The sequence below is a fragment of the Arvicola amphibius genome, chromosome 7, assembly GCF_903992535.2.
Source record: "Arvicola amphibius chromosome 7, mArvAmp1.2, whole genome shotgun sequence".
In the NCBI taxonomy this organism is placed as follows: Eukaryota; Metazoa; Chordata; class Mammalia; order Rodentia; family Cricetidae; genus Arvicola; species Arvicola amphibius.
Window position 1 is genome coordinate 18,134,009 of NC_052053.1, and position 144,179 is coordinate 18,278,187.

The 144,179-nt window shown below is 40.3% G+C and overlaps 1 protein-coding gene across 7 annotated transcripts; it reads left to right on the forward strand.

Moving 5' to 3' along the window:
- The first annotated feature begins 27,733 nt into the window (after positions 1–27,733).
- On the forward strand, positions 27,734–108,057 carry Scn3a (sodium voltage-gated channel alpha subunit 3). Of its 7 annotated transcripts, none has more exons than XM_038336054.1 (27): positions 27,734–27,997; positions 33,416–33,534; positions 34,868–34,957; positions 37,503–37,631; positions 38,147–38,238; positions 39,234–39,506; positions 39,925–39,988; positions 42,228–42,369; positions 43,099–43,305; positions 43,835–43,837; positions 49,518–49,808; positions 55,741–56,088; positions 57,091–57,223; positions 57,984–58,222; positions 65,341–65,514; positions 66,595–66,951; positions 69,089–69,559; positions 80,061–80,181; positions 81,331–81,485; positions 82,540–82,713; positions 95,549–95,671; positions 99,335–99,607; positions 100,435–100,488; positions 101,302–101,439; positions 102,521–102,625; positions 104,666–104,936; positions 106,862–108,057. In XM_038336054.1, exons 1-27 carry the CDS (start codon positions 27,734–27,736, stop codon positions 108,055–108,057), a joined length of 6,006 nt encoding a protein of 2,001 aa, XP_038191982.1. The 7 variants fall into 7 exon arrangements, with proteins under 7 accessions (XP_038191982.1, XP_038191981.1, XP_038191984.1 ...); XM_038336053.1 differs by lacking the exon at positions 38,147–38,238 and adding an exon at positions 38,329–38,420; XM_038336056.1 differs by lacking the exon at positions 43,835–43,837.
- Positions 108,058–144,179: the final 36,122 nt, after the last annotated feature.

Here is a 144,179-nt window from a genome sequence, read left to right on the forward strand (position 1 = left end):
AGTCACGGTGGTTCCTCGGTTGTTCATTTAGCTTAGTTGCTCACTTCTCTTATTCACTCGCGTCTTTTACTTCCTCTCCTACTCCCAATGTGAAAAGCCCTTGTACACACATCTCTTCACCTTGCCAGACAGGCTCTTGGACATCTTTGGAAAGGAAACGCTTTGATTCCATGCCATCTAAAACAAATTAGAGTATCTCATCCTTTACAAAAATGCAATGGTGATTTCATTTCTAAGATCCAGACACGTATTAATTTTTTCCCATGTACTAGATTCAAGTATGTTCAGCTCTGAGCTGGAAATGGAAGCAGGGTTCAGGCTCCACCAACTAAGACTTTGTAGGCTCCCAAAGGACACCACCTACTACGGAAGTGCATTTTCCTCGTCTCTAACAGTTGGGAAGTGGAGTCAAAGACCAATTCTAACTCATTCAGACTTCTTCCTGGTGATGTGGGGCAATATATATGGGCAGCATCCCTGGTTCTCCCAACTTGTGTCTGACGATGGTTCTCTAAGAATGAGGGTAGAAAAACAGAGAAGGGGAGAGATTTTCATGGTCCTTGGCCAGTTCCTTCTTTGGTAGAAACATCAAGGAGCAGATAGAGACGTGGTGAGGAGCTTGGCAGGCAGAAACAGTTGCCCTGTTTGCTAAGGAAGCAAACTTCTGAAGTTTCTGTTACACTGTCAACAAAACAAGGATGAGCCTACTTGAAAACCCAGGGCTTCGTGCGGATGCTAGAATGTCATCGCCTCCTCTCCTCCTTCCTCTCGTCACCTGCCACCCCAGTGCCCACAGAAAGGAACAGGTATCGTTGCTATTATTAGTGCCAGTGCCACCGGAAGGGAGGATGAAACCACAAGGAATTCTGTAGCTTAATACTGGCAACTGGCATCTTGTAAGAGGGCCGGGGCTGATCATCAGCAGGACAAGTGTGTTATCCGGGGCCTTGTCAGTTAGTGGTGACACTGTGGGTACTTTCTGGAGAGTTCCTGGAACTCCTAGGAGATGGTTCTTCCTGTCCCTTCATGTCATTACGGACTGCGTTGTGTTTGTGTTTGTTTGCTTGCTTCCTTTTTATCCTTTGAGCAAAAATCAAATCCAAGGACTTTATTTCATTTTACCTGAATAGGGCTTGCTTTGCAGACAAAGGACCTCTGGGAGGATTCACGCAGGCAGTCTATGTTTCATGACACATCACATTTTAAAAACAAGTACTTTCTGTGCTACTCCGATAAGCCGATTACAGCATCCAAGCCTCAGAAATGTCCTAACTGAGTCACGAACTCTCTGGGCTTGAGGGTGCAGTTGAAGGTGGGAAGGGAAAATGTGCCTGATGAAACTGTTGACTCGCCACAAGGGCCCTCCTTCTCCCCAAAGACTCCCCAAGAGCAGCTTCAGACTCCTGACAGCTGTGTGCTCCGGGGATCTCTGGGAGCTAGAGCTGGGGTGGCCTTTCAGTACCCCAGGCCAACTAATCCTTCCCTTCAACCACCCTGGGCCTCTTTAAACTGACTCCAGTAACTGCACTGTCAGCCCCATCTTCATGGCAGTCAGGATGACTTAATGGACTCAGGATAGCACAGAGCCGATGGCCGAGAGCAGGGAGGCTTAGCAACTGGAGGGTAAGATTTCTCAGCAGGACGCGCACTGAGCTTGCTGTTGCTAGTCATTTCTCTTGGCTCCGGCTTCTTCCTAGCTCCTGTGAGTTCTCAATTGCCAGGGTGAAGTTTATCTGAAACCATCTGTAACTGCAAGTAAGTAATGAGGTAATTTTTTTTTTTTTTTTTTTTTTGCCAACAAAATGATCTTCTGATGAGATAGTGGCCTTTCCTCCCCAGAGTGGCTGTGCCCATCGCTGTTTCTTCTTCTCTTCCGTGCATAGAAACTTTGTGAACTTAACTCTGTGACAATGTCTCACTTGTCATCTGAAGACATATTCTACATCCCTGTGCTTGTATAATGGGCTATGTTATTCATTCTACAAATCAGAAAACAATTTGTTTTTCTGCTTTTAGGTTCCGTTTGATAAACTTCGATTCGAGTTTGTCTTTACCCCCATTTGCATGCTATCCCGTGGGCACTTTTCACAGGCAACCAGAATGCACCAAGACATCTGAATTCCTACCTGGTCACGTGTTCAGCAATTTGGGGAGGAGAAGCATCAGAAGGGCCTTTACTGTGTCTTGCGCCTCTGACTGGCAACTTTTATAGGTCGCCTTTACCTAACAATGTGTTTCACTTTGGGGTAAAGTTAGCATATTCTTCGGTTGTGCTTTAACGTGATGGAGCAAATGGTCATCGTAGCCACCAAGGTCAGGGCCAAAAAATCCTGATTTTCACTTTGTTCACTGTGCAGCAGTAATAAAAGTTCTCTTGCTTGCAAGGCAGAGAAGTGCTCTGTTCTATGAACTCTCACCTCCGCTCTGGTTTTCTGGGTCTCTGAAGTTTCAGTTTTTAATCTGAATATGTAACTAACCTCAGTAGAAGTCTCTAAAATTTAATATGAATACCTACTCAACTGGACACCTAAGTTTCAATGTGCCAACTATTGATAGATTTTTTTTCAGGTATCTATCTCTTTCACTGTTTTTGAAGTTGAAGAAGTTTATAGAAAGAAAATTCTGTCCAAAATACATGACTAAAGAAAAGTTACCGAGGAAATATTCAAATGAGTCCAGACAAACACAGGTGTGACTCTGCCTGGGCATCTTCAAGGACTGCCAAAGTTCAAAAATCCCTGGAAAAGTCTCTTTTATTTCTAGAATAATTGAATTAGGCTTTCATCCTTTTGGAGATTGCAAACAGGAAGTCCTTCATGTGGTCTGGCTCCATGCTGGAGCAGAGTAAGAAAAATGATGTTGCCTACATTATTAAAGAGTGATTTAGTATTGTTTTAGTCAGTGGATGAATTTAAAGATGGAAGTCACTCTTTAAATAACTTTGGCCGTTTTCTGCCCAGAAGTTCCCTTTAGGGAATTTTAATCTCCTGGTAGTCAGAATATTCTTTATTCTTGAGTTATGCCGAACATTTTGTACTCTTACTTTTCCAGGAGTTTGAGTTGAAGTAATTAATTAAATCCCAATTCTTGCTCCTAAGTGGCATTGTGACTGACATGTTCTTGCAAAAGGTTCAAGGGTGCACATGATGTGGGCTTAAGTCTTTGAGAACTGGCCACTTGTTTGTTAGTTGTCTTTGGACTTCCCGATGTCTGTGTGACATTTACTTTTATGAAATTTCTTCTGCCTAACTTACAATGTTCCAAAGTGTTCTAGGAAACCATGGTGGGAATGACCTTAGAAACTGAAGTCAAAGGAAAGGAATTCAAACTTCTGTACGAACAAAGTGGGTTTGAGGAATTAGTGAAGCTATTCACTATAATCACTGTGAGACCAGGGAGCCTGGAAGTTCCTGTCACTACTCTAGAAAAAGAGAGCACCATGTCCTGGATAAGAAACAGTTGGATTGAGCAGTTTCTCTGAAAAGCAGAAGATCCCAGGGTTTAAAGAGAATTCCTCTACCCTTACTGGTATCATCTTATGATAAAGAACCTATTTAGCAGAAAACACCTACTGGAAGGATCTAGTGTTTTCTGTGTCATCCCTTTCTGCAATCCAACCAGTGTTTTTGCCAGGCACAAAACAAACCTGGTAGAGAAGAAACAATGGACTGTATGTAGAAGCCACGCCGTGTTGACTCTCAGACTCCTTATGGGCAGCTGCAACCTTAGCCCATTGCCCACTGCTGCTCCATCTCCTCCCGGGTTTCTGCTTCTCCTGCTGACATTCCTACCACCATATCATGAGAGTCATGGCCACTCTTTTCCCCTTTGGTTGCTGTTGATCCTTCCCATGCTGTTTACATCCCGCTCCTGGTGAGCTGGTTGGTGCCTTATAGTAAACCCATTTCTACTATACAAAGCTATTGAGATGTGTCTTTTAAAGCTTTAAATACAGGGAATGTGCTCTCCTTTTAGCTGTGTATTTTACAATGTCATTGATAGTGTTTATACACATCCTGAATCATATATAGTCCCAAAGTCCTAAAAGTATCTTTAATGTTAGTAATTACTTAATTAATTTGTTAGTAACTATTTAGTTACGGTAAATCCCTCATGTGTGTGTGTTCATGTATGTATGTATGTATGTATGTGTATATATATATATGTGTGTGTGTGTGTGTGTGTGTGTGTGTGTGTATTACTAGAACTTGAATCTAGTGTCTCCCACATGCTAAATATGTGCTCTACCACTTAGCTCCATTCCAGCCCAGGAAATTCTTCTGTCCTTCTGTGCCATCAGCTTCCAACAGCTGCACTAGACTCTCCCACCAACCTTCACCTGCTTAGACCAAAAACTGATATAAATTAAATCAGTGTTGGAGGCAAACACGAAAGGAGACTTCACCATCACTCTGTGTGCTCTCACACAGCCCAAGGAATACTGGGTTACAATTCACGCCTTTACGATGAGAACCTAGCCAGTAATGAAAAGTAAGAGAAGTAAGGCATGGATTTGTGAGGCCTCATTAGCTGAAATGTCAACAACAGCAAGGCGTACCTTAAAGGAAAAAGATGCAGAAACATGCTGGGTGCCAGGGCCTTAGCCAGCACAGCCCCCAGCTGTGAATACTCCATATGGGTAAAAGGAAGAGCAATGGTTGCCTGCTCCTTTGGCCAATTAGATTGCATTTTCTAGGGTCAAGTCTAGGCTTCAAAGTACATTTAAGAGCCCTATAAACATGCTTGAAATATGCAGCCAGATTTTAACATCATTTTAACGAGAAGAAGGCAGGGAAAATTAAGTAAAGCTGAAGAAATGTGTGGCTTGAGAGAACTTAAAGAGAGCTGAATGCAATGGCTTTCAAAACAATTTGGAGATGCTGATGACTGGGTGTGTGTTATAGAAAGGCAGAGATAACTAAGGAAATAGCAAACAATGCACTAACATCCATTCCTATAAAGGAAATAATGGGAATAAATGAGTTGATATTTATTTCAGATAGGCAAGTTCTTACCCTTACCTCTGAAAGTTGACCTCACCTAAGTGCTGGTTATTGAATAGTTTTCTAAGTAGCTGTATAGACAGTTGTACACATCAGGGAGCTTTAACTCACTTGGCCACAGATTCTCTGGCCTCATTATTCTGTTCTTTATGAATCTCTGCCTTGAGAATTAAGTTCTTAAATAAACAGAAAGGAGTGGCTCTATTGACCACTTTTTAACTATCCAGCTCCCAATGAGACACTTTGATGTCCAAGGTTTTGAAACTGTAATTCTTGAAAGGTTTAGAAGAAAGTCAGTTTCTGTAGAACAACAAAAAAGTTAAAACCAAACCATTTTGTTAAATTTCTTTTTTTCAGAAAGTGGTGTTTCCGAGAAGAGAGCAAGTTGATCTAATCGCTAAGTAGGTTAATAATTCAATGCCTTTCTAAAAAGGCATTCCATTCTTCAGCTTTGCAACTCCTTAAAGAGACACTTCCTGGTTAACACCTTAGGTGCATCTCTCTGTTGGTTTGTCCCAGGCATCTCTAAGGGGACAGTACTCTCAGCTCTTTAGAGCAGTTTATATCCTAGTCTTTCTCCTACTGGGGTTCTCATTGTTCAAAACTACTACTTAATGGAGCTACATAACCAGCCCCTAGCATTCTATCGATCAGATTAGTAATGTAATGATATGTAACGAAGGTCTGCTGAGTCTTAGGTTGAGAATATCTATATTTTGATGCAAGTAGTTGGTGTTTCTGTGAGATGCACAAGTAATGTATTATCACAGTGTTCAAAGTCTGATTAATGATGGATGTCTATGCCACACTACTTGGATTCACATCCTGGGACTGGATTACTGACTTTCTATTAAACACAAAATAATATAGTGGGGGTAATCTACAGAGAAACTATAAGTAGTAAGTCAGTAAGATATTAATAATAATGAAAGACCAAAGAAGGGCCAACTTAAACTAGTTGAATAGTGTAGAAATTAAATTTATTGTTGATTTACCCATACCCCTCTACCAACATGGTGTCAGCTACAAGAACGAATTTAATTTGGGTGGGGTGAGCCTTCCAACTTTCTAGTCAATATCATTTCTACATTTTGAATAAGAAAGTTCAGGAGTCAATGGAAAGTGGCAGAATGCATGCAAATCAGGATGTGACTATTTATGCAAACTGACATAGAAAAATCAAGGCATATCACCAGAAGAAACAGGGCAGCCTTTTATGCACCTGTAAGATGCAATTTTTGCTTGGCACCTCAAAGCTATCTTAAATCATTGCAATATGCATTTCTTTAATGCACTGTAATGATGCTGGTGTTAGACAATATGAGATCAATATAATAAGAGAGAAAAACTATTTTTTGACAGTCAACATCACACAAGAAAGCAATCTGGGCAGTTTTATGCACAAAGAAATTATTACTGATTATTTTCTCAATTTCTTTCTTATTAAAAACCCTAAGCACTAAATATTTAAGAAACAAGAAGGGGCACCTGATGTGGGAACTTTCCACACTTTCCAATCAATTTTCTCCAAACCTGAAATAGCTCTATGAAAGAACCCATTAATTTTTAAAATGTGGAGTAGGGTGGGCACTTGAAGAACGAGTGACCACAATGTCCCATTCAGAATTCAGTCGGAATTCTGAATCACCCACATCCTTGATGAGATACCTGGCATGTGGTAAAAACCCCACCTTCCTTCATTTCTGATCTTTTTAGCTTTCCCCCTAGGCTTCCTGCCTGTCCCCACCACCTTCTTGCTCACTGGATTCTTTGTCTTTAGAAGGGTGAAGACAGAGAGACCATCTCATGTCCTTGGCTCTCCTGAGAGCGCTTTGCCATTGGAGCTACTATCTAAGACAAAATCTCACTTACCGGTGGCATGTTGGCTCTTCTTTCTCTGTCAAAGATAAACAGAACAGCATCCATCCATCTTTCCACGCGGAACCCTTACTCTCTGGCTTCCCCACTGCAGTAAGTGGCATCATCCACACCTAAATCAGGCCAGTGCGCACAGTCTCTTTGCTCTATTTTAGCATCCCTGCTATGCTCCATGACAAGAAAAAAAAAGTTGCAGACTCTCTTGGTCCTGAATTCTGATCCTTGCAGAGATATGCCATTTTTTCGCTTTCTTTAGTTCAAAGGGTCATCTTTTAAGGGGATTTAACAAAGTCATTGTTAATATTTCACTGAAAAGTAGACTTAATGTTTTATAAGTTTTCTTTTTTTAAAAAAATGTCATTTGTGTAGAGTTCCCGAGAAGAGGATTTGATAAGATAATTTTATGAAAAATCATTTATACAGAATTGAATCGCCATAGGCAGATAGTCAATGTCTACATCTAGAAATCATTCAAAACTGTGTTTTCCAAAAGACTTTCATAGTATTTATTCACCAACAAGAAGATAAGTAAGGATAAAGAGGACTTTGGCAAGTACCCAGTTCACCCAAATCATCTCAAAACCACCACACACACACCTTTTACTAAAATAGCACTCTTGTCTCAGGAGAATGTTTTGCAGCAGGGTTCAGTGACCTCTGTTGAGAATACCAGTTAATGCTGTATTCGCCAGCTCTATCAGAAGAGATGGACACAGACCTAGTGTTTTTTTTCAGTTAAAAGGGACCATCCAAATTAAAGCCAATGTCATCTCTTTTCCTTCTTCTCTGGGTATAGACACTAAATACTTGAGCTCTTGCGTCCTCAGAATATACCCTAGCAAGTGAGCGCAGAGAATAGTCTAATGGTCTAGAACGCAGGTTGCTTGAATCATAGCCTATGTACGTTCTTGACTTCCCCAACCCCAGCATCGATCTCCTTCTTAAATATTGTCTGGGGGGTGGGGCATGAGCTAGGGGTACCTATTCTGTTATTCTGCTTGGCCTTCTGTGTACCACCACTAGGTGACTTGTCCCTGGGATGTGAGAACCATGTACTGTAAGGACATTTTTGTCAGTGAAGGCCTCCCAGTGTGTGGGGCCTTGGGTTGATGAAGAATCACACATCATACAAATTGGAACTTTTCAAACCATTCTTCTCAAACCATCCTGTTCCTAAGCAGGGTTCGCCACTTGCACCGATCTGAAGGAAATGATCAAAGCCTTGCCACTTGGGAGTAGAGAAAAACCCCCTCTTCTATACCGCAAACCTCAAAGCGGGGGCGGAATGGCGGTGGGGGTGGCCGGCATCGCCATCTCGAAGCGACGCAAACAAGTTGTACCTCCAGATCCGAGATCCAAAGTTTCCTCAGGTTGCCAAGCAGAAAAGGCAATCGACTCCCAGCAGTCCGTTGTGAAAACAGTGTGCTGTCACTTTGATTACAGTCAGTAAACAGTCTGTGTTTGCCTGGAAAGAAGCTGCCTGAAGCACACAGTACCAAGAGCAGTAGAGGAAAGACAGCTAAGGGCAACTCCCAAGGCTGTCAATATGGCTGATGTTACTGTCGGGTGTAAGGATCTAGGACTGGCTGTTTGTCTGAATATGCCGTTTGCTTTTTGTTCACTGTGTTGCCAATTTATTTCAGCACAGAAAGCTTCCCATAATTCTGCTGTGTTCAGATTCAAATGTGGGTTTTGCTCCCTTGCATGCACACCCTCATGTCTGCTGAGGGCAAAGTCATATTGTCCACTCGAGAATTTCTTCATACAAAAATCTTACGCCTTAAGGACAAAAGCAACACACTGTTGGAAAGGAAGAGAAAACTGTCAATCTAGAGGGAAAGACCCTCCTTTTTCAAACTTCTCAGAACAGGAGATTTCTGCAGTAATGCCTTTTTGTTCATGTGCACTTAGCATGTTCTATGTGATGCTCCGGGAACATGGGATGGATAGAAGTTTGCAGGAGGGTGATGGAGCAGGAGACAACTTCTTACAAGGCAGGCACTCTCCAGTGGAAATGTATCAAGACCCACACATGTGCCTTTACATTTCCTAGATGCCAACGTGAAATTGAAAAAAAGAAAAGTCAAAATAATTTTTATGGATGATACATTTTATTTAAGATCACGAAGCAGTATATTATTATTATTTTAAAATTTGGTACCATAATTCCAGTGCTGAGTCTTTTTATGTGATCAGTGGATTTATAGTAAACAGACATTTTCAGAATTCAAGTTAGGCAATTGTGTTTAGTGCGTTTTTATTTATTGAACAGATTTCTGATTACCGCAAGCATCACTGAGCCTTCTCCTCAAGGAGTTTGCTAGCACCTGAGAAAGACACCTTCACAGGAAAAGAGGAGATGACGTTTTCATCACTGTAGGAATCCAAACACAGCCTGAGTGTCCTCTGAGAGGCCAGAGGAAGGCACAGATGACTTCTGATTTGGATTCGGTGTGCTATGCCCCCCAAGGCAGGACTCGAACCAAGCAGAATGAGCGTATTAGAAGGCCCAAACCAGACTTGAGGAGCTTTTGGGAGAAGGGAAAGTAGATCACTTTTACTGGTGAAGCAGATGGGCTAAGGCTTTCAGAGAAGCTGGTCATTTGTCCAAATAAAAGTTCATTGATCTCAGTGGGAAGCGTGCACTCCTCAGCTTGCTTTATTATGAAGAGGATCTAGTATACTTAGCCTGGCTATGAGTTTATCTTTGGGGTACACAGGACTGTAATGTGCGTTTTGTCTGGATTGAATAGGACTACATAATGAGAGCATCCTGAACCTGGAGGGAATGGCCTTGTTATTGTCCATGCTTCCTTTTCCTGTTTTGTCACCCTGATGGATGGACAAACTACCTTATTTACTTAACCAACTCTACCTCATGCACACTTCCTCTTCCCCCTGGTGTTGTTATAAAATGTCTGCATACTTTCAAAAAGCGTGGGGGGGGGGGTGAATTGCCCAAAACTAACTCTAAATGCAAAACCATGAAGTGTTTTTGAGGAAAATAATTTAAATATTTAGTGATTCAAATAAAATCCATTGAACACTCAGCTTGTGCCATTTGCATTGTTCCAGAAACGTGGTGATGGATGGCGAACTGAGTGGTTTCCCGAACAGAGCAAATATTCCAGTTTTTTTAAAATTTTTTATTTTTTTTTATTTTTTGGTTGGGGGGAAATACATGCCACTTCAGTGGGCAGAAAAGGAGTATTTGGCATTACAAATTCGGTATGGCACACATGCTAAGGGGATAGGGCCTTTGGAAAGGAACTGAGGGAATTGATGAGGTGAGCGATTCTCCTTAACGCGGCAAATTTTGGTCAGTATTGAAGTGAGTACCCTGGTTTTCGGCTTCCTAAGGGAGACACATTCAGGGAAACACAGCCTGTATCCCTACAGGTAGGAAGGGCAGCCAGAAGCTGGTTTGGAGACAGCATGAGAGCTCCCTACATTTTCTATGCAGCTGTTGTCGGGTTCTGTGCAGAGCGATGTGATTAAATTTCTGTTCTCCCCAGATCGCTCTGGCTGGTGGGACTAAAATAGGCTGTATGACAATCAGGCTGGAGGCAGGGAGACAGAGAGCTCGGTGGCTTCGGCGAAGCACTGCCATCAATCACTTCAAGGCTTCAGGTTTGGTGGAATCACACTGCGGGGCATTAAGTAGATAAATGAGACAGAGGAAACTGTGATTATCCTCTCGGAGAAGTCATTAAAGCGAGAGACATATTACGTATACACATAGAACACATTGTGTGTCTGTGTGTTTCTAGCTTTAAACAACACAAACTAAGTATCGCTGGCTGGGTGGATGCATGTCTGTAACCCCCAAACTCGTGGGGAAGAGGCAGGAGAATCAAGTGTTCAAGGTCATCCTCAGCTGAACTAGACAGAAGCCGGGGCTCTGTGAGATCGGTTCTCCAAACAGCAGTGTGTACCCCTGCCCTTATTTGTACTCTGGGTTTGTGGGGTCTTTGTTCCTCTTTTTTCCCTGCTTTTACACTACGGTTCCCTTTCCTTGCTTTGTCTCCTTTCTTGTGCCGCCGATTCAATAAATGAGCCACTGTCATGGGACCTGTGATTTCTGCCCAACAGTGTCATCGCCAGTTGTGTGCATGCTAGCAATGCAGAACAGGTCCCACCCAGCTCAGCTGCCGCAGCAGCTTTGGGGTGGGGCTGGGAAAGCTGCGTTTTAACAAGCAGCCCTCTAGGTGATTCTGATGCTATGTAGTAAGCGCCCTGCTATCAGCTAGATGAGAGGAACTAGGTGACCAGAAAGGGCCTTTCCAATCCCTAGTTGTTCTACTGATAAATTCCATATTTGATATTTATGTTTGGTATAAAATTAAGGATAATACTGTAGGGAAAAAATAGGTTATTTGCAAGAAGTGTAGACTCATGCTTAAAATTAGTAATTTTTGTTTTTATTTTTCAGTACAGTTTCACTGTGTAGTACAGGCTATCCTGGAGCTTGTTCTGTTGACCAGGTTGGTCTCAAACTCAGAGATTCACCTGCCTCTGCCTCCCAAGCGCTAGGATAAAGTCCTATGCCACCACTGCCAGCAAAAATAAATAAAGCTTTTAAAGGAAATACTTTGATGAATTTAAGTTTTAATTATTATATACCACTTTTTAACCCATGGTATAAGCTGATGGGTTTGTTGTTGTTGTTGTTAATGCTATCGGGTTTTTTTTGGAGGGTGACTTTTTTTTGCTATTCTTGGTTTCTAGATCACATTCAATAGAAAGGTCAAGACAGGGAGAGTGATTTAAATATGTACATGATATACCACAAGCTACGGCTCGTGGGTTAATGAGCTGCTCTTTTAGGATGTACATTTAGTTGTGAATCTCCTGACTACAGCACGCTGAGAGCAAAGCAGGAAATGAAATTCTATACGACTAAAAGAAGCTTCAGCTTTTAAGTGACCGCAGACCACCATGAAGGGAGTCAAGTGTGCTCCAAGGAGAGTGGCAGGGACACCGGCGGCCAGTTGTGTGGCTGACTGCCTAGGCACTGCTCAGTAGTTCACTTCACATCATCTGGGTCATGGCCTTTTAAAGCCATCTTCGTGATAATGATCTCAAGGCTCAAAATCAACTGAGCAGGTGCAGATGGAGCTGTTACCTGGTTACAGAAGGAGAATAAGCGTGTCCCTTCCTCATGCAAACACTGCCTGGGAGTCCTGTGAGCAGCTGTAAGCCTGGTCAGTTCCTGCTCAAAGTACCCAGGGGGCAAAGTTTTCCAGGCCATTGAGTTAGGGCGATTTTGAACCGGGAGGTTCTGAAGCAGTGTCAGGTTGTAAACACAAAAGGAGATACAATGTGTTGAAAGAAAAGAAGACAGCACGAATGGCCCAAACCAAAGGACAAAACAAAGAGGCAGAAGTATGGTAAAGTAACAAAGATCTAGTACAATAAAAATATTAAAGCCCTGGGAAGGGACCTGGGGAAGCAGCTTAGTGGGTAAAGGATTTGCTGTGTCAGCATGAGGACCTCAGCTCGGGTCCCAGCGCCTACGTAAGAAGCTGGGCATAGCAGGGTTTGGGTGTCACCCCAGGACTGGAGCCCTGGGGTAGGAAGAGAGACAGGTGGATTCCCAGCGCAGGTGGCCAGCCAGTCTAGCCGATTTGTTTTTAGCCCTGGGCTCTCTAGGAGAGCCTGTCTTTAAAAAAAAAAAAAAATACATGATGAGCTGCTACACTCTGCAGGACTCCAGGGACTGAACTAAGGAGGTGAGGGGATGAAGGAAGGAAAAACACATGGATCCCTAGAAAAGCTGGGATCAGGTAGGCTGGGCTCTCACATATAGAAGCTGCAGTATCCCGGAAGTTCAATGTGTTTATTTTATACAGTTGAACATGGAGGTGTGGTTATTGCATAGAGCTAAGCAAGGAGGAGGGGCTGTTGCATTCAGATAAATATGGACGCACAGTTGTTATACCTTGCTGAACAAGAAGGGGTTATTACAGATAAACAGGGGTGCAGGGTTGCTATATGCAGCTGAACAAGGAGGTGGGGCTATTACATACAGATACACACAGAAGCAAGGTTGTTAGATACAGCTGAACAGGGAGATGGGGCTGTTACATACAGATATACATGGAAGCAGAGTTGTTATATATGGTTGAACAAGGAGACAGCTTTAGCTAATCTTGGTAGGAGCAATCTGTAGGGAAGCAGCCTTCAGGCTGTAAGGCCAGGGGTGAAAGCTAAGGTAGACATGTTGTGCACACACTGCCACCTTCAGCACATGAACCAGAGGAAGACTTTGCCATTTCTCATGGGTCTGAGGCATTGGGGTCCCCGACATGGCCATGCCCATGTAAAACCGTATACATTCACACAAGACTTCAGTCACTCTCTGTACATACCTGCTCACATACGTAAGTAAGAAGTAAGTAAGAACACAGTCATATAGTCCCTAACCACAGAACTCTGGGAATTAGGACATTATAAAAACTTAATAAGCTGCCAAATCACACTGAAGGGAATTTTAAAAATTCAACTTTCTAGAAAATTTAACTCTTGATGTTAATGGCATCAAATGTAAAATTAAGAATTGGTTAAGAAAAATAAATTTATGGTATATATGTCTCGGGCTTTGCAGCTGGTGTTACTGACCAGTTTCATGGTAAAATTGCCGTCATGCTTTGTGAACTACTACTTCCTCATTTGTGTCTTGGGGTCTCCCCTTAAAGTGTCTAGAGTGCTGAAATTCTAGTAAGATTGGGCTGAAGGTAGGCTCACCATTTAGGAAGGCTCTCTTGGTTCAGCATGCCACTGGGTTCACATGAGAGCGATGGGTAGGAACCACTGTACCCTTTTCTAAATGAGATTCACTGGGCTGCACTCCTTTCCTCCCATAGCAGACTGACTTAATTAGGGCTTAGACGAACGTCTGCTAAATTAGCTTTGGATACCCATTGAGTATACTACTTATTATTTCTTCGGCTCAATGCTAAGCAAACTTGCATCTCTCCAGTTTAGTTCTTAGACCAAGTTTGTCTTTTTATACAGCACTTTCAGGAGTTGTTTCTGTTTTGGTGAAAAAGACCAAACTCTTGAGATCCATGGTCCATTCCTGTTTTCTTGGCTGCTGGGTTAATTTGAACTGGATTTCAGCCTGTATTAAATAATGAACACATATCAGATTCCTCATAGACGTTGCTCTTTCCTTTCTCAATTTGATGCCTGTGTTTCTAGGCATCAAATTGTTTAAAATGATAGATACCCAGATCCTGCCTGACCCCAACTTACCTCTGGAAATCTGTATGGGGGAGGGAGAGGGGGAGAGGGAGGGAGAGAAAAAAAGGGGAGGAAGGGGGAAACAGAGAGAACATGAAGTTGGGTGGATAGAGATATGGAGAGGATCTGGAAGGTGGTGAAGGAGGTAAGAATATGATCAAAATATATTGTATAAAATTCTTTTCTAAATAAAACAGGAATTAACTTTTTCAAAAAAAAAGTAGCCTGGGGACTAGAACAATGACTTAATGACACAGCACGCTCGTAGCACACAAGATACACATGCAGGCAAACCACCAGAAACCACAAGATAATAAATGAAATAAAATGTTTGTGAAGTAGCTTAATGGAGCTGGTGATTTGGGTCAGCAGGTAAAAGGCACAGAGTGTGACTTCCTGCATTTGAATGACAGTCCACACAGGGGGAAGAACGCCAACTCTAGTCTGCTGACCTCACTTCCCATATGCATGGCTTTGTGGCCAGCAGCCTCTTGTATGTGCCCGTGTGCACACAGTAAATGTTTCACAAAAATAAAAATCAGCCTAAGTAATTCTTACACTGCAGTTCAGAACTGCTTTAAGGTGTCAGATGTTAGATCACAGTCAGTCTGTAAAACACAGCTCACTGTTAAAGTTCCATGAGGTAGAAGCCACATTAGGATACAATGTAGTCAGGCTTGGTGGTGCAGGCCTGCCTCTAACCAAAACGCTTGGGAGCCTGAGACTGATCACAAGTTCAAGGCCAGCCTGGGCTACACAGTGACTTTAGAGCCAGGCCAGTCTGACCATTGGATGATATTTTGTCTCGAGAAGTAAAAAAGAGACAGGCATGGCCACACATGCTTATTGTCCCAGAACATTAAGAAGTTGGGGGATGGGGGAATCTTTAGTTCTCAGTCAGATCCAGCTACAAAGTGAGTTTGAAACAGTCTGGGTTACAGGAGACCCTGTCTTAAAATACTAAATTATAAAAAGAAAGACAAAAAGATACAATGCAGATTGGAGTGGGAGGCCACATCCAGAAATTGCTGCACTTTCCAGTGGGCACTTGAAATTGGAAAAATCGTCCTCCTACTTGAAGCCTAAGCTATCAGATACCTTTCCTTCTGTTGGTAAATACAGCTTTGCAAGGGTGGGGAGGAGAGAGACCGCAGATGAGTTAGAGCCTTCTGGGCTGGGAGGTTGGTTGAGACTCACCTCTCCTCCTCACCTCACACCCCACCTCCGCCACGTCCCCAGGGAAGACCTCGCAAATACTTAGGAAATATGACTAAATCAATTTCTTGGTTATTTAAAGTCGTTCTCATTACATGTCCAGCTAGAGGCCCGAGTATTTAAAATCTAATTACTTGTGAGCTGTGAAGGCAAGGGAAGCCATGTTCAGCAGGATTGTTTCTGGGACGTCGAACCCACTAACGGTTATTGGATGACTTGTAATTTCAGTGTGAAGCTTAAGTTCAGATACGTAAGCTGCTATATGGTAGCACCTGTCACACTTCCGACACTTGGATATGATACCTGAGAAAACCGATTTAAGGGATCACATTTGTAGTGTTGGCTCATGTCTCTGAAGTCCATGTTTGTATAACCCTGTTAGTGAATTTGGGCCTGTGATGGCAGAGTTCAACGTGTTCAGCTTCTGAAACAAACGCTGGTTCACCTCGTGATGGCCAGAAACAAAGACAGGGAGAAGAAAGATCAGGGTCCTAATAACTCCTTCTTAGCCATGATCCTAGTAACTTAAGTTCCTCCTAGTAGGCCCTGTCCAATGGCCCCAGGGCCAAGGATCGAGCTTTCTGTACATCCATCTTTGGTGGATACTCCAGATCTGGTCTACAGCACATGGAAATTGTTGAAAAAAAAAATAATATCTGCGATACTATTAGTGAAGCCAATATATTAAAACGTTCCAGCTTTTGTGGAAAATCTATGTATGTTTGAACATATGTACATATGCTAATTTAAAATTTAAAATCCTATTCTAAAAAAACATTTTTTTCTGGATACAATCTTCACTTATATGTAAGAAACTAACAGCTGGATTGCTGACACGTGTTGTTACACCCCCAGAGACTGGGAGAGCTGCCCTGTGGCCACCACAGAGGAAGAGGCTGGAGAGCCAGGTACAGGCCTGGCCACAAGGTCGTTGTCAATCTCGGCTAAAGTGACTGTAAATCACTGAGCGCCACTGACAGGGTTTAATAATATTCTGTGTCTGGCGACAGGACGACAGGACAAAAGATTGGTGACTTGGGAGAGAGTTCATCTAAAGACAGAAAATTTAATTTGGTGTTATGAAATTTTAAAACAAGGACCTACTTTTTTTTGCCAGAAAATGGAAAATGAGGATTTCTTGATTTGGTGAACATTGTGGAAGGGGATTAAAGCACATATTGTTTTAAGAAGCAGCTTCTGAGTTTAGACTAGCTACCTTGTTCTGTGAAACCACGTTTATTGAGTTAACCTGTGATAAGTCATTGATATGAGAGAGAGAGAGAGAGAGAGAGAGAGAGAGAGAGAGAGAGAGAGAGAGGGAGAGAGGGAGAAAAGGAGGGAGGGAGGGAGGGAGGGGGGGAGGGAGAGAGAGAGAGATAAAGAGAGAGACAGAAAGAGAGAGAGAGATCAGATAGTTTAGGTTGTTATAGCACTCTGGCTTAACAGGTTTGTCTACCATTTACCTTTGGAAGTCACTGAATGAGGGTTGTCTTATCTTAATGAGCCAATTAAACCACCTTTCAGAAAGGGAGAAAAGTGAGATAAACTACACAAGGAATTAGAATCTCTCAGCTCCTGCTGTGGTTTTGGAGGTATTGGAGGAAAAAAGGCCAAGGGGAAGACGTAGAAGGGGCGAGGGGAAAGAAAGTAGCAGGTAGGACAGATGCCTCCATGAGCCAGTGCATCTCTAGAAAGACTGAATGAACCAGGGTAGCTGGGGCAGAGAGCCCCACCCCGGCCCTGGGATCCTGGCAGCGGTTCCTGGCCCTGCTTCCTGCAGCATGCCAGGGCATGTTGTCTAACAGGATCAAAGGGCCTGCTTTGCATCAAGCTGCTCTTCTGATCAAAAGCCATAGGTAAACCCAGTCCCCAGGTCAGTACCGAGAGCCAGAGTGCCCAGGGCGCCCAGCTAACACTACTGTGTTCTCTTTCCACACAGATTATGGAGCGAGAGAGCTGAAGTCAAGCACACCAGAGTTAGTCAGCAATGACATATCTGTCAAGGATTCGTGGAGGAGTGACTTACTGGGGAAAACCCACAGAATCCCTTCTAGGGATATTGTAAGAACAAATGAGATAACTCCCAGAAGGGGCCTGGAGCTTTTCCAAACAGAGGTGCTGTGACTCTCAAAGGTATCCAACCTACACCTTTAGAATAACTTTGTGTTTGTGCAATGCAAGCTGAACTTTCTATTGCTGGCCAGGGCAGCTGTGCTCCGACAAAAAGGAGGCAGAAAGGGGCACCCCCTCCCATTAGTGTGCTTCTCCCAATGGATAAACAAATGGAGGAGGCCTGGCAGGGATGGCCTTGGGGCATGGAATGACGCCAACCCCCAGAAAGAGAAATTAGCCCAGCTCGATTTCTTTTTCTTTTAAGAGGGACCTTTGTGTTGGGCATTTTATAAATTGCCTGGGATTGTGTTTACACTAAATTTTATTATATTTATTTGGTAATTAGACCCAGTACACTAAATTTTATTATATTTATTTGGTAATTAGACCCAGCTCTCACCTGTTTCTTCTGGGTAGAGGACATTCAAACGTGTGGTTAGCATTTGATGCGAGATGGCTTCTGGACTGGCTAAGGTTTTGAACTGACCAGCAAGTACTTGTCTATTTGGTGTATCAGCAGCCGCTAACTAGGGAAACTGTCTAGAACGATTGTAGTCAGGAAGGAGGTTTATTGGACATAACAAGCAGTGCAGAGGTTGTTTGGGTCCAAGAGCTGAGCCATCCATCAAGAGCCCAAGGGTAAACATGTCTCTGTGATCGGCCACACTCACTGTGTCAGCTTTGCCCTCAGAGTGGCATCCGCTGTGGTTGGAAGCAAGCTGAGCGAGTGTTAGGGATACTACTCTGATGTAAATCAAAAGGGGGGGCATGCAAGTCAGAGAATATGCCTTCCTCTTACTTCTTTTCTAAGGAGCATAAAATGCTCTAACAGACCGCGCCCTGACAAACCTTCCTGACATTACGTTGGCCAGGATGGGGTCACGGCTCACATCCTTAAGCACTGATTGCAAAAGAGCTTAGAAGAGGTATCCACGGGGGAGTCCGCACGGGGGCTCACAGAAAACCTACTTCAGTTTGCAAACATTCAGGAAGAAATGTCAAGAGCTATTAAAGCCAGTAACGCTGATGCCTGTAGAACAAGGTTGGCTTAATTGTTGTCATTAGCTGGTGCTTGTCTCCTCGGCTTATACGCTATCAGATGAGGACAAAGTCACAGCCAACATCAGCCCCTATGAGCTAATTATGATTTCCTAGATGATCGTAGCAAAGACAGAGCTGGACTTGTGCTTTCTTCCTGTGACCAGTTCTCCCCACATGATATGAGTTCATGGAAGAAAAATACAATAATAAATCCACTTGTTAAGTCGGAAATAAATGAATAGCATCATGTGTTGACAAGTCACGTGCTTATCAGTAGACAGAGAGAAAGCATCAGTAAAAAAAAAAGTCAGGGCTGCTTTGGTATTCAACAATGGCCTGGTACCTGGCCTGGTACCCTTGCCACAGAATCACTTTTCTTGATGAGTTTAGTTTATTCAGACTAATAGAGGTGCCAATGCCCTTGATTAGACACTGAAAGACACATGACCGGGAAGAGCAAGCCTAGGGCTAGCATGCCATTTAAGACAGCTCAGAAGTTCCCTGCATATATGTGAACATGTTGGTTACATATGTGACTATTATATCTTATCATGCTTCTGGTACGTTATGTATCTAATGTTTATCATCAATGCTTTCCTGTTTTCAGTGTTCCCTACTTACACAAGTGGGGTTAGCATTCTCAGCCTCTTAGGTGGAGCCCATCTATTTCCAATGCGGAGTCTACACACAGTCATTCCCAAGTAAGATGGCTACCATCTTAGTTCCACACCAGCAAATACGAGTGAGAAATCTGGTCATTTCACCGTCTTAGAAAGATGATTTTTTTTTTGTCTGAACTGTCCAGATTTGAATATTGGTTGCTCAGCTCACTAACTTTGAAATCGAGACAAGTTGTATAGCTGTCATGGGCTTACATTTATTGATACGTAAAATAATAAATAATATCAATAGGGCAAGCCCATCCGTAAATTTGCAATATGTCTAAATAAGGTCACAGGCACAAATTGCTTTGGAGTATCTGATCTGTAGAAATCACTTAACTGCTAATATTTAATCTCAAAGTCATCTGGTTAGGACGTCATACCAGTCAGTTATTATTTTAAAGCTCTTTTGAAATATGTAAAGTAGGATGTAACCCCAGCTTGTAGATATCTAGTAGTTATTAATACAGTGTGCCAAATACTCAATCTATATATTCAACAAAACATTCTGCTGTTCTTTATAGTACTAACAGCCATACTCCAGTAAGTATGGGACGGCCATTAGTCCTACGGGAGAGTTTTGCTGGAAAGAGTAGGTTTAGGTATCATCCAGAGGTCAAGCTCTTGTTTAGCTTGTCTACCACCTGTGAGCCCCAGATTCAATCCCCAGCAGGCAGGCATGAATGCAGACACACACACATACACGCACACACGCACACTCACTCACACAAACACACATGCACAAACACACACAAATGCACACTCACACAAACACACACGCACATACACACACTCACACACATACACACAAAAGAAGTAAAAGCTTTTACTCAGGTTGAGGAGGATCTAGCTTAGGTAGAGTGTTGCCTAGGATGCATAAGGACAGGGTGAGATCCTCAGTACCACAAAAATAAACAGTTTTCTTTAGCAGTAGATGTTTAATTGGTTCATCTTATCTTTTAGACTCTGCCTTCCCTATAATAATCTCTTTTGTGGATACCAAGAGCACAGCACACATTTCCTCTGGCAATGGGCCCAGGCTCTCATATTAACTCATTCATCATCAAGTACATGGAAATACACTGTGAATTTCTTTTGTGCGTGGGGGGGGGGTAAGATATTTTGAGTTATGGGACATAGAGTAACTTTCCATCCTTGAAGAGGGTAAATTTACAGCCTCCTGATGTAACAGATTGCAACTAATCGATTTTGTCTGTAGCATGCAGCATCATTTAAAAAAAAAAAGACACTCACAGAGATGAAGGGAGGGAGGAGGAAGGATAAAGGAAGAGAGAGAGAGAGAAAAGGGAAGAGAAAATATTAACAGGTTATAGAGCTAACAATGAGATTTTCCAACTGTCTGTTCTGGAAAATTAGTGAAGATGAGAACCCAGGGACCATACAAGTGGTGGTGTGTGTTTTGCCTTGAGAGTCTGACGTTCTCCAGCATGTCCTGACCGTTTACTGTGTCATTTTTCTCTGACTCTGATCCGTTAACAGCTAACAGAGTATAGGCCCGTGATATTGGTTGGTTGCACATACATTCATTAGCTTGTGACAAAGTCACAGCACACTGACACGGGGAGAAAAAAACTGAAGGGCCCAAATTAATTTTTCTGTAGTTATTAATATACAACTTAGGTCTTAAGAAAATCCAACAGTAAAATAGCTAGATACAATACAATAGGACAAAAATATCACAAAAAAGAATTCAACAAAAAATAGAATATACAGATTTTTTTTTTTGTCTCAAAGTAACTTGTGTGTTTGCATGTGACCATTTCAGAAGATATTGCTTAGTTTTTCTGGGCCCATTTCTCATTTTTCCTTAAGATGGCTATTTCAGCTCATTGTTGCACCCAATACATGACCTCTAATTAACATCTTGCAAGCTTCTCTTCTTGTGTTTGGGTAACCACTCTGGCCTCATTGCCTGGCACCCTCTATGTCCTCCTGCCTTCAAGACTGGCAGCCATCTTAGATCTGTTTTTTTATCTCTTCATTTTGCTCCTAAATGATGCTATGTGAGTTCTTTGCCCCTTAATCAACATTTTCTCAGCTCAGACAGCTTTTCTGCATCTTAGACACACATTTTAATTACCTACCAGATGGCCCCTGGGCATCTCTGACTCAATAGGTGCTGATCAGAATTTATTATCCTGCCTTACAAACCTCCTCTGCTGCTCTCCTGGGCTATTGTCAGCTGTGACTTACTCCCAGAGACCTGGAAATGAGGTGCAGCTCCCAAACTTTATTCTTGGCATCAAGTCAGCTAGGAAAGCTGCTGATTTTCCGTCTAGAGTTGTGCCTCGAACAGGGAAGACTGTGAAGTCCATGCTGGTCTCATAATCATACCAAGATCCCATTTGTCTTTGTCATGGTTTAACATTTGCACCGATCATACAGTAGTTGCAGGGGTTCAGAGACTTTCTCAGCAGGCGTGCAGACAACTACACTGATCGTACCACATACCGCCAGTAAGAAAAAAAAATGTCTGACCACATAAGAAACTTCTGATGAAACAGTAAATCTCAACCCTAAAGAAGCCACAGTTTTAATATTTTATATGATGAAATGGAAGAAATACCCAGAGTATTTTTTACTGGACACTAGAGCTGCTTGGTTGTTTCTAGAAGGAGTCCAGGGCGATTATAGGAGTCAAGAGTCAAGCTAGTCTGCTCTTCTCTTTCTGTCTCTCCATCTCTCTATCTCTGTGTCTCTGTGTCTGTCTCCTCTGTCGTGTGTGTGTGTGTGTGTGTGTGTGCGCTCATGAAACACCATATTTATTTGAAAGGATAACTGGCAAATAGTGATAGTCAGACTTGGATATTTGCCGCATGTATTCTCAAAAATGAACAAAAGAAAAGCTTGTCACTCAGAGAAAGCAAATGACAGCACTCATTGTCTGTGTTAAACTGGAGCTCCCAAGAGGAATTGGAATTTGGGAGAGCTCTCACCTGCCACTGGGAGCATGACAAGCCCCAATACATTCTGACTTTCCTCATGTGATAATGGCCAACATTAAAGAATGTGCTTTGGGGTGTCATATGACAAAATTCATCAAAATTGGGAAGATTTGCATAACAGTGTGCTGATATCTTCTAAATGATTCATTTATGATTCACATAAAGGTCCCTAATTATGAAAAAGATACATTCAAGAGACAAGATTGATCAAAAGTTTGTGGATACCATTTCTGATTCCAGTGTAATGAATTACCCTTTGTAGAACCTTGATATCATACCAGAGAAAAATAATCACAGTTCCCGAGAAAGGAATAGGCAGTTCCCTAGAATTGCCTGGTTGTAGATTCGCCAATGAAGGACTAAGAGAGGCTACCGAAACTCAGCCATACAGAAACCATTGCTCTGAGATCTCTCCCTGCCTGTCTACCGTAATGCTGCCTCTGACTTGCTAATCTTGAAGATGATTGTGTCCCTCCACTTCAATGCTTACCTGAGCAAGCCGCTGAAGACCCTTGGTGCACAGCACTCTAACCTTCCGGGCCGAACTCACACCAGTCTTTTGTGCAGATTGGTGTCAGCCTTAATGAACCTGCTGGCAGTGCTAACCAAGATCTCCGTGTCCCTTTTCTTCTTTGTCCCCATGCACGCACACATACATACACCTTAGCTCGGTGTCTCTAGAGATGTATCTTCCAGCCAGCCCTTTCCAAACTGTCACTAAGCTACCATTACCTGCCAAATTCTGCTTAGCGTAGAAAGCCTATCACTTCCTGAAGGAAAATTTATAAACCATACCTCTCCCTCCTTTGCCTGATCAGAATAAATAGATCCGATTTGTGAACTTTGGTAGCCAAATGTATATGGCTGTGTTTTAATTACCGGTATTAACTTCTGTTAGCGTCTGTACCTTGCACTGGTTCTCCATCTCCTCTAGGAAAGGGCTGCTCCATGGAATGCCGCTATTACATATGATTCCTGTGATAAGTAGCTCCTGAATACATAGTCCAAGGGTTCCTTCTAGGTATCAAATTCTGTGATCGAGTTCTACAATAAGAAGCATGGAGTGACAATTTTTGTATTAACCGGCAGATAGGTGTGTTTGTTTTGCTCATAATTACTCACATTTAAGTTCTCTGCTTTTTAATCAAGAGGGTCATCTCCTTGGATGTCTTTTACCTTTTCTGCTCCTGAAAAGATAGATCTGGAGACAACATGGCATATTAAGCTGATTATTTTAATAAATTATAGTGCACATATACTCATGAACAATATATACCCCACATCAAGGCTTCAATAGGAATTAAAGTTTAAATATCTGTTCTGACATGGATATAAAGTTACGTAAGGGTTCTGGATAATAAGCTCTCAATGAACCAGAAAGAAGTGGAAAACATTTTAATGAGAACTGAAAGTTGATGAAACTTTACTATACAGCAAAGTGGTAAGAGAACTTAGGGGATCCTGGGCTCACTGGATATGGAAGCCGGTCCAAATATTGGCCACACTCTCATTCCCCCACATCAGGGAAAAGCAGAGAACAGGGACTAATATGCCCCAGTGCTCAGACAACGGTCTGAGAATTTCACAGACACTTCATTTTGACCAGCGACCAAATTCTTCACTATGGCCCCTGGTAAACCAATAAGAAGATAAATGATAATTTCTTTGTAAGTAAATATTTATGATTTTTGTGGGAGTGTTTTGCTCCATATCATTTTGCAGAAATCAGAGTGAACCGTGGAGACTATTGAGAGATTTTCACATTTGACATTTAAAAACATAATTTTATTTTGAAAGCTGAACGTTTAGAAGCTTTCAATGGAGCCAAATGAAATCAAAGTATAACCAGTCATTTTTTAATGACAAAGTATTGGCACCTTTACAATAAGTTTCTTTTAAAAATTTTTTTTTAAATTTTTCATCCTTTCTCTCTCTCTCTCTCTCTCTCTCTCTCTCTCTCTCTCTCTCCCCCTCTCTTTCTGTGTGTGTGTTGTATGTGTGTGTTGTGTGTGTATGTGTGTGTGTGTGCAGTCATACATAGCACTGCATGCATGTGGAATACAGAGAACAATTTAGGGTATTTGGTTCTCTCCCTCCCCATGCGGGTTCTGGGAAATGGGCTCAGGTTGTCAGCCTCTGCAACAAGAGCATTAGCCACGGAGCCTTTCTGAGATTCTTCCATAATGCCGTGGCTTTGGCAGGGCTAAATGACACAGCCAGGCTCTCTGAGGGTGACTCTACAGAGTCCCCAGATACCCACCCCAGATTCTGCATCATTTCTTCTCTGTCAGTTCAACGTGATGCTCAAATATAAAAGCCATTTTACCCAACCAGGAAAGCGCCATGTTTGCCCCACTATGGCTTTTCTTATTTAGCAACTGGGATGGTCCATAGGCACGGAGTTCATGACCACAGCTGTGAAACAGGGAGATTCTCATTCTCTGAGTATTAAAGACAAGCAGGAAACAGTCACTTCTACATTTAGAAGTGTAGCAGTGCACATCTTTAATCACAGAACTTGCGAGGCAGAGGCAGGCAGATCTCTGTGAGTTCAACACCAGCTTGGTCTACACAGTGAGTTCAAGAACAGCCAAAGCTAGCCAGAGAGAGATCCAGATCTCAAAAATCAAGAGACGCACAACCTAGGATAGGTTCAAATGGATCTACCGAAAGCGTTAATTCACTTTAGTGCAGCCTGCCACGAGTGCACAGCACAGAATAAATGGCTTCCTCATCTCTGAGTAAAATGGAACTGTTAGCTCCCCTTCTAATCCATGTGCTACTTGATCTAGAAAAATAAAGAAAGCAAAACAAACAAAAAACTCAGAGTCACTAAACAGGTGCTTCACAAAATGAGTGAAAGAAAGATCTGACATTTTGACAGGGCTCAATGTGATGGCACAATGTTCTAGACATTAACTTAAACATCTCTCAGGTTGAGAACAGTTCTTGCCACCGAACACATCAGGGAGCTAGTAATTCCCATCCAAATTCAATAAAAAGAAAGCCATATCATCCGTCCTCTTTACTAAACCGTCCAGGTTTTCTGATTGTGTGCTTGGTGTTTCCACACAGCAACTAGCCAAGCCTCAGAAGGTGACTTAGGAGCAAACTGCCCAAGATGAGAACGAATGTGGGGCCTGGAGGGGGCTGGGAATGGAGGCAATGTCACAAGACTTCGATGGTTAATTTCAGGCTGCAGCAGCAGATCCTTCTACAAGATGACTGATGGACACATCACATTTTGCTCTCGTGGTTTCTCCTTTCCTTTTTTGGAATTTAAAGTGGTGAATTTTGTGGGCAATACAAATAAAGTAGCTGTGACTTTGGTTTCAATGTTCCTATCACCAGATTCCTGTGTTTTTTTGACAGTTTGTCATAATTCCTGCAGAAAGTCATTACTTTCCTTGAGAAATTGAGCCAGGGCCCCTCCAGCCCCTTGTCTTCTCTCCACTCCTCTAAAGTCAGGTGAGAGGCTCGTGTCCCTGGACTTTAATTCTCCAGGCTTTTCAGAAGCTCTGGGTCAGTAGCTGCCCCAGCACATGGAGAGCTTACTCAGAGGAGAACAGTTAGGTTGGGAGGATGCTTGACATCATAACAAGGAAACGGATCGGCAGAGCTGATGATACGTACCATTAATAAAGTGATTTTTTTTTTACTCCAAAGAGCTGCTTTTTGAAACAATATAAATTAACTCATTTATTCCTAGAAATCTTGGGAGATCAAATTTTCTACCGTCTCTCCCCCTCACTTTTTTATAAATAGATCAGGACTGAAGCAATAGGGACTACATTATCCAATGTCACACAATCTTAAGTGACAGAACTACAATGCAGAACCTAGGGAATGCGGTCTAAGACTCCACTTGTCAGAACCTTGCTACACCTGCAAAGTCCAGTCCAATATCAAAAATTGTCTCAAGTAGTTGAAGAGCAGTAAACCCAAAGAGGAACTAACTATAGTTTGCCTGGCTAATACAATGCCTCCAAAGGATCCAAAAAAAAAAAAAAAAAAATCTAAATGGCAAAAAAGATTTGGCTTAATTTTAAAAAGGGAAAAGGCTGGGTGCTGCCTCAGTTGTTAAAGTGGTACCCCTACAAGCCTGTTGATTTGAGCTCAATTCCCAGAACCCACATAGAAAATGTCAAGCATGGGCACACTCTTGTGGTACTAGTGTTGAGGAGGCAGAAACAAACGGGTCCTTGGGGCTCACTGACTGGCCAGTCTACCCTCATCAGTGATCTCTCAGCCAATGAGAGACTGCCTCAAAGGTGCATGGCATTTCTGAGGGAAACACACAGGTTGTCCTCTGGCACCCATACATGGGTATACAAGTGCATGCACATTTGCATCCACACACGAGTAGACAAGTGCATGCACATTTGCATCTACACATGAGTAGACAAGTGCATGCACATTTGCATCTACACACGGGTATATAAGTACATTCATCCACACACAGATATACAAGTGCATGCACATATGCATCCACACATGGGTATACAAGTGCATGCACATTTGCATCCACACACAAGTAGACAAGTGTGTGAACATTTGTATCCACACACGAGTATACAAGTGTGTGCACATTTGCATCTACACACGAGTATACAAGTGTGTGCACATTTGCATCCACACACGAGTATACAAGTGTGTGCACATTTGCATCCACACACAAGTATACAAGTGTATGCACATTATATCCACATGCGGGTATACAAGTGCATGCACATATGCATTCACACACAGACATACAGGTGCATGCACATTACATCCACACATGGGCATACAAGTGCATGCACATTTGCATGCACATATGTATCCACACACATGTACATTCACACACACATGAACAGTAGTGGATATGCACACACATAAATAAAGAAAGATGCATATGTATTTTTAACAGACAGTCGTCTTTCTAGAAGCACTGGCTTCCATTAAGTCACTGCTGTCAAGATATTTCTCAGTGATTCAGTTAATGATGCTGACAACCAGAACATGGTTGGGTTAGACAAAATTTCTTCTCTATTCTGCAATGTAATGGACCAGGCATGTATCACAATAACTGTGTTGCTATCAACACCTATTTGGGAAGTTAATATATTGTGATGCAGGAAGTGTGGTGGAAAATGACCCCTTAAATAAATTGATTGACAAATATTATTGTCATTCTGTTAGCAAAAGTGTACTATAATACATTTGGACTCAAGGTCTCAGAAAAGATGATTTTTAATGTTTTATTATTTCAATCAACCAATACACCTTATATATTGTGTACAATTTGAAATATGCATACATTGAAAATGGCTAAATTAAGCTAATAAGTACTCAGAACAGGCTTTTGCTCTGTTTATTAAATTTATTATTTTAAATTACTGAAGCATATTGGAAATAACAGAAAATCATTTTAGATGCTGTTTCTCAAGTAAAATTTGTAACTAATCACCAAAAACAGGACAATATTTTCTTTCCCCCAAAGCCAATGACCACATTTTCTTTCTTATTCCTTCTCCGCCTTTCTCTTTCTTAACACTTACGTGTGGTTTCTGTCCACTTAGGCAATTCTTATGCAAGAAGCTAAACGCAATTAAATGTGCAGGATGAAAAGATGGCCCAGGCACTGCTGGTACCCCCAGGACCTGAGAGCTTCCGCCTTTTCACGCGAGAATCTCTTGCTGCTATCGAAAAGCGTGCTGCAGAAGAGAAAGCCAAGAAGCCCAAGAAAGAACAAGACATTGACGATGAGAACAAACCAAAGCCGAACAGTGACTTGGAAGCTGGGAAGAACCTCCCTTTTATCTATGGAGACATTCCCCCTGAGATGGTGTCGGAGCCTCTGGAGGACCTGGACCCCTACTACGTCAGTAAGAAAGTGAGTGTTGATTTTACTTGGCTAATACATTCCCAATTAGATGTGCAGAGCAGGGCTTATGTACCTTAGAGAATTGTAATTTTTATCTATGAAGGATTCTATAGCACTCTTTACTGTCAGACATCCTGAAGCACAGTAAAGCAAACACAGAAGATTCATAAGAAGTTAAATCCCTGCTACAGAGGAATAAGCATAAACAACTTCTACCATTTCACAGTATCAAGATGAATGGGGAAACTTAAAGTTGACAGCGAAGATAAGTATCTGCTATTGTTAACCCATTTAACTGATTGATAGACAGCAAAATTGTAGTTATGCGGGCGAAAGGGGGTGGATGTTCTACTTATTTTTTAGTTCATTCTTGTCTTGATGTTTCTTACAATCATCTGTGTTCTAGAAGACAGTGATCTACCTATCTCTCCCTGGAAACAGATAATTTATGCAGATGCCTGTTTACCTATCCATACATTTTTAGTCTTTATCCTCTAACCTGGCATATGATTAGGAACTTCTACAGGCGTCACTGAAATTGTCCTAGGCTAAATTCTAGAGCCACCTAAAAATATTTAAAACGTTACCACAAAGAAAGAAATATTAAGATTAGAGGAGAAAATAATAATATTTTAATTTAAGATGATAATAACAATAGCAACAGTAGCAATAATAACCCTCACATAATTTAAAGTAACAATGTCTATGTTTACTCGACCTTCAAAATAGCTACATAGTTCTGCCAGAATTAGACAGTTTCTATAGTTAAACCAACTCTGTGAAACTCGTAGAGAATCTAAATAAAGGATACTGTTTAAATTCCTAAATGGATATTTTGTCTCTTTTTAATCACGATTTATAGCTTGCCTTCACAATAATAAAACAGTTCTTTGTAAAGATTAACATCATTTTGAGTTGATGATTTGCGAATTGAGAAACAGAACACTTTTACTTGTCAAAATAGAATTTTTTAAAGGCAATGGTTGAAGATGTAGCATCCTTTAAGTAGTACACAATTTGAAGTTATTCATCCTGGGGATGGAGAGACGACTCAATGGTTAAGAACACTTGCTAATGCCGGGCGGTGGTGGCGTACGCCTTTAATCCCAGTACTTGGGAGGCAGAGGCAGGCGGATCTCTTTGAGTTTGAGGCCAGCCTGGTCTACAAGAGCTAGTTCCAGGCCAGGCTCTAAAAAAGCTGCAGAGAAACCCTGTCTCGAAAAACCAAAAAAAAAAAAAAAAAAGAACACTTGCTATTCTTATGGAGTACTGGAGACAGTTCACAGCACCCACATCGGGTGGCTTATGACTGTCAGCAATGACAGCTTCAGGACAGCTGACCGTCTCTCTGGCCCCTGTGAACATGTGCACCCAGATGTATACACATAAACAAACACATACACATAAATAAAAATAAAATAAATACTTTAAAAAGTTATTTCCTTTTGAAAGGAAGGCATTAAATATACATTCATATGCTTCCAATTAAATAAACATTCTTAGGTTTCTAAAATAAATTTCATTGTTTACTGCAGAGATGATCAAGAAATATTTGAGATTTAGAAACTCTGTTGTTATTAAGTATGAATAACAATAAGCGACTCCTCTCAGAAACAGGGAAAATGACATTTGAGGAATCCTGGCCTAAAATATACATTGGCAGCCATATGTGCTGTCACGTACTTAGGAGACAGAGCCAGAAGGATTGTGAGCTCAGGGCCAGCCTGATCTAAAAGTACAGCCTGAGCTATAAACCCCAAAGTATATGTTTTTTTTTTTAAATTATTGTAAGGACACAGAGTATGTTTTACTTTGATAAGATAAAGGTATTATTACCTCTTTTAAGGAGCCAAACAGTTTGATTATTCTTATGGCTGGGTGGGAGGGGAGTAGAAAAATAGAGATATTATCCAGTGGGGGGGGGGCTATGTTTACTTACATTGAAAGAATTTCCTTCCCAAAGACAACATCACCTCTTTGTGAAAGGACTACCCTAGGCTACCTCAGGGATGATATTAAGTACCCTCCCCCGCCAATTAGATGAAGTAAGCTGTTTGGACTCCATGTTCAACAAGGACTCTTCTGTACATAATTTGTTTTCTCAAAGATTTCCTGTGGGACAAGCATCGCTACAATTCTTTTCCACATGAGAAAATAACATACCCATTTTATTGTGAATTGATTGGCATCTGAGGTTACAGGCCAGGCATTCAAGCTTGGTTCATGTGAATCCGTCACTAGAAAACAGACCTGTTCTCTGTGCACTGGAAAGGACAGTCGTTTCTCACTCCAAGGGGAAACCAGACTCGGGCCATGATTCACTGGCAGTGACTCTGAACCATAGCGAGGGCTCTGTACAGCCTCTTTACTGCTGCCTGTCCTGTTTTCATTTATGAAATATTTCTGAGGGTGAGGATTTAAGCAGCTACTTTCAGGAAAGTCACGTGTGATTCTTAGGAGCCAAAGGGAGGAGCTAATACACGAACTGAAAGTTTTACCTTAGCATGAAGCCATGCTACTATATGACAAGGTATGTAAAAGGCGGCGTGGAGCTGTGGAGCTTCAGGTAACAATTTACTGTCACTAATTAGTGATGTATCTTAGGGACTAATATAACTAGATGAGTAATACCACAACGTATCTTAATGGCATTTAAGTTGGCCAGGTTAATGGCTTAAAAATAGGGGCATGATAATAATAGCTAACATTTGTTGGGCTCACCCCATGTGAGGAGCCACTTGGATACTCCAGTTCATTTCATACCAGTGAGCCAGGGAGGCTGTTACTATTGTTAGCTTCAGTCTACAGATGAGAAAGGAAAGCCAAGGGCAGTTCCTTAACTGACCAGGGTCACTCTCCATCAGCGGCAGACCAAGGCTTTGAGTCTAGTCTGCCCAGCTTTGGAGCTCTTGACCACTGATCAAACTCTCTGCAGGAGCAGTGAATGTCAAGTAGGATTCTCCAAGATTGGTTGCAACATCTTCTTTTTTTTTTTTTTTTTTAAAACTCAGGGCTTGATGCCACCCTGCTTCCTTGAGGTGTAAAATGCAGCTTCTTTCACAATGCCAAGAATTTCAGGGAGCTTATGAGTGTATTCACCCAGCAGAAAAGAAGGAAGCAGTGTTCCAGAGTAGAAAATAACCGTTGCAACAAACAGGCCACAGGGTTTGCAAAGATTTTGGCGCTATGCATCAAACCTTTTCACGGCTCCCCACTGCTTATCATTACTTAGAAACCTGACCTTAGGGCTGGTGTTCTTTAGCCACCACCCAGCCACCTGTTGTGTCCTCACGTAATCTTTGGTGTAGGTACATCATTCAACAGCATGAGAAAGCTCCACATTTCAAACATCTCCATGGAACTCCGTCACTACGTAGAGCGATAGAATTTTACTCCTTCTTCCTCAGCACTCTGGGTGTGTGTTCTTCAGCTCTGTCCTGTATCTGAGCTGTAAATTCCGGGTGCCTGTACCGCACTCAGCAGCCCAGGATCCACTAGCACGCACAGGCTCATCTCACCGGCCAAGAGGAAGGTTTCATGCTTTAAAGGACTGTTCATTCCCGCTTCCTCGATTTTTTAGAGATATTTCAAAATAAAACTCCCTTCTAACGTTGCAAGTAGAAATTGCCTTTTTTTTTTTTTCTTTCAGGGAAAAGTTGTTTCAAAGCGCGTGAGTTAATGCACTTCAAATGATTGGGTACTTTTATGCACTGTGGCTGATGTTGTTGCCTAAATGGCTCTTGATTGCTTGACTGTGAATGCCGGATGATCTACTAATGCTCCAGAAGTTCAAGGGCAGGCTTAGCAAGGTGCAGGATCACTTGCAGACACTCCGGATGCTAGTGAGGGATAGTTTTCCTCTTAGACGTTAGAGAGCGTAGTTCACTGAAAGTGGTTAGTCTAGTAAAGGTCGGCTCCATGGTGGCAAGCACAGAAGGGTGGCAAAAGGATGGCTTGCTGTCCCTGCCCTCTCTGCTCACAGTATAAACACTCCCGCCTGCCTCTTCAAACAGAGCCTGCGTGTCGCTCGTCACTGTGTATGGATGGATGCGGTCTTAGTTAAAGGGAGCAAACATGTTATTAAGTACGTACAACAGATGTCATGAAGGTGAAGGGCGCCTTCAAGGTAAACCCATATTTAATTAGCACAAGTGTTTATTTGCAAATGGCACTATTAAATACTGCGGGAGAAAGGCAACCATAGGCTGCAGGCTCTTTGTGCTTGGTCGTTTATGAAAACATCTAACCAGGTTCTCCCGGGAAGGAGCCCGACGTGGAAATTGCTACTTGATGGTGATTACAAGCAACGTATGAAGAGTGCAGAGTCATACACGAAGAGCTGTTGGCAAGGGAAACAGCTAGGGAATTATGAGAAGGTGGTGCGATTTATCCAGGAAAATGGGAGCGGGGAGGTGATCTGGGTCTTGAGAATGGAAAGAAGGATTGAATCGTACAACTGCCTGCGTGTTAGAATTACCTGAGGAGAATGCTTAAAATACCTCAATGTCTGCCCATCTCCAAAATTTAACTATTGCCAATTATTCGAGCAAGGAGGTGTTTTCTAAACTCCTTTTTGAACAGAGGGGGCTGATGGATGGCTGGATGGGCTTATCTGGATAGGGGCAGACTCTCCGCAGGTGGAGCCTTCGTCCCTGACTCTGTGAGCATGCTCATCAGAGCCACAGCTCGGCCAGACTGACAGGCTCTGAGTGGGACTGACAAGTGGATTCAGTGGCTGCAGTGGACTGGCGGGTAGTCATGAGTCTGCATAGCTTAAATGTTAAGGTGATGATTGCACGCTCCAGATCATAGACTTGAGTTACGGCGTGGCATTTGCGGTCATGTATTTAAGATGAATTTTCAGTACAGCTGTCTTTTTCTCAGCCTAAGCTACAAAGCGGGTCCTTCTCTGCCCACAAAATCATGTTCTTTGACTTATCGAAATGTCCTCAATCAAAAAAAAAAAAAAAAAAAAGATGCCACAGAGATGAAGGAAGGCCACTGCAAAATTACTTTGATGTGACTGAACCATTAGAAAAGATTATTTTAACAGTTATGCACACGAAATAATCTGAGAAGTTACGGAAGCTGGAGACAGATGGCAAAGCCTCAACTAGAAATGAACTCTGTAAGGCTGTATAATTTGATTTTTTAAAAAAATGCGTAGGGCTATCAGTTTGTATCAACAAGTTTGGAGGCTTAGAGACCGACCACATACTGGCCAAATGCACATTTATTGTGGCTAGATGCTTAGAGGAGAAACACGTAGCCTGTATCTAGAAAACAGGGTATTTGTTAAGTTCCAACTCATCTAAACAAACACATTTGAACGAACAAATCAGGTGAAAGTTCTTGGTGTGCATTGTAAATGCTTCAAATAAGCCTGCGTGTCTAACTTAGTGAAGTCCCTTGTATTTTCTTTTTCAGACTTTTGTGGTGTTGAATAAAGGGAAGGCGATCTTTCGATTCAGTGCCACCTCCGCCTTGTACGTTTTAACGCCGCTAAACCCCGTTAGGAAAGTCGCTATTAAGATTTTGGTCCACTCATATCCTTTTCTCACGCGAATTGTCCAGATGCTGTTTCCAGCGGTTGATTTCCAACGAAATGCCTTTTCCTGGGGTTTAATATTTATAACATTTATTTGCAGAGAATAGTAACACTGTTAGTTTAAGGGATTGGTTTCCATTGGCCGTCCGTTATTTATATATAACAAGTTTATCATAAAATTATTATCATGGCTCTAGAATCAAATAGGAAGTCATGCTAGCAAGTGGGTCATTGGATCATATTGTGTAACAGAAAGCAAACCCTTTGCTCTTTACTAGCTTAAACTAAATCATTTATTGCTAAAGAGGTTTAGCCTATTACAGTTATTATAGTGTAGATACTATATAGTATATGTAGTTAGTGTCACTATACATATTGACAAATTCTCAAAAATTCATGTCTTAATTGCTTGTGTATCCTCAGCAAATTTATGTCCATTTCCCCTCCCTTTCCTTCCTTCCTTTCCTCCCTTCCCTCACATACACCATTCCTTTCTTGCTTCTTTCATTCCTTCTTTCTTCTTTTCTTCATTCTGTAAATATCCAAGCAGCTACGATATATCTGCGTACTGGGATAACAATATGTCAAAAAGTCATCAACCTTCAAACTCCTTTCGGGCCTGGGTTGTGACTCAGTGGTAAAATGCTAGCTCAGCACTTTAAAGGTGCTGGGATGGATTCCCAGTATACCACACACATATGCAAATTATAAGAGTAAAAGATACCTGTGATGGGAAGACTAGGCATACATTACAATAAATTCTAAAGTAATGACAAAATGGGTTTAAAGTGGTGCTTAGTAGTGGGCATTTTCCACAGACAAATTTGAAACAGGCATATATATAGCAAAACACATTATCCTATGGACACAGCAAATAAGAGATAGCCTGTTGAAGTACATATGGATTCTCCATTCTGAACTTTGACCTTAGAAAGTGTTTATATTTTAAAATAAAATTATCTGCCACATGAACTTGCCTGTAGTGAAATCTCTATTGAAACAGCAAGAGCAATGTTCTTAGCAGAATAGCCAATGACGGCACGTGGCTAGCACAAAGCCACACCCCCTCTCTCTGCTGTACCTGAGAGAGAAAAGGATGCCATCGCTGTCATCACCGTGAGCCTGCTGCAGCATCCGCTCATCAGGGAATTCCTAACCTGTGCAAACTGTTTAGAAAAAAATACCAGACCATATGAAAGGATTTGGCCTTTCTCATTAACCTTTGTCTTCACCCAGCTAAGATTAATTTCACGGCTAACTTGGGCTTTTGCATCTTTGTGTTGGGCGGGTTTTATGTGTCTATTGACACTTATTCCTTAACTGCAACCTACTTTATTCAGCATGCTCATCATGTGCACGATCTTGACCAACTGCGTGTTTATGACATTGAGTAATCCTCCGGACTGGACAAAGAATGTGGAGTAAGTACGACCAGCTTCTTGGAATGAAGAAAACGTATTCCGTTTCTCTGGCAATCTCTTGGTGGTAACGGTCTGACTTGTGGCTCCTACCTTTTGAAGTCAAGGAAAACGTTTCTGTCTTTTGATTCTATAGTTTTGAGAATGATGCCTAAACAAATGACATCAATTTTTATTATTAGCATTTTCAGAGGTTGCTAAGAAAGTGTACTACTGTGTGCCATTGTAAGCCACCACTTGTCAGTGATTTATATTTTGGCAAAGGATCATTTGGAACATTTTAAAATCCATTCTAGATGGTATTGTCATGGTGGATCCTGTTCATAGGTTGAGGCAGCTCTTTCAGTGAAAATACCAGGTACCATTTATGATATACAGTTAACAAAATGGAAACAACTATAAAAGATACTGTGTAAAACATTAACCTATAAGACCAATGGAGTCATTTGGGCTCATATAAATTTCACTTAATTTTAATACTAAAAGTTAAGTGCCGGGCGGTGGTGGCACACGCCTTTAATCCCAGCACTCGGGAGGCAGAGGCAGGCGGATCTCTGTGAGTTCGAGACCAGCCTGGTCTACAAGAGCTAGCTCCAGGACAGGCTCTAAAGCTGCAGAGAAACCCTGTCTCGAAAAAAACCAAAAAAAAAAAGTTAAGTAAAGGGAATATTTGGATATGAATATTTTTATTTTATTTTTATGTTTATATTATTTTATTTATGTGTATGAGTCTTTTGTCTGCACATATGTCTGTGCACCATGTATATGTTGTGCCTGAGGAGGTTAAAAGAGGTTGTTGCATGCCCTGAGACTGGAGTAAAGAACACAACGTGAGTCTTTTGGAAGACAATCATGTGTCTAGCTTTGAGTGTCTCTTTGTAAGGGAAACTTAGAGATGCTAGACGCACTGTAAATACAGTCTGCACTATAAGTGTTTTCAGCTGACACAGCTCTGTTGAGTAACTGTGCAGCTTTTCTATTCAGCTACATGTAGTAGTTTTTGCATTGTGGTAGGGAAACCAGCAAAAGAGTGGTTGTCACAGAAAAAAGAATCTAAAAAAATTTAACAAATGAAACCAAACAGAAGCAAATATATATGGACTCCAAGGAAAAGAGAAGGCAATAAGATACCTCTGTTCTGAGGTGAACGCAGAGGTAACTTCGTATAGGACACAAACACCCAAACTAAAATACAAGTATACACACATATGGCGTGGTAAAATACACCTCTTCTAAATACTCAGCTGCTTTGTAATTAGCAATTATACTTACTGCTTCTGTAACCACTTGGTAGGGTTCCTGGTAGGGGTGGAAGATGGAGGGAAAATGTACTTGGGAAACTCAATGTGATGATTTCTGCATCTGTTTCTTTGTTCCTCCCTATGAGGGAACATCTCACGACAAGCCGTTCACAACACTGATCCTACTACTTCGCACATAGAAACGATCTGTAGGCTGTAAAAACACAATGAGTTGCCATAAGAAAATCAAATGTTTCTATGACTTAGACGAAATGCTCTGAAAAATAAGCTCAGATTGTACTTTTCAAGAACATGGTGTTTAAAAACAAGTAGGCGCCACTATTTTTGGACTTCAATTGCTATCACTCAGAGAAATGGGCTAGGGCGCACAATGATAGACCACAAACTCAAAAGCCGTTCCCCTTGAAAGCTGAGAGTGGAATTCAGCAAGTCTGAACGCAAAGTTAGATTGGAGGGCTTAGTGTATCTGTGCTCTAAGGATTTCAGGCAAATACAGATATGAGATCGTAGACAGTGAATGCATTTTATGGTATTATAAATGTATACCTGAAGGAGACACAGAGACAGGTGGGGGCAGTTTTAAAATTTTATACCTGACTCAAGAATAAAAAATAAAACTACAGGGAAACTCTGTCTCGAAAAACCAAAAAAAAAAAAAAAAAAAAAAAGAATAAAAATAAAATCTAGTTCCAGTCTACTATAATAACCTTAAATGAGTTTAGCCATTAGAAATCTTGAATACAAATATTTCAATAAAGGTGCATGGATCCCCATTGGGACGGCTGTCAAAGAAGACACCAACAATGTGACCTCTGACGGTTAAAATCTGGCTGATAATTTTTACCTATCCACTAGCAGAACACTGCCCGTAAGGCTGACATTCTACTTCTGTGGATACTCTAAGAGCTCAAGCTTAATGATAATGTATGAAATATGGGAAACTGCTATTCCTTTTATGAATACCTTTATTAACCCCTTGAGAACTTTGTACAGGGTATTTTGATCATATTCACTCCCAACTCTTCCAATAAGTTATTGTTCTAAAACATAGGTAGTTTGGCATCAACAGTTTTGAAGAATATGTTTATGACAAATATGTTATTGTCTCCTTAGTTTAATCCTTCACTCAGTCTAATAAGAATAATTAAATTAAGATTCTTGGGTAAGTACAAAAAGAAACAAAGTTTTGGAAGATTAAAAGAAAAAGTTAGGGTTTGCCATGCTCAAAATGATCGGCTTCACTTCCTCTCTACTGTTGCTGACTTGGCGTTGGCTGATTTTCCTAGGTATACATTCACTGGGATCTATACCTTTGAATCCCTTATAAAGATTTTGGCGAGAGGGTTTTGCTTAGAGGATTTCACATTCCTTCGTGACCCATGGAACTGGCTGGATTTCAGTGTCATCGTCATGGCGTGAGTAATTTATCTTTATCTGATAAATTCAAAAGAATGAAAATACTCGTCATATAAATCAAGCTAAGATACGTTTTGAATAAAGAGCTTTCTCACTAGTCAACTCAACTCTATGACATTATTACACATTATGATAATATGCATTAAACTAAATATTGAGAGGTAGGTAGGTCTAGCAAGTTGGCAACACCTGGGATTATTTTATTGTCCCATAGTTTGAGCAATAACTGCAGTGACTTCATATCCTGCCATCTTCATCATCAAAACCAAGTTACTCATTAACTACAAGTTAATAGAAACTGCTGTGCTGTGATAACTAATCATCTTTATATAAATGAAAATTGCATTGAAATAAAGCAATATTTTTTTCCTTAAGGGGCAGCTTTCAGCCTTGGCACCTGAGCTTCCTATCAATTTTGTTTGTGTATCTCCAGGGGCTCTGGACGCCAACCCAGCAGTAGTTACTTAAAATGAACTTTGCCAAAACTATCTGTAACTCTGATTTAATCCTACAGGTATGTAACAGAATTTGTAAACCTAGGCAATGTTTCAGCCCTTCGAACTTTCAGAGTCTTGCGAGCTCTGAAAACTATTTCTGTAATCCCAGGTAAGAAGAAACTGGCGTAAGGTGGTAGGCCCTTATATCTCCAACTTTTCTTGTGTGTTATTGTGTTTGTGTGTGAACTCCCCATTGCAGATATGTGACAGAGTTTGTGGACCTGGGCAATGTCTCAGCGTTGAGAACGTTCAGAGTTCTCCGAGCATTGAAAACCATTTCAGTCATTCCAGGTGAGAGCTAGGTTAAACACCGAGGCTGACTTTAAACCTACCCTAATAATATTGGAGTTGCAAACCCACCATCGGCCTTGCTGCTTATTATTCAGGTCTGCCACATTCAAGAATGCCAAAGAGTATTTCCGTGTTAGTTCGGTTCCTTACAATGTTGGCAATTTCAATTTATTCATAAAGTCAGCCTCTGAGTTTAACAGAAAGTTGCATGAGACATCGACATCTCATTGATGAGTGTTGTCGTAACCCCTCTCTTGCATTTAAGATGTATGTCTTCTCTCCTGCATCCTCATAAAGCTTTGCTCTCAACGGCTTTACTAACTGCCTTGTATTTTACCACGTGCTCGAGATCTATTTCGAAAATAGATCATCCTTTATAAAAGAGGAAAGGTTATGGGGCAGCATGTGCGTGGCATGGGATCTTTACAGCCCTGAAATTCCCTTTGCCTTTTAATCACCGCTTCCGGCAGGCTGGCATAAAAAATGGGTTGGGAGAAATATCTTTATAAAACACAGTGATTGAAAGAAAAAGTATCAACAATTGAGTTTCCTACATGTTTGTGGCAATATATCACACAGACAGAACTTCCTGAAGATTGGTGGATAGAGGTTCAGAGCCCTCTGGCAGCATGATGTTCATATAGAAACTCAGCCCTCCATCTCTTCCCAAGTCATGAGGCTGTCCATAAAGCTTCGATGTCCATGTAGCTGAGCTGCCATTCATGGGCTATGTAGAATGTATGCCTCTACTAAGAAGAAATCTTGTCACATATCACACTATCCCTCAGCTGACATATAGTTCTCTCTCCAAAGGTTTAAAGACCATCGTGGGGGCCCTGATCCAGTCGGTGAAGAAGCTGTCTGACGTCATGATCCTCACGGTGTTCTGTCTCAGTGTCTTTGCTCTAATCGGGCTGCAGCTGTTCATGGGCAACCTGAGGAATAAATGCTTGCAGTGGCCCCCGAGTGATTCTGCTTTTGAAACCAACACTACTTCCTACTTCAACAGCACAATGGATTCCAACGGGACATTTGTGAATGTAACAGTGAGCACGTTCAACTGGAAGGATTACATCGCAGATGACAGTAAGAAACATTGCCTTAGGGTCGCAGAGGAAGTTTTCAACTATAAACAATTCAGACTCTATGCGCGAAGCCACTTTCTAGGTAGACTTTATTGGTGAACTTTTGGAAATAACATCAATAACTCTTTTGGAAATAACTCTGATGAATTCTTTACAAATTTTATTGCAAATAAATCTATAATAATATTGGGGTGGGGGAGTGCACCTGTGTAAAACAGCACATACAAAGAGGTCAGAGGAATTATGGGAGTCAGTCTCTCTGCCATGTGTGTCCTGGGGATCAGATTCGGGTCCTCAAGGCAAGAAGCAAACATGTTTATACACAGAGTCATCTCATTGCACCAGCCCCCAACTCTACTGTGTTTTAAAAGTAAATAGAATTTCATATGAAATCAAATTGATTATTTTTATATCAACAGGCCACTTTTATGTTTTGGATGGACAGAAAGACCCTCTGCTCTGTGGAAATGGCTCCGATGCAGGGTAAGAAAGACATAACAATAATAACAACAGTAATAATTAAGATGTGGAAATTTTATTTTAAAATGGTGGGAGAAGCTGGGCGGTGGTGGCACATGCCTTTAATCCCAGCACTTGGGAGGCAGAGATAGGCTGATCTCTGTGAGTTCGAGGCCAGCCTTGTCTATAAGAGCTAGTTCCAGGACAGGCACAAAAGCTACAGAGAAACCCTGTCTCAAAAAATCAAAAACAAAAACAAACACAGAAAGATGGGAGAAATGCCTTATGTGTAAATAATAAGAGTGGCTACCTCTCTAGGAAGTACAGTCTTTGAACCATAGATGATCGTGGTAAGAGCATTTGTAAAATTCTTAGAAAATAAACAGCCACACCACCACAAGGCTAGACAGAGAGCCAACTAATTAGAAAACACACTTACACAGAAATCTGCAAGTTACTATTTTCGTCAGCTGTATACATAAATCAGTCTAAACTGGAAACAGCCAAGGTGTCTTTGCATATCTAAATAAACACATAAACTGTTGTAAGCACATATAATATAATATTGTTAAGTGATAAATGAATCTGAAAATAGTGTTCATAAGTGAGAAAGGAAAAAAAATCAACCCAAAAGAGCTACACACTCCCAAGATTATATTCACACGATGTCTGAAGAGGACAAACCAGCAAAGATGAACAAAAGATCAGAGTTTAAAAGAACTCTGGATGGGGAGTGAACTAGGTGAAGAGCACAGTATATTTAAGGTGGGAACAGTGCTGTATATGATATTTATATATATGTATATAAATATACATATATATTAATATATATTAAGTATTTGTCAAGTCATGCAACATAGAGGGGAAAATAATTGATGCAAACTTTAAAACTCATTGGGAGATCTGGGGATCCCAAGATGAAGTTAAATAAAAAAAAACTATGACAAAAGAATTTAAAGAGAGCACAAATATTATGAAACTATCTCAAGAATGTGAGCTAAAAAAGAGAAGTGGGCAAAGGTCTTAACTTTAGGATATGAGCACAGTCTGTGACAGCAGAAAGGAGCAGTTGCCTAGCAATAAAGTGTTGCCCGCAGTAGCATGGATGGCCAATCCCAAAGCCCCTGTGCTATACACTGGTGTTGAGCAACAGAAAATGGAGAGGGATGGAAGGAGCCTGACTGCCCACTGGGAGAGTGACAGGCAAGTGTCAGGCAAGGTCTAGAATGGTCGTGGTGCTGAGGGTTTAGAGTCTGAGGTAGGGGATGCGCAGCTACATAGAAACACAAACAACTACATGTAGAGATATTTATCTGTTTATGTGTGTGCGTGCCGTAAGTCAGAATGCAAACAAGTACTTTCTCGTCCCATCACCTCAGGGGCCCAGAAGTACTGATAGCTCAGCAGCAATAAACACCGGTTGCCACCTAGACTTTGATTTCCGGTACTGTTCTCCTTAAGAGGAGCCAGGCGGTAGTGGCACACAACTTTAATCCCAGCACTTGGCAGGCAGAGGCAGAGACAGGAGGATCTCTGTGAGTTCGAGGCCAGACTGGTCTTACAAGAGCTAGTTCCAGGACAGGCTCCAAAGCTACAAAGAAACCCTTTCTCAAAAAAGCAATAAAGAATCGGGGCTACTTAGAGGAATGCCCAATTCTAGTGCTGTCTTGGGAATTAGAAAAAGATTAGTCGGATCTAGGAAGGCAGGAAAATGTCAGTGTCAACTACCTGGGATAGTAGGGTGCTAAGGAAAAACTGAGGACTTGTAAGTAAAGAGCATAGCTAAGGATGATGTACTGACATTAAGACCTGAGCATCATGATGCAGGACATTCTACTGTCATCATAGTTACAAAACTGAGTGTTTTAAGATGTGCGGTTATTTCAGACAACTCTACAGAACTGGCTAACAGACCAGCTCACTGACCTCCTTCCCATCTGCCGACACTCTCTCCTTAATTTTAAATTCTTGATTCTTCCCACTTGGTAAAGACTGCATAATGATGACATCGGGGCAGGGCAATATCTGGTTGCTATGCCATCACCTTTCCAAATGGCCATAAATTTGACTCCCCTGTTCTTCCGTTTTCTGCTGACGGCCCTTAACAAATTTCACCTGTGAGCAATCCGCTAAAGTGTTCTGGGAATGAAAGCCTCATCATAGATAATAACTTTGGCTTTTGACAATTCCTATGAAAAAGAGTGATGGGTGGGAACAGCTGCACTTCCTCTGACACCCCTACACTGTTTCTTTTTTTCCACAGACAATGTCCAGAAGGGTACATCTGTGTGAAGGCTGGGCGAAACCCCAACTATGGCTACACGAGCTTTGACACATTCAGCTGGGCCTTCTTATCTCTGTTTCGACTCATGACTCAGGATTACTGGGAGAACCTTTACCAGTTGGTATGAACCAAATTTATATGAGTAGGATTTGTGTTGATGAACTTATACAAATTCCAAGTATTGACTTATAACAGTCAGGGATATTAAGGTAGTAATATTAGAGTAGATGTACCTAGAATCCTCTCCCCTCTCCCCTCCTCCCCCCTCTTTTTCCTCTCCCCTCCCTATCTCTCCCCACTCCCATCTCTTTCATATAGAAATGCACATATGCAAACAATATAGGAAGTTTCTTAGATAAAAGGCCCTCTGCTATGGGCTTCATTCTGGAAGTATAGGTATCTAGGGCTAGATAACAAAAAACCATATTGAGAGTTTCTTACATGGAGCATTTACATTCATATATGTACATGAACATACACATATTATGGAAGTACATGTATGGAGAATTTCTTATGTGAAAGTCATTTAGCTGAATCTGTAGAAATTGGGGAAGCACACCATTTATAGAATTGTCCTGTATTAGGAACCCTTATAACATTACTTTGATATAGATCAAGCAAATATTATCTTGAAATGTTTTTATGTCAAATGACACAGCAGTCATACAGCTGATGATCTGATTGATATGTTAAGGTATAGGTCTTTGCTCATTTAACACCAAATATTACTTGGTCAAAAAGTAAGATATTAAAAAATCATTGATTTCCTGATATCTAGCTATTGTAGTCTGATTTTTATTTGGGGCTATTATATTAAAACATCAATTAAATTATTGTTTTTTTACACTAGACATTACGTGCAGCTGGGAAGACCTACATGATATTTTTTGTTCTGGTGATTTTCTTGGGCTCGTTTTATTTGGTGAACTTGATCCTGGCTGTGGTGGCCATGGCCTATGAGGAGCAGAATCAGGCCACCTTGGAGGAGGCTGAGCAGAAAGAGGCGGAGTTTCAGCAGATGCTGGAGCAGCTGAAGAAGCAGCAGGAGGAGGCTCAGGTATGAAGTGGCTGTCAGCTCTTCCTTGTTTTAGTTTCTTACTAGGAATCTTCAGCCGTCATGACTAAGCTAGAGCTGCCATTCTGTATTGTATGTAGCTATTGGCATCGGAAAGCTGCAAGATACTCAAAAATTATTCATAAAACTGGGGTCAAATAAACTTTTTACACATCATACATAGAGAAATTACTTAGTAGGTAGGAATGCATTGAGTATAAGACTTATTATGCAATATTTTCGTATTTCAACCGAGGTTAGGATTTAAGAGATATAATTGAGATTTCCAACAAACAATCTTGCATTCCAATAGAATACAACCTTCAAAGTTGTATTCTGAAGTTAATTCATCTTTAAAGTTTACGAGAAACCTCTGTGAGTGATTGCACCTCAGACTTCTTTGGGGTTTCTATATTACCAAGATAGTTTGTTGGTCAAATTAAGGTACCAGAAACACATCTGAAATCAAGGAAGGAGATTTTCAGTGCTGAAGTGTACTTAGTGACTGAGTAATGTAGATGTAGGAACTAAGGCTGTCGTAATTGGAAGAGATAGGAGGACAGGACTGAGTGGAAAGGTGCAGGGTGCACTCAAGAAGAAGGTCGTGGGCAGATGCACAGGAGCCTGACCCCTGTCTCTCACTGTTGCCCTTCCCAGTTCCCTTCCTCCTGCAGCTGATAACGCTTGGCATGGCTAGTCTTTGTGTAGGCCTTGCTGATAAGTTTCTTTGCTGTTATAATTTGTAGGTTTCAAACAACTAATGATGCAAAACATCCTTTTTTGTGGTTTTGCTTTTCTTCTGTGCCTTTCTTTCATGAAGTGAGTACTGAAATCTTCAGCTGCTTCATCCTCTTCCTTTCTGATTTTGTTTGGTTTTGTTTTCATTTTCCAGGTTGGTTGTTTTCTAAATTTTTTTTTTAAATTATGTGCATTTCCCACAGAGGACAGAGGAGTCAGATCTCCACGTAGGGGAACAGATAGTTTGGGTGCTGGGAATTGAACCTGGATACTCTAATAGAACAGCACACATTCTTAACCACTAAGTTATCCCTCTAGCCCAGTTGGTTGTTGTCTTACAGAGTCTGAGGTGGTTTTTATGCGCGATGGGTACAAGTCTGTGACATTTGCTAGAGCTGGTTTCCCACCTGATAATGGGTTTAAAGTAAATGTTTTTAATCTGATGAAGCAAAGCTTATTACTTATTTTTTCTTTTTTAGACCTAATGCTTTTGGTGTAGCATCTACACTACCTTTTAAATAAGTACTTTGGATTTCCCCTCGTATTGCCTCCCAAAGTTATATAGCTGTCTGCATTCCCTTGTGCCCGATGCCCATCATAAATAAATATGAACATGAAATGTTAGTTGTATGCATTCCGTTTTGTGTACATAGAAAGGTAACCATTTCAAAACCATTTAGGGAATCTCTGCTAAATTGATGTGCCACTTTTGTCAAAAATCAGTTGCTCAGCCAGGCGGTCATGGCGCACGCCTTTAATCCCAGTACTTGGGAGGCAGAGAAAGGTGGATCTCTGTGAGTTCAAGGCCAGCCTGGTCTACAGAGTAAATTCCAAGACAGCCAGGAGAAACTTCCACAGAGAAACTCTGAACTATTGTAGTTTTATAGTAGGTTTTATGGATGATCATGTTCCCGCTCTGTCTTTGGCTTGCTTTTCAAAGATATTTTGAGTCTTTGTAGCTCCAAACAAGTTTTAAAATAAGTTTCTCTATGCTGGATTGCATAGTTTCTCTATCACTGTCTTCAAGTTGATCTTTTGCTACACTTCCCAATTTGCAGTTTTTCCATCTTGGGTATTTTTCATATCAGACACTGTGGCTATCGCTAATTAATATTTTGAACATATACAGCATTTTTTCCTGTTTAAAGTTCTGAAAATCCTCAACTGAATTCTAGAAAATTTATTTGGGCTATCAATGGATATTTTTGCATTCCTGTAAAAATTCTTGGTCTCTGCCATGAGACAATTTTAACATGAATTAGCAGTTTGATGCTGTCATATCTTCAAGCATTTGAAAATTTGGCAGATAGGACCAAAGTAGTATTTAACATAAAGATGTTTAATCACCTACAATGGAGTGATGACCTCCCTAAATAATACCCAATGGCCTTTAAAATGAAGTGCTTGCTAGTGCAGATAGTCAGTACATGCATAACGTTGCATGAGTGGAGGGTGCTTTCTCACCTCAGAAAACTTCATCTCTCTCCCCATCTCCCCCTCTCTTCCCGCCGGACATACATACTCACACACCACAAAGTAGTCTCAGTACTCAAGGTGGATCTCAAAAGAGCTCCAGGGTTCTATCTTGCTTCTACCTTTCCTTATGTGCCTGTTCTGTGAACTGCAGCCACCTTGGTTTTCCTGTGGTCTCAGCTCCACCTCCTCCACTCCTGAAGTCTTCTTTTCTACTGTGCTTCCATCTAGGAGCCTAGGATCGTAATTTAGGACACTGATGGAGCTATTATGCTTTTCCGTTTCCCAGTGTTTTAGAACATCTTGACTAGAAGTCAGTGTCTCCAGAACAGTCATTTTATCTATTTTCCTATTGTTCTGATTGTTTCAGGAGAGAGCTCATCTGGCTCCTGCTAGACCTGCTGCACTAGAAATAGAGGTCCAACCAAAGTGCTTTACTAAAGGCTTTTTTTGGGTTTACTTTTTTTCAGATGAATATGTATATATATATATATATATAATTGAATTATTACTTGAATTAAAATGTATAATTGGAATTTATAGAATTAACACTTAATTTTTCAACTATTCTGAGTTGCTTGCAGATGATACATAGATAACATAAATAAGAATAAGTTTCTCCTGAAGTGCAGTCACTTTGGGGAAAAATAGACAAATTAAAAGACTGTAGTCTTTCAAACTTCAGAAATGCAATTCTAAGCTAGGTTTGGGGTATGTCTAACAAGAGTTTAAAGGAGCTGGTTGTCTACTTCATGGTGAAATCAGCTAAAATGTGTCATTCTCCACTCAGTAGCCCATTGTTGGACTGTAGTGGCCAAATCACCACGATTCTATAGTGCACTCACTTTTATTACCTGAAACATAGTTCGGAGAAAGGGTTATTTTGGGAGGAAGTCAGAGAACCAAGTCCAATTTTACTGATAACATGGTTAATATGGCTGGTGAACGGTGGGTGGAGAAAGGGAAAGAAGGCGCGGTGTACCGTAAGGCTGTGTGTGCCAAAATGAAGCCCAGGTCTCATCTACGGCCTAGGTCCCTTTAGGACTTGCCATCTAGCCAATGTCCTCACGAAACACAGCACGGCTTTCATTTTTTTACTCAATGTTTGTCAAAGTTCCTGTAGGTTTAATCATTTCTGTAGACGGGAAATGCACACAACACAGCGGGCTCGCCAAATCAAACGCCAGTTTTGAAAATGGAAAAAGCTAACATTAGTCAGAAATGTTCTGTCCTCAATCACTGTAATTGTACTTGATATTTAATTTGTGACCTTTAAATCTCCATATTATCCAGTTTAGCCTTCCCCAGGCTGTATAGGTCTACTGGCAAAATACTAGCGTAAGCTATAGGGTACAGTTTGAAATGATGACATTTAAGAGATGTAATATAAATTGAAGAATTATATAGTTAGTGCCTTATATCTTTGAACAGAGTTTCAACTTTATCCAACTTTTAAAATGGAAAAATTAGACATGAGGTTGTATTTTCAAGGACTTGTAATACAATATACACTATAGCATTTATTTTGAGTCATAGAGAAATGTCCTAAGAAAAGGTTACCTGCATAAACATTAAGCACTAACTGGCTATTTGTCATGAGAGGAATGCAGGATATTAGTTGTGAGCGATTGGCTATGAGTCTGGGTGAGCAGGACGTTGGTAGCACCGCGGAGCTGGGCACAAACAGGTGCATGGACATGAGCCACGGCAGGAAACATCTGCCTTTGGAGGAGTCAGGGGAACAAGTGACAGCTGTGAGCTGACAAGCGGCACGGGAAATGTGTTGTGTCGGAGGCCACTTGTGTTGCCGTAAAAAAGGAGTCTGTTTGGGTTTTGAATTGTTTGACCCGTTACTCAGAATAGGCAGGGAAATCGTGTCCTATGCAAAAAACAAACTCCAGAAGTGATTTCAATTGAATGATAGCTTCAGGACTGTGGCCAGAGACTCCCACCACTACTTCCTACGTTTTCAGGGACAAACAAAGCTATAAATGATCAGTGCTGGCAGTCCTGTGCTTGTGTCTGTACATAGAGAAAAGGAAAACTTTATTTGGACAGAACAAAGATACATATGTGTTCATATATTCAGATATATATATATATATATATATATATATATATATATATCAATCACATGCCTCTTCTGCATAACGCAGGATGGATAGCATTTAATCTGCTCTCAACAGGTGCTTTGTTGATTTCCTTTAGTGAACATACATAGTTATATTACGCAGCATCTTCGCTATTCATTTGTCATCATGGATGACTTAGGAAATGATGGATATCAAACATGAAAAATTGACGATCTTACACAGATTTACGAACACCTAAATACTGAGTTACCGGTTCAGTTACATGTGAGCATTGTCTCATAGCAATGCTTAAATCAGGGACCCTGCATGGGCCCAGCGCTCAATAATATCCATGTTATATATTCTGTATTGCTGACTCCAACACACAATTGTAAGACTCTACTCAGTATCCAACTGCCCACTGTGATCCCTCTGACCCAAAAAATGCTGCAAGATAGCGTGTTTCACTTTAAGGCTTTTTTATTTTAGTTAATGTAAAGTTGAAAAACAAAATGAAGAGAGCCTGCCTCTTCTTAGGGGAAAAAAAAAAAAAAACCAGAGCACACAGTGCTGACAAAATTCATTAAATGGGGTTTTCCTTTCTCTCCTCCGAATGCACACTGCCCTTACGCACACCGTTTCCACACAGCCTTCTGTGGTATCTGGAAAATCAAAGCTAAGCTGGCCCCCACCCTCTGCTAGGGTCAGGTGATTGACAGTAAGATGCCCTCTAAGGCTTTGCTCATCAAGTGCTTCCTGAGGACTTTCTGTGTCAGGGGGAATACCAGACACTGGAAAGAAAAAAAAACCCAATGCCTATGTGACTTACACTCCAAGAGGAAGATAGACAAAATGGCAGATACATTAGCGTTATCTATAGCTAATAATGACATATGTAAAAAGGTGACCAGTGTTTTCACAATTCCCTCCTTTCTACTCTGAGCTTGGGTTTCAAAACACGAACATATTTAATGAGCACTTGGCTCGAGACGTGCTGTGTTGTCCCATAGCCTCACTAAGTTGTGGTTAAATCATTTCAAGCCTAACAATATGATGCCTTTGGTGAAAATGCAAAATTCTCACTGTGTTTATACCACAGAGCTGTGTTTGTTTTATTGATGAAACGAGAAACTCAAAATTTTTAAGAACGCATGATGCTGAGATCCACAAAGAAAATATATGAGACGTTCTCATAATCTTAAGAACAAATCAGTAATTTGTTTATTGATAGTCTTATCGTTTATAACAATAGTACGAAATTTGTAAACATTTAAAATTTCACAGCTGGAAGTGCTGTGCAGCACTGTCTGGGATGAAAACACTTCAGAGGTGTCATCCAAGCCAAAGATGAGAAGGGACTGATTCGTCCACTTCCAGCTCTTTCATCTAAGGTACAATAGTCACACATTGAAAGTTTACTTTGGATTTACCAGGCTGGCTTCAAATTCTCAGTCCTCCTTCCTCTGCCTCCCAAGTGCTAGGGTTCCAAATGTACACCACCACATCCTGAACTTTACATGTCACAGAATTAAAAGCAAAGCAAACAAAGGAAGCAGGACCACACGCTTATTCACAACCACACAGAAGAAAAACGATCCCTCCGGGGAAATGGGACAGTGATCAGAGAGGTCTAGCTCCAAGGAAAGGGGTGCCCTTAAGGTAGACAGAGTTCTTTTAGGTCAGCAAATGTCTCCTGAACTGAAGCTAACCTCGGGAGAGTTTCATATTAAAGGCCAGTGCAGACAGTATACACCGCGCCGTTCTGGCCTCAATGCACTTTGTACTATGCCATTTAAAAGGTAAAACCTGTTGCTAAGTAAACCGGAGTGCAGAATTCACCCTCCCAGTTGATGGTCATCGGGCAGCACGCCTGCCTTTGCTCCTGCTTCCAGCCCTTTACTGCAAACATCTCTTGGCCTCCATTCTCAACAGGCGGTGGCTGCAGCCTCGGCGGCATCCAGAGACTTCAGTGGGATAGGAGGGTTAGGAGAACTTCTGGAGAGTTCTTCAGAAGCTTCCAAGTTAAGCTCCAAGAGTGCCAAGGAGTGGAGGAACCGGAGGAAAAAAAGAAGACAAAGGGAGCACATGGAGGGGAACCACAGAACCGAGGGGGACAGGTTTCCCAAATCGGAATCCGAAGACAGTGTCAAGCGAAGGAGCTTCCTGTTCTCTCTGGATGGGAACCGGCTGACGGGCGAGAAGAAGCTGTGCTCCCCTCACCAGGTACCGAGGTCTGAGAAGCAGTCTGCAAACCAGTGCATGTTTTTTTGGTAGACCTTTATGGTGTTTCCTTTGAGTGACAGGGTGCTGGCATCATCCAGTTATGTAAATTTATATCATCGGTTGTCTTAGAAAGGGTATTTGAAAAAAATAGGTCAGGCAATACTTTAAGAAATTGTCTTTAAATATTTCACAATTGCTTATTTATTTATTTATTCATTCATTCATTTATTTATTTATTTATTTATTATTTGGCATAGCCTTCTCTCGCCGGTTTCATTGGGATTGTATTGGTAGCTTCTGTTCAGTTTCCCCATTTTAAGAATGAATAAACCTGGCTTTTTTTATGAAGCTACTGCTTTGATTATAGGAGGTTATATTATAACATATAAATGAATCCTGGGAAGGAACGCCTCCTGATTTGCCTGTTTTCTTTAGTGTGAAAACTCTATACTTAGAAGTCTCCATTACCATGGTGGTACATACAAGGGAAGAATTACAATGTAGCCTCTCTTGAAGAGGGAACACTGAAGTCAGTTAATTAGGGATGCGAATTAAGGCCAACTATCCAATTCACAGTGCCAGTGTTAGCATCTTTGCTTTTTTTAATGTCAAAGACAATAAAATAGTTTCTTCTTTTTTAACTTAAACAAGGTCTGTTTAATACAAACAGTAAACACTATTGGAAACCGCAATAAGTACCATTTTGTTTTGAGGCTTATTTTATCTGTTTGAACTTTGTGTCCTATAAATTACAAACTTTCCTAATTTTATTAAATTTGCTCAAAAATTATACCCTAACATCAATGCTAAACAATCAATTTAAAGCAAAAACAAACAAAAACTGTAAATCAGCCAAAGAGTACTACATCCCTTAATTAAGGAACAATACTTTAATGAAATTAAGTGTGACAATCATACAATTTTACAAAAAGAGTGGCAACCACAAATTTTGCTTCAGTATAACTCTTGGTTATTTTCTTGTTTTGATTTTGTTTTCTTTTAGGCAGAATTTCACTATATCGGCAGGTCTATCCTTGAACTCACAACTTTAGAATTGAATTCGTTGTCTTAAAGAGCTATGCAAGCATTATATAAGAATCTCATGTAATTAAGGAAAAGTAAAAATTGATAACTTCTAATGAAAAAAACTAAAAAATGTTGAGTAGTTTCAATTATTTATGAAAGCACATGCATATTATTGACATTTGCATGACAATTGTATGTCTTTTGAAAATGGGATTATTTCCCTTCTTGTCTAAAACTTTCTATATTAGGTCCTTCAAGCAGTAAGTATTTATTAAGCACTGCTTTGGTTTCTTTTCCAGTAGCCAGTAGCTGTGGTAAAATACTCTAACAAAAGTAATGTAAGTCAGAATGGGTTTATTCTGGCTTATGGTTCCAGGTTATGTAAGGTCCATCGCTGCAAGGAAGGTAAACTGTCAGGAGCTCGAGAGAGGTAGTCCCTGGCTGCAGAGTCAAGAAAGATAGCCATGAATCGTATGCTCATCACCCACTCTTTTTTCCTTCAGTCTAAGATCCAGCCCATGAATGGTGGCTCTCATGCTTACTATTGGTATTCTCACCTCAATTAACCCAATTAAGATAATCCTCTACACTCAATACAGAGGCTCATTCCCTGAGGTGATCGAGAGTCTATTAATTTGAGAATTAGCATTAATCATCACAATTATCATTGATGTAACAGAAAGAACTCTAGATGTTGAAAATTCCTCAATGAAAGATTAGATCCCATTCACTGATATAATGGAGCTTTATTCTAAAGGTCGAATCAGTGGTCATATCAGAGAGGTCATAGTATTTGGTGTGGTGATGAGTACTGTGGGAGCAAGAGCCACATGATTGGAAATAAAACTTTAAATCAGATGGTTTGGAGGTGACATTCTCAGATTTGGAGGGGTCATGGGAAGGAACTACACAATGACGCTTCCTTCCAGGTCCAATGGAAGGGAAGTTTCAAAATCTTTATGTGACAATATGTCCACAACCCTCATAGAGCAATGAAGCTTGGGTGACTGGTGCTGAGGGAACCCCTGAAAGGCAGTGACAGAGGGGAGGTAGCTGGTAGTTGATATGTTAGCACTAAAAGCAAAAGCAGCATACAAATTTGAACAATTCATTTTGTGTTTGTAGATAGATGGATAAAGATGATAGATTTTGATGGAATAGATTGGTAGACAACTGGACTGATGAGCGATGAATCTACAAATCCAACTCAAAAAGAAGGCATCCATACAGGGCTCAAGCAGAACTAGCCAGAAACTCTTTGCAGTGATAGCTTTGTAGGCATCAAAGGTTTTGTCTTATAGAAATGAGAATAAAGACAGCAGGGGCAGCAAGCATAAGTGGACTGGGCATACTCTTCAAAACAATATTGCTCTTGAAAAGGTCAAAGCAGAGGGAACATAAATTATGGGCACCCTGTCCTTCTCTACTGGGGTGAATTTAAATGGTATTTTACATTTATTTCATTATTTACTTTTATAGACATAATACATAGTCATTGTGCAACCTTAAAAATTCGTTCAAAGTATATAATGGAAACTCCCGTCCCTCAGGATTTTGACTATGGTGTTTGGTCACATTGGGACCATTTATTTTTAAACCCAGAGGCTTATAGCTATAACCAAATATAGTTGCAGATGTATTTAAGTTGTGCTGTGGCTCAGATGAGTATTTCCAACCAATAGTCATTCAACATAGTCGACTCAAACACCTGTTAATTCCCTGGGTCTTCATCATTTTTCTCATCATCTAAACCACATTGGGTTTAGATCCTATCCGCAGGGCTGAGCCAATACTTACACTTCCTCTTTATTACTGAAATTAAGAAAATATCCACACGTTTCCTCTTAGAACAGAGGGAAATAAAATGAAGCCAACACCCGTAATTTTTGTTCTGATGGGCACGAGGCATAGAATGGCCCTTGAGTTCAGCAGAGAAGCTCTTTCTCCAGAGTAGAGCTTGCCACAGCTGCGGGTATTCCCTTAACTCTGCCGCATCTTCAAGGGTGTTATTTTTGGTTTATTTTCTCTGAATACTATTTTTGTTATCTCCTTTTTCGGGCTCTGTTGTCTTGAAAGCTGTGCTCACACCTATTATTATACTTTCCAAAGAGTGAAAAGAAGTTTCACATAAACTCAAAGATCTGGAACGCCTCTGGAAAACACCCTGACAGGAAAGCATGCCAATTAACAACACACTCAGATATGTTATCATGGTAGAAACACGCCACATACTCCCAAGCTGTGTAACATAGCACATTTTCACTTTACAGAGACAGTTTTAGAACACAGGTAGAGTAAGACGATTACACTTTACCATCCTAGAAATTAATGTAAGATGTAGTAGAGTAAAATGTAAGTTTATGCTTCTCTGAGTATAGAGATCCACCTGGGTTTGGCATCAGGTGGAATGTGGGTTAAAAATCCAAGTTATTAGAATCACACCTGCTATCTCTCTCTCTCTCTCTCTTTCTCTCTCTCTCTCTCTCTCTCTCTCTCTCTCTCCCTCCTCTCTCTCTCTCTCTCTCTCTCTCTCTCTCTCTCTCTCTCTCTCTCTCTCTCTCTCTCCTCCCTCTCCCTCTCTCTCTCTCTCTCTCTCTCTCTCTGTGTGTGTGTGTGTGTGTAGCAGACACCAGAGACTGAGTGTAGTTTATACGATCTGTATGTTGGTGATTGGAGTATGGCAATGAGTTCATCCTGGTTTCTGAGAGAGCCTTGTGGGTGAAAGCACAAAGGGCCTCATACAGAAGAGATAAGAAGGACCAAACTCTGTTATAGGTAACTCAGAAAAGCAGTAATTCATTCACAAGGGCTCCATCTCTAAATGCTGCCCCATGATTGAATAATTATGTTTCCAACGAATGAGTGCTTGGTACATATGTTTAAATGTACTGAGTCATAATTCCAAATTTAGTTTCCTGAAAATGCACATTTTCAAAATACAAAGTGATGCGTGTGTGAAGTTTCAAAATACTCATTCTCTTATAGCCAATATTTATTATGTAAGTTGGATGCGAGATTATGCTTGCCAGCATTCTTTATTAAAAGGGAGGACACAGCGTTTGAGTCCTTGGAAGAGGAGTCAGTCTAACTCATGCCTGGCAGCACTGGATGCACACTCTCATTGGAACTGCATGCTGCCGAGACACAATACAGCTTACACACACCCTACATCTGCTATGTCCTATAGAGAACCTACCCAAGAAAAGACACACTTCAGAAGGAAAAGTACCTTTCCAGAATTCCAAAGGACAAAGACAGTCATCTGGGGAAATTCATAAAAATAAAGAAAAAAAAAGGGACCCAAGAGAATCAGTCTTAGCTAATTAGGCAAAGAAGTATTTAAAAAATTCTGAATCTGATTTTCTTGTGTTTTCTCCTCTAAGATTATATTTGGTTTTTATGCTGGAGAAGAAAAGGGGAGGGCAAGCTAGTTGCTGCCAGTGTCTGTTTAGCATATTAACATATGCATATATTAGTTTCTTCTGCTTTGATTTGATTTGCTTTTGAGATAGATCTTGCTATGTAACACAGACCAACCTAAAATTGTCCAGCCTCCAGCCTCAGCTTCACTGCTAGTACAGTAAGTGCAAGCATCTATGCTCCACACCTGGCTATTTGTATATGCATGTGCAGGATGTGTGGTGTGTGTGTGTGTGTGTATGTGTGTGTGTGTGTGTGTGTGTGTGTGTAATTACAGTGGTTATGAAGAGAGGTGGGGCAAGGAATAAGAGCAAGAAAGGAAGCAAAAAGAAATAGCATTATTAATGATCAGGAGAGCAAGCAATATTCCATTGCCTGCCCAGGGGTATTTTTTAAAAACAATCACCACACAAAGGTCATTCCTGAGCTATCAATGCAGTTTAAAAGTTCATTCGGAGAACCAAAGAAAGAACCAAGTTATATCCCATTTTCTGCTATTAGAGAGCAACTTACCAGTTTATTTTTAAATGTATATGATAAACGTCATTGTGGCCTGGGCACATAGCCCAGCAGTGTATGCTTGTCTAGCCAATAGTGAGCGAGGCAGAGGGTGCATTGCCCAGCATTTAACATTGAAGTTAAAAACAATCAAGAAAGCCATGGCATCTTCATGTTAATTTTCCTAGCTCTCTTTACTCTAATTAACATGATGTCACGAGAACCGCTTTCTTTGCTCCAGTCATATTATATACCTTGGTTCTTTAAGCCAGTGTTAAATTTTTAGTAGGCAGACTACCACAGAGAGCATTAAAATCCTCTTACATTTGCTGTGACACACGGGCCCTCAGATCAAATGAACAACGGGTCAACCTGTTGGAAAATGTCAAAAAATGTGGAAGGCAAGTTTGGTGACACAGCTCTCACTATTGGATAGAGAGAAGCCCTGAGACCTTCCTGGAAGAGCCAGCAGGGAATAAAGACACATGATACCTTTGCTAATACTGTAGTTATCCAGATTTGATATAAGTACTTTCAGACTTTGGTATAAGTATTTAGAACCTGAACTAACACTCTCACTTGAGCCTTTTTTCTCCCTTCCAAGTTGCATGCCCTTCCTATCACAGCACTGAGAAGGGGCTGCTGGCCTCCTGCTTAGATCTCCCCACTTCGCCCACTGTATTGTGAGAGCGCACTCCTTCTCACAGCGCGAGAATGAAGCGTGGATGAAAACACGCATGCATGTAGGCAATCGTGAGTCAGGACTCTTGGAGTGGTGTGCTTTATAATTAAATGTGCACTGAGTTTGGCACTATGGTCTTCCAAACAAAAAGGACAGCCATGAGTGAATTCCATTACCTGTACTTAAGAACAAGCTTACACCAACCTAAAAGCAAGTGGTTTCTGCAATCTTAAGATCTTTTATTAAACAATTATGTCCCACCCCCGCCCCTGTCCCCGATCTCTTCCTTCCTTCCTTTCTCCTCAGTCTCTCTTGAGCATCCGTGGCTCCCTGTTTTCCCCAAGACGCAATAGCAAAACGAGCATTTTCAGCTTCAGAGGTCGGGCGAAGGACGTGGGTTCTGAGAATGACTTTGCCGATGACGAGCACAGCACCTTTGAAGATAGTGAGAGCAGGAGAGACTCACTGTTTGTGCCGCACAGACCTGGAGAGCGACGCAACAGTAACGTTAGTCAGGCCAGTATGTCATCCAGGATGGTGCCAGGGCTTCCAGCAAATGGGAAGATGCACAGCACTGTGGATTGCAATGGTGTGGTTTCCTTGGTGGGTGGACCATCAGCTCTTACGTCACCTACTGGACAACTTCTGCCAGAGGTGATAATACATAAATCAGCTACTACTGACTCTTTACTTCAATTTGAAAAAAAAAAAAATCCAGGCCTGGGCAGTTGAGCCCATTCTGGGATCCTACTTCCTCCAAATGAAAGTGCTTAAAAGTATCACGTGATTAAGTGAAAAAAAAAAAACCCACAAAACAAAACAAAAAAGCCACTTGTGTGGAGCTTTTTTTTTTTTTAGGTTAAAAGTACTCAAAATTTAGAGTCTGAGATAAAATGCCAATATGCAACTACAGTAGATTTAGCACAAATACAAAATAATTAGCACTTTCATAATCAAGTCTTCATTATTAACTTTTCCCTTAAATTATGTAATCATCCATCACCTCATATCCTGAAATGTTTGTATTCTCAAAATTAAATATTGTAATGGTTGATGTACTGACAATGGACAGTTTTGAACAACTGTCAATATAATAGTTTTATCTGAAACATTATTCCAAAATAAAATTGATGGTTATAGAATGGCATATGGCGAAAAAGAAATCTCAGGAAAGCACACACATTTCATTGTACATCTGTGTTTGTGCATGGAAAAACATGGCCCATATTTGTCAGTTTGTCAATATAGCCTCAAAGAAAATAACCCAGCCTTGAGGCTATATAATAATATTTAGCTTGTGGAAAGATTGACCTCTTCCTTGTTGCTATAAGTTGAAAAATAATTTATATTTAATGAAAACTAATTACAGCATGCTTATAAAAAACTTTCTCCCCGAACTTTGTCATGTTCAAATGCTTGTGTAGAACAAATTGCTTTATACAGTTGCATCCAGCCAGGGAACTCTTGTCAAAGGATCTGTGGTCTTTTAAAATAATGTGCTTATAGAATATAATAATCTACTCAATGTCATATTATTACTTGAGATTGTTGCCTTAAAAAAAACTTGCATGAAGCATGACTTTCTAGAGAGGTGCTATACATTCTTATGTTATCCTTGGAGAAGGGTGGTTTGAGCCATCAGTATTTGGTTTGCAGGGCACCACCACGGAAACGGAAGTCAGGAAGAGAAGGCTAAGTTCTTACCAGATTTCAATGGAAATGTTGGAAGACTCTTCTGGAAGACAGAGAGCCATGAGCATAGCCAGCATCCTGACCAACACCATGGAGGGTGAGATGCACAGTGACTGCTCTGAACACCTCTTCTTTTTGCAGACCCCTAAGGGCTTCCCACATCTAGAATTGAGCTACAGATATACTTATGTGAAAGAATACATCTTTTATATTGGTTATAAAAATGAATATTGACTTATTCCTCGTTCACTTGGATCCTTACTTTGCCTGCAAAGTGCCATTCCCAAACTTGTTGTCATATCATTGATGTCTTGCTCTAATGTTACATTAGGTAACAGAGTAAACCCTTTCTCCTTCAGCCTGTACATGTCAATGATGTTAGGACAAGAGACAAACAGCAATGAGTTGGGCAAAGCCAAGCCCATTTTCCATCCAAATGAGGTCCCTAAAATGTGCTTCCTCCACCATCCATATTCACAGATATAAGATTACTCTAAAGTACACGCTACACAAATGTTTGATGATTTCATTCACTGATTAACGTCTCCAAAAAATTACTTTTTAAAGTTCAATTTGATAGTGATATTGTTTCACTTTTTATTCAATTATTAGTTATTTTGAAGTAGAATTCAAAGTACTTTTTTTATTTAAGAGGAGAACGAAGGTCAATATCAGTATGCTATTTAATAGGCATTTTATGGAAATAAGTAATAAGATTGTTTTCTATACAGTCTACCAGTCCCAGTAACATGAATTTGTATGCCCAAAAATAAGCATCAGTTTTATCATGTCATTTATTATGTATTAGAATTAATTTTTACTGCTATTTACTGCTTTTCTTTTTTATTACCCACCAGAACTTGAAGAATCTAGACAGAAGTGCCCGCCATGCTGGTATAGATTTGCCAATGTGTTTTTGATCTGGGACTGCTGCAACGCATGGCTAAAAGTGAAGCACCTTGTGAATTTAATTGTGATGGATCCATTTGTTGATCTCGCCATAACAATTTGCATTGTATTAAATACCCTGTTTATGGCCATGGAGCACTATCCCATGACTGACCAGTTCAGCAGTGTGTTGACTGTGGGAAACCTGGTAAGTCCTGTAGGGGAGGGAGCAATGGAACACGGAAAAATACCACCCCCACCCTGTGCTGTGCCAAATTGAAAATGGTATCTTCCTTCTTCACAAGAAGAGACATCTAAAGGAATATTATGCACACCTCAGATAGGATCTGAATTGCAACTTGTGTTGAAGCTGATTATGTAGGGCAACAGCCATGGTGTCCTAGAGTTGCAAACTCCTCACACTTTAGAGGATCACATATGGGGAAACTCACAAGGTTTGCAATGACAAGGGCTTTACCATGTGCATTGGAAGAATGGCCAAAGAGTCGATCTCTATTTTTAAAGGGCACAGCTGTTTGGAAGTGAATCAGTTCATGATAAATAGCTTCCATGGTAATCGTCCAATAGAAAAACTAGTTGGTAAAATGAGTTTGTAGGGATTTCAGTACGTGAAGGTAGCTAATCATAGGGAGGACTGCACTTAGGGATATTTTCCCTGCCTTTTAAGACTTTAAAACCAGCACAACTTAACCTGTTCTTCCTAGAATATGCCTAGAATTTGGTGGTGACAACATTGACTCATCTATTTCAGGGTGACTCATAGCACTCAAAAGCATGTTGGCAACCTGCAACATATCTTAAACATCATCCTTAAGCCTTTGACCCATGAGTAACTCAGTAAAGAGCTCATTGCCAATTATAAAATACGGATAAGTATTCTGATATTTAATCATCAGTAGGCAAATCCCTGGTCACCTTGTGTTCCTGTGAAGGCTGCTGCTGCCTTGCAAGGCTCCCTAGATGAGCCTGACAGGGACAGTGAGGGACTAAAGAAAAGACAAATAGACACAACAGACACAGATTAGCTGGGCTTGGGTAGGGTGGGCTCCCTACTAGAGAAACTTCAGTCCCTGGAAGCTCATTGTGTTTATAGAGTTGGGCTAAAAGGTGGGGTAATTGCATGTTGCTCAACAAGGAAGCAGGGTTATTACATACAGAGAAATAAGGAGGCTGGATTATTATGGACAGCTGAATCAAGGAGGCAGGTTTCTGTGTGTATGCAGTTTTCTGCATATAGTATCAACATCCATACATGGACCAGAGGAAGGGCTGCCATTCTTTTGAGACTCACTGCCAGGAAGAAGGCTTTGCCATTTTTCCCTTGGGTCTGTGCTCAGGGTGGCTCATGTCAACAACCCACATTCGCTCAGGACCTCATACACTTAGGCTTCCTTTGCTTTCCACAGAAGGCCTTGAACTGAAACCATCCAAAGACTTAAAATATTTTTATCTATTTGATTTTAGTTAACTTCCTCTTTGGAACATTCAATACTGGTCAAATTTTGGAAAGCTGCACGGAAGGAGACTTGGATTATTTACAGATGCTAGTTTTCACTGGTCCTTTTTTTTTGCATCCATCTTCAGGGAAATGGTTTGCGATCTGGTTCATTAAGATCCTAAACTTGGCCTATGTATGAAATTATTTAGTACAATTGCCATGCTGCTATGAGTGCCTTTCAGAGGACCCACACGAACTTGGACACATCTTTAACACATTCTGAGCATCAAAGCACATACGATAGCAAACCCTGTGCAGCTCGGGAAGCCCCAAGCCCATTTCAGGAATAAAAACTCTAAGTACCAGTTCTACATTCCCTCAGAGTACCTGAGCTCACGTGTTTTGCTTCCTTCTGGGTCGCTGGCGACTCGACCCTTGTCCTAGCTATCAAGCCTCATGGCACACCTGGAGTGCACTGTGCACCATCACAACTAAGCTTCTATTCTAACACAGAATTGAGCAAAAATGCACTTGTGTTTCAGCCATCTTTGTCTTTCAGTTGGGCTGAACTTGCCTTTGTTTCTGTATACAGGTGTACATTTCCCCCTAAAACCATAAAACACAGACATGAGAGATAATTATGCCTTCTGTAACCTCTGTGCTACATGAGGGTTTTTTTTTTTTACTTTAACCGTTTGCATCGAGACATAAATTTGCTCTTACAATTGAATGCATCAAATTTCGTACTCATTAATAAGTGTACTATACGAAAGACAGTAAGAGAATGCTAGTGAGTATCTTTTTTTTTTCTTCCAACGAATCCTTAATACATAATATCCAGAAATGCTTCCCAAACACTGAGTGAAACAAGCCATTCCTTACAGTAGTTTCTTGGACGTACTTTGTAACCAGAGCATATAGATATCTTCCAGGACTCATAAATGGATGTGGATGTGCTTGACTTGCGAAGGCCTGAAGCTGATTACATGATTCTTTCTGATCAAAGGGCGCTAATCAGGGCTTTAAATGGCAGGGCTCTCCAATTGTGACTGTTGAGTGTACTCTATGAATCAATCTTTCTTGCTTTAAGGCAGACAGGGTATTATTCTCTGCCACGCACTGCGCCCCCGTGTCTGCGTTCGATGCGCTTTTACCCAGTTACCGACCTTTGGGCAAGGGGCAGGAGGCTAAAATACACAGACACATACAGACAGAGAGAATTCCCCAAGAATGCCCCCTTTATTGTGTTCAGGGGCAGATTATATAGAGATAGCCACGCCCCAGCCAAACCCACCAGAAACCACTCTCCTGCCATCAGGAACTCCTGAAGGTCTCGTGCTCAGAACAGCTGTAAGCACTCAGATCAGGGGATTACAAGAAATTCAGGATCTGGGGTCTCACTGCTCCCAACAATTCTCATCAGTTTTACTTTAGAATTCCCCAACCCTTAGGGATAGAAAGCCCCTAATAAGTATTACACCTTCAAAATAAGATGATCAGAAGTAGACAAGGTAGCATACATTGAAAATCCTAGGTCAGCATGGTCGATGTAAGATCCTGGCTCAAAAGAAAAGAGAGATGGCGAGAAGGAGAGAGGGAGAGACATGAAAGGGGATGTCCCAAGGTTCTTAATAATTGGGAAGTACTTTGGAAGTGAAAACTTGAACCACATGAGTCTCATCAGTGAAAAGGCTAACTTACTGTAAGTGAAATACTTAATCCACAAAAATGTTATGCTCATTCTCCCTTCCTTCTGGTTCTACATCATCCCCGCCCTCTCTTCCCTGGAGGTTCTGTTTGATAGTTGAGTTTACGTAGGTCGTTCATTAACACCTTCCTTTTACCGTCTCCAGCATGCTTGGCGATGGGGAGGGAGTTGCATCATTGAATGGGAAAGGTGAAGGACCAGACCTTGTGTAGGGTGAGGGTGCAGCTAAGATGAAGGAGCTGGTCTTGCAAGTAGTTCACACACGTTCTGCATCTCTCAGTTCTAGAGTAGCTCACAGGTTTAATAGAGAAAAGCATATATTTCATTTTGAGTTCCAGTCCAAAGATTTCGTGTTGGGCAAGTTTCTGAAACAGTCACTTCTGATTTAACCAGCCTGGGAAGGAGTAGGTGTGGCCATTTGGAAACATGGCAGTCCTGAGTAGGCATACAGATGGAGAAATTGGTCCCACCACAAAGAGGGAAAAAATGCTGGGAAGACAATAAATATGCCTACTAATAAGTCACTTCTTCCTCTCTGTGCTGTTTGACTCAGGAGAACGTCCACCTTTTCCTTCAGCTTTGACACCTACAGTGCTATGATGCTGTTTCCTTCCTGACGATTTCCTTGATAATGCCAATCACTCCATCCCTGACACTCTCCGGGACCTCTATTACTGGTTGTTGGACTCCTTATATTATTTATGTTTTTTTCACTCAATATTTTTACATCCCAGCAACTTTAGGGATGATACATTCTGCAGCATGAGCCTTATTCATTCTGTCTGCCTAGCTGTCATAGGCCATTGACCGAGAATTGCTTTAAGCACTGTGTGGTCATGGCTGAATGGCCACCTTTCCCACAGTTTATCAGAAGGGCTGCCAGCCACACTTCAATTTTGTGATACCTTTAACAGTCCCAGAGACAGAGCCACGGGGACATAACTTTTCCTTTATTTCCCATATCTACTTGATATGACAATCCATTATTTCTTTTCTCAGGCTATTTATCTTTTACCCTAAAACCTTTAAAATATTTCTAGTACTAATGCCTGTTATTTCCTGTATAGTCATCCTCAGTCCCATCTGAAAAGCCTGGTCACAGACCCACACACATGTCACGCAGTGGCTTATCTATTTCAATATTTCTCCGTTCACTGTTTTCTGCATCCACATCTAGAGGCTTCTCACTTCTCAGTTCATATTCTTCCCAGTTCCCCTGCCTCCTCTCTGTCTTCTAATATGGCATTGAGCCCGCAGTAAGCACTTTCTTATACTCTAAGCTGTGGTTTTACCATCTGTTGTGAGTTTCTCAGTGGCAGACCCTGGATCGCATTTTGTTTTGTGGCTCCCACTGTGTCTATATTGGAGTTGCTCAATAAACAAATGGCTGGTTGTTCCTACTCCCAGAGAGGCTGCTTCAGGCGTCAGGCTTTGGTAAGAATCACACACACTTTAGAGTCAACAGACAGCATGGCCTGACTATAACTGTCAATGGAGATGAATAGTATAATCTCTGGAAAAGTACAGTGCTCCGAGCCTTGTTTTTTATTATTAAAATGGGCGTAATGGTACCCATCCCTGAGGTTGCTGTGCAGGTCAAATGAGGTAATGTGGCAGACTCTAGCATTGTGCCTAGCATCTAGCATGGACTCGCCGAACAGCTTCCTTCCTCCCACATGTATGTCGTTAACCTCTTGAACCTTTCATTGAAGTCTTGATGGAAAATATTTCTGCTCCCAGCCCTTACGTTTTCCCCAGGATACTGGGAAGTGGGGGAAAATGAATGAGTGAGAACCATTTGGGGAACTTTCCAGAATGTAGAAGGAAATTGATGTTTTATGACCTTCCAGTGTTGACGCTGTTGCATATGTAAGCACAGAATGACAGAGTTTGGGAAGCAGGATAATCAAGCAGCAAAGCACATGCTGATGGCTTCAAGTCTGAGTCTCAGCACAAGAGTTCATTTGCTCTAAATTATACATCATAGGTGATAGATAGTTATATTTTGTTGGGAGTTTATTAAAATTCACTCATTTATATAAATGATGATTTCAATATACTAGTCTATTGTTGCTTAAATAATTATGTAGTGACTTATATATGAAACCATAAAAGTATAGGACAAATTAAAAACAAAAGAACAGAAAAGGGTTATGGGACCTTCTGTTTTAACTTTGATCAGGGAGTCCACCTTTTTTTGCAGTCTGTTTCCACAGTACATAAACATTACATCACTTCCCTGTTGATTGGGTTGATTCAATTTGAGTATCTGGAGACCTCCAAACCTCTGTTGAGTTTCCCTCTGGTACTCCATATTTTCATAGGAGATGGTTTTCTTTCTCCCCCAGCCATTTTAAAACTCAAGTTAGTATTGGGATCCTAGAAACCAGAGAGAGAGGCTACGTACACATTGTATTACATTAGAGAATCTCTTCCTTGCCTACTTACCTGACTAAAACCACAGGAAAATACAACAGCATTAACAGTGCTTTGGGGACCGCCACTGGAAAAATGGAAGGGGAGAGGCTTGTAATTTTGAAATGAAAATGTACATTCAAATATCCTTAAGGAGAATTTTCATTGTGGCACTGCATTTTGGGGGAATGTTTGACTTTGGGATATCCATTTGCCAGCTGCAGGAAAGCTAGTCATCTCAGCAGACATGAAAGGATTCATTTTCTTTCTGTAGAAAGAGATATTGAGGACCGTTTAGCTAAAGAGTCTTTAGCTTGTTTTAATGCATTTATATCATCAGGGTGCCTATTTTAAATAATATCTGTTTCTGTTTCTGAAAGTTTTACAAAAATCAAATCTGTATGAATTAGAACTGATTTTTAAGTTCACCAGGGAACACTTTTTGTGAGGGGGTTGGAAAATTCCCATGGTGAGCTATTGTATAAAATGAAAAACATCATTTTTCAAAATGTGTTCCACCTTGCTCACAATACGTTTTACTTCTGTACGTGTGGACACAATGACTAACAGCAGTTAAGGTATGGTTTTTGGAATTCATATTTCCTTTTAAAATATTTGCACAGTTTAAAATGAGATATTGATTGCATTTATGCTATTATAAGAGTGAGTCTGGGGCCGGGCGGTGGTGGCACACGCCTTTAATCCCAGCACTCGGGAGGCAGAGGCAGGCGGATCTCTGAGTTCGAGGCCAGCCAGGGAAACCCTGTCTCGAAAAACCAAAAAAAAAAAAAAAAAAAAAAAAAAAAAAAAGAATGAGAAAGAATGAGTCTGTATTCTTTTTCAAAGGTATGCTGGTTTGAGATATTAAGTGTTTCTCATAAATTTATTTTGACAGAGATTCTTGTAGATAAAGGTAACTTCAATGTTGCCATCATAAAGCAGAGCCTTTACTTATACAGAATTAGGATAACTATTTTAAAAGATTTTGGCAATAATAATTTTATAGCCCTTTATACACTTATGTTCTTATTGCCTGTGGTTTCAAGTTTGAAATCAGTGCTTAATGTGTTTTGTTTTATTTGTTTCTATTGTCAAACACACATTTTTTTGTAGCTGCTCACCATATTACTCTTAATTATTCATGTGCAATACTGAGGATATTCTCCTGCTTGCTTCAATTAAATCTATTAATCCATTAACTTTAATTCTGAGGCAGGGAGCCAGAGACCATTATTACAAAACGATTGTGGAAGACGCTCTTTAGTTTCAAGAATGTTCATAAAATGCAGAAACAAAATGCTACCCTTCAAGGAAACTACAACGTTTAGAAGTAAAATGTACATGTTTACCAATTTCAAGTAATTTTTAGCAACCTCCAATAATGTGTGGATTTCTTTCCAATAATGCATTTTGTAGCATTACAGAAAGTCAATGGACTGCTTTGTGGAAGCTTAATGGGCCCAATGACAGTAATGCCACAACGATTACCCAGTATGAGACTGAAAATACGCACAGCGAAAGATCTTAAAGTTTGTTTTTCCCTAGAAACCCAGCTGATTTGTTAAATATGACAAATCTGTTTAGCACAATGCTGGCTTGTGGGACAAATTCTAAGGCAGTATTGATTTGTTTGATTTAAAAAGTCAGATGTTTGTATTTGGTACGGCTTAATGCTCTTTGTGATTTCCGCAGCTCAGCACCCATGATTCACCCGTGCTCAGCACCACTCTCTGTCTCTCTCCAGGTCTTCACTGGGATCTTCACAGCCGAAATGGTTCTGAAAATCATTGCCATGGATCCCTATTACTATTTCCAAGAGGGCTGGAATATTTTTGACGGAATTATTGTTAGCCTGAGTTTAATGGAGCTTGGCCTGGCAAATGTGGAGGGGTTGTCCGTGCTTCGGTCTTTCAGACTGGTACCTCTCTGTTGTTCATGTCCCATCTCTCATTAGCATAGGACTTACTTTTAAGTGTCTGTTTCTGTAATGATAATAGTTTTTAAAATAGTGTTTTTAATTACACCAAGTCGATATCCTCAGAAAATGTACAAACATGGCCTTTGAAGATAAGTATAATTTATTTTCTAAGAATGATAAAAAACAATTGAAATACTCCACAATTCGACATGTAGGAGACCCACATGTTACAAACATGTATGTTCTTTCTAAATCGGTTTTATATTCTGAAATTGCTTTCACTTTATATCTGTAATGAGAAAGAAAAAGGGAAAAGAAGACAAATAAAAATATTAAAACCCAATTAATAATGCCGGGTTTTTTAACCAAACCCACTCATATTAGAGGAATACTCCTCTAAAGCGTGTGGCAAGCCAGGAATAGTGGCACCTATTGCTAATTCCAACACTCGGAAGCTGGAGGCAGACATCCTAGTTTAGAGTTACCCTCAGATATACCATAAGTTTGAGGCCAGCCTGGACTCCATGAGACTGTCTCCAAAACCAAGACAAAACAAAACGAATTCAACACATACAAAAACGTTTGATGCATTTGTTGTTTTAAACAATAATATGAATCATTTTGAATTACGGCAAAAATATTTACTAAAAGTACATTTTTTGCTGGAAATTAAGTATATATATGCTTTATATATATATATATATACACACACACATACATATATGTATTTCAAGTTGAATGAAGCTTTTAAAAGTCAAATGAGTTTATTTCACTCCTATTTTAAGATAAAGAAACTTTAATTCGTGCTTTCAGCATTCCTTCTCATTTTCTATAGTAGAATCTGGGGTGACAGTTGATGTATTAACAGTGTTTGTGTAATTAAAGGAGTAATATTTTTCATAGGTATACCTTTCAATAAATATGAAATGAAAATTATATAGAAAATTGCACTTAAATGATAAGATTTGATTTGTAATTCTAATATTATTATCACTTTTGGTTTGGATCTATGATATGTTTGACTCCCAAAATAACAACCTGGCTTCCAAATGTACTCAATTTCATATTATTTTATTATAGCTCCGAGTCTTCAAGTTGGCAAAATCCTGGCCCACACTGAATATGCTCATCAAGATCATCGGCAACTCGGTGGGCGCCCTGGGCAACCTGACCCTGGTGTTGGCCATCATTGTCTTCATCTTCGCCGTGGTCGGCATGCAGCTGTTTGGGAAGAGCTACAAGGAGTGCGTCTGCAAGATCAACGAGGACTGCAAACTCCCGCGCTGGCACATGAACGACTTCTTCCACTCCTTCCTGATCGTGTTCCGGGTGCTGTGTGGCGAGTGGATAGAGACCATGTGGGATTGCATGGAGGTCGCGGGCCAGACCATGTGCCTTATTGTGTTCATGATGGTCATGGTGATTGGCAACCTCGTGGTACGTATGAATGCAGATGTTCGTAAGTAAGAATTGAGTTTGGGCTGTAGGTAAAACGGTGGTTTAAGCTGTAAGCTCATCTCCAATTTTACCGCCAGCGGCTGAGTCAAAGTCCCCTACAAGGAGTCATTGAAGGACCGCTTTATTTAAATTCTCTGGAGTCGGAGGCCCTGTCTGTGACCGTGGGGGTAAAGCTGACCTGCTGTGGAGGAAATGAGGGTGGGAGGTGCATTTAATGCATGCTAAAATTAGTAAATACTGACTTTACTTTTTTTTCTTGTCAAAAGATGTGTTTTCTTACCAAGACTAACTGTATCCTGATATTATTTTGATGTGATAATCTCTTTGAACCCTACAAATACAATTTATACTGAAATGGCTTTTTACAGGCTCATAATTCAGATTTCTTTCTTTAAAGCTGTAGGTTAGACACAAATTCTAAGGACAAATTTTAATGAAATATAGAATTGTACTTTAGCTGTGGTTTATAATTAATAAAGGCTACAAAATGTGTTCTTATGTGAATTTGCTTTATGAAAAGAAAATGACTTATTGTAGTTTGAATAATTACACACACGCATACATCGAGAGAGACAGAAACAAACACACATGGATAATAGATGTCAGATAGATGATAGATGATAGATAGGTAGAGAAAGAGATGATAGATAAATAGATAGATAGATAGATAGATAGATAGATAGATAGATAGATAGATAGATAGATGATAGATAGACAGATAGACTGATAGATGATAGACAGATAGACAGATAGACAGATAGACAGATAGACAGATAGACAGATAGATAGATAGATAGATAGATAGATAGATAGATAGATAGATAGATAGAGATAGACGATACAGAGCAAATTTAAGAAACTTCCAGCCATTACTTGGACTCTGGAAGAGCAGGGACAGCTGTCTTCAGTTGTGTCCCCACTGCTGAGTCCACCTAGCTCTAAATATCTGCGGTCACATAAATGGCCCCAGTTAGCCGCAGCAGAGAAAAGGAATGGACTTGGATGCAAGAGAGAGATTTGCGCAGAGAAGGGCCATGGACAGGGTAGTTGGAGGGTGGCAGCTGGGAGTGATCAGAGTGTGTTGTGCACACGCATGAAATTGCCCAAGAACAAAACACTTAAATTCCTGAATCGTACGCCAATATTGCGATTGTCTACAAAGTCACACTAGGCCTTCCCTTTTTGAAGGGTACATTTCAAAAGAATGATTGGGGGATACATGTACTTTTTCTTAAAACAATAAATTAGAGAGCCCTAGATTCTGAACAAAATATGATGTATAGCTAGAAAACCAGGAAACCCGTTTTACTTTTGTCTCCTGCCATGTGAAGGAACTCAGTAATTACACTTGAAGCTAAAAGTAGCCCTGTAAATAAATCTCCTTTTGTGTCAGACATCCTGAGCTATCCCTGTATTATCCCCAGATCCCCAGGTATTCTCTGCTGTGAGCCACGACAAAACTCAACAAAGCTGGAGAGAGAAGGGATTTACATTATATGAGTCTGGCAAACCCCTAGAACATTTTAGAATTTTCTCCTCCTTCTATGCTATTTGGACACATAAAATTTTAAAGCATATTTGAGGGGAAGTAGGTTAGCCCTTATTCAAATTGCTTAATCTGCTATTACAGTCTATAGTCACTGAACCAAAAAAAATCTGTTTCTGTTCTATGTTGTTGTTGTTGCTGCTGTTTTTTTTTTAACAAACCAGCAGATTATTAAATTTGTTACATGGACACATGAAACTAGACATTCCGTAGACAAGCTGGTAAGAGGAAGTTACATAATGAGAAATGAAAAAATTTTTTTCTCATGACAAGAACCACTGTAAGTGCGATTCTGTCTTTTCACTGGTGAGTCTGGGTAGATGTGATTTAATTCTATTTTTTCCCTGCTATTCTCGATGGAGAAGGGCACCCAAGTTACCATTATCCTGTTAGTTCCCACAGGTAGGAGTTTATCATGCTCTTCAAATGGTGTTTGATTTTTAATGTGGAGCCTGCATTCAAAAGGATTTGTTAAACCCGCTGAAGCAAAGACCTGAGCTCCCTGTCCACCTAATTATTTTCAGGCATGTTTCAGTATTAACATGGAACTTTCACTGTTTTTCCGTTTAGGTTCTGAACCTCTTTCTGGCCTTACTTTTGAGCTCCTTTAGCTCAGACAACCTCGCTGCTACTGATGATGATAACGAGATGAACAACCTCCAGATCGCAGTGGGAAGGATGCAGAAGGGAATTGATTATGTGAACAATAAGATACGGGAGTGCTTCCGCAAAGCCTTCTTCAGGAAGCCCAAAGTTATAGAAATCCACGAAGGCAACAAAATAGACAGCTGCATGTCCAATAACACCGGCATCGAGATAAGCAAGGAGCTTAATTATCTCAAGGATGGTAACGGAACCACCAGTGGAGTAGGTACTGGAAGCAGTGTTGAAAAATATGTAATCGACGAAAATGACTACATGTCATTCATAAACAACCCAAGTCTCACTGTGACCGTGCCCATTGCCGTGGGAGAGTCTGACTTTGAAAATTTAAATACGGAAGAGTTCAGCAGTGAGTCGGAACTAGAAGAAAGCAAGGAGGTAAGTGTACTTCTCAATCCAGGTTGCACTGCTGGCAATACCCGCGCAGTATGGCTTCTCTGAGGTGTTTTTAGGTGCTTTATTAAAAGGGGTAGAATGCTTAACATGCAGGAGATTTTTCTAGTACTCAACACCACATGCAAAACAGCTGAATGTTGTATTGGTTATTGTTGGAGCCTCATGAGAAATTGGTAAATTCATTTAATTATAGCTTTCCACAGGAAATCACCATTTGGGCAATTAAAACGTTCACTTTTCTGGATGGCTTGAAAGCCCAATTTAAAATGTAATCCTGAAAAAAAAAGAGATACCACTTTAATACTTTTGTCCTTTTAGGACAATCAATGAACTCCATTTTAACGGTGGCCGTGCCATCACTGTGAAAGTTTTACATAGTCTTTACTCCTTTTTGAGTATTTCATTTACCATAATAGAGTACATTATCTAGGAAAGTATTTTGTTTACTTAAGAATGTACAAGCAGCACTAATTTTTTTCCCTGTTAAAGATGAGCAAACCTATGACATGTTCGATATTAACTTGAAACTACTGAGGATTATAGAGGAACTGCAGGTGGAAAATTTACTCTCAGGTTTGTAGCTGTTAGAATGAAAAAAGAAAATTTTTCTTATGTTCTATGATTTGAACTCGCATGACAATAATGACATTGGTTCAATTAAAAAAAATTATTATTTATTTATGGCCTTTGGACTTAACAGCTGGAAGTTAATCTAGCACAGATGGAGTTATAAAAGATATGCTTTAGCTTGAGGCTGTAGCATCCTCACCATAGGAGTCAGACCAGTGATGTTTGATTTTGTGAATTCTCTTGGAACTTTTGAAAACCAAGTATACCAAGATGATTGCTCTAAAATCCTTATAGGACGTTTATAGCATTACAACATAGTGTCCCTATTTATTTCATATTTTAAAGTATTTCTGGAACACTAAGAAATGCAAACTAAGTAAGGTAGCAACATTCATTTTCAGAGTTATACTCAAAAGTATGCGTAGCACTTTTAATTCACATCGCTCATCCTAGTAATCTAAGATGCAGTTCCAGCTTCCTTTCCCATCACCTGGCATAGACTGATTTAAGAAAAAAACACCACATATCTACCAGTCATTCATTGACCACTTTATCCAGTTTTCTCAAAAACAGATTCTATCACATGGTCCCCAACAAACTCACAAAGTCATTAAAACTCTATTTTGAAGTTTGACCTTACAGGACTGTGATAAATTCTTAGCTGTTTAAGAATGGAAAAGGCTGCTAAATGAGAGAAGATTGAAATAGGCCTTCTATTTGGGTCACATCATGAACAGTAAAAAGATATTATTCTGCAAAGGGAGAGCAAGGACTGAGAACGAGCTCCTACCCACTACCAAGGTGGAGAGTGAGTGGGGAACAATGGGAGGGGTCTCTTGGTGTGTCTGGAAGCTTCCGATTGCAGCATTTCAAAGTAAGTCAGAGCTTGGAATTGGCTGCCTGGTCAGGAAGGAATATTCTGAAACACAGAAGCAATTAGGAATTGGCACCTCAGGAAAGTTTGACATTAAAGTGCAAAGCAGGCTAGACTGAAGATAATGGAGATTATCTTACACATTGTTATAGCACTGAGATGATGCAATTCTGGCCTAAAGTAATAGGGAACTGAGAGTAATTGCCAATTCAACAGACCAAAAGAATCTGAAGAATCCGAAATGTGGTGATTCTGCTGTCTGAAATGGTCTTTTGAGAAAGGTTACCAGGTTTATGTGGAAAGAGTTTAATTAGGGACTTAAGCTTTGCACTTCACACTCATGGATTCTGCATACTGGAGTTCAGTCAACCTCTGATCAAAAACATCACAGAAAAATATATTTACTGAATAGATACATACTATTTTCCCATTGTTCCCTGAAAGAGTACAGTGCAATAATTATTTTTATTTCATTTTGTACTACAGATAATCTAGATATGAGAGTACCGTGTAGGTTACATGTGTGTTCTTCAGATGCCAGGCCAGTTTATATGCAGGATGATGTGTACATCCCATTGGTTGGGATTTTTGTAGAGTCCTGAAACCAATCCTCTGTGGACAACAGGGATGCTTGGGCTGAAGGTGACAGCATTGGTCAGGGTGAGAGGTCGGAGCTAAAAGTAGAGCTGATAATGCAAGACTTTAAATTATTTGGTTCCCTGAAAATAAGAGAGGCCAGAGAAATAATTATAAGCCCAAAATAGTATACAGCTAAGGACACAATTGCCTGACCAGCCTAAGGTCAAGAAAAGACAGCAAAGCCAAAGGAAAAAAACTTCCTTTGCATTAATAGCAGAGACCAATGACAGTGGAGTTATGAAGAATAAATATCTCCATTTTCTTCTGCTGAAAAGCTGGTTTCAAGACATTTCAAAACCTTCATAAGATCCACGGATATTTCTTTTTTGAAAATTTTAAACATCATAAACTTGGACTATTAAGACATAATTCGTAATCATCAATTCTCAGAAATAATTTGCTGCCTAAACAAAAATTTATTATTGGATAATTTTTATAATTCTATCCTCTTTCAACCAAGTTTTGAGTTCATGAAATCTAATTGCAGAAGTTAACGAAATTTTTTTAAATCTTTAAATGTTAGTAGGAAATAATCCACGTAAACATGAGCTTACACATATCTTTTTATGCTTGGTTAAATTTTGAAATGACTCTACAAAGTAATATTAAATATCGCTGGCACCGTGGAGCTTTGGGGGTGGCTTAAAGATTAAGAGCACTTGCTGCCCTTGCAGAGGACCTGACTTTATTTCTCGGCACCCAGGTATTCCTGTGTCTTATTCCAGTTCCAGGGGATCTGAAAATCTTCAGGACTCCAAAGGCACTACATATACATGGTACACATCCATAAATGCAGGGGAGATACTCCCACACAGAATACAAAGTAAAGAAAATAGATTGTTGTGAAGATGGGTGGGCAGGAAGGTGAGGGAGAATCTGGGAGAAGTTGGGGGAGGGGAAAGAACAGGCTCAAAATTCTTTGTTCTAGATTCTGAAAAAAAATAAGTTAAAAACGTTATTACATGTGTTGCTTGAACTCAAGTTCTGTTTAACAATCAATAAATTCTACATTTATTCAACAATAAATTTTATGTGGATGAAACATTTAAATTGGTACCACCAAAACTTACCCAAGAGCAAAAGGAAAATTCTCATATATGCTAACACACAACACATACAATGGAACTTAAAAAAATAACAAAAATTGGTATACTCTAACACTGCAGGACAGATTTAGATTAATTCCACCTAAATATAACTTTGATCTACCTCACACATGCAGACACCTTGAACACACCCTGAACACACACACACACACACACACACACACACACACAATGTTTTGATTTGTTTTCGCTAGTATCTTGACCACACTAGAAGGAAAACCTTGAATTCCTCTTTGGAGAGCATGTAGCATCCTTTGGCTTCGCTCACAGACTTAGCAATCATTAGGCTGAACACAGCAGAGTTTTATTACATTTATCCTTAAACAATAAGATTATTTCACAATTGCATGCATTTTCTTCTTTCTCATTAGGTACTAAGCCAGTCAGCTTAGAGGGTTTGAAAACCCTTGCTACTCAGGTATTTCCACTCATCTGTAATAAAATAAAACTGGTAACTGCAGCCAGAGATAAATAATACCTGAAAGTGTTTAAAGTCTTAAGTGTAAACTCTAGTATTTTATATATTACCAAATGTGTACTCCTTAAATGTGTTCATTATGTGTGTATGTACATGCCACTTAGATAAACAGGCTGGTAAAGAAACAAACCCAAAGCTTTGTATGAAAAAAAATGAAGGCTCGCATTTCAGAAATTTTTTTAATCTTAAGTAAACTCCTAATTCTTCAAATAGTATGGCAATCTCTAATGTACAGTCTTGGGTTTATTTTCTGGTTTTAATGTTCTTGTAATCATGATCTAATTTAGTGCTTAAAAGATTACTGGCTTATCTTCCCCAAGGAAAGATTTAGAATAAATGCTCTTAATGATCATATTCTTAGCTGAATTCCCAATTCAGTCTAGCAATATCCTATTGTGACCTTCACTTCTGACCATTCTTACTTCTCCCAGGCGTGAGACCAAGCTGGAGCCATCAAGAACGCCGCTCTGGTGTTTTTTAAGCTGCCAGAGGCTCGAGCCACCACTTTTACCCAGGTTACCAAAGCAAGTTGTTCTTACAGTCACCACGTAAAGGAATTTTGACTGGCCTGCATGCTCCGCAGCTATAATCCTTCCCCTGCCGTGGCAAGGAAGTGCGAGGCTGGCCCAGCTGCTCTCTGCTGAAGCGTGTGGCACATCACAGCATGGCCAGGCGAGACGGGCAGTCCTGAAATCATACTTAATTCTGCCTATGGGCTTTCCACTTTAGTCTTTTAGATATTAAAAAGCAATAATTGCATGCCCGATAATTTCTTATGACATCAATTTCAAACATTTTAGAAGTGCTTACAGTTCGATATAATGAAGGACTTAAGAGAGCATGCATATTTTTTATTTCTGTTTTTTTATTTCATTAAAATAAGACCACAACTTTTTTTTTTTTTTTTGTTATTGATGATTCAGCCCTTATATGTAAACTGCACCACCAAAATACGCCTCCAGGGGCTTTTTTTGGTGTGTAATAATACTGCCATTTTCAAGTCATTATATTCAGATCAGTGGATGGCACTTTCAATTGAACCAATTCCTGTGCTCCAGGGGGAAGTTTGCATTTCATGCTTTCAGAAAGGCTCTGAGAAACGCAAAGGACAGCAGTGAGATCTTGGTATAGACAGATATTAGTCTGAACATGCATTTAGGTACCGTATAGTTTGGACTTCGAGTAATTTATTTTTTCAGTCCATCATCTGAAAACACACAGTGGTCATCATAAAGTAATCCAAAAGAAAAGTCTGTGCCGCCAACAGGAAACACGCATGGCAACTGGATCACTAAGTCATTGCTCTAATGTACTTGTCCTCTTTGACTTGGTATCTCCCTGTGTATATTAATGTCTTCCTAAATGTTCTATTCTAGACCGAGTGTGCAAAAAAGAAAAAAATGGTACTTGGATCATGTATTGTTTCTGATGGTTGCTTATAGTTTTCTGAGAAGCAGGGTCATCTCCTGTGATGTCTGTGGCTCTCTAGTTTAGCTAAGGCTTTACTCTTTTGACTCAACTTTCTTCTGTTGGTACCATTGCTGATCTCAGCCAAAAGGAAGCTCTGGGAGGAAAACTGCCCAGAAGCCAAACATTGCTAGACATTGGTTTTCTGCAAGGCCAGCATCTACTTCTAATCTAGAGTTATCTGCAAGTTTAATTTATACGTGCATTCTTTTGTAGGGTCACTAATACTTAGTTGGTTAGTACAACCAATTCAGAAATATTTTTTCCATGAAAAGTAGAAAAATATAGTGCTAGTGATTTTGCAGAATAGAATGAAATAGTGTTGAGAAGTTGTGTGTCTTATGTTCATTGCAGGAACACTTGTTTCTGAAGCTTTTGTAGAGACTTTAAAGAACAGGTGTCTGAGGTCCAGAGCATTGGACTTACAGGAAAAAGGACTGTGTTGTTTTCAGGCATTGATGGATGGGGAAATGGCTCTGGCTTTTGATATCTTGCCTGTGTCCTTCAAACAATCTCTCAAGAGGCAAAGATGGGTGTGTGAATAGCAATTTTATTCCATCTTGACCTTTAGGAAACTGGCTTGGTGTTCTTCTACAGAGTAAACCCCAATTAAGTCTGGTTCTGATGGAAATGTTTGTCTCCCTTCTTGATATAAGTGGCCTTTATCTCCTCCTTTCTCAATGCCCTTTGACTTCCTCTTCACCCACCACATAATTACTTTCCATTTTCCATACCATGCTTTTATGATGGCTATTTTTACATAAAAGGAGCACTTCAGGGTATTGTTCGTTTAATGTATGTCAAGGAGAAACCAGATGGTGGCAGTTTATATTTTTTAACCACTCAGTACGTGGTTCAAGAGAGTTACTGGTTTTAGTCACTTCTTGCCTTGGATGAGCAACAAACGGCCCTAGTCTATGGCTGCTTGTTGTTCATGTAATACGTTTTAAATCAGGATATGGATTTTCATATTCAAATGATCAGACCAAGGCTCTCAAAAGACTCTCTTTAGCTACCTGTATGATAAAAATCTAGATTCTTGAGAGTAATGGCTCAATTTTTGAGGCAATCTGTAATGGCTGAATCTATTATTTTGTCTCTTGAACCATACAGCAGTTTGTACGAGTTAAAAAATCTGAGCGCTGATTGAAAACTTCAAGAAATGTGAGCGCATTTCAGTGGAAGTGGGCCAGTTGCTAACATTCTCTTCTGTCTCTGAAAGCTCAATTCTATTATTTAATTGGACAAAACCTCAAGAGCACTATTCTTCACAAGGAGGAAGAGCTCTATAACATTACGTGATCTGGGGGCATGTTCTCCTGGCCTGTTTGGTTGCTAATTCTGTGATTCTTCTGTTGAGATTACCCATTCCTCTCGGTGTGTGGTAGCTGTAGTTAACCTTGAAAGCATCACAATCAGGTACCATGTTTAAGGGCATGGTTCTTGGATCAGTGAGCAGCTTCCACAGCATTGCGCCAGGCTTCTGCTACAGCCAGGCATGTTTTCTGTGGCTGAGTTCAGCCTGGAGAATGTTGCATCTTAAAACCTGCTTCCCAGCGTGCATTCGTAGAGCATAAGCCATCATCCCTCTGTAGACTCAGCAGCCTCTGCAAGGGATGGAAGACTCTAATGTTTAAGGGCCTTGTAACATTGGATGGGTTAAGGAGAAAATAGTACAAGAGAACAAGATTGAGCTTGTACTATGTGGTTTTATATGGAAACTTTCTGTTGTTATGCCTATATTTCTATTATATGCTTATATGTATTAACTACCTCAGAACAAGTATTAACTTTGGCTATTTAGAGTATTTATGTCATTTTTAATATGGTAAATTTCATTTCTGGTTTCTTTGCTTTTTTAATATCATTGTAGTATCACAACTCTGGCAATATAAATGAAAGTAAGTTTTTCTTTGTATTTCTCATTAGTCACTGCTTTTAAATGAATCATATACTTCCAGTTAATATGGTAGTCATTTTGACATAGCAATAAGAATTATGTTCTCTCCTACTGTATGAATTCCATAGTGTTTGGTATATAGATTATTTATACTATAATGCTGTGTAGAATTTGTATAGATTGCTCTTATACCAATGTATAGAATATAAAGAACTTAATTTTCTAAAATGTAAATCAGTGATTTTTAGTGCATATGTGAATTTCTTCATATACCCCGTGACTCAAGAGTCCCAGGTGATATATTGGGCAGTTGATGTTGCTTAATCTGAACTCAGTTTATGGTTTCATTTTCTAATGTAAGTAAAATCGCTGCTTTTGAAGTTTTCACATAGTTTCTACAAGATTTTCATAGTTTCATGGAATAAAGCATTTGCATTTTCCTATAATTAAAATCTGGCCTATGGGGTTCAAATGGTGTTATGGCCTTGCTCCCCAATGAGCCCTCAGCTGGACAGGTGCCCTGACCTGTGGCAGCCGACCCTATGCCAACCCTCCTAGAGGCAAAGCTTCCTGTAGAAACACACTTAGGAGACAGACACTATCATAACATCTTTCTCACTTTGGTTCCTGGAAGTCCTAAGAACTTGTAAGAATCCCTCTGAATATTCATTGGGAAGCATCCAGGGCCAAACCTTAAAAAGATTAGCAACCAGAAAGCATCGTGGATGGCCACGAAGCAGTTTTCCACAAACTAAGGTTCTGCTCCTTAGACGAGAATGGAAAGAGGGCCAGGGCTTTTCCCCACCATTCTGAAGACATGCTGAACCTCAGAGCACTTGGAGTTGGGAGGGGGGGATAATAGAATACTTTTCTCCCTATTTTAAGATTCAAGTATGTTATCTCCAGAGCCAATTGGATTTAGATATTATAATATCCAAGCTTGTTGGGTACAGCCATTCATTTATCATCTTAAGGGAAGACAATGGTAAAATTGCATCCATGGATTCACACTGGGCAAGGTTAGTAGCCATTATCATTTGTGCCATGAAACGTTATTTTAAATATTTGTATTTAAGTATAAGATACCAGTATATCATAGGTGAGATAATTTGATTGAAGATTAAACATACTGCCATTGGCAAAAGGAAAAGTGCAGGATAAGTATATTTTCTTAAATTTTTACATGAGAAAGTGTATATGCATGTATTTTATATATAATGTTTATAATATTCTCCCCACAAACTTTTTTATTGAAAGTCTGATGATATGATAGAAAAAACATTTTGAAAATATGTTTCTAATATTAAAGCATTTATATTCATAAAAAGCATTTTCTAATATAGTTAGACTTCATTCAAATCAATTTATTCAAGTAATTTATCATAAACACCTATGAATTTATCTAAACATCATAACTCTCTCTAGAAGAGAAACAAAATGCATTCATTTACTCACGCTTCATGAAAGCTACATAAAGATTCAATATCTATTCCATATTTGGTTATATATTTTATTTTTTAATAGATAAGACATATGTCTACTTGGTATACATGTGTAAGTATATGTTTGTGTACATATTTATGTATGTGAGTGTTTGCTCTCTCTGTATATAAACACACATGCACATGTATAAATGGGCATATTTGGCCAAAGGCAATAAGTATAATGGGCTAAATGGACGGTGTAATGTGACCGAAGCAATCATGTAAGAATTCATGAAGGAGGTGGACCATGAGCATGCATGGAGGAAATGACTGAGCCTGCTTGGCCAAGAGGAAGAATATTAAAATGGACCTTTTGGTGACCAATCTCTGAAGCCACGACTACTCTAGTTTCTTATCCGTGCTGTTGACGCAGTGGTATAATTGCAGTCACTTATCAAAAGCCCGAGCGTTCACTATAGCAGCCGCTGGTGCAGCTGAGTTGCTGATATCAGTTTTCCAGTGTGGCCTTAGTTACAAGAGAAGCTGCCACAACTATCCCAGTGGCAGCTTTCCTAGGCTTTTCTTTTTTTTTTTTTTCCAAGAATAAAAAATAGCCTGGGTGAAAGAAACAGAAACGGTCAGGAGGAGGTCTGTCCTAGCTTTCCCACATTTCCAAAGTCAAGGAATTTGATGGTAAAAATTCATATTCTATAACAATCCTAAGAGCCATCAGTCCAAAATGATGAGATAGTTCACCTCTTCGGCATGCAACTCACCTGGGGGGAGCATATATTAAATTATGTTTTGACTTAAAACCATTTTCTTTATATACTTAGTGGGGCATGGTTAATGTGGCCTTCAAAATCATAACACAGAAAACACTATGCTAATGTTACTCTTCAACTTTTTATAGTTCCCATCCCAAAATATTAAAATCATAATTAGCTATGGGATTTAAGGGAAGCCAGGAATTATAAGCCAAACTTCTCCCAATAGAACTTGTGTTTGGGGAGCCATTTGGGCCTTTTTAGGATGTCACATTAACTGTTCCAAAGGCTAGAGCCGTGTGACCCAAACACTTAGCTGCTGGAAATTAATGGGGTTTTGAAACCATTAGCAAGTCCGTGAACTTCTCTTCTACCCTGAAAGCTTTACGTCCCCTGAGCCTTGCTGTATGTCATGTCTTTGCCTCAGTTTTCATGAAACATTGCACATCCGTGATGTCTTCCCACATGATTTCAGAAAATGTATTGGGTATTTATTCCTGCAACATTAAGGTGGCTATTCTTGCCATGTGCCATGTCACAGTGATTTATTTAGAAGAAAAATTTGCAGCCTGATCATACCTTGCCCTCAGAATGAGCTCCTAATAAAGATTCCAGACAATGTCATTTATGGAGAAATTTCCATTTCATTTAGAATTCTTTGGCGAGTGTTGAATTCATTTATGCAGTTCAAAAAAGACTGAGAGGGGGAGATCCATCATCTTCTGCTAGTAAAGTGAGGAGAAAATTATGTAAGCTAGGGAAAATATAGCTCAAAGCCGAGCCATAATGAGTGTGATTGATGGTAACCTGTAGCCCTGCCTTGCTAAAATTACAGAAACACGGACAGTCCTTAGAAGCAACTGACGGTGCTTTTTGCCCTCTGAAACTTCCCATCTAAAGAGGTGGGAGTTGTGATCTGATCTGATGCATTTAATTAAAACACTCACTAGCAGATGCGAGCACACTCAACTTTATGAGACTCTTCTTGCTGTGGCCGGAGTACTCATAATTGTTTGAACGCTGCGCCCATGCACAAGTGAAGATTCTAAAACAAGTCTGTCTTTCCATGTCATCAGCACTAACCATTGTCCTTTCTGTCTGAAGAGTAGACATCGCTCATGTCACTAGCGCATGATCATCAATAGCATTATGGAGCCATCCTTAGTCACTGCCATCTTTCCCCCATGTGACAGAGTGCTTCCCGATCCCTTGTTTAACAAGGAAGAGATTTACATCTTTACATGGGCTTTGTTTCCAGAAATTAAACGCAACCAGCTCTTCTGAAGGAAGCACAGTTGATGTGGCTCCACCCCGAGAAGGTGAACAGGCTGAAATTGAACCCGAGGAAGACCTTAAACCGGAAGCTTGCTTTACTGAAGGTAAAGAACCTCTAACATGTTGAAATGCCCCAGCCTTACAGGATCTGGATAGGCCTCATTTAAAAAAAAAAAAAAAACATGTAAAAGAAATGGTGAGGGCATATTTATTTCTGTTTCATTTGTCTTTTCCAAGAGCTCTGTCTTAAGTCGCCTTAGATCTTAGACGTCCAGAGACTACAGCAGAGACTGTGTCTGGACAAAGGAAAGGGTGCTAAGTGTGGATGTTGTTTGGTTGTTTGTTCTGTGTTGCTTTTGTTGTCCTTATCTTTCAGAACATAATAACATTTAAGACGTATGGCGTTCACTGTCATACCCACGCAGCTATCTTTTTAAAATATGCAGGGAGTGGGCTAACTAGATTTGTAGCTGCTGCACTAACTACATCCCATTCCTCCCAGTTTCAAATTTGGTTAATGTGCACTCTGACCAGAGCTGTTTGGAGATGGCGCTGTGTTGTAGAATGTTGGTATACTACTACGTCATTCTCACGGTGATCAACACTTCTTGTATAGAAATCAATAAAGATTTATTGATCCATTGTGGTTGGATTCAACATGACAGGCAGTAGCTCAGAGAGAGATTAGACAGAAATTGGACATCACGTGAAGTCTAGGAGGCAGAAGAGAATAGAGCAGTGTAAGAGACACTGGCTGCACCATGAGTCATAGGGGTGACGAAGAAGAGACCTGAGGCCAAATATAAATTAGCTTGAGAAGACTGTCAGTGGCTGACACCTGGGGAGATGGTGGGATGTTCTGTCCTTTAAAAGGAGGGAGTGAAAACCCAGGGTTACGTGGAAATATGAATAAACAACTTTTCATGTCTGGCTTTGCTTCCAAACCAATGCGATGAAAAATGACTCTATTTTCCTCTGTGACCTCGAGGCAAAGAGACTCTAACTTGGATTGAAACAATAACTTTTTTTTATTCAAGCAAATGTACAGAAATTCCATAAATTCTAAGCCTGTAAGTTTAAGTATGGCTCATTATAAACGAGAGTGTTAAAACAAAACTAGACAATAAAGCAGCCAGTGACCTATAAAATGATGAACTGGAATTGGGGTGAGGGAGAAGTAAAAAAAAAAATGTTATTTTTTTAATTAATGATAAAAGGGTATTTTTCTTAATTATACTAATGCTGCCTTTTAGGGTGTATTAAAAAGTTTCCCTTCTGCCAAGTAAGTACAGAAGAGGGCAAAGGGAAGATCTGGTGGAATCTCAGGAAGACCTGCTATAGCATTGTGGAGCACAACTGGTTCGAGACGTTCATTGTCTTCATGATCCTCCTCAGCAGCGGCGCTCTGGTAAGTGAAGGAATACTAGTGAGAACCAGGCTCTAGCAAAGGACCTGACTATGGAAATGCAAGCAGTGTTTGCTTAGTGTGGGGATCAAAAGAACACGTGCATCTGTGCCATGCAGAGCTGCAAACTTTCCACAAAATTTTGTTCAAATCAAGCCAGAACCAGGTGTAGCAGGTTTTTATTTTGGGCTGCCAGCTCACAAAAAATGACACACAGATTTATATATAATTATAAAAGTTCAGGCTATAGATTAGGCTTGTCCCACTCAAATAACCTGTATCTTTTAATCTACATTCTTTTACATGTTACATGGCTCAGTTAACTTTTCTCGATACTGCCCATCCTGCTTTCTCTCTATCTGCCTGGGGACCTGCCTTTTTTCTCCCCAGAACTATGTTCTAAAGTCCCAACTATATCTCCTGCCTAGCTATTGGCCATTGAGCTTTTCATTAAACCAAGCACAGTGTCACATCTTCACACGGTGTAAAGGACTATTGCTCAACAACCAAGAAACAGTCAGAAGGAACTTCGCCTCTGGTGTTTTTCACCAGATACTTTCCTCACTGATACACCAATTGCAGAAATATTCCCCTGGCTATGCTAGCACCGCAGTTAAGTTTCCACCCTGTCTGCCATAATGACTATACTTACGGATTGTCTGTGTGTCTTGCTTTAACTTCAATAAACTTACTCTTTGAAAATAAGCAATGAAATCATAGAAAATGTTGGGAGAAGCCAATTCTACCCCTTATGAACTGAACATCTTTTGTTCATCCTCCATGAACTGAAGCATGTCTTTTTGCTGTGATTGAGGTAGATACTTTTGGGTGAGAAGTAAAGATAAAAGCACATATGCAGTCAATGAAGATGCTGACATTCTTCTGCTATTAATCCCTAGCTAGCTATAGCCTTTAACTTTAGTGCGAGAAAACATTTGTGTGATCCTAGCCAGTACTGCTTCAACCATTGCTTGGTTCTTAATATTAGACTAAAAATATTTTAGAGCATTTTGGGAAGGCAGGCCATTATTGTAAATAAGGTTTTCTTGATTCACAGGCCTTTGAAGACATATACATTGAGCAGCGGAAGACCATCAAGACCATGCTGGAGTATGCTGACAAGGTCTTCACTTACATCTTCATCCTGGAGATGCTTCTCAAATGGGTGGCCTATGGGTTTCAAACCTATTTCACCAACGCCTGGTGCTGGCTGGACTTCCTGATTGTTGATGTGAGTACCAGAGATGATGGCCAGGAATTACTTTTAAAGAAGGAGACTCCATCATTTATATATAATTTCCGTGATTGAGACTTTGATTCACTCATGGTGATGTAACTGTAGAGATTAAAAAAATAATAATAAGCCTACAGTAAATTCCATAATGAGAAGTAGCTCACATGCAAGAATAGAGGATGTGACCCAAATGTAGAATTGGTAAGATGAAATACACACATAGAGTCTTCTCTGGACCACAAGCCGACGGTTGTGGTTGCCTCATGTAAGTAAGTCTTTAGCTGATTGATTGGATCTGAGCAATTAGCTTATTAAGAGATCATTTAAAAATCTCCAGAGGACACTGTCATGATAGACTGAGAGGGGGTAGGAATTGAGAGATTTGTATTTTAAGTCGCAACTAAGGTAGTTATTACTAAGTAAGAATAATTGATTCATTTACTAAAGTCCATCAGACACATATCTGTAGAGACAATGGAATGCTTCTATATTGTTAAATCAGTAGCTGGGCATCCCAGTAGCCAGTGAGAAATTTACCATGGAAAGAGTAAGACAATATCTACTCTGACTGAGGTAGGCTCCGTGGTTAGAGAAACATCACAACCTGGAATCTGTCTGGACTGCGGACTATTTTATCTTTTCAGTCTAACCAATGGGGTGACAGTATGGAAATCACAGCCAGCTGGTGTCCTGTAGTCTGTGATGTCTCACTGTTTAAGGCTGTACAGCGTCCCAGTGGAACAAGGCACTCCAAGTTTTATGTTCTGGATGTGTCTTAGCTATAAAAAAAAAAAGCACTCAATTTTTAGCTTAACACTTCCCGTATGAATCAGTGATTGCTGTATGTGATCATCCATTCAGTAGAGCAATTTCAGCAAGCCTGGGTCTCTTCAACTACTACTGTCTCTCTTCTTACATATACTCACTCATTGTCCTACAGCCAAAATGTGTTCAACCCTCTGAGTTCATCAGAAACCTTCCGCTAAGTTTCTTTGAATACACCATAAATGACTGTCAATCTCCATGGCTGGTCTTTCATGAATAATAGAGATTTATCTTAGGTTGTCCTGGAAATCTCTGCACACAGGGAAGTTTAATGTTCTTTATTTTGTAGCTGGGGTGGGTCTTTAAAGCTGGCCTTTCTTGTAATCAACACATTAGGGAACTGACGCTTAAATAATTTTCCTGAAATAACTACTAGTCACAAAGCTGACATTTGTGTCCAAATTTCTTGATCCTCAATTCAGATCTCCTTTTTCCTTCTGCATCTCCTGTCTGATTGTTCATATTTTATTCTTGTCATGCATGACAATCATTTACTGATGAGGTAACCTCATGGATTTCCTTCTCTTAGAAAATTAAACTTCTGGGGGGCTGGAGAGATGGCTCAGCAGTTAAGAGCATTGCCTGCTCTTCCCAAGGTCCTGAGTTCAATTCCCAGCAACCACATGGTGGCTCACAACCATCTGTAATGAGGTCTGGTGCCCTCTTCTGGCATACATATAGTCAGAATATTGTATACATAATAAATAAATAAATAAATAAATAAATAAATAAATAAATAAAAAAGTTTTTTTTAAAAAATTAAACTTCTCAAGGTCAAGGGTTTATATAATGCTCAAAATATGTAATATAGACACTTTAGTATATTCTATTTAGTAATATTTAAAGGAAATAAGACAGTTATGCCAAAATTATTTGTCTTTTAGTGAGTAAAAAACTACCAGATTGGAACTGATTAGTTAAACCCTTCTACTTCTAGGCAAGTTGTTTTATACTATATTTTTATCCATTAATCCCAAACAAGATCTAAAATATATAAATTAATGTTAGCAGTTGATAACAACTTATCTTCAAAGGACTGAATCAACTGAGTTACAGTTTACACTAGATTAACACCTATTTTTCAAAGTACAAGTAAGTACCTTTTTTATTTTTATTTTCCTTTTCATGTGTATACGTACTTTGGTGGCATACATGTCTGTGGACCACATGTGTGCCTGGTGTCCACAAAAGACAAAAAAGGAAATCAGATCCTATGGAACATGTGGGTGCTGGGAATCCAACCCTCTGAAAGAGCAGTCGCTACTCTTAATCTCTGATGGAGCATCTCCCCAGTCCCAAATAAAATATCTTAGAAGTAAATTTCTGACCCTATACCAAACAGCCACAGAAAGTTAGGATTTGGAACAAAGAATACTTCATATCTTTGAAAAATGCATTCATATACTTGAGCCATGTAGCTATGTTTTTTTAAAATGTAACCTCTTTCAAATCCTACCTAAATGCAAAATGAGGCTACAATGATCTTTTTAACCTCTTAAAATTCATCCACTTACTCAGTAAATCTCTTTGACAACCTGATAGGATACTCAAGGTGTTGGAGACAAAGGAGATAGGTGGAAACAGGCCGACTTCTAGCAGAAACTCTACTCCTCAGGCTGGGGAGTATGGTAAACAATCTCCAAATAGGGAAACCACCAAGTCCAAATGAAGATTACTGGTGAGAGAAATAGCAAGGGGTCACGGGCAGGATGTGACTCCGGATTGGGAGCAGGAAGTTGTTGTCAACTGCTGTCCAAGTAGGTGTCCCTGAGAGGTGGGCAGAGAGAGGCAGCCGCCCTTCAAAGAACGGAGAGCAGAAAGGAAAAGAGCCACTTGGCTCTGTTGCGAGGATGGGAGGACGAGCGTGGAAATGCCACGGATAAAGAAGGAAACTGCTGTGTTTGTCTGGGATGAGACACGGGGGGAAGACAGACATGGGGTCTGAAAGGTACCCAAGCCCTCACTATGTGCTGTAATTATGTATGCAGTTCCTGCTGATGGAGGCTTGGGGAGTCAAGTCATGCAAGGATGTAATCAACATTTTAAAATGACATTTGTAAATAATGGAAGTGGGGAGATGGATGAGGAAGTTGTTTTAGTCTTCCAGTAAAGAGGAGATTTGGTCTCAGACCAAGGTCATGATTTATGACCTATATGATTATATAGGTTATGATTTATGGTGTATAAATTGTGGATGGGGTGTGAAGTAAGTTCCATACACAGGTTTTCTTCTACCTTAAACACCTGAGTATCAGGCAGAATGAGCAACTGAGAGGCAGACTATCAGAAAACAGGTTTGGCAGGGTCAGGAGAGGGATGTTTATCAGACAGTCAGGTGTAGATGGTCAAGACAGTCAAGAGCGAAGCCAGGATCCCATGTGTGAATTTAGGGCCTTGCAAGCTAGAGGTGCTTTCTGAAGCTTCAGACATGCTTTCACTGTAGAGTGGAAACTCACAAGGGATGGCAGAGGTAAAATCTGCGCTTTAATGTGAAGAAGTTGGGCAAAAGACAAAACAAAACAGAAGCATATAGTAAGTTAGACTGAGCTGTGACAATTTAAAGGAAAATCAAATGTCTTTGGGGCTTTTTTAAAGGAAGACATAACCCCCCTCTAAGTTTTCATGGGGATTTAGAGGGGTAACCACAGAAAACAGAAGCTAGGATATAGAAAGCAGAGGCCAGGGGTGCCGTGGATAAGAGATGTCACAGGAAAGAGTGGGATAAACTTCTGAATGAGAAGAATGGAGACAAGGAGGTCCACAGACAGTAGATGGCTCAACTAGAATATGACGACCATCTTAACCCATGCTTCTGTACGCCGCAAGACTGTACAAGGCAGATCACTTCATCCATTTGGGTAGCTGTTTATTATCAAAATGATCTCGTCCTCAAAAAATGCATGGTGTGTTATAATATTCCAGAACTATGCAAACTATTTTTTTTACCAATGCTGATGTATAACTGAATTAATATTTACTTGAAATGTATTGAAAACAACTAGAAGGCATATGGTCCTTGCAGATTTTTATGCAAGCATAACATCATTATCCATCAGCAAACTCATCTTCATCACTTGCAATTACAGACATCATAAACAGACACAGTCAAATCGGCACTTCAAATCCAGAGCTGCACTTGATGAAAGATGATGTGCCCATTGACAAAGACACTGTGATTTGGTCTTTTTTTTTTTTTTTTTTTTTTTTTAGCATCAATAACATGCAGTGTTATTTTGTTGTAATCACCTTAAAGGGTCAAAGAAGTAAATATGAAGAGATCACATGATTCGGATCACTCAAATAGTGTTTTGAAGGTTTATGGAGTTGTTTTTGTGCAAACCATGACTTAGAGGTACTACATAGTGATCCCCAGGGATGCATCTACCACACTGGATGTATCCTTTGCCCAGAGATGAGTATTTAGGTCATCATTTCACAGACAAAACTGCAATGATCAAGATGCAGGCAATTTCATAATTTGAGAACCTTGTGACTAAATGTCCTGTGGTATAAACCCCCATTTTTACTGGTAGTAATCTCTCTCTCTCTTTCTCTCTCTCTTTCTCTCTCTCTCTCTCTCTCTCTCTCTCTCTGTGTGTGTGTGTGTGTGTGTGCTGTGGGGGGGTCTCATGTTCAGAAAGCAAACGGAGGCTTCCATCCATAAACCGTTTTCCCAGCTTATGTCACCAGTAAAGAAATAAGCAAACAGTTGAAGATGAAGCAGAATGACGAATGGGGAGAAACTTTGCTATAGGACAAAGTCCACATCTAAGGGAAGAGAAAGGTGCAAGGCTGGGGCTGTAGCTTATAGAATGTTTATCTAGCATAAATGCAGCTCTGCATTCAGTCAGAGAGGGGGGAGGGAGGGGAGGAAAGAGGGAGAGGAGAGATGGGTCCCAGAGGTTTGGATAGCTCCTTTTGGCCAAGTTTAATGGGAAAAAAAAAAAGCAGTTCAGGCAAGGAGATGTGGGATTCTAGGAATGTGTTCGGATTTTCCTACAATAAAGTTATTCCTTTGTTGTATTGATCTTTTTTTTCTGGGGCGACAGAGACAAATATCAGCACACCTATGGGGGAGCCAAAGGCAGAGCAGATTATAATTTCATCAAAGATCAACGTGATACTAGTAAGTTCATTGGGTTTTCTTACAGAGCACAGGTAAAGCAGTTTTAACCAGGAACATAGACACTGCACAGCAAAATTCCACCCCATCATGGATGGTGCCCTCATGGGAACTGCATGGCAGAGTCTGCTTTCAACTGATCTTTTGCTTACTATATATCCCCAATCCCTTCCAGTTAAGGGAGGGAGCAGAGCAACAATAGCTGGCATCTCAAGCGAGAGTCTTGGACCCTCCCTTTTTTCCCCTTATGAGGGAGGGAGTGTCCTTCCTACAGGCCTGACAATTGTTGCCATGGTTATCAGGGGCAAAGTCCAATAGTAGTACTCCATTGTACCCAGAGGGGGAAAAATCAGGATACAACATTCTAGTTTTCTGCCCTTATATATTTCCTGATGACATCCTATGAATGAAGGGAGCAGATAGTTTTGCAAGGCTAATGATATGGAGATCTTATTATAATGAAGCAGAGGACAGTCAGAGATCTTCTGAGCTTCTAGACAGACCCAGGTGGCTTAGCACACTTTTGTTCTAATTCAACTGGGAGACTCTGTCATTCCATTATCAGTTTTTGGTGAGAATGCAGCTGGCTTTTTAAAAACATTTTCCCTTTTGTCAGAGGACAAATTGGGCATCCTTTCTTAGTCTCATTAATAACAATAAAAATAAAATAAAACAAAGTTAAAAATAAAGCTCATGGGCAAATTCATTACCGGCTCAGAGAAGTACAGTAAGGCAGGCAACTATAAATCCTGGGCTTTTCCAGCAGAAGGAGATGAAGAAGAGGAAGAGAGAAAGCCGTGCCATCCATAAGAAGCCACATGATAGGAGGACTAGGGGAAGCTTTCGAAGCATGGGCAGGTCCAGGATGCCAGGGAACGCATGCCCAGCCTTTGTCCAGTGTATGAAAAAAGGAGAAGAAGGATGGTGCACTTTGTTATTTTGATTGACGTAGAAAAGCAGACGGACACATGGCAGAGGAGCCACATAACAGCCTGGTGATGCTCTTCAAGTGGCTGAGTGGGGTGAAGGCTTCTGGGGGAGATAAGTACATTATCTCATTACAGAAAGAACCATTCTCCTGAGCTCCTTGGCATGGTTTTAGGTGAATCAACCTTCATGAGAGGCAGCCTCCTGGCCAGGTGATTGACAGGCCCAGCTGGATTAATTCTTAAGGGCGGAAACAATAGTACATAATGTTCCAGTCTGTGGAGCAGATCACACTGTTGAGTCTCCACCCAGGGCCAGAGCAATAGTACATTCCTTTGACTAGGAGCAAATAGCTTTCCCTCAATGGTCCTCAACAGAGTCCTGTTAGCCATCCTCAATAGTCTCCGAGTTTCCTATAATGTTCTCTTCTTCAATAGTGGAGTCCCTAATCGCCCTGGGGTATGTCACTGGGTCTCAAACAGGTTATGTTACATAACCTACTACATTTGTCAGTTTTCTGACCCAAAAATGAAAGTTAGGAAGGTTTTTTTTTTTTTTTAACCAAAGTAGCATGTAAAAAGTTCCACAAGGTAAAAAAGAGCTTTTATTTTTAACTAAATGCTTGCATGGAGAAGAGAGACAAAACAAGAATTACAATTAATCTTTTCAACATACAAAAAAAATTTAGGCTATAAAATAATTTGCAAAACATATAATTTAGTAAATATAATAAATTATAAATATACAATAATATATAAAATTGTATGTTATATTATATTCAATAAATTATAAAGCATATTTTTGTGTATATTATATATAATAAAACATATGATTTTATGTATATAGTAAATTAAAAATATATGTAATTACTTATCCATTTCTATAATGAAACTTCAGATACCTAATTCTAGGGTATTCACCAGAAGGAATTAATTAAAAATTCCAGTTGGGCTGGAATTTTAGCCGCAACTTCACAGGTAGCCTGCAAACAGGTGTTCATTTAGTCTAGAGAGATAAGAAATTAGAACTCTCTCTGCATTCACTGCCTGTGGCTAGGATGGAATCAAAGCCATCTCTTGTTTCTGGCCAAGCTCAAGAATGAGAACAGCCAGTTTTGAGGTTCCTGCCTCTAAACCTGTCTAAACTGTCCTCATCATGACGTTTTGGGTTCCATTTCTCTGAGAAATTCTGCGGTAACCCACATGCTGCTCGAATGCTTTCGTATTCTTCTTTGGAAAACCTCAATTGCACGAAGCCCTGAAGAGCCTTTGGTTGGGCAACAGGGCAACTAAGCAGTGAGGATCTCTTGAGCAAGTGCAGCTTCCCCTCTTGGCTGTGAAGAGAGCGTTTCATTTTGCTCTCTTGCATGGCTGGACAGGGTGGATGAAAGCAAGCAGTGGTATTCAGCCTTCATATATTCAGACTTGCGATCACTTGTCTGTGTAGCTCCATCCTGTTTTCAAGGAACCTAGAGGCTCCAGGTCCAGACCCTTCTGAGTGTTTCTCAAATCACTTCCTCACTACTGTAGACATGTGGGTCCCTGATCCTTTTCCTTTAAAGTCTTCTGCTCTGGACTTTCTGTGGTCCACCATGGTTTAAAATTAATCTGGGTATTGTCCCTTCTTTTGTGAATTTCATCCAAATAATGAGCATAAGTAAATACTTACTCAAGAGATGGCTTAGAATTTAAGTTTAGGAAGAATCTGCATGTGTTACTATTTAGCAAGCAAGGGAAGCTCCCGTAGGAACTTAAGTCAGGAGTCTGGAAGCAGGAACTAAAGCAGATGTCCTGGAAGATTGCTACTTATTACAGGGTTTACAAGGAATTACAGGGTTTCTAAGGAATGCTGAGGTTAGGTATCTGTTTACCTCACAATAGTTCTTCTGCTTTTACCCGGTAAGAATTGGCCTGGTTTGGGCCTAAGCCATCATTTTAGGACAATGTCAGCAGCGGAGACATTTGGGGAGACCTGCTTTATGACTTAACAGCACCCAAACACTTTCTCATTTAGTCCTGGGGCCAGCTCATGAATAGTGCAGCCCACATTCAAGGCGTGTCTTCTGACCACCAAACACACACAAAAAAAATCTCTCAGAATATGCCCTTAAGTCAGCCCAATCCAGACATTTCTATGTGGAGACTGTCTTCCCATGTGATTTTAGATTGTGTCAAGTTGACAACTTAACCATCATACTCTGTCTCAAAACATTTTTAGGTCATCCTTATTAGCCATTATTTTTTTTTTAAATTGCATAATCAAGACTATGTAGTTCAAAACCTTACACCTGTGGACAATCTCACTGTGAGAGCTGTCACAGCTTTGATCCCGAGGTTGATGTGACTAATCCAACTGGCTGTTTAAGTGTCTGCTTCTTCCCAAAGCTGTGCAGTGGGTGGAAAGAATGACCTTCCCAGAATAGAAGAGGAGCGGTCTCAGATCAAGGGTATACCAGGAACAGGACTCCCTGTTAAAATGTTCCAAACAAGCCCCTCCTGCTAAGTCCCCAAGACCCCTATATGAAAATTTTAGCAAGTTAGTAGAGGGAATGAATCAATCACCTAAAGTGATTATATTTTTCTTCATAGTGGATTTTCTCTTATGCGTTTTATGTCTAACCACTGTTCTGACAATGACTTCTTCCATCTTTTTGTTTCTGATTACTTACTTTATTTTCTAGAAAGGGTTAAAAATAATATCAGTGGGGGGATATTCTGTCGTTCTAATTCCAACAGGTGTAAAAGAAGTTGGAGCTTTGGTTTCCCAGCTGCCCAGATCCGAATAATCACACAGAAACTATCTTAATTACAACACTAGCCAATGTCTCGGACATATTTCTAGCTAGCACTTATATCTTAAATGAACCCATTTCCATTAATTTGTGTATTACTATGAGGATGCAGCCTACCATAAGGTTCCAGCATCTTTCTCCTTTGGCAGCTACATGGTGACATCTCTCTGACTCTGCCTTCTTTCTCCCTGCATTCAGTTTAGTTTTCCTGCCTAGCTGTATTCTTCCCCGCCATAGGTCAAAGCAACTTTTTAAATAACCCATGGCAATATAACATATTCACAGCATACAGAAAGGAATCCTACATCAAGCAGGAATGTTTCTTGTACCATTAAAAGGCATAATTACATTGTACAATATTCTAAAATGTCTAATATATTTTTTAAATTATGAAGTGTTTTGGATTGAACTGTATCATCAGAATGTATGGCAGCAATGTACCCAGTTTTAATCTACCAACTGTTTATATTGAACTTAAGAAGGAAAACTAACTCATTCTACATTGTTCATTAATGGGTCACAGACCACAGGTGTCCTTCTGAACTGTCATTCCTTCCTTCCAGAGGACTTTGTTTCTCATGCTCAACTAGCACACAAATATGAAACTGTGACCACAGCGAAACAATCCTGGAAAGCCTCTACCATGGAGATTTTACTGTACGGTGTGGAGTGTGTTCACATTCCTGTGGATTCGTATTAATGTTTCAATTTGTTTGAAATGGTTTTCTTCCTTTTTGTATATGCTAGCACAGAATGCTTCCTGCAATTTCTGCAAAAAAGTGAAGACTAAACACTGTGTTGCAAAGCTAAAGACAAGTTTGCCCAACTAAAAGTAAATAATATTTGGATTTGCAAGCAGAGAACCCAGATTCAAGTTTGGAGCTTGCCTGATGTCTATTCTTGGGTTAGACATGAGATAATGCATAAAGTGATCATTATAAATACCCATGACTCAGCATAGAACATTAACCTCCAAACTTCAGTATCCTATGAGCTTTAATTTTCTGCAGGAACTTACATCTGCTTATAAGAGAGTCAAAATATCTCAAAATTGATGTCAAGGTATAAGGAGAAACTGGTATAATATATTGCATGAAAACAACATATTTTCTATATGAAAAGAAAAAGCGAATTTTGATAGCATAAGTTAATTCAATAAACTGCATTTCTGTTCTATACAGAATAACATTTTAACTTAAGTCAAACGTAAAGCAGAAAAATATTCACCACCTGCCCCCCATTTTTTAATCCTCTTTATTTTCCCCAAGTACATAAAAATTCATTACAGATCTCCACAGGCCAATTTTTGTTGATCTGCATTGAAACTTCATATTGAAGTACTAAGGGGCTAAAGAAATAGTTTGGACATTGCTGTTTGACCTTTTTTTGGAACCAAAAGCTCACAAATATTATTATGTTATTATAATTATTTCATATTATTAATTATGAAAGCTTGTCCTTTAACTTAGGCTTGGTTCCAACTAGCTCTTATATCTTAATTACCTCATATTTTTAATCTACATCCTGCCACATGGCTCTTTACCTTTCCTCAAAATGACACATCCCACTTGATCTGCTGACAAAATCCACTTCCCAGATTCCTTTCTCTGCCCAGAAGTCCCGCCTACCCTCTCCTGCCTAGCTTTTGGCCATTCAGCTTTTTATCAAACCAATCAGAAGCCACCTTTGGCAGAGACACATTTTCAAAATGTACACTATCCCACAATAGGGCAGAGGGCTGCTTACCACAGCAGGAAGACTTGCGTTCTGAACTTCAACACCAATGCAAAAAGCCAAGTGTGGTTGCATCCTGGAACTCACTGGAGAGCTAATATTGCTAAAGCAGTGAGCTTCAGATTCAGTGTGAGGGGCTGTCTCAATAATACAGCAGGAAGTGATTAAGGAAGGCACTTGGTGCTGATCTCTAATATACACACACATGCACACACACACATATATATAGGTGTGTGCATGTATATGTACATATGTGCATGTATATCCATATGCACAGATACATATGTGAAAATTAATAAATTTCACCACTCTCATTGTGCCTGGGTGCAGCTCTGCCATTTTGCCCTCTAACCCCAAAGTTTCAGTAGAAGCTCAGATTCGCTAACAGCTTCTCAAGCAACGTTGCCTTTCTAGTTCAGGGAGAACAAATGCCAGTGGATGCATCTAGCCTTTAAAGTCAAGACTTCCTCTGTTCCCAGCACCCACTGGTTGGAAGCATAAGAAGAAAGGCTATTCCTTCCCTTTTAAAGTATGAGCTGAAGTCCATTAGGGCCATGAGGTATGTGCAGCCACTTCTGTCTAGAGCCCTCATTTCAATCACGGGCTTGGTTGGGAGGATAAGAAGCATTCAGATATTAACTCCAGAAAAAAAATTAAAAAGTTGTTAATGTCTCCTGAGATAAAGCAGCGGAGAACATGGAAGTCGGTGAGTTCACCAATACCTTTCTCATCTCCCTGATCTTCTATAGCAGTAACCTAAGACACAAACAAAGAGCTTCACAAATAATCTTGTCACTGGTCAACTTTAACATTCAAGTAATCTATAATTTTCTTAGACTTTATGTGTGAGTTAATGCTGAGTCAATCAAGGAAGGGACAGTGACTACACTTGCTTTTAGTCCCTGTCACCCTCGACGCCATGTATGCTTGAGGAGATCATTGACTCCATCTTGAGTCGGAGCATCACAGGAAGAATTCACTTAGTCTCCCAATGGCTTTCCACATGGAAAATTAAACTCTCATGCCCTTAAGCCATTGAATTAATGTAATGAATCAATGTTCCTCAAAAAAAAAGAACTGGGATGTGTTACCCACACAAGGAATGAGAAAGTGGCCACTGAAGTCATGTGGTGTGTATTCTATGATTCTGATAAGGAACATATTTTAAATGGATGTAAAAGCTGAAATAGGCTTTGAAGTCAAATGGTTTGGGTTCCAACCTCCTCGAACGTCACCTCTTAGGAGATGTGTATTCTGCTTCTCCTTCTTTAAGATTTTTTTTTTAATTTTTAAATTTTCTGTGTATGGGTGTTCTGCCTACATGTATGCCTGTATACTACATGTGTGTTTGGTGCCCTCAGAAGGCTAAAAGAGGGCATTGGGTCCCCCGGATCTGAAGGTACAGAGGGTTGTGAGCTGCAGTGTAGGTGCTGGGATTTGAACCCAGGGCCCCTGGAAGAACAACCTGTGCTCGTAACTGCTAAGCTATCTCTCCAACCCCTCTTTTTCTCTTTCTCTTTTCCTTTCTTTCTTTATTTTACTTTTTACTCTTTAGCAGGCTGTGTGTGCTCAGAGTGAGGCTTCCTCACCAACACACAGGTGACAACAGGAGTCCTGACCTCTGGAGACTTGGGAACGGAGGCCTCGAAGGATCTGGAAAGAATATCAAGTCAAATGACCTCCCCTTCCCCCAAAAGGATGTGTGTTATTTACTGTTGCATATACTTCACTAAAATTCAACTTAATTACAAGTATCAGAAAGATGTGTGCTCACTATATGAGAAGAGTATTGTATTATCAAGAAATTCACACCTGATAAAATATTTTCAGATAAATTGTATCCTTATTCATCCAGTGCATTGTTGTTTTGAATTTTATAAGTCATATGCCAAATTTATCCAGCGAGGACACAGTGGCTCCACTAATGGATTTCTAACCAGACCATATTAGGTACGTTAAGAGCAGAGTTTCATGCCCACCTTTTAAGATGCTTATGTGATACAGAGGCAGAGATCAAACACCTAGCCAGCTGACCATCCCTGGTTCCTGGCAAGTATCCCTAGGATCCACAACCTTAAAATCATACAACTCAGGAGAGAAGTCTTAAGTTTTATTTGGCAGGGTTAAGCAACAGGATTGGGCTTTTGAACTAAGCCCTGAATTATCAATGATAAAAACACACATATTTCGCAAAGAAACCTGCGGTATGACATCCCTCTAAGTGCTAATAAGTGTGAACAAGTATCACATTTTACTGGTCGTGAAAGCACAGCGAGGGATGAAGCAGGCAGCTTCAGAGGGTGTGGAAGATGAAGGCAGAAGGGTGCTAGTCACACGTCCATTGGCTGTCACTGAAGAACGGACAGTATATGCTGTGCCTTTATCAAACACCTGATTTTGTGGTAGATTAACAGTTTCATTTCCATCTGCAGGTTTCTCTGGTTAGCCTGGTAGCAAATGCTCTTGGTTACTCCGAACTTGGTGCCATCAAATCCCTGCGGACGCTGAGAGCGCTGAGGCCCCTCCGAGCCTTATCCCGCTTTGAAGGCATGAGGGTAAGAAAAGCCAGCGGTGCTCTCTAGAACTCAAGTCAAGGTTCCATGTGGGACATGACTCAGACACACAGTGATCCCCACAGAATTAGATAATTCGGGACTAAAGCCACAGAGAACAGCAAGCCTTTCTTCTGGAAATTGCAGTTTATTTAAACACACACCCAGGAATTGAAACAGAGCAAATACCAGCATCTGGGGCTTGAGTTCAGAATTCTTGTCCCTCTCCCTTGCATCCCAACACACACACACACACACACACACACACACACACACACACACACACTCACACACTACAATTTCCATGTGTCACTATTATTTACATTGCTCGGTCACTTTGGAATGACTATTGGCAACATTCATCCCAGCTGGGCCTGCAGTAAATTTTAGTTCTCAAAAGGTTTCAGTAATAACATTTTTTAAAGGCAATGCTTTATTTCTTGAATTAAAGTAAGTCATAGCACCCAGCAAAACTGGTACATCCCTCACATCTACCGTGAGTTGCCAAGATAATTAGCTGCATATTTCTAACAAGCTGGCTTTGCTCCACAAATCTTCGAAGCACACATCTTGAGTGATGTTCAGTTTTTCCGCAGCACCAGCCTTGTCCTCCCCTGCTCTCCTCCTGAGCAAGTATCTCTTGTCTCACAACAGAAAATGCACGTCTGCCATGCCTTCAGGACTGCTTTGCACAGAAGGCCGGCTTTGTTTAATCTGCTTTGCAAAAAGCACATGGATATTGAATTTCTTCAAGGCCATGGGGTTTTTATGTTCGGAGGTGGTTTGTTTGGGGCAATAAACCCCTTCAGCCTTGACGGCAGAATTTACTCATCCTGGAAAATGAAACCACCCTCCAGCTGCTCTCGCAGCACTGTGAGCGGAGACACGCTTGGCTTGCCCGCAGCAAATTCTATGTCATTGCTTATGGTAACAAATTCATAAAAATCTCTTCTAAATGGCAGTCTTCTTTTACTGCTGACGCCATCTCAGCCTTCCTGATGCTTCGGAGCTTCATGTTGAAAACTTATTTTGTTTTATTTTTTATTTAAGGTAGATTATTTTTCTCAAATAATATGTCCGGATCACAATTTCCCCTCCCTTCCCTCAGCCCAGCCCTCTCCCCCACACCTGATACACTCCTTTCTATCTCTCAATAGAAAACAAACAAGTCTTCTAAGAGACAATAATAAAATAAGGCAGAAAAAGAAACCTTAAAGCATGGAAAGAAGATAAAACAAAGAAAAGAAAAGAGATCAAGACGAAGATATAAATACAGAGACCCACTCTTTCATACATTCAAGACTAAGAACAGGAAACAGGAAACCATAAAATATACACAAAGGGCCCAGAGAGTAAAAAGAGAGAAAATATACAAAATGAAATAAAAAGTAAGATAAAATTAGAGACAAAATAACAAAAGTCCTGGTGCAGTGTTATAAGACAAGGAACCTCCAAAGATGCTGTTGAATTTTTTTCCTGTCGGCCATCTACAGCTGGGCATGCCGCCTGCCCTTAAGAGTAGATTGTTTTCCGGTGAGACTCCCTTTGCGAAAGCTAGATTTTCATTTGCAAGTGGTTGTCAATTGGAGATAGCTTCTGGGTTATATAGATGGGGGCCTGTGTCCACTTCTCTTTTCAGCTCTAGGATCCCTCTGGAGCAGACCCCCGCATGCCCCGTGCATGCTGTGTCAGTCTCTGTGAGTTCGTACGTACATCAATCCTATTGATGTAAAGGTCTTGTTTGTTTACTTGGTTTCTTCCATCCCCTACAGATCCTACACTCTTTCTGCATCCTCTTCTGCAGGGTTCCCTGAACCCTGGCGGTGGGGAGGGATTTGATAGAGACATCCCATTTAGGGTTGTGTGTGTGCTCCAATGTATCTTACTCTCTGGATAATGTCTGGCAGTGTGTCTCTGTCTTTGTTCCCATCTGCTAAAGGGAGAAGCTTCTCTGATAATGGCTGAGCAAGGCACTGATCTGTGAGTGTACCAGACTGTCATTTTTTTTTTTTTTTGCTGTTTTTGTTTGTTTGCTCAGAACAGTATTGTTTTGGTTTTACCCGAGCTCTCAGGTTCTTGGTCACCCAAGCTGTGCCGGATATGGGTTCCATCTCATGGAGTACGCCTTAAATCAAATCAGATTTTGATTGGTTACTCCCACAAAATTTCAGCCATTATTGCAGTAGCATATCCTGCAGGCAAAACACCATTGTAGATCAAAAGGTTTGTAGCTGAGTTTGTTTACATTTCTATACATTTCTACTCCTGTACCAAAGATGCTAGCACATTGGCATGAAGGCTTTATGTAGGCACCAGCTTTAATTCTCCATGTTCAATGAGTTGTGTAGGTGTTGTCTTCAACAATGGGGCCTTGCCACCAGTTTTAACAATAGCAACTTATAGTCTTGGTAATAGCCTGGGTGGTTCAGGGTTCATATGGGACTTTGGTCAGCAATCATATTTATAGTTTATATCTGAGAGGAATTATCAGTTGAACAAGTCTGAAGACTTACAAGTTTCCTCTTATCTGAAAAATATTCTAAGATTAGTACTTTTAATTCATATGGAATACCTAAGATTTCAGCCAAATATAGCAACATCTATTTGAAGATAGAATTTGTAAAGGTATAGAAGAGGTCATTGTTCATAATTTTAATCTGGAAATAAAAGTAGCAAAGATAATTCACATGATTTAGTTTCAAAAGGAAATAAAATTCAATTAATATAGGAAAACACTACAGTTTTGTTTTTCAAATTTTGATGTTAGTTTACATTTTTTTCTGCCAATTTCTAAAATAACCTTTACTATATTTTTAAATAAGACCATAGCCTCATTGAGTAGGAATACTTAGCAGAGTAGTCCACTATGAAGTAGAATAAATGAAGTTAGAAAAGCTACTTTTGCTATCTGTGAGATCTTAAGTGCATCTTACTCTTTCCTAGATTCTGAGAAACAAAAGGTGGTTGTGCTATTTCTTCACTAAAGAGGTCAGCCTAGCCAAAATGGTTGATATAGGCTCAAGGAGAACATGTAGGAAATTGACAAGTAATAATCTGTTTGCTAGTCTTACATCTAAAGGTACATCTTACCTCTGGCTATCATTCATTCTATGCCTAAAACATAGAGATTCCCTAATACGAAACAAAAGACGTTTAAACCCCTAATGCCCACCTTCATGATCATACCTGACCTGAGGATACAGATTTTCTGTCTTTTACACGCTTTACCTGTGAAGGGGTTGCGTACTTACTCTTTCAGATCATCAGTAATTCACTCAAGTTCACAAAAATTAATATGCTACTGCAAAGAATTCCTACTGTTGGCATTTAATGCATATACTTTCCTCACCCCCTTTTCCCTAGTGTGCACATTCTGACTCCATCTCACTCCATCAGACTTTGTCTGTTTCTTTTCGATTCTGTTGTGTTTTGCTTGCCTTTCTTGCTTAGCTCTTCAGCTATATTGTTGCTTGCTTCTACCTGTCAATATGCAGTAGAAAACACACACACACACACACACACACACACACACACACACATATTCTAAGGCTTGCTGTCGACCCAGGTACCCATTTAATCCCTCCCAAATGTGTCTGAGGGCAGAATGCATATACATCTGCAACGGCTTCCACTTCAGCAAGCCGTGCCTCTGCTGTCCTCCCACAGGTGGTTGTGAATGCTCTTGTTGGCGCAATCCCCTCCATCATGAACGTGCTGCTGGTGTGTCTCATCTTCTGGCTGATCTTTAGTATCATGGGTGTGAATCTGTTTGCTGGAAAGTTCTATCACTGTGTTAACATGACAACAGGCAGCATGCTTAACGTGAGCGAAGTCAACAATTTCAGTGATTGCCAAGCTCTTGGCAAGCAAGCCCGGTGGAAGAACGTGAAAGTCAACTTCGACAACGTGGGCGCGGGCTACCTGGCATTGCTGCAAGTGGTAAGCGGCTACTGTGTGAACCCGGCAACATTCTGTGTTGTCCTCCGAATAATTTGTATTTAAAAGTAGGAAGGTAGTGGATGATACTTCAAATTAATTATTTGACTGTGAGGGAGACATTACAGTTATTTTATATCCTCCAGGAATGCAAATTTTAATGTTTTCACAAAATTTATTTATTCTTCCTGTGTTTTTCATGCTATATCACTGACCACTATTTCCATTTTTTATTTTTCTGTAAAAATTGTGTATATTGAAATATCAGTTACATGTTATATTTATGAATTAAATGCATGAATTTTTAGCCAGGTACTTTCCATAGTAATGTCTAAAATAATATAATGTCATTATACATGTGAAATCTCAAGGGATACATTGTAAAATGTGTAATGTTTATTTTTTTTAACTTTATAACAGCACAGCTGCTAGTCAGTTCTTAGTGAAAGTGAATTGTCTTTGAATGTAACCCAGGCTTCAACCACAAATTTTAGCTTGTTGCTGGAAGGACTTAAGATGAGATTGAGATGGGATTTTCATTAATCAAATCTCCAGTTATATTTTGCTATAGAAAAACAAAAAAAATAGAATTTCTCCAAACGGAAGAAAAGAAAACAAATTCTAAACTCTAAACACAAATTTGGATATTCAGTAGTAGGGAGGTATTTCATAGAGCCTCATTTGACTCCTTTCAACACCTTTGTGTACAGAGAATGTCATGGTGATGTTCATGAACATATACTTAAAACAACACCATTGTATTTCTGTCTGGGAAATGCAATACATTTAGGTGAGATATTCATACATATTCTAATATGTATTGTTTACAGGCCACATTCAAAGGCTGGATGGATATTATGTATGCCGCTGTTGATTCGCGGGACGTAAGTAGCTCGCAGACACTGTTTGCAGCTTCTAGATTGTCCCCGGTAGACACTGCTGAGAACTAACCTGAGAGACCCAGAATTCTATAGTGCATAAACCCAAAGTATTTACCAATGCTGGTAGAAATGGTTGTTTTAAGACAGGTGCTTTTGTGGGGAGAGTAGTTTGGTCCCTGTAGGTACAATATGTAATAGGTAATATGTCTAACTCTGAAAAGCTGTCAGATTACATGGAGGATGAGGCATCACATCAGCCCTGCAAATGGAGCTATTCCAAGTAGGCAGGGAGCTCAGTCCAGGGGGCGCTTGGTTTTCTGTTTCTCTAGAGAACACATCCAGTCAGTCTGGGAAACAGCTTCCAGGAATATTAGAGCACAAACAAGCAAGTCGACTTCAAGAAAGTTCAGTCTCAAAAGCAGGAATATAAAGAATTGGTTAAAGACGTCTGCTTACCCTGCAGTTTCTTCTCAGTTGATTTTCTGCTATTAAAATTTTTCAAAAAAATATGCAAAATATGTTGGGATAATGATGATGATAATGATGATGATAATAAAACAACAGGCCCAAACTGTTAGATGCATTTTTATCAGTGTTATTTGGGCTGTAGAATAGTTGGCAGGGAGGTTATAATGGAAAAACATGTTGGATTTAAAAAGTGAAATTTTCAAATGTCATGCTACTTTGAGAAAATAATTGTAAAATAATATCAGAAGACATGATAAGACAAGCTCATACGAAGTAATAGCACTCGCTACGTTATTTAGTTGAAGTGTCCACATTGCTAATAGTATTCATATTTTCACTATTGTTTAGGTCAAACTCCAGCCTGTATATGAAGAAAATCTGTATATGTATTTATACTTTGTCATCTTCATCATCTTTGGGTCGTTCTTCACTCTAAATCTGTTCATCGGTGTCATCATAGACAACTTCAACCAGCAAAAGAAGAAGATGAGTGTCTCCCACGGCTCACCCTTCCCTGCTCAGAGCTCCTGTGTGGCACCCAGCCGACCAGATACTTGGAGTTATGACTCCAAGAGATTGGATTTATATTATTTCCACTCTTGCTCGGTGGCCAGTTAGGCTACAGTCCCTACTCAGTGGCTTCTCTCCTTTCACCCTCTGCGCAGCTATCTTTCTAACCCAGAAATGTAGCCATGATTTCAGGACATCCAGTGGTTACCCAGCTCTTGGCATGGCTTATGGAGTCTGTCAGGAATTGCCCTCACCAATACCTCAGCCTCCTCTTCCCCCACACCTCGTTTTTCAGCCCTGACCCTGTTACTTACTCATTCCCCCATTCACGCACATCGTCAACAGAACTTGTCAGATGGCAACAGCAGGAATCTTTCTGACCTTTTCTGAACTCAGACACACACTGCTGTCTCCATGGCTTTATATGTGATATTTTCTCTTCCTGAGGTGCATTGCCAGCAAACTCTATATTATCCTTTAAAGTCTTAAGCTTAATCCTGACTCTCTCGACTTGTTGTTGTGTCTACAATAACTTTTCTTCCTTTTTCCTGTTCATTTGCTTGTTCTTTTTTTTAATCCTTTCCCCTTTTGCATAAAATTGCACATTTATCCACTTTCCTTTATGATGACCTACCCACATAAGGAGCGTGACACCATGTTATATACCTTTGCAATTCTCATAGCAATCACATTTTTGATGAACAAAATGCTAAAAACAGTTGCATAGAGCAGTAAAACTCTCAACTATAAGAGAGGAAGAAAAGATATTTGGCTCTGTGAAAATAAATATTTGAGGACCTTAAAATGCATTGTGAATATAATATAATCCAATTAGGATGCTGTATTAATCAGAATTTTGCATGCTTATGGGCTTTGCACAATATTAAACTCTGCAGTATTTCACATAAATGAGAAAAGCAGATTAATGAATCTATATTTAGCAAGATGAAATCCACTTAAAATTGAGAAAAGATCAAAGGAAGACTCAGAAGTACTTTGGTTATTATGTTATTGGGACCCAGCTTGGGATTGTAACCAGGTTTTTCTGTGTGTTTACTTTGGAGGTCAGGACATCTTTATGACGGAAGAACAGAAGAAGTATTACAATGCAATGAAGAAGCTGGGATCCAAGAAACCCCAGAAGCCCATCCCTCGGCCTTCAGTAAGAAGGATATCTCATATTCATTAAGATTCGAAGATGAAATTTTAATTACAGTATCTAGATCAGAACACAAAGGGTGATACCACCAATCTATAGCACGATTCACAAATCTTATAGTGTGCAGTACAGTCTACAGATGCAAACTTCGTGACAAATGTCAAGTTCCTAAAATTCTGGGATGTTCTGAGTAGCTAGTGTGTTGAAATCTCCAGCTCAGAGTTCCCAAGAACTGACCCTGAACCAAGATTCACTCTCCTGCTGCCAATGTGTCTGGTGGCTACTCCTCTGACTTTGTCTTTTTAAGTAGATGGGGGTTCCCAGACAGCCCGACCCACCACCATTCCCTTGCTCTATGCTCTTGTTTCCTCCCTAGTATAAATCTCATTTTAGCTTTTCCTTCTGTTATTAGCTTTTAAGGGAGCACACAAGGTAATCAATACTTTTATAACATTTTCATACATGTGTATCATTAGACTCCGTTGTAACTTCCCTCCTCTGCTGTCCCCTTACTTCCTCTGCGCCCTGCATTCCGGTTGCCTTCCCGCAACCCCCCAATAGTAAGCTCTTCTATTTTCACATCACACTCATTTCATAGCTCCCCCTTACCCCTTCTATCCTCTCCTTCCTCATGCTCTTTTATCTATCTGGATTCATGGTATACTTTCTTCATATTAGCTATGACTTGATATATATTAAATTTAGATTCTGGACAGGAGAAAACCATTTGTCTTTTGGGGTTCTCTCACTCTTGGGACTAGAAAATATTTCCAACTTGCTTAAAAAGAAAAACTGTCTCAAAAACTTTGTGTCACCAGAAAGAGAATAAAGATCTTTCAAAGGCACAGTCTCTAACACTTCCAAATGTGGAATGGCATGATGATGGTGAGTAATGCTCACAGCACTACACCCTAACTCATCGACCCTCTGAGATAGGTAAAAAGAAAGGTAACTGAGGCCCATAAGGTAACTGTACCCCTGACCACAAATCCTGTGGTCATCAAAACTCTCAATTGAAAAGCTTCATGAACCCTTGTCAGTGACATCATCTTACTATGCATTGAAAGGTATTTGAAACTGGGAGATGTAATGAGGAGGAAGGATAGGAAGATACTGAACACAGAAAGGAATGAATCAACTTGCTTCACCAAAAGTCACTGACATCTGCAAACATGCTTGGTTTATGACCTTGAATTTTTTTCCATAAGCCATGTGTATTATAAATTATTTTTAGTTAAATAACAAAACCACATTTGCACTTGGATTTACATGGGACTTTAAAGGCACATGTCTCCTGAAATAGGTATTAATTAGACAAGCATTTTCCATGCATTTCTAAAAAGCTGTGTGTGGGAGGGCATTGGGCTTATGCATATGTCTGTGCACCATGTACTTGTCTGTACCCATGGAATCCAGAAGAGAGAATCTGATACCCAGGAACTACAGTTACAAAGAGTTATGAGCCACCATGTGAGTGCTAGGAATTGAACCTGGGTCCTCTGGAAGACCCACCAGTGCTCTAATTCTTTCATGGATTCTTGGTTGAGGCATAGATAGGAAAATATGATGGGGAGGAAACAGATAAAATAGCAAATAAACAAATAGAATTGAATAAGTATAACTAACATCATTTGAGAGAAAAATAAGGAATAACAGAAAATTCTTGAAATATTTAAAAGAAGCAGATTATTAATTGAAAAGTCTGTATTTGCCTTTTCATAAATCTTCACTATTATTTGAAATCATTTTTATAAAAACTTTCATGTTTAACCAAATATTATTTTTAGCCAGTTTCCACCAGTTTCTGGCTTATTCAGTTCTGTCTTACTATGTATCCCAAATGAAGCAAGTATGCTTGTTACTGGCATGTGGTATGGTTCTTTTCATTTTACAAAAAAAAATTAGGAAGTAAACTGGAGCTTAAATACTGTTTAGGGTATCTTAAGGAGGGTGCATACCTGAGGACCGTGTGTGGATTTGCGATGTTACAAGATGACTATTTATGTGATGTATTCAGTAACCTTATCTTCCCTCTCTTTCTAGAACAAATTTCAAGGGATGGTCTTTGACTTTGTAACCAGGCAAGTCTTTGACATCAGCATCATGATCCTCATCTGCCTCAACATGGTCACCATGATGGTGGAGACGGACGACCAGAGCAAATACATGACCCTGGTTTTGTCCCGCATCAACCTTGTATTCATCGTCCTGTTTACTGGGGAGTTTGTGCTGAAGCTCATCTCCCTCCGCTACTACTACTTCACTATCGGTTGGAACATCTTTGACTTTGTGGTGGTCATTCTCTCGATCGTAGGTAAGAGCACTTCAACCACAGAGACGTGCTCCTAGCAAACATTTCCCCCAAATCCTGCTGCAGAAATACAATGGGAGAATAATGGAGTATGCAGAATGATAATTTCAATGCTATCATATTTGGATAAAAGTTTGTAGCTTGAGTTTCTTCACCAGGTTAACGGGTCAGAAGTTAAAATATTAGTAATGGATTTGGGGGAAGGGTGAAGAAAGCAGGAAACAACTCAGCATCTCCTCTTCGTATTAGTTACCTTTCTCCTTGTTGGGACACAGTAATCAAGAGGAAGTAATTTACAAAGGAAGGGCATATTCTGGCTCACAGTTGTAGGGATACACTCTATCCTGGTGTGGGAAGCCTGGCATGGGACACAAGGTCAGCTAGCTAAAGTGAACCTGTATTTGAGATGGAGAGTGAGAACAGGAAATTGAGCTGTGCTATAAAACCTCAAGCCATGCCCCCCAGTGACCCATTTCTCCCCATAAGTCTTCAACTCCTGAAGATTCCACAACTTTCCAAAACAGCACAAGCAGCATCATGGCAAAAGTCCAAACTCTTGAGCCTAGGGGAATGGCTTACACTCAAACCACAACATTCTGCTAGTGGTGAATAGACTTAGGAATGAGGCACGTGACTTGAAAACACATCATCATAACACAGCAGTATCACTGTCTCACTGCCGTGAAGACACCATGGCAACTCTTACACAAGAAAGCATCTAATTAAGGGCTTTGCTTACTGTTTCAGAGGGTTAGTGTGATTGCCATGGCAAACAGGCAGGCATGGCACTGGAGCGGTAGCTGAGAGCTTTACATCCTGATCCTCAGGTAGCAGGCAGAGAAGGAATGAGAGATTGAGTCTGGTATGGGCTTTAGAAACCTCAAAGTCCACTCTCAGTGATACACCCACTCTAACAAGTTTACACAACCACTCCAACAAGTTTGTACGCCCACTTCAGCAAAGCCACCCCACTCCACCAAAGCCACACCTATTCCAGCAAGGCCATACATACTCCAATAAAGCCACACTTACTCCAAAAAACCACACCTACTTCAGCAAGGCTATAAATACTCCAATAAAGTCATATCTATTACAACAAAGCCATATTATTCCAACAAGGCCACACCTCCTAATCCTTCCCAAACAGTTCCATTAACTGGGGACCAAGCATTCAAACTTATGACCCTATTGGAACCATTCTCATTCAAACAGTACTATATATAATTCAAAAAAATAAAGAAATAGCCAACACTGCCCAAAGCATTTACATGCCTCTCAGAAGATAGATAAATGACATTTGATATGGCTCTTGCAAGAAGTTGGGTCTTCATAGGCAGAAAGAGGAAAGTTGACTATATCTGGCCTATGGTTTCTAAATTTAGAGTTTTATAATATCCTCAAACTAAAGAATACCACTGCCATTGAGAACAATGAATTAAGTCGTTTTAGAAATAATCTTTATTTATAATAGCCATATTTCATCTATAAGTAAAACATAGTAACTGGGAAGTATAACCACAAAGTGACATAGTAATATTTTAGATTATTTTGGAATTTGCAAATATCAGCATTGCTTCATAACATTGTATTATAAAGTCATTGAATAAAACTCTAAAACATTTTTTAAATGCCAATAGTAGAGTGGATTCAAGGGCAAGGGTTTAGTTAAGGCAAGTTCTTGTAAGGTTATATTTTAAATTAGACATACACAAAAAGCCACGTAGTTCACGCCTTTAATCTCAGCACCCAGGAAGCCGAGGCAGGTGGATCTCTGAGTTTGAGGCCAGTCTACAGAGAGAACTCTGAGACAGCCAGGGCTACACAGAGAAACCCTGTCAAAAAAAAAAAAAAGGAGCCATACACATACAACATTTCTATAAACATCCATATACTCTTTGTTCATCTGTCTTCTGAATACTTTTCCATAGGCATGTTTCTGGCCGAGCTGATAGAGAAGTACTTTGTGTCCCCTACCCTGTTCCGAGTCATCCGCCTGGCCAGGATCGGCCGAATCCTACGCCTGATCAAAGGCGCCAAGGGCATCCGCACCCTGCTCTTCGCTCTGATGATGTCCCTTCCCGCGCTCTTCAACATCGGCCTCCTGCTTTTCCTGGTCATGTTCATCTACGCCATCTTTGGGATGTCCAACTTTGCCTACGTTAAAAAGGAAGCTGGAATTGATGATATGTTCAACTTCGAGACTTTCGGCAACAGCATGATCTGCCTGTTTCAAATCACCACCTCGGCAGGCTGGGACGGACTGCTGGCCCCCATTCTCAACAGTGCACCTCCCGACTGTGACCCCGATGCTATTCACCCTGGAAGCTCGGTGAAGGGGGATTGTGGGAACCCATCCGTGGGGATTTTCTTTTTTGTCAGCTACATCATCATATCCTTCCTGGTTGTGGTGAACATGTACATCGCTGTCATCCTGGAGAACTTCAGCGTCGCCACAGAAGAAAGCGCAGAGCCCCTGAGTGAGGACGACTTTGAGATGTTCTATGAGGTCTGGGAGAAGTTCGACCCCGACGCCACTCAGTTCATAGAGTTCTGCAAGCTCTCTGACTTTGCGGCTGCCCTGGATCCTCCCCTTCTCATCGCAAAGCCAAACAAAGTCCAGCTCATCGCCATGGATCTGCCCATGGTGAGCGGAGACCGCATCCACTGCCTGGACATCCTATTTGCTTTTACAAAGCGGGTTTTGGGGGAGAGTGGAGAGATGGATGCCCTTCGAATCCAGATGGAAGATCGGTTCATGGCTTCCAACCCCTCCAAAGTCTCCTATGAACCCATCACCACCACTCTGAAACGCAAACAAGAGGAAGTATCTGCTGCCATTATTCAGCGCAACTACAGATGCTATCTTTTAAAGCAAAGGTTAAAAAACATATCAAGTAAATATGACAAAGAGACAATCAAGGGGAGGATTGACCTGCCTATAAAAGGAGATATGGTGATTGACAAATTAAATGGGAATTCCACTCCAGAAAAGACAGATGGAAGTTCCTCCACCACCTCTCCTCCTTCCTATGATAGTGTGACAAAGCCAGACAAGGAAAAGTTCGAGAAAGACAAACCAGAAAAAGAAAGCAAAGGGAAAGAGGTCAGAGAAAATCAAAAGTAAAAAGAAACAGAGAAATGTCTTTGTAATCAATTGTTTACAGCCTCTGAGGGTAACATGTATGTGTCAACTGGACTCAACGGAGAGGTCCATGCCAAACTGACTGTTTCAACAAATACTGAAGGTCAGTGCCTATACCAGACAGTGACCTCTCTGCCGCCGCCACTCTGTGAGACAGGGTATCAACATTGGCAAGAGGTTGCTGCGCCCACTACCAGCTGACACTGCTGAGAACTCCCTTGTGAAAGTGACCACGGCACCACCACCAAACACCGTTAGTACAGCGCTCCCATCCATCTATTTTTAACATCCACATTTGCCATATTTTTACAAAATCTGTCCCAGGGGATCTTCCTGGTCTCTGATTCATAGTCTGTTCATAACACTATGTCACTATTTTTGTAAGTGTCGTTTACGTTAAGGGAAAAAAATATATATATATAAGAAGCCTGTGTTCTTAAGTCCACAAATTTCTCCAATAATCATAAAAAATATTTTGCCTGAGAGATAAAGTCATTGCTCAAAACTAATTCTAATGTTAACAGTTTCAAATACTTCTGCTTTCTGGATGGCGTTAACTTACAAGTATTTTAGTCTGTTATGTTTGTTTTATACTGGAGCAGTTATGTGCCTGTAAAGTCTCCACTAATGTTTGAAAGATTATTTTTATGCAGAATATTTCGTTTCAACAAGTGCAAGTTGTATTCTAAGTTTCAGAGTTCTATATTTAAGTTTGATTAAATGACCCCATCCCCACACAAAGATATCTAATCTTTCTGTTCTAGAAAAATCTACCCAAAGTACCCCTTTAGAGTAGTTGTTTTTACTTTCTGTGGCAGTATTTCTTTGCCACCTTCCGCTCTCAGCAAAACTGACAGTTTGTGTCAATTAAATACCCTCTGTTATATAAATAGTTATTTTATCCTGTGGTGCATGTTTGGGCAGATTATATATATGTATATATATATAAACGTATATATAGCCTAATACACAACTTCTATTAAATCAAATATGTACCACAGTGTGTGTGTCTTTTGTAAGCTTCCAACAGGGAGGTATCCTGTACCATTCATCCCACAGAAATAGCTGGAAGGCTATCACTAATGCATGTTAATATTGCCTAAGCTGCTCTATTTTAATCAATCCATTTATCACACGTTTTTGGTAAGAAGAGTCACATGTTGGTGGGAGAACAAATTCAATCTGCTCCCTGTCTACCTGTCAAGAAAATCTCATTGATATTATTTTAAAACACCTTTATTTTTGCATTGTTAAATCGACTTGAGTATCACAATGTGTCTTTATTAATTTAAAGGAGACACACTGTATAGGGTCTCTCACTAAAACCTATACTTAATAGTTTCCTAAAAAAAAGTCCAAAATTTGTTTAAATATAAATAATGTAAAATATATCAGTTTTCTTTGTCAGCATTTGTACATAAGAAAATTATTTTCAGGTTGATGACATGGCAATTTATTTTACCTTATCCTTTTGCTTTTTATTTTTAATCAAAATTCCAAACTTTTGCATCCAAAAGACTTTTCAGCAGATAATTTCCTAAAATAAAAGTTAGACAATGGGTTTTGTGGATTTCTTTGTTATAATATATTTTCTACCATTCTAATAAGAGATATGTTGGTCAAAATCTCTAACCCTGACCATTTTCTACCGACTCTGGTTACCTGCAGATAATCCTTCACTCATGGAAGTTTGGTTTTTTTTTAACTCAACTTTTGTAGTATTTGCATATGCAGACTAGGCTTATTTTTTTAAATCCTGCTGCACTAAAGCTATCATGGATATAACATGGGCTCTGTCCTTTTTAGCCAGGAACAAAGTGACAAAGTTGTACAATTATCTAACATGATATAATTGGTTTTTTTTGCACAAACCAAAAGTTTAATGTTCATCCCTTTTACAAGACTATTTACTGTAGTATACTGATGAACTGCATGCAGGGAATTGCTACCCCTAAAAGAACGGTGAGCTACTTCATTATTGAGCCAAAAGAATAAATATTTCCTTTTTTTCTTTACAGTATCTCATTTGTTGGATTGAGGTTTTTTATTATTATTGGCAGGTAAAAATTTACACAACTAATGAAAACCTGTATTTGATTTGACATTTGTACGCATAAAAGTTCACATGAGTTTTGTAACACCCTGTTACATGATCTACCCAGAAGTTTGTCAAAATAAAGACTAGTTAAAAGCCGTTTTGTGAACTGTTTACTTCCTCGAAGGGCCAGCCCACACGATCCAACCTTCAGGTTCAGCAATATTTGCAGCGCCCCTCACCAGTGGCTGTGTATTTCAGTTAATTTATTAAATTGCCAGGAACCCAATCTCAACGCCTCTGGATGTAAATGGTGTTGTGTTCCAGTATCTTGGTGACTAACATACCACTCGTGGGCTTTATTTCCATAACACACTCTCCCACTTATAATGTATTAATGACACTGAAGTATTATTGATATTAAGAATTTAGGTTGCTTTCCCAAGAGCCCTTGAATTTTTTTTCAGCTCCTAACCAAACCTTTATCTCAGTGGGAAGCTCAGGTTTTAACAAGTATTTTTTATGATGGCTCAGATCTAGACATATATTTCTTCATTTCCCCAGAATAAATGACATGAGGTCACTAATGGGATTCATCGGCTTCTCTCTGCACAAGTCAGTCTACAGGTTTGACTGACACCAGAGGCGCCAAAGATTGATTTGCAAAATCCTAAGTCTTTTGAAGCATTTTGATGTGTAAGCAATAAGTAGGCCTCTGTGGCAGTCAGTTAACATGTATTACCACTACCTTCCAAATTAATTTACAAAGGCTTTGGATGGAAAGAGAGCACCTCTAGAAGATGCCTTTTGAGCTAAAGGTTGTTATGCAAACACTGGGGTGTGAATGTAATTTTGTAAACTTTTAAAATGGTTGCTTCTGTGCATAATAAAGTCCTTTCAGGAAAACTTTTATATTGGAATTTTGTTTGAGAAATAACAGTGACTCAATCAAATTCCTCCTCCTGGAAGCAACAAGACCATGAAATAAAGGAAACTTAGCTTTAGTGACCAAGAATATTGGCCTGAAGAGTGTCAATTGATTTTGAAGAGTGTCAGGGAGACGGACATTCTGATTTTCAAATACCGAACTCTGTAAAATGATGCGCCTTACGGACACTTCCGTTAAACAGGGTACAAGGAATACCATTCCTTTGCATTGCATCCACTCTGAGTATCTGCACAGGAAGTCAATGCTGACATATGAAAACATAAAATGAACCGGGCCAGCAGCCCTGACACATGACTTCACTTCCATTTTTGGCATCAAATTCAATGTGTAATCCAATCCACCTCACACTTTCCCTCTATTCAAGTATGATGACCTTGTATTAGGGTTTTGTTGTTGTTGTTGTTGTTTCTATGCATTGTTCCCAGAGAGTCCAAGTTTAACATTTGGCTTACATGGATACGTGGGAGGTTGAGGACAGTTTTAGCAAAGTTCGAGAGGAACACAGTGGATTGGGCAATCTGTAATTCTAAATGGCGGCTGGAGGAAAGAGATGGAGCGGGGAAGACAGACAGTCAGGCATAGAAGTCGGAGAAGCAGTGAGAAAGCCAAGAGCGTTGGAGAAAGCATGCTCTGGCTTCGGGCCATTATCCAGGGGGGAAAAGAGGAAAGAAAAAGGGAAACCATGCCGCCAGTCATACGGCACCCACTCTAGGTCCCCTTTCCAAAGACCAAGGATTGCAGCAGGAAGATGTGATTCCAAATAGGGACAGTTTATTAAGAAATGGAAAATGTCCTGAGAATAGACACGGGCCAGACAGCTCAGGGACAAATCCCAGACATTGAGCCATGAGATGTATGGCCCTTTATTGTACATTGACACAGCACCTACCCCCTAAGTTTGTACATAGAGCTTTGTCAAGCCAGGTAGGGATGAACTTCCAGCCTTTCTCTACAAGTTAGCTTATTATTGTTGGTATTATTGTTGGTTTTTTTTATATTTCTGTTTCCAGGCTCCATTTTCCTGTCATAATCATGCCTTCAATTGTATGTTCAAAATTAAACTGCATATTCTAAGTGAATTGTTTTCTTTAAATAGAAAACATTTACCCAGAAAAATATGTGTTGTCTGTCTTTAAAAGCAAATTACTAAAAACATTTAATGGACAGAAACACAGTATTCAACCTGACATTAAGAAAAGGTCATCTTTGTATCAAAGATTTTATGCTGCGGAGCTGAAGGATGCTCTAAATATGTGAAGGAAGGGCTACTATTTCTTCTCTGTGGTACAGAATTCTAACAGTTAGCATCTTGTATATAATACAATCAATTAAAGCGAGCAAAACACTAGTCCTTTGTAAAGTTGTCTCAGAGGAACAAACTTGCTTGTCATTAATAACATTGAACACCCACTCCAGGATGCTGAGTTAGTGCATATTTTCAACTATAGTTTTTATTATAAAGGAATTAAAAGTATGTATCAGTGCCTTATATAAGCACCCATAAGAGTATTCTGCTATAGATGAGGTGATTAATATTTTGATGCATCCACGTATGTTTCCTGTAGTCCTTCTGCCAGCAGTATTTCTCTTCTCTCCTCTCCAGAACTTTTTCTGTCCTCCATAATTTTGGTGACCCGCTGAAGGACATACCTAAAACCCTCCAAACAAAACAGTACCAAATCACCGAGAAAATCAATTTTCCTTGTCATGAAGTTAAAAAAAAAACCTGTATAATGTCCTCTACAAGTGATCCAGCACCACTACCACCTATCAGCCTCTTCTCCATGCCCCCCATTCCTTAGACTGTGTATTCTCCAGCACCCCAATGCCTTGACATCCCTTCGTCTGTACTTGCTGGCCTTTTTTTTTGGTATTTTTTCAAGACAGGGTTTCTCTGTAGCTTTGGTGCCTGTCCTGGAACTAGCTCTTGTAGACCAGGCTGGCCTCGAACTCAGAGATCCGCCTGCCTCTGCCTCCCGAGTGCTGGGATTAAAGGCGTGCGCCACCACCGCCCGGCTTCTTGCTGGCCTTTTTCACCTGAATGTGTTTCCTTCTCCCCATCTCTCTTTTTAAGTTTTTTTTCTTCACGAATTATTACCACCTTTCTAAAACCTCACAAGTCACAAGTCATCTTTCTTTAGTAAAAGTCAGGCTTTGGTTAGTGGACTGCTGCCTTTCCTCAGGGGTCCTAACATGCATATGAGCTGGCGTTTGTGGTACTGTGTTATCATCGCTTCCTTGTTCGTTCAACTCTTTTAATAGATCATAGTGTACACTAGATATGGAATACATCTCATTAATTTTCTCGCCTCTATTTTCTTCATAAATTATGATTAGCAAAGTATAGTACTGTCAATATTTAGATACACAAGTACTAAAAATTAATTATAAATTTATGATATAATTCTAAAATTTATAGAATAAATAATATAAATCAAAATTAATTATATAAGTAATAATTAATTATATAAACTTATAGATTTACAAATATGTAAATGAAAATAATATCTCTTAAATATTTATGAAAACAACTCTTTAATTAATTATTATCTACATTTACACAATCCATATTTATAATTGGGTGAAAATCAAAAACAAGAAAAAGGAAAGGAAGAAAGGAAAATACTATGTACCTTGTAATTATGGATTAGAGATAATAGTTATTCCCTAATAGGAGTTGTGGCACCAAAGAACTTCATTAAAGTAATTCTATCAGAAAGACAAGATCTCTTGTATAAATTGGGAGCATGGGGATCATGAGAGAGGGCAGCTCAATGAAAACAATAAATTTAAAAAATATTGCAAATAAAAATATCAGGTAGCAAAATTAAAAAATAATTCTATCAGTTAAAAAGTGGGTTTTTGCCGGGCGGTGGTGGCGCACGCCTTTAATCCCAGCACTCGGGAGGCAGAGGCAGGCGGATCTCTGTGAGTTCGAGGCCAGCCTGGTCTACAAGAGCTAGTTCCAGGTCAGGATCTAAAAAAAAGCTGCAGAGAAACCCTGTCTCGAAAAACAAAAACAAAAACAAAACAAAAAAAGTGGGTTTTTTAGTTGTCTTCAATTAAAAGTACCTATATGAATAAAACTACAGCTGAGGCTTTATTTCAACACTTAATCATTTAGTACTTGATTTTAATAATCTACAAGTACTTTAGTCATGCAAGGATAATGTCAGGATTTAGCATAATGAATGTATATATTTTTTAATCACTTGATGAGACAACTACTCTAAAAAAAGCCTTTGGGTCATCAACTATCTAAGCAGAGCGGGGGGGGGGGGAGGTTTTAAGTGGTCTGTTGAAATGCATGATGAACTCACAATCAAGCCAGAGAAATTCTCCCCAGCTGAGGGGATAAGGTGAGTGGCCTCTGAAGTCTGGAGACCCAGACTGATTTAGAGGCTCTGAGGTGGTGGTTCATTTTAACTGAGCTAAAATGCCTAAGGGATTGCTAAAGCCCAGAGAGGAGGAATAGCTTTTCAGTTAGACTGTTAAGATCCAGGGCATTGTAACCCAACAAAAGAAGGATCTGAAACCATGAGACAAATCTTGCCTTCCTTACATTAAATTGTCTCATGGGTGTTTTGGGCAAAGCCATGAGATAATTAATATAATGGAAAAATACCAGAAAATACTAACAAAATGCAAACTGGTTTATTTGTATTATCAAAATAAAAATAGTTTTAAGACTCCAGAGAGTTCTAAATGTTACCTATTGAACTCTAAATTTATGCATGAAATTGTCTGAGCTCCAAGGAGTTTGGGCAGTCCCACCACTGCAGCTTTGCAGCCTAGAGCACACACAGTTTAGCTTCCAGGCTTGAGCTGAAGCTCATATGTGCTACTGTCTTTGCTAGATGCCCCAGAGCTCTGGGTTCTCTGATGCAATGGAGGCTTCACCTTCAGCAACAACCTCTAAGGTCCCCTCTGTAGAGATTTCAAACCTGTCACAAGGCGCCAAACATAAATTCCTTTACATTCCCCTCCCACTCTTGTCTCTTCCATGCTTCCAAAACCAGTACCAGGTGGATTACTCTCAGATTGACAAGTTTGGCTACCAGCTTAAGGTTAGCCTTGGCTTCCTTGGACCCTAACTTCCAAGAAGCAACTCCCAAGGAAACGCTTTCTGCTATCCTGCTGAAGCACAGGTTTCTGTTTGATGGTGCTGATCTCTGACTACACCTGGCTTCTCAGGCCCAGCTTGAACAGCATTCTATCAGCACCGAAGCCCAATGGCTTTCACACCAGTGTTGCTGGTCTCTGGTTAATCACAGCTGATTCTTCAGCCCGAGAGCATCAGCACACATGTATTCTCAATATAAAATGGCACACAACCAGCCCCAGCTCAGTCTTTTCTTCCCTCTTAAATCTTAGAAGCCAGGCTTCCGGAGGTCACATTTCCCTCAGCCTTACTTCCTTCCAGGTTCCCACAAGAACAGCTCATGGAGCTTGGAACACTCAACAGCTTTTTATGGTTCAAAGTTGTAAATGTTTTTACAATCCTCCAACAGAATATGTGGAAGACATAAAGGACCACATGGTCAGGCATATCATAGAAATGCCCCATTGCTCCAGTATCTCTTTCATCTCATTGCTGTGAGAAAACACTGATCAAAAGCAACTTAGGGAAGGGAAGGCTTTATTTGACCTTATCGGTCACAGTCAGTCATTGAGGGAAGTCAGGGTAGGAATTCAGGCAGGAAATGGAAGCAGAAACCATGGAGGAACGTTACTTGCTGACTTGGTCATGGGCTTATGTTTTGCTAACTTTCTAATCAACCCAGCTACCTGTGCAGGAAAGAGTACTGGCTACAGTGGACTGAGCCCTCTTAAGTCAGTTAATACTCAAAACACTATTCCACAGACCTGCCTACAGACTAATCTTGGCTAGGCAGGTTCTCAATCAACCTTTTTCTCTAAAGTGACTCTAGACTGTCAAGTTGACAACGAAAGCTAACTAAGACAGTCTGAAAAAAATATCTGGTAAGTCATAAGAAGAAGAAAAGTATACTATACAATCAAATATTTTCCTGAATGATCGATAACGCAAGTAGAAAAAAAAACTTTAAAAATATGTGTAGCTCTTGAACACCACTATAAACACCTGATGTTTTAGACACCTGAAGAACACTGCAACATTTTCGAAAGTATTGTGAGTTTTGCAAATGTACCAGCCTCAGTTTTAAATGTGTTATACGTTAGGTCAAATGCCTTGCCAATGTCAAAGACTTTTCAAGAACTTTTCTGCCCTCATACAGGACCACGCCATGTTCTCTTGTCTGAATGCAAGTGAGTTAGGCTTTTGTGGGTAATAAACACTTTGGAATATATGGGGGGACTTCAGATAAAAATTCTAGTTTTCTCTCCTGAAAATCGTGAGGCAGCTGTCAGACAATGCCCCTAATGTAGAACTAAAAGTCCAAATAACCACAGTTACCTGGAAGTGGCAAAGAGACCTCTGTGGAGAACGAGAGCCACGGTGAGCGTCAGGATGACAGTTCTGTCAACCCGCTCTCATTATCTGCCATAACCAGGCAAAATTATCTTCTGGGAACAGAATCTAAAAAGAAGTATGTAAGCTGGGCATTGTGGATCACACCTTTAATCCCAGCACTCAGGAGGCAGAGGCAGAGGCAGGTGGATCTCTGTGAGTTCAAGGCCAACCTGGTCTACAGAGTGAGTTCCAGGACAGTCAAAGATACACAAAGAAACCCTATCTTGGGGAAATATATATATATATATATATATATATATATATATATATATATAGAGAGAGAGAGAGAGAGAGAGAGAGAGAGAGTGTTGAAAATGTGTGGCAAATGTAAATCAGCTGATTAGCCTCCTAACAAATTAACAAATTAGCTTAGTAAGTTTAGGAGATTTGGATGTTTGTATGATTTGTATTAGTGAAGTGGGCATAAACATGTAGACAGCAACTAGACGGGTACATCATGTCCCTTTAGCAAATCAACATCAGTAGCCTCCCTACTAGGGCCTAAGATCTCCTCATCTACAAGGTTTTGACTGGTTTGTGGTGCCAGATGTGAATTTACCTCTATGAAGCCCCACGTCCAATCAGAAAGCAGTTGGTTTCCCGGAGCAGCCTTGTTTCCTCTGTACCAATAGGCTAGCTCATCTGGTGAGGCTCTTGGTATTGCACACAGGATCCACCAGAAGAATGTTGACTGTGATTTCTCCCAGCAGGCTTCACGGTACCTGCTGGCGCCATGTGAGCTGTCCAGCGGGGAGGAGGAAGCTTTATGCTGGGGTTTCTGGCCCTCAGCTGCTGAGAGGCACTAACCAGACTCCACAGAAAACATACCTTTATCTGATTTTATTTTTCTTGTTAGTTTTGTTTGTTGACACAGGGTCTGACTCTGTAGCCCAGGCTAACCCAGATGGAACTTAGTAGATAGTCTACACTGGCCTCAGACTCCCAGTGATCCCCCTGTTTCGGTCCCTCAACTACTGGGTTCACACCCAGCAACAGACTTTGTTTTTAGTGCTGTAATTTCAAATTGTATGCAAAATTTTAAGCTGAAAATATGGACACTTTTTTTCTTTTAAATATTCATGCTACATCACAGCAATGTTGCTGGATGGAGGGAGTATTTGGCTTTCTAAGGGTCATTAATATTTGAATCAACTCAGTACATTAGAGAACCAGAAACACAGTTAAACTTAGCACAGAAGGGGGAGGGGTGTGGAAATACACACCAGATGCTAGAAAAAGAGCCCTGGAGTACAGCTTTCCTGGTGCTGAGAAAAGGGTATATGCATGGATTTTGGATAATAGAATTATGTCAAAACACATAGCATTATGTAAAAGTGTACATAATTTTGCAAATTGCTTTAAACGCAGGGAATTGAGGTCTTATTTCCTCCAAAATGGCCTCTCCTGAGCTCTTCGAGGATGTGGAACTCCAAGCAGCTTCCTTAGAGGACACATGGTTGTCAAGGAGACAAGGAGGGCCCTCCTCCTCTACCCTCTGAGCAGAAACCAGCCAGGCTGGTTTGGAAGCCACGTGGGAACACAACAGTCAGCCTTTCTGGGGCTGGCAGTGAACATCGAGCCTCAATCTAGTTCACTAAAAGAGAAGAAAAAAAGAACACTCGAACACACACATAAACACACATGCACACACAAATGCATACATACATGCACACAGCCACACACACACATGCACAGACTCACACATACATGCACACATACATACACACATACCCATACAATGGCATTAGGAACATGAAGAAAACTTTAACCACCTATGTACTCAGCTGAAATTTAAAGAGATCAAAGTATTACCTTTAGAAAAGTCATTTATTTCTTCGAGGCTCCAACCAGGGAAGAGCTACTACCTATCTGAAATCATTTAATCTCTCTATTAAAAAAAAATAGTTGTTAGTAATTTTTAAAAAGACATTATAAAAGGAATGTTTAAGCACTTTAGGAAAAATTGCGTATCAGTGGATTCATTGGCATCTGCCAGTCAATAAATCCAGTAATGCATACAGCAAGATAAGCACAAGCCAAAACTTGAGAATGATTAAAACATAAATAGAAATATGCAATACCACATTTAAAAAAAGAAAAATCTCTTCTTTTTCAAATATGCCCTATTTATGTTATTAAGTAAAACAAATTGATTCAACTAGATCTGGAAAAGTAATTCAAAGGAAAAAATACGAGCCAGTATAAAGGCCATAGTCTGCTAACCATTTAGATCACTACAAATAACAGTCCCCCTTTTTTCTACAGTTCTGTTAAATTCTAAACATAGCTACTTTAGTTAGAAAGCTTGTGGCGACAACGTCCATGTTTATTGTGATATCCTGTATCCTTCAGTGAAAATACAAACAGAAAAAGCAAAAAGTATTAATAAGTTTTCTTATTAATCCAATAACAGATTTCTCTACTGATGCAATAAATCAGATCGAACTGAATTGAAAAAAAAATAAAACAATAGGTTCATTTGGGCAAAGCAACTCCCAGGCAGGTTCTCCAATCCCAGAGATCCAAGCCAGAGAAGTAGAAAAGCCACACGCCCGAACTAAAGCAGGGAGATTGTATAGCCTGCAGGTGAGGCGCGATGATGTGACTACTACCAGCTGGGGTTATGCCCAAGTATGTTCAAAAGTTGGAATGCTTAGGACTTAGACTGCTGGGGGCAACAGGGGAGGACTTTGTAAGAGTCACCAGGAATGCAGAGCTGTGCCTTTTCTTTGTTGGTGACTCTCTGAGAGGGCAGGGTTTGGAGAGCGAGACAGAGACAGAGACGAGAGACAGAGACGAGAGAGAGGGGGGGAATGTAGCTTTCAGGATCAGACAGGGGCAAGCTGGAGGTTCCAACCAAGCAATTATTTCCATGTAAACTAACTATTGTGGACAGTCATGTCTCTTGAAACTAAAAATCCACAAGAAAATTCACAAAATTCTTTTTCTGGATATCGTTTGGAATCTTTTATATAAAAGTGTTGTGAGTGTGTTAGTTGATATAATATTCAATCAGCTGTGACCCACAGCAAGCAGAGGACCTGTCTTCTCTTCTCCTGATTAGGTCTACCTACAGAGAACAGAAACTCTTGTATCAGAAGGGCAGCCCAAATGGTCTCTGAACACTAATGTTCCCTTAAGACTCACAAGTAAATGGATAGAAGCAGAAATAATCATTCTGAATGAGGTAACTCAGAGTCATGTAGAAAAATGTCACATGGTCCCTCTTACATGTGGTTATTAGCTTTAAATATTTGATATGTGTGTTTAAATTGGAGTAGCCACTGAAGTTGGGAGACTAGTGAGGCTCTCTCTTAGGGTTTCTATTGCTATGAAGAGACACTCTATAACCACGACAAGTCTTATAAAGGAAAACATATCTTTGGGGGCAGGTTTACAGGTTCAGAGATTAGGCTATGATCATCATGGTGGGAAGCATTGCAGCATGAAGGCAAACAGGGTGCTGGGTAAGGAGCCAAGAGTTACACATCCAGATTGGCAGGCAAAAGAGAGAGAGAGAGAGAGAGAGAGAGAGAGAGAGAGAGAGAGAGAGAGAGAGAGAGAGAGAGAGAGAGAGAGAGAGAATGGGCCAGTCCCCCGTGATACACTTCTTCCAACAAGGCCACACCTACTCTAACAAGGACATACCACCTAATATCACCACTTCTTATGAGGCTTTGGAGGCCATTTTTATTGATACTACCAACAGGGTCCTCGAATGGCATTTCGAAGCTCGTACCAACCTGGAGGTGTTATTTCTGCAGGCTAGTTTTCATAGCACCAATCTGGAGGCGTTTATTTCTAGGGGCTAGTTTTCATAGCATTGAAAAGGACTGCGCACAGTTCCCGGAGAGAAAATGTACCAGTAGTACCACCAGTCAGTGAATACTGTGGATTGGCGAGGCAAGATATGCCCACTGGTGAAAGAGCAGCATGGGTACTTTGAAGGAATTAACCACTTTCTGGTTGGAATTAAAGTCTGGTCTACAAGACAGAATTCATACAGGGTACTGTTAACTGCGCATGAATAACTGGTTGATTGGTCATAAGCCCTAAGAGATTACCTGATGCATTAGTATACTAGTATTGGGCATGGTAATAAACTGCCCCCTAATTCTAAACTTTATTCCCATAGGCTAGCACATCTCTCAACCCCAGAGACAAGTTTCTCTCTTCGGGATGGAAATTAACACTCACATTAGGTCAACATGCAAAGAATAAGAGACTGTGGAGCATTCAGCTCTAAATACATTTTATTTGTCATGTGACACTCTTTCTGGGGCGACATGAACAGCCATCTACCAACTCCAGTTAGGGAACTGTTGACAGACCAAAGTAAAGACACCACTATTGACCAACATGGTCAACCACTGAGTTTTATTATGGCTACTTATAGAACACTGATGGGGGTTTATTTACAGGAGCAGACTCACAGACAGCTTCGTCACCAAAGCCCCTACCTGCGCATTTGAGAGCCCATGAAACCAGGCAACCTTGAACACACCACACAACCTGCAGACAGCTCAACAGGTTAGCGAACATCCTCTCCAAGTGACTCAGTTGCTCTGAGCCTCTTCCAGGAAGCTTGGCTTCCCCCAATCACAATAGGTTTGCTTACATTTCCTCTCTCCCACTCTCAAATTTTACTCCAAGACTCTGGTCTAACTTTAAATATTCAATGATCTCTTAATTTGTAGTTTTCACATGGGAGATAAAAGAGCAGAATTTATTCAGCTTCTCCAGATACTATTTTTAAGTAATTCGAAAACAGAAAATGTCATACACTTCTGAACACTGGAATTAGGATTCATTCTTGTGTATACTGGATGCAAAATTATTTTCAGATATAATTCTTATTTGCATGTGTGGATTGCCATAGATTTCAAGAGTGCAGTAGATTTGAGGGCAGCACATTTCCAATTTTATTTATTCTCTACATTGGTATAGTATGACTTTGGGGTCATTGGGTTCTATTCTTCTCCTTTATTCTCCATTCCAAGTAATATGATTGCAATTCTTCTTTAAAAGAAGAGAAGAGAAGAGAGAGGGGGGGAGAGAAAAGAAGGGAGGGATGAAGGGAGGGAAGAAAAGAGGAAGGAAGGAAGGAAGGAAGGAAGGAAGGAAGGAAGGAAGGAAGGAAGGAAGGAAAAACCTTCAACAAGAGAAGTTCTTTGCTTTGGACAGTACACGATAGGGACAATAATCATCATAAAATAAAATGATGGGTACCATAGGCCAATTTTAAAAGATCCATCCTCCTCAATTTGTTTCCTGGAACGCATAATTGGAATTGGGTTTTTTGTGACCTGTCAGCTGGAAACAGGCTCTGTGCAGAGGCTTCCAGATCTTTCTACTTCAGCGCGCTGCAACATGTTCACTTGCTAATAGCATACATTGTCATTTGCTCCAGAACTGTGAAAATCAGAAGTTTCTCCATGTGGGGTTTTGTGGGAGAATAGATAGCAAGGGCTCTAATATATAACATAGAACCCTAATGACAGTAACATAAATATGTAGTCTCCTAATTTATTTTATCAATGATTATATTTATAAGTAGCAAAATTATAAACAGCTATGATAGACCAATATAAGCTGTGCCCAATATTCATAAAATTTTATTCTATCTTTTATAAAATCCCACTGAGAAATGTCTTATCAACCCTATTCTAAATATTCAAAAATGGAATTTCAGCACCAGAACGGCACTTGGAAATGCAGCACTCAAATGTAGACTGTTGGTGCCAAAATCTACACAAATTCAAGCCACTGTGGGTACAGCCTCTGAAACTACCAGGCATAGAAGCTAACACAGTAGTACTTTTAGACACTATTACTATGACTTCACATTTAATGTTACTCCATACCCATCAGATATCTTTTTATGTAAATGTTATGGGATGTAAAGTAAATCCCTACTGTTCCTGCCCTTGAGCCTAAAATAGTTTCAGAACAATTTAGTATGGCTAGAAAGACTGATTACATTCACTATTCTGTTCTGGATGTAGGGCAAGACTGATTAAGCAGAGAATGCCTTACCCGGTTAGAGTCAAGGGGCACTGACCCATACAGAGGAAATAAGGAGACATCCAGTCAAAATGGGAACAAGGTGTTGAGACCGCGAGAGAGAGGCCAAGGCCAAGCACAAGCGAGTTAGTCTACAATCAACAGCTGGCACAGGTATTTGGCACCTTCTGTGCCTGATACTAGTTAATGCTGAGAAACGACCGGCCAAGAACATACCTTCCTCTGCTCTCACCTGGGTTACTGATGTCTCAAACAGCAACATGGAGGCTATGGGAGGCTGTGAACGTGCACGGTGCTGGAGTGGCTGAAACAAAGCTGACTAAGGGAATAAACTAAGGCCAGAGGCCCTGGGGCAAAGCCCTGCCAATTTTCAAATAACACTCGATGACTCGCCTTATAAACGGAATGAAGGAGCAGACAGGCGGAAGTAGGAACGGGAGGGGAATCTTGAACCCTGCCGCACAGTGACTTTTCTGTCTGTCACTGTGATGGAGTATCATGAGCAAGGCGAGATTGGGAAGAAAGGGTTTGTTTTGGCTTACACTTCCGGAGGGTTAGAGTCCATAACGGCAGGGTTGAGGCAGCAGGTGTGGTGTCAGGAGCGGGAAGCTGAGAGCGCACATCGCAACCAGAAGTGCAAAGCGTGAAGCGTCACTACAATGATTTCTCTAATAATCACTGGGGCCACAGGACACTGAGTACATATGTTATTTCATGCACGAAGACTGTAGAAGGCTGTTTGGAAGTTGACTTCTGATTCTGGGCATGCTTCTTTATACATAGGTGTGTTTGTGTGTGTGTATGTTGGTGGCCCATATGATACTCACAGTGAAAGTATGCACACCCACTCAGTGCATGGCGCATGCGGACTGATTTTTTTTTCAAGACAGGGTTTCTCTGCAGCTTTAGAGCCTGTCCTGGAGCTAGCTCTTGTAGACCAGGCTGGTCTCGAACTCAAGAGATCCACCTGCCTCTGCCTCCCGAGTGCTGGGATTAAAGGTGTGCGCCACCACCGCCCGGCGCGGACTGATGTTTTGCTTCTCAGCAAATCTTAACGGTTTCTCAGGATTCCTCTACTTTCTCAAAAAACCTTGAAAATGGTCATGTGTTTGTGCTCATATGTATTGATGTTTGCTTAATTAGAAAGTAGAATTCAGAAAAATTAAAGTATATGCACTTATTAATTTGACTTAACATAACATAACCAGTAAATAGCAATACAGGTGACAATGTTCGTGTATCTGAATAAGACATCACTTTCCAAAGCAAAGACTATGAAGTAAGGGGAGCTGTTTTATGGTTTCACATCATCTCTCAAATGCATGATTGAATAGGAAAAAGCTGCATTCCTGTATCTCCTTCTAGCCCATCAATATATCGATTTGATTAAAGCTTGTGAAGAACGGGGAGAAAATGGAGGAATTTTTTAATGGCTTTCCAGACACCTGTCAATACTGTTCTTTGAAGCTATCCTAAGATGTGCTAAGTGGGCGTGCACGGGAAGCTTCTCCTACCATCAGACTTTAATGCCCCCATCACATATATAACCTCCTGAAAATTGTTTGCAAACTGTTCTTGAGGCAGTTTTCCTGGCCTTGAACTTACAGTAGTACTCAAACTAGCATTGACTGTGGATCTGTCTGCTTCAACTACCCATATACTGGGATCTTAGATGTGTACCAGTCCCCCCGTCTTAGCTTTGCAATTTGAATGCTTCATAACCCACAGTCTTGTGTTCGTCAACTGGAAGACAGTGTCACTTACTTCTGGAGATTTTCCAGCAATAATGCTTTTTATTATGTAATACCAAATTCACCTTTGCCAGTGTAATCACTGAATTCATCAAAAAAGTTGCCTGGGAAGCTGTCAAGCTCGTGGCAGCAAATAGGAGTATCTAAAATTTGTATTTTTTTGAAGCTTTGAATTTTATTATCAGTAAAAAAAAAAAAAATAGTGTCGTCTGTTTCCCTTGAAGTGACACCTTATTTCATTCAGCTAAAAAAACTCACAAAAACCCACCTGTCAAGTCCCAGTGTCTGAAGTCTGAATAAGCCCGCTTGTCTGTCAGTTCTTTCAAGTAAAGTTGTCTTCCATGGCAAATGTAGGTGGCTTATTTTGCGGCTCAGACACCAAGGCTTTTCTTCAGGTTGCACGCGCAGTGGAAGGCTTTTCCTGTACTCGCCATTTTGTTACACAATCATTTCCAAATTCAAATGGGGGTAAAATCTTGAACAAATCAGTGGTCAAGTTCCTGAAACTGTTTTTTGTGGTTGAATCTGGCACAGTTTTAAATACAACAGGAATTAAAAATAAAATGTGACAGCACACACAGGACTCACTGTGGAACTTGCTGTCATTGGCTTGACACACTGGGACATCAGCCGTTCTGCACACCAGCGTTGAGTGCAGATGTCAACAGCAATGAAGGCAAATATTTGTGACTCTAGAGGCCCCCTGGAGAAGTGTTTGGGTCTCTGGGTATCCGAGCTACCACACCCAGGGATTGCTGCTTACCGGTGCATCTGCTGGAGGAACTGTAATCAACAGACCAAGGGCTTCTCACTCTTTCATCCCACCCCATACTTGTGTGAGGTGACAATGCTCAGAAAAGAAGGATGTGCAGTCAGACGCTGGGGACATAGTCACCGACTGTCGTTCTGACTCTTCTGTCTCATATCTACCTGCGGCATGACAGGACAACAGACCGGAAGTGTCTTGAAAACCCTTCTTCCCTGTGGCCTGTCCACTTGGCTGCCTTGGACTTTCGTATGCACAGTGGTCTTTGGATGGTTAATTTCCAGGTAAAGAGGCTGCTTTCCTCTGAGATCACAGTAAAAATTCTTCAATATGTTCAGCTGTTGAAATCTCTTGATTAGGGGAGTCAGAGAACACAAAGGCATCCCACGGAGAATATAGATTTACTCCTCTTTGGAAGGAGTTGAAACAGCTTTTGACCATCTAACCTAACACACACAGTGATTATTAGAGAAATCATTGTAGTGATGCTTCTCTCTTTTAAAAATTCTACACATCTTTTATACCAACTGTGAATAGAAAAGACTTCCTGGTTATATCAACAAAGGAAACACCCCAATATTACATCATGGACTTATTATCAAATGTTAACACGGTAGTGTTTTCTTTTACACTGTGTTCTGTATTCACTAGAACTAAATATCAAATCCCTGTTTCATGTGTACAGCTATAACCTTGTGCTGAGATCCCTCACAGGGTTACCGCTAGTTCCTGGCTGGAAAGTGGATTTAATTCCTTGAGGGGCACTTAATATTCTGTAACAAGGTCTTAGGAAATGTTACAATCATATTATTGCATGAGGGCATACAGTAAGTCTACAGTCAATGGGCTTCATGGAAAAAAATAGTGAAATATGCAAAGATACCAGGAAAGGCGTTAATTTTTTATTATGCTTGAATTCATCTTTAGAGAAATTTCTAACCAATTTTTATCTGAAGCCTCTCTGGAACGAAGCCTTCCTGAGAACGCTGTTGCTAAATACGATGTATTTTTAGTGAGAATTGCAGATAACCCCTTTGTTCTGTTTACAACCCACACGCTCGTGAAACCGCCCCTCTTTTCCTCACACACAAGTCAATTGCTGCAGAGGTCAGGGAAGAGAATCACATCTTGGTTACCAGAAACATGACTCACTTGGATGAGGTGCCACATTTCAGCAAGTCAAGGTTGCCATGGCAGATACGACGTCTAGTTCTGCAGATACGACGTCTAGTTCTGTGTGAATCCGAGAACGCACACTACGTTGGAGTCTGGTCAGCTCCATCAGTACAAATTCAGGGCTGCTAATTACAAAAGGCTTTCTTTCTTGTCTGAGAAAACACAGGAAATGCTGCCGGATCACTGTTTTATTCTGACTGGATGAAGAGTTTAATTTTTACCCCCAGAAAATTTAAAAGGAAACATAATGGCCAGTTAAGTGTTCAGAAGAAAAATGAGCAGAAAATATAGAGATTGCACTCCCAACGGAGTATATACTTGTCACAGCGAAGGAGGCTATGGCGTGACCTTAGCCTCCAGCATGCACCCTGAGAGCCCTGGTAACATTAAGGTCCATTCTTGTTCCTGTGCCTTCTACGCCTTTAGAGAGATGCAAATGCCACGCATCCATGGTAACTCGGTAGCTCTGACAGCCCTCTGTGGTCAGCTTAGCTATTATTCTTGACGCAGACCATTTTAGCATCTCTCTAGCTTTGTATTTTCCAGACACATGTCAGATTGCCATGTTTTGTTTAGTAACTTGCGTTTGTTGCCTGCTTCATATTCTCTTAACATGAGAGAATCTTCCAGCCGTGTATTGTTTCAGATGTCTTCTGTATTCCTCTGGAACCCCTACCGTGTGCTCACTGTGTGCGTATATTTCACTTTTCTTGCTTCTTTCACACACCCAGGCCATTTGTTCCACTTTTATGGAGTGAAGTTGGACTGTCTTAAGAAAATCTTTTAACACAGATCTAAGAGTTTGTGTTAAAGGGGAGAGAGAGTGAGATGTGTTTAAGATTTTTGGAGCTTGGGTTTCTCAGGTAGGAGAATACCATTCAGTTCTCTTATTTTTTCTCCTTTTCTTTCAATTTTGCAAGGTTTTATCGTTCTCAGCTCATGAAGTCTGCAGCCATACACAGTCCATCAATAAGCACACCAAATGCTTTTATTTCACACACAGGGCCTTCTTTTTCCTGGTATCTTTTTATCCTATTTCAGAATGCCCATTTCTGATTACATTCCCCTGTTGTCCTTTTGTGTGTCTGTTTTGTTCTATAAAGCTGCCAGCATAACTAATCTCCTTAGCTAAAGTTACTAGAAGCATTCCTGCATCCTATATATCTGCTCGGCTGTTTCTTCAGTGCTTCGCACTGGGTTTTCTTTTGTGTTGTTTTAATTTTCAGTAGACCTTGTGAGTTTTGGTTGAAGGGCAGACACGACTGGCTGAGTATGAGGAACACTGGCTAAACTGACCTTCAGTCATGAAATAACAAGGCCCGAGGAGAAGGGATGAGAGGCATTTGGACCACAGTAAATGACCCTTAGGCCTTTAGTGACGCAGAATGAGTCATAGCAGGAGATGGTGAGGAGCAATACGGACCCTGGATCAGGTCACAGCCTTTATGTGAGATTTTTCCCTTAGACCGTAAACATCATCGGTGCTCCTCAGTTTCCAATCTTCCCCCTTGGGGAGAACAGGGTGACTAGAGGGTCTGCAATTGGTGCTTCCCTTCTCTGTGTGAAGACTTGGAGGTGACTCGAATTTAACACTTCCATTCTCCCTGAGAAACCAGACCCTGGTAAAGCCCTCAGGACAAATACCTGTAGTAAGAGGTAGAGTCCTTGGAGTATATACCCAATGGGGGAATAGCTGGCTCTTCTGGTAGATCTGTTTCCAGCTTTTTAAGGAAGCACCACACAGATTTCTATAGTAGCTGTACCAGTTTGCACTCCCCCCAGCAAGGAAGGGGCTGTGCTCCCTTTTCCCCACAGCCACACCAGCAATTGTGGCCCTTGTTTTATTTTCGTTTTGATTGACCCTAGCCACTGTGACTGGGGCAAGATGAAATCTCAAAGTAATTTGAAGTTGTATTTCCCTGATGGCTAAGGAGGTTGAATATTTAAAATATTGTTTCCCAGGCTTTTGTCTTTCATCTTTTGAGAACTCTCTGTTTAGTGCTCTGCCCCAGTTTTTCTTTTTTAAATTGGGTTGTTTATTTTCTTGATGGTTAGTTTTCTTTTCATATTCCAGACACAAAAGCCTCTGTCAGACATGTGCTGGTGAACACTTCGATCCCATTCTGTAGGTTACCTCTTCACTCAAATGATGATGTCCTTCGCTTTACAGGAGCTTTTGAGTACAATGTGATCCCATTTGTCAATTACTGGCGTTGATGCCTGTGCCCCTGAGGTCCACACTGTAGAGATGCCTGCTTTCTGATGTCTGCTGCTGCTCTGCTCACGATAGCCTGGAAACGGAGAAACCTAGGTGTCCATCCACTGATGGGATTGAGATGAAAATGAGGCACATTTACACCATGTAGGTACTCCGCTGTTTAAAAACGAACTTGAAAAGTTCTCAGGTAGATGAATGGAACTGGAGACAGTCATCCTGAATGACGGGGCTTAGACCCCAAAAGATACACATTGCATGTTGCATATGTGGATGGTAGCTGTGAATCATCACACGTGTGTGCTGCATTTGGAATACTCCTAAGAGTCGGGAGAATGGTAAGAGGCTATGGGGGGAGGGGGAGAGTCTTTCAAAGGAGGGCACAGGGAATAAAAGAGGAAAACAAAAGAATAAACTGAGAAGAATTAGATGGGATGGGGTGGAGTGTAGTGATATTTTGTTTGTATTTTAATAAATAAAGCTTGCCTGAAGATCAGAGAGTAAAACAGTCACACTGGTCAGTCATACAGACCAGGCAGTGGTGGCGCACACCTTTAATCCCAGCAGCCTCACTAGCTCGCCATAGAAGCTGGGCAGTAATAATATACACCTTTAATCCCAGCACTAGAGAGGAATATAAAATGGGAAGAAACCGCTCTCAGTTTGGTCTTCTTCTGAGGATTAGTGGAAACAGAATTGTCATTTCAGACTGAGACAGAGGTAAGAGCCAGTGGCTGGCTGCTTTGCTTTTCTGATCTTCAGGTTGAACTCCAATATCTGTCTCTGGGTTTTTATTATTCGTGCTACAGCTGGGAGAATAGGGTAGAGAATGAAATAGAAAGAATGATAACCAATACCGAAGGCCTTTTGAAAATGCCATATGGTAAAACTGGAGAGACAGCTAAGCAGTTCAGAGCACTGGCTGCTCTTCCAGAGGGCTCAGTTCAATTTCCAGCACCCACATGGCAGCTCACAACCATCTGTAACTCCAGTTCCCTCTATGGCCACTCTGGACATCAAATACACATGGTACACCAATATACATGCAGGCAAAACACTCAGAAACATAAAATAAAAAAAAATAACTTTCAAAATTTTTATGAGAAAAATGCAATATGGAACTGCTACTATAAGCTTCTTAAAACACATACATTGTATACAAACACACATGCACACATACATATACATCATATATGCACATATGTACATATACATGTATACACACAATATATACATATTGATTGAAATTCTCTCTGAAATGATGAAATAACAAATTGAAAAATGTAATTCCCCAACAAACTGAGGAAAGCTGACACGCCCTTTTTTATTTGCCACTCAGATATTAAATAAGAATAAGAAATTGATTAAAGTAATATGCCATGTCAAAGTAAATATAACATACATCTAAAACAGAAAGCAACTTGCTTTATTTTTTTTATTATTTTCTTACTCCTTAGATAATTCTTAAGACGAAAAAGAAGAGGAGGAGGGAGCAATCATCAGACTGGGATGGTTTGACATAAAACTGGAGGTGGCAGCCCTCTGCGGGGTAATATAAAGAAATGAGGCCAGTAGAGTCTCCATTTTGCACCACCAGCTCGAGAAGTTATTGATGAAACATGCTTTTTTTTGGGGGGGGGGTTCGAGACAGGGTTTCTCTGCAGCTTTTTTAGAGCCTGTCCTGGAACTAGCTCTTGTAGACCAGGCTGGCCTCGAACTCACAGAGATCCACCTGCCTCTGCCTCCCGAGTGCTGGGATTAAAGGCGTGCGCCACCACCGCCCGGCCTTGAAACATGCTTTTTAAGCCGCCTGCATCCCAGTACACACAATAAACGATCCACAGAATGGGGGGAACTGGATTATCCCCTGCCCCTGTCTCATAATTCTCATAAATATTTTTACTGGCTTGCCAAACCATAGGGAAGAGCTATTTAAATCATTTCTTAAAAACCCTTGGTGAGCGATTCTACAGATGGAATTCATGAGTTAGTATAATGACCTAGATTCTAATATCTGTGAATCTTGACGTCTTCAAGAAATCTTGGAAACTTCTGGGCTTCTTCAAAAATGCAATTAAAATTTAAACGAATGTGGGAATAAGCTCATTGCCTCGCAGTTTCAGCAAAAGACTGCCACGGACAGCTTAACGTTCCATGTGCGTTCACCTCGGTCTAAAACAGCTAAATGCAATTAACTCTCCCAAGCCTGGGACACGTTCTCCTGGGACAGACTAATCTCTCCCTGCCGATGAGGATGGAATATGAATCACCAGCACCATACTGAGATAGGCTCATCTGATTTTTTTTAAGTTTAATGACCTTTTATTAATATACTAATCCTTGATTCCTGTATAATCTTCAACTCATTAATTGTCTTACGTCATCATCTTTTCACGCCCTTTGATCTTGGTCTGACACAGCTGGCCTGCTGTAACTGTGAGTTCTCAGTTGTGGAACTGAAGACAGAAGGCCAGGGAATGATGATACAGAGTACGTTGGGCTGCTGAATAAAGAGAGAGGGGCTGGCCACAGCTGCTTCTAGGGTCTACTCCAACCCCCGATAATCCTGTCTAGGCTCTTATCTAAGTACAAAATGTCAACTTTAGACAGCACAATCCAGGTAAGGCCAGAGATTTTGAAACCCTTAATGTCTTTCCATCTGTCATTACCTCTGTGACTATGCCACCATCAACTAACTTAGCCATTCTTCCAGTAGTTTCAGTATTACACACAATTTTGGAGAAAGGCAAACTATGTGTTTTACACAGCAGTAAAGAAAGTCTTGGCTATTAGAAAAGGGTCCATGGTAGAGAATACATATAAAATGTACAAAGCAACACCTAGTGATGGGAGGGGGAGTGATCCAGCCACTAACACAGCTAGTTTGTCCAGAAACTATAAATAGAAGCACACAGAATCCAATATTCACCTCCACACCACTCAGCATGTCCTTGGCAATTTGAAGGTAAAGGGGTCTAGAAGAGATAATTATAGAAATGACAATTATGTGTTCTGAGTACATAGTAGATTCTTTTCCTTTGATATAATTCTAGTACATTATTTTATTTTCTCTTCATGTGGGGGAGGAGCTCCTGTGCCACAGTGCGTTTGTGGAAGTTAGAGGAGAGCTTGCAAAAAAAAAAAACAAAAACAAAAACAAAAAAAAAAACAGTTCCCTGCTTCCATGTGTGACCCTTAGACTCAAACTCGAGTTATCAGGCTCAGAAGCAAGCACCTTGATTGACTGACCTGAAGGTATCTGTCTCTTAACATATTCAGTGGAAATGTCAAATGACAGGATTCTAGACTGGACTCTCAGGGAGCCACCGAGTATAGTTCCAGCAACCTGAGACCTGTGTTTGCTGCCTGTCAGTCATTCCCCATCTGCATAATCCGATCTTTGTTTTAAAATATGCTTTGCAAAAATTACTTTTACAGAGTCACTTACCTAGTTACTAGCATATTAAACATACTTTATGGTATTTTCCCTTGTGATTTCTACTGTCTCTAAATTGGCCAACATCCACAATTCTCTCTAAATGAATATCACATCTCTCTATCTCTGATGCCTCACATAAGAACATGATACAGGAGTGACCAAATACTCACTGTAACCTACCCTACCTACTGCATACCTAAATACACCTATGCACAAACACAGACACACACACACACACAAAACACACACACACACACACACACACACACATATATATATATAACCAACACACGATATGTGACTGTATTTTGTTGGTACTGGGCTATAAAGATATGTAGCTCATACACAGATAACGATGGTAACTTATTCATATTATTCCCTAAATACCTCCAATCTCATCCTCTAAGCAGATCCTGATGGGACATTCTGCTTTTGTCCCTCCTGTAGACCCCTAGCTCCTCCCACCTCATCCATCTCCATTCCCAAATGTCAGCCCTAGAATCACATTTTACCCAGAACCTCCAGTGGCCACACCTTTCAGGATCCCAGACAAATTACCTACCAGGCAACACACAACTACCACACTCTCCTAAGAACCAGAAAGAGCAGCAGAAACCAAGGAACAAAATATCCGCCCAAAAGCAAGACAAGACCAGATATCAGTACCTAGAATTACAACACTCCCAGCTCCAGATGCCTAGATATCAGTAATAACCACACAATCAATAACGGTCAGGACTGTACGTCTCCAGTACAGCTCAGCAACCCTGCCATAGTAATCTCTGGAGATTTCAGTATAGCTGATGCCCAAGAGAAAGACCTTAAAATAGACATGAATATGATAGATGTCCTTAGAGAAATTGAATGAAATTCTCCCTTAAATAGATCTATGGAAACACAAACAAACAGTGGAAGGAAATGAATAAAAACAGCCCAAGATCTGTTGGAAAGCAGAAATAGACTGAATAAAGAAAGCCGAAACTGAAGGAAATCTTGAAATAAAAATTTTAAGGACCCATACAGGAACCTCAGAGACAATCCTCACTAAAATAATATAAGAGATGGAAGAGAGAGCCCCAGGCATTGAACACACAATAGAAGAAATGGATACTTTGGTCAAAGAAAATGTTAAATCTCAAAAATCAAAACAAAACAAAACCTCCTGACACAACTAGAAAATCTGGGACACTATGAAAAGACAAACTCTAAGAATAAAAATAACAGATGAAGGAGGAAAAAACTCAAAGGGACAGAAAATATTTTCAACAAAATCCTAGAAGAAAATTTCCCTAACTTTAAAAAAGGAGATGCCGATCAAGGTATAAGAAGCATACAGAACACCAAATAGGCTTGACCAGAAGAGAAAGTCCCCTCAACACATAATAGTCAAAACATAAAACAAAACAAACAGAACAAAGAAAGAATATTAAAAGCTGCAAAGGAAAATGACCAAGTAACATAGATGACAAGAGAGACTTCAAAACAAAACTAATCAGAAGAGATAGAGACAGACACCATATGCTCATCAAAGGAAAACTACCAAGAAGACATTATAATTCTTAACATCTATTCACCAAACACAAGGGCACCCAAGTTCAAAAAAGAAACACACTACAGCTTAAAGCAGATATTGCCCCTCACACACACTGGTAATGGGAGACTTCAATATCCCACTGTCTCTGATAGACAGATCATCCAGACAAAAACTAAACAAAGAAATGCTGGAACTACCTAATGTTATAAGCCAAATGGCTTTATAAATATCAAACAGACACTTATAGAACATTTTAGCCAAACACAAAAGAATATACCTTCTTTTGAGCACTTCCTGGAACGTTCTCCAAAATTGGCAACATATAAAGTAAGTCTTGACAGATACACGAAAATTGAACTAACATCCTATGTCCTATCTGACCACCCTAGATTAAAACTGGATATCAGCAACAGAAACAAGAGAAAGTTTACTAACTTGTGGAACTACTCACTCTTGAATGAAAAATGAGTCACAAAAGAAATTAAAGGTTTTCAAGAGTTGAATGAAAATGAATACACAACACACACAAACTTATGAGACTCAATGAAGGCTGCTCTAAGAGCCAAGTCCATAACAATAAATACTTACCTAAAACAATTAGCAAGATCTCATATTAATAACTTATCTGAATGCTCTTGAATAAAAAGAAGAAATCACACCCAAGGGGAGTAGAAAGGATGGAAAATTAAAACTCAGAGCTGAAATCAATACAAGAGAAATGAAAAACAAAACAAAACCACAAAGAATAAAGAATCAATGAAACAGCCAGGCGGTGGTGGCGCACGCTTTTAATCCCAGCACTAGGGAGGCAGAGGCAGGCGGATCTCTGAGTTCGAGGCCAGCCTGGTCTACAAGAGCTAGTTCCAGGACAAGTTCTAGAAACTACAGGGAAACCCTGTCTCGAAAAAAAAAAAAAAAAAACAAAAAGAAAATAAAAGAATCAATGAAACAAAGAGTTGGTTCTTTGAGAAAACCAGTAACACTGACAAACCCTTATCCACATTACCTAAAAAGAAGAGAAAGAATTTCCAAAGTAACAAAATTAGAAATGAAAAAGGGAACAGTATCAAGAGACACCAAAGAAATCCAGAGAATCCTAAGGATATACATTAAAAATTCACACTTCATCAAATTGAAAAATCTAAAGGAAATGTGTAATTTTCTCAATAAATACCACTTACCAGTCTTAAATCAAGATCAGATAAGCAATTTAAACATAGCATAATGGCTAATGAAATAGAAGCAGTCATTAAAAGTCTTCCAAGCAAAAGAAAACAAACAAACAAACAGAAACCCCAGGGTCATCACAGAATTCTTTCAAAGGTATATTAATGTTAATACTCCTCAAATTATTCCACAAATGTCTTTTAGCAGCTGTTGTTCCTCCCTCAGCCTTCAAACAATTTAAAGACAACACAATGACATACATTCTCTGTGTATTTTTCATTTTTATTTGGCTTTATTTTAAACTCTATTTCTTTCATTTTTACTTTTATTTTTTGACTTTTTGAGACAGGGTTTCTCTGTATATCTTTGGCTGTCCTGGAACTCGCTTTGTAGGCCAGGCTGTCTTTGAACTCACAGAGATCCACCTGCTTCTGCCTCCCAAGTGCTGGGATTAAAGGTGTGTGCCACCATACCCGACTTCTTTTTTTTTTAAATGACTTTATCCTTTTTCTTTTCTCTCCTAAGCCTACATATATTTTTAATCACACTATAAACTGTTTAGAGGCTTTTTCATCTGAAACTATCTTTAATGTATCTCTTTTTCTGACCACATGAGTCTTTAATTTGCTAAGTGATATGGCCAGGTTTAAAGCTGTGGCTTTGACAGCTGGATCCAGCCCATTCCTTAGCTGAGAGTCTAGCCTCATGGCTGGGGTATCAGCCAGAGCCATGTTTATTATCACAACTCTATGGAGTTTCAAGGTCCCTGCCACCACCATGAAGCATACTGTCAGCAATTCATAAACACCATTTAAGTGTTTGGTGGCAGGGTCTCTTAAAAGAGCTGCAAGGTTTTTGCAGCTAAATCTGAGTCAGGAAGCCTCTCTTAAATGAGACACACTTGCCTCTAGCAAACAGAGCCCACCTGAGAAAATGCTGCTACTAAGAAGCTGTGCTTGACTCTATTTTGTGTCTAGAATTACTTCCCAAGCTCTCTCAGGTTTTAAGTGGATTCAGTTGTCCATATTGGCACCATTTTGTTGACAGAGGTTTCTGCCCCTTCTGGTTCCACAGCCGTTCAGTCCCAGAGAAACACACATGGGTCTACATTAATCAGAAACTGATTGGCCTATTCACTCAGGCTTCTTATTACCTCTTACATTCTATATTAACCCATAATTCTTATCTGTGTTAGCCACATGGCTTGGTACATTTTATCAGTGAGGCATTCTCATCTTGCTTCCTCTGTGTCTGGGTGAAGACTGCAGACTGCATCTTTCCTCTTCCCAGAATTCTCCTGATATCGTTGCCCTGCCTATACTTCCTGCCTGGCTACTGGCCAATCAATGTTTTATTAAAGCAGTACTACTGACAAATCTTTACAGGGTACAAGATCCTTGTCCCACAGCAAGCTGCTAGGTCAAAGACAAGTGAGCTATAATCCATAGAAACATACAGATTCAATATAGAGTAAAAGACTAACAAGGAACAGATAGATTTTTCTAGGAATGGGAAATAATATAGATAGTTATGGAAGGAGAAGATAGAAACTGGAATGGGAAGACCAAATGGAGAAGAAAAGAGGGGGAACAAGGGAGGGAATACAGGGAGAGACAGCTGGAGTTAAGGGCCATTTGAGGTGGCATAGGGAAGCCTAATGCAGGAGTAACTTTCGAAAAGTGTATTCATATATGAAGGAGATCTAAATGAAATATCTAAATAATAAGGGAGACATCCCAAACCAGACTTCTCTTGTCACCACGTGAAACTTTCTGTACTGGGAACAGATTACATCTCATGGAATTGTTGGCCAAAAGGGTTCTAACCCAGGCTATTGTCAAGACAATATTGATTGCTCTCCACAAACTAACAGAGGCTCCATTGTTGAAGGCAACACCTACACAATTCATTGAATACAGAGAAGTAAAGCTGGTGCCTATACAGAGTCTTTATAACTTTGTGTTAGCCTCTACTCTACACTCTGCCAAAGAAGAATTATAAACACCCATCCAGCTACAAAACTTTTGATCTATAATGGTGTCCTGCCTGCAAGATATGCTAGTGCAATGGTGGCACAAATTTTGTGGGAGCAACCTACCAAAATATGATTTGACTTAAGGCCCACCCCACGAGTGAAAGGAATCCACACCTGACACTGTTTGAGTGACTAAGACCCTGAGACTAGATAACTGAGGGACCTAGGATAAAACCAAATTATACTGTTTTTTTTTAAAAAGCAGTAAAATGACTCATAATGATATTCTATTACACTCCTATATCTGTGTCTTTATCATCCATTATCAGAGATGCTTTCTCCTGCAGCAGATGGGAAGAAATTCAAAGTCCCCAGGCAGACACTATGCAGAGAATAGGAAACCTTAGAACATGCAATGTCTCCATCAAATCCCTCCCACTCAGGATTCAGGGAACCCTGCAGAAGAGGAGGTAGAAAGAGCTTAAGAGTCTGAGGCGATTGAGGACACCAAGTAAGCAAAACCTTCTAGATCAACAGGATCAATTCAGGTACCAGCTCACAGAAACTGAGGCAGCGTGCACAGGACCTCCGTGGGTCTGCACCAGTTGGGGTGCTTGAGCTGAAAGAAGGAATGGACACATGCCCCCATCCCTAGTCCGGAAGCTATCTCTAAACTTATAACCACTTGAAAATGGAATTTTAGTTTTCTCCAAAGCAGTTTCCCTGAGGCAGAAAACTACTCTTCTGGAAAGACTGCATGTTGAGCAGTAGATGGCCATTAGAACACAAACTCAGAGGGGGTGTGTGTATATGTGTGTGTGCATATGTGCATGCGTGTGTGTATGTGTGTGTGTGTGTGTGTGTGAGTGTGTGTGTATGTTGTGGGTTTTTTCTAAAGTGCTGCCTGAAGCTCCAGGCAGTCTGTGGAAATAATGACTCTCACTTTTGTGGGGCCCGCTGTTAATGAGAAGTTAGGGCGTTCAGAGGCACCCACACTTTCCATGGTCTGACTGACATCTTCATTTGAACCTTTGCAGAGAACTGCTTCAGAGTCACAGTTCTCCTCAGCAGAACAGGTCCCCTCAGCCACTAATAATCAATTAGTGCTGGCATTCCAGATGGAACTTGCCACGCTAAGCCAGATTGTCTGCCTCCTGTACCTTTATCTAAAATAAACTAAAATGATCAGAAACCAAATTTTATATTGCTACAGAAAATAAAACAAGTTCACAAACGTGTAGAAAATACCATCTACCCTGAGTTAGTTTTCCTTAAATGGATGTAATTCGAGGGAATAAGACATTTTTTCAAGTAAAAAGTCTATTTTATTTTTATATTCAAACCTGGTTTAGGTATTTAAAAAGATAGGATTTCATTAATTTCCATCTTTAGTTAAATTATTATTAACTGTATAATCAGTTGTGAGTCTGTAAATCAAAATTCTGACACCTAATGTTGAGCAATAGCTCAGGAAGAGGTGGGCAAGCTCTTGATGCCCATTAAGACCCCCCAACAAATATCTCACAGGACTTAGTCATAGCCATGGAGGGTAGAGAGAGCTGACACAGACATCTAAAAGCACTAAATTTTGGTTGCCATGGTTTTGTATCCCATGTCATTTTTTAATAATCACTTGAGTAAATATTGTTGCCTAATAAAGAGTGATCAAAAGTTCAAGGTGGCTCTCAAACTCGGGCTAACATATGAACATGTCTAAGTTTGAACTAGTTAAAAAAAATAAGTGAGCAATAGAATGACATAAATTATAGGTTTCCTACAACTGTGCATTGTTGCCTGATTTCTCTTAGGAAATCAGATGAACAAAACTATGAAGACCAAATTTCTTATCACTGTAGTTGATAATCTAAAACAGTGCTTCTCAAACTTCCTAATGCTGTGAGTCTTTAATACAGTTCCTCATGTTGTGGTGACCCTGAAATATTTGTGTTGGTACTTCATAACTGCAAATTTGTTGCTGTTATGAAACTTAATGCAAATATCTGTGTTTTTCTGATGGCCTTTGGCAATCCCTAAATAGGTTTTGACTCACAGATTGCCAACCACTGATCTAAAACAGGAGATAAAATAACCATCATCTGACCATACACAAGAATTTCTGCATTTGGAAATACTGAGTAAGTATATGAAACAACAAAGACCGCTATTTAGGGCAAGAACAAGAATTAGAGAGAGACTCCCAATTCCCTTTCCACTTAAGCCTGCCTGACTCTAGACCTCTTCCCCGACCCCCCCCCCCCCCACCTAGGAAAGTGGTCCAGAGCCATCAGGGGGTTCTTTGGTACTTGAAATGTGCTTACCAAAACTGAAATGCCTTGTTAGTTTGCATTACTGTTTTCTGAAGGCTTATCACCAAAGTATAAACAACGTATTTATTAAAACACACATTTTCAGATCGTATGTCAGGCCCTTGTGAGCTCTTCTGAACGCTTTTGTAGGATAACCTGTAAAGTTTCTGACTGAGGGGCTGTTGAGGCACAGGACTTTCCACAGGATAACTTTAAATGTGTAGGATAAACCAGGACAGGGGCCCACCCTACTTGTATATTAAATATTGCGTGTCTTTTCCATGTTTTTTTTTTTTTACAATTTTTTTTTTTTTTTTTTTTGGTTTTTCGAGACAGGGTTTCTCTGCAGCTTTAGAGCCTGTCCTGGAGCTAGCTCTTGTAGACCAGGCTGGTCTCGAACTCACAGAGATCCTCTTGCCTCTGCCTCCCGAGTGCTGGGATTAAAGGCGTGTGCCACCACTGCCCGGCTTCCATGTTTTTTTTTTTTTCTTTTCTTTTTTTTTTTTTTTTTTTTTTTGGTTTTTCGAGACAGGGTTTCCCTGTAGTTTCTAGAGCCTGTCCTGGAGCTAGCTCTTGTAGACCAGGCTGGTCTCGAACTCAGAGATCCGCCTGCCTCTGCCTCCACGCCTTTAATCCCGGCTTCCATGTTTTAATGTAAAAGAGATTCCGTAATTTCTCCAAATTCACACTGCCTCCACATTCAATCTAAAATGAGATGGTTTTCATCAATTTTAGGGGGAAAATAAGGTTATATGATAATAGATGAATTTATAACCAATGTTCTCCTGATAATGGATAGAATCCTGAAAAAAATAATACTTGTCTAGGATATTGTCATTGTCACTTCTTTCTAAAATCTAAAATAAATGTGCTATGGAAGTAAAATCAAGTCTCTCATTCAAACTCTTTTAAATGATTTTTCTTATTTTAAATGAATTTAATGTTGTCATGTCATAAAAAAAAAAAGAATGGGGACAGAAATCGAACTCACCCCGTCTAGTCGGTATTCTTAAGCACTTTCTAAGTGCTGTTTCCACTGGAGAAGTTCTGATCTTACTCTTTTCTACAATTTATGCACATTAATGATATATAACATACTGTGTCGTTTGAGAGTCTGGAAAGAACATCTGCTGAGACCTATGTGTGTCCTGTGAACCAGGTACTCCCATTTCCCTCTCTTCTCGCCTCACTAAACAAAAACACAGAGAGATGAGGCATCTTTCTCATGGAAACAAATCCTCAGCACACGGGTTTAACAAAGAAAGACAGCTTCAGAACCCGTGTTGCTAAGGGAGCCCTTCTACGTAAGAAGCTGCAGATTCCCTAGAAATAATAATTTTAGCCCCGTGCATTTAATTAGGGTTTGTCTGCATTCACATGGGTGGAGGGATATTTCTTTGAGCAAGGACAACCTCCCAACAGCTCCACTGTTTTTAGGAATGTGACGTTCAGTCTACAAGCAACTACTAACTGCCTACAACTTCTTTTTTTTTTTTTTTTTTTTTTTTTTTTTTTTTTTTTTTTTTTTTTTTTTGGTTTTTCGAGACAGGGTTTCTCTGCAGCTTTTTTAGAGCCTGTCCTGGAACTAGCTCTTGTAGACCAGGCTGGCCTCGAACTGCCTACAACTTCTAAGAGAGGGGTGGGGACTTAAAAACCATCTCCTTACCCATGCTGGAGAGTTCATCAGCCCCATCTTGCAGGTAGCCATTGCACTGAACTCGTGGGCAGTATAACCTCAGGCCATCCCAAAAGACAGCATCTCTGGTTCTTACATTCTTTCTACCTACTCTTTCGTGATATTCCCTGAGCCTGGAAGGAGGTAGATATAAGATGTCCCATTTGAGCCTGAACACTGAATAGCCACTTGTTCCAAGCATTTGGACCAGTTATGAATCTCTGCATGAGTCATCACCAGCTGCAAAAAGGGCCCTTCTCTGGCCAAGGCTGAGAGCAGCACTAACCCACGGGTATTAACAGACATATTTAGGAGGTAATTTGATGCCATGTACCTTTAGCAAAGCAAAGCAACAGCATTAGGTCCCCTGGAGGGTCTGTGACCTTCCTAGCCTCTCTGACCAGACATGGATTTCTTCTGTGGAACGGGCCTTAAATCCAATTTTAAAGCGGCCTGGCCGATTTGTATTGTGACTCACAGGGTTCTCAGCTGGGGAAAGCCAAAGATGATGTTTCTCTCCCAGCAGCCTGAATAGGACCTTCTGACGCTACAAAAGCCTTTGGCTCTGTTCCAACTTGATTTCTATATCCCCTGCACCTAACATGTACAGTTTATTTAGCAATAGAGATTTACCATCTTTTGCTGGGCAAACAGTAACATAGCAACGGCCTGTGTTTATTCAGAAGTCTCTCAAGCGTCCCTGGCCAATAACTAATTGGGAGGTAGCCCACATCTGGCACTAGGATTCTTAATTTACAAAACCTATGGCTTCTGAGAAGGATGTTATTCAGCCATGCAGGACAATTCCCTCTATGTTTAAAATCAGTTCACAAAATACTTTTCCATATGTAAAGCCCATATGTGAACATATTTTAAGATGTCATTTTACACACTTATTTTTTGCACTTTTGAGAGTGTGTGTGAGAGAGAGCTCATGTGTGTGTGTGTGTGTGTGTGTGAGAGAGAGAGAGAGAGAGAGAGAGAGAGAGAGAGAGAGAGAGAGAGAGAGATTGATTGTGGATGTAGATATGAAAAGACAACTTTTGGGAGTGAGTTCTCATCTTGCTTGAGAACCATTCTGCTTGGTAGCAAGTGCCTTTACCTGCTGAGTCACCTTCTAGCCCAATGCCCTCAGTCTGGGATTTGATTTGCCATTTGGTTTGCGTTATACACTGTCTTGATAGTTTTCAAAATACATAAGCAATATTCTTCTGAGGATTTTGCTTCTGTAAAAATGGCATTGTGCTCTCTTCACTTGTGACATTAAAACTGTGGTTTATGTAAAATCCTTTGCTTTCAATCTTTATGCTTATTACATATTGATTGACTCATCATTATCCTGCAGACATTCCTTAGTGATAAGATTGTGAGCATAGCTTTTAACCTTTTAACCTGTTGTTAGTAGGCTGCTTCTATTGGCCTCGGTGCTTCAGAAATGGAGAGATACTCTACTAAAATTAAAACAGAATTGTTTAGGCCTGCCTGAGAAGTTTTGTTGCAAGGCTTGTCTCAACATAGAAAACTCTCTCGCTGGCCAACAGTAGTCCAGAATGTTTGTCATCAAGCACAGCTGGGGCTGGGGCTCTGGACAGTATTCTTCCTTGGAGTGTGCAGTTTTGAGATCGACTTTCTCTTTTGGACATCGCATATCTGTGATCTTTCACTGCGCCTGTGTTATTGCTGTGCCCTTTGTCTTGTATTCTAAGAAAGCTGCTCATTATTCATGGCACACAGTCCACTTTTGCAGTACTAACTCTTTCTTTTACAGTATTCCCTGTGAGTTCTGATCTAGGTAATGAAATCTTTGTTCCCTGTAATCCCCTTTTTATTCTATGAATCTCCTTTTCTATTTCACCCTATTGCCATTTCAGCAGCTAGACCCCCCCTCCCTGCTCTCCTCTGCTCTTGTCTCTAAAATCCCTACCTTAGGCATTATATCAGATGTCATCATTTATTTCATAAAACAGCATTCTTAGGACGACCTCCCCTCAATTTTTCATAGTCACCATGATGAATTCCTGTCCAGGTTGTGAACCTTTGTTGGTACAGGCATTTAGTAAATAAACAAGCTAACTTTACCTCTTGCCCTCCTGATTCAATCTCTCCAGTGAATAACCTACAAGGCTGTAACTAATAAGCATGCTTCAAGCTCCACGCTAAATAAACAGCAGCTTTTAACCGCAAGGTTCCTCTGCACTGAAGTGGTGGGACCTTTTACTCCCACCTTCTCTCAGGCTCTCTGTGCATTTGTTTATGCTGAGCTGGGAACAATGGAAGCTACAGAAAATCCTGATATCCTCAACTCTGGGCGTCTCTGTGCTGGCATGAGTGCCATAGTCTCCAGGTTTCATCATGGCACTACCAATAAATAGACCGCTACCCTCCGTCTACCTGGTATCCTTCCAAATGCTACAACTTCTGTTCTCTCTCTTCCCCTCCCTTTCTCCTCCCTCTCCCTCTCTCTCCCCTTCTTTCCTCTCCTCTCTTTGTCTCTCTGCTCCATCTCCCCTCTCTACATCCCCCTCTCTCTTGTGCTTGTGTGTGTGTGCTTGTGTGTGTGTGCTTGTGTGTGTGTGCTTGTGTGTGTGTATGTATATATATATATATATATATATATATATATATATATATATATGCGCCCACTTCTCAAAAGGAGTTAAGGAGAAGATGTCAGAGCAGCAGCCCAGTTTTCCCACATTTGTTAGTTCAGTCTCTCTAATGTGCATGTCTTCAGGGCAAGGGTGACAAGCAGACATGACACAGAAAGAAAACCATTTTTCTGCTCCTTCCAAGCACACAAAATAGTATCAGGTTAGGAGTCTGTTGCCTATACTTCACTGCTCTTCCCAAGGTTCTTTGAGGTAATGGTAATTCCTGTCAGATTTCAGCAGGAGGTTAAATGTCACCCTTGAATTGTGACAATTTCCCTTTCTTTTTCTGTTCACATGGCTACATGGTTGATGCTGCCAAAGTGTTCCTGAAATTGGTTATAAAATACTTTTCACTTCTCTTCGTTATTTCGGATGTCTTTGAAGTTCAATAGAATAACAGCTCACACTGCTTTTGATCTCTGATGTCTCCGCACAGTGACTCTCTGAACACGCTGGGTGAGACAATTTACATATCAGCCTAAATAGCTCCAAAGATTCACACAGTGCTTTGAGGGCTGTGCAGGAACAGGAACACTGTCATCCAGTTCAGATCCGTGTTTGGTTCTGTCACCTCTGCTGAGTCACCTCATATGTAATTGGGTTATCTGAAAAAAAATCTCAACAACAGCATTTGGTTTCCCTGGTGTCTTTAATAGCACAGTCAAATCGAAACACCCTCTGTATTCAAGCATATTTCTCCATGGCGATCAAGTGGGATCACACAGTACCAAGGTTCTATGGACAGAGTCATCCCGTGCAGGCTGCTGCAGTCCGTATTTGCATCAGGAAGAGATGCACTGGCATGACATTTCCATTGCTGCCATGGAAAATCAAGCATTTGCATTAGCAGTGTTATATATTTGGATTCAAAAACAAATCTGCTCTCAGGTTGTCCTAATTGGAGGTTCAGTACCATATACTACTGTTATTTGCTTGACAATCTCTAC

Bases quoted from the DNA above. Each gene is read 5' to 3' on its own strand.
- Scn3a (XM_038336052.1), top strand. From the start codon at position 27,734: ATGGCCCAGGCACTGCTGGTACCCCCAGGACCTGAGAGCTTCCGCCTT. The intron at 58,223-65,340 runs GTAAGTCCTGTA...GTCTCTCTCCAG, and splicing joins TGTTGACTGTGGGAAACCTG to GTCTTCACTGGGATCTTCAC. The intron at 100,489-101,301 runs GTAAGTAGCTCG...ACTATTGTTTAG, and splicing joins CCGCTGTTGATTCGCGGGAC to GTCAAACTCCAGCCTGTATA.